The following is a 144,179-nucleotide window of genomic DNA, read 5'->3' as shown; positions in this document are numbered from 1 at the left end:
CGATTAATAACACATTCTGGTGGGCCCTTTGCCTGCCCAGCCCCCATCAGGGGATTTCAGCTTTTCGTCCAGTTCCCAAACAACAGTCCGTGAGAGTCTTATTCTTGTAAATTCCTCCTGTGAGCTGCTCTCCCTTTCCCCTCAGGACTGTGCCCTGCGGATGTGTCTGGGGCTTCAGTGAGGGGGACCCATCCCTTTCCTATTGGGGGCGGTGTTCCAGGCTGCAGGAGAGGCTGGCAGGCTCCGCCCCTCCCTGATCAGCTCTGGTTGGCTGGTAGCACCAGGCAGCTCCTCAAACCATCTACTGTGCAGACCCCAATCGCAGCCTCTGTTGGTCTGTTCATGCAGTGCACACCGGGAAGGTGGGAGCCAGTTCTGCAATCAAACTCACAAAAGCACAAAGCAACACACAGGCAAAGAGTCCGCCCTGCTGGGTCCCACCGCCCTTGCTCCAAAGCACCCAGTGGGAGGGTGCTCCACACAGCTCTCCGAACCCCTGGTCTCAGCAAAGCTGGAGCGGCTTCATGCGCCACCACTGCGCCCCTCAGGGCTGGTCACAGATCCCAGCCTCTTGGCACTGGGAGCTCAGGACAGGAGGACTCCTCCCCTCCCCCATGCCATGCATACTCAGCACTTTCTGGGGCTCAACACAATGCCCCACAGGGAGGCAGAGGGTCCCCCTGTGTGGCTGCTCAGCGCAGTCCTCTGGTCCCTCACCACTTGGGTGCCACACCTTGGGACAGCCTTCCCTATTATTGGCACCCCGAGCACCAGACACCGGTCGCAGCTGCCAGTAGAGGCTTTGTTTCCTAGGAAGGCGCCATGCCGTCTGGGACTCACCGCTCCCCTGGGTCCCTTTGCCCTGTGCGAGGGGCACTCCTTCCCCTCTCCTTGCTCCTGGTGTGAGATCCCCACTTTTGGATGCCGTCCACACTCCCGGGGCAGGAGCTTTGTAGCCTCCAAGCTTCGGGGCTCGGAGCCCAGCACAAGCTTCAGGGGGACTCCCCCTTCCTACACACCCCCTCTCTTACCGAACTCCGTGGTGTTTCTTCAGTGCTCCACACTCGCACTTTGTCCACTCAGGTATGTTTCTCTGGTTTTTTCAAGCTGGTTACAAAGGATTTTAGGAGTAAATCGAGTCCGTGGCTGGGAGCGGGGGAGCTCTGCTGCTTCTCTCAGGGCCGCCATCTTCCTCGCCCCCAGTTTTAGTTTTTGCCCATTGAGTATGATGATGGCTGTAGGTCTGTCATATATGGCCTTTATTATGTTGAGGTATGATCCCTCTATTCCCACTTTGCTGAGAGTTTTTATCAGAAATGGCTGCTGGATTTTGTCAAATGCTTTTTCTGCGTCTATTGATATGATCATATGATTTTTGTCCTTCATTTTGTTTATGTGATGTATCACACTTACTGATTTACGAATTTGTAACAGCCTTGCATCCCCGGAATAAATCCCACTTGGTCATGATGTATGATCTTTTTAATGTATTGCTGGATCTGGTTTGCTAGTATTTTAGTAAGGATTCTAGCATCTATGTTTATCAGAGATATTGGCCTTTAATTTTCTTTCCTTGTAGTGTCTTTATCTGGTTTGGGGATTAGGATGATTCTGGCCTCATTAAAAGAGTTTGGGAGTTTTTCCTCCTCTTGAATTTTCTGGAATAGTTTGACTAGAATAGGTGTTAATTCATCTTTGAATGTTTGGTAAAACTCGCCTATAAATCCATCTGGTCCAGGACTTTTGTTTGCTGGGAGTTGTTATTTTTATTACTGCTTTAATTTCATTAGTTGTTGTCAGCCTATTCAGGTTTTCTACCTCTTCTTGATTCAGCTTCAGAAGGTTGTATGCTTCTAGGAGTTTGTCCATTTTCCCCATGTCCAGTTTGTTGGCATATAGTTGCTCATAATATTTTCTTACAATCCTTTGTATTTCTGTTGGGTCAGTTGATATATCGCCTCTTTCATTTCTGATTTTATTTATTTGGGTCCTCTCTCTTTGTTTCTTAGTGAGTCTGGCTAAAGGTGCATCAATCTTATTTACCTTTTCAAAGAACCAGCTCTTGGTTTCATTGATTTTTTTGTATTGTTTTTTAATCTCTATGTCATTAATTTCTGCTCTGATTTTTATTATTCCCTTCCTTCTACTTCCTCAGGGCTTTTCTTTCTGTTCTCATTCTAGTTCTTTTAGTTGTTGTGTTAGATTGTTCATTAGATCTTTTTCTTATTTCTTGAGATATACCTGTAATGCTATGAATTTTCTTCTCGGGACTGTTTTCACCATGTCCCATAGATTTGGGGTTGCGTCTGTTCAATTTCATTACTTTCCATGAAGTGTTTGATTTCTTCCTCGATCTCATTGGTAACCCATTCATTGTTTAATAACATGCTATTTAGCCTCCATATGTTTGAATATTTTTGAGGTTTTTTTATAGTGGTTGATTCCTAGTTTCATGGCGTTGTGATCTGAGAAGATGCTTGATATGACTTCAGTCTTCTTATATTTGTAGACACTTGCTTTGTGCCCTAACATGTGGTGTATTTTTGAGAATGTTCCATGTGCACTTGAGAAGAATGCGTATTCTGTTGCTTTGGGATGAAATGTTCTATAAATGTCAATTAAACCCATTAGGTCTAGTGAGTCATTTATGGTCTGCATTTCCCTGTTGATTTTTTGTCTTGATGATCTGTCCAATGCTGTCAGTGTGGTGTTAAAGTACCCCACTATGATTGTGTTGCTGTCAATCTCCCCTTTAAAGTCCCCCAAGAAATTTTTTACTGTTTTCTTCTTATTTCTACCTTAGGGTTAGGGTGCTCCAGGCTCAGGAGGAAAAAGGAGAATTGATTGTCTATAGATATAAATAGACCTGTCTTGCTGAGGTGTTTGTGGAAATACCCTAAAGAAGTGAGAGAATAGTTTTATTATTCCTTTTCATCTAAAGTTTAAGCCATTGCTATCAGATTACTCAATTCCCTGCTTTCAATTTTTAGTGAAGGACATTTTTTTTTACAAGTCTTGGAATATAAAACTTAATAAGCACTCTAAATAGGAAAATCATATACAACTTTAGAATGTGTCCTTCATTCCTTCATTGTATCCTATGTGTGCTGAAAATAGTGTAAGGCACATTGCAATTTCTCAACGAAGGTTCTAAAATGGATGACCTATAGAAGTGAAGATAGTGTTGTTGAGTAGTTAGAGCCTCTGCCCACTCACTGGAAGGTTCAGGGTTCAATTCCCTGTCAAGGGCACAAACATACCTGGGTTGCAGTTTCGATCCCCCACCCCCATCAGGGTATGTGCGGAAGGCAACCAATCGATGTGTCTCTCTCACATAGATGTCACTCTCTCCCGCTCTGTCTCTCTGCCTTTCCTTCCCTCCCTTCCACTCTTTCTAAAAATATCAATGGAAAAAATATCCTCAGATGAGGAATAAAAAAAAAAGGTAAAGAAAAGAGCTGAAGCTGGAAATAGGGACAAACAGGAGTTTAAAATGATTAGATTTGAATTGCAGAAATATTTAACTGGGCTCAGTATTGGGGAAAAATTGGAGAAGACGAGACAAGACAGAGACAAGACGAGATGCAGAGAGTCTGTCCATGTAGAGAAAATGGGGGCCTGAGCTAAATATAGGAATTAAAACAAAAAAGTATTATTTGAGATAGGTGGAGGAAATTCACTCTGTGAAGCTGAACAACTCACTGAACGTAGAGGGTAAAGGAAGCACCAAAGATGTCATCCAGTTGATAGGATCAGATGATGGCCCAAAAGAGGCCCTGTGCACCTAGGATAGGAACTTACTTGGATTGGGATTGGAGAAGGAAAGTTAAGTTTGGTGCCAGTGGAGGGTTCTGTGTCTGGATAATAACCTTGAGAGTAAATGAGCTCTTTGGGAAAAGGGCATAGGATGAGGAAAGGATTAAGCATGGAGCCATAGGAACCGATAAAATGTAAGGTATAGACAAACTCCCTCACTATAATTAGAGGGACTAGGTTACTCAGAAAATCCATTGTTATTAATGGAGCTTCAACCACCATTGTTATGGGTTTAAAGGTGTCCCCTAAATACACTTATGTGGATGTCCTAAGTCCAGAACCTCAGAATGTGACTGTATTTGGAAATAGGGCCATTGGATGTAATCAGGATGAAGTCCTACTGGAGTAGGGTGGGCCTCTAATCCAAAAAAATGCCTTGGAAAGAAACAGACATAGGGAGAATACCATGTGGAGACTGGAGTTATTTTGCCACAAGCCAAGGAACTACCAGGTGCTGGGAAAGAGGCCTGGAACAGATCCTTCCTTAGAAGCCTTCAGAGGGAGCATAGCCCTCCTGATATCTTGATCTCAAACTTAGAACTGTGAAACAATAAATTTCTGTTTTTTTAAGCCACACAGTTTGCAGTACTTTGTTTTGGCAACTTACACAAACTAGTACAACACCTGCCCCATGAAAAGAAGTGAAGTTTCTCTTTATTATATTCCAACTTTCTGTAACACACCCTCTTCTAACTTCTGGCATTCTTCGATATTTGCTCCCCGATTCTCAGAGGTTCCTACAGGGATAGGTCCCCCCCATATGTACTCTTCCCTTATTCCCTAGAACCCTGAAAATCTAATTACCCTGGCACATCTCAGCCACTTCAGACAGCCTAGATTCCCCCACTGCTTGAAATAAGCCAGGAAATAGCACTGTACATCAATTTTCTTATTTCAAAATAAGGTGGTTAGATTTCAAGATCATTTCCAGATCTGAGTTTCTAAAATGAATTGGATTGAAAATAATTCGCAGAAAGGTGGGGATGAAAGTAACAGTTTTTCCCTACTTTCCCCCCTCCTCCCTCCCCTCATCTCTTCTCACCCAAAAACTTCCTAGGCTTTTGTCTGAGCAAAGGTAGAAACCCGCCTTGGGACATTAACTGATAAATCTTCATGATTTGCTTGGCATATTTTTTAAGCTTTTCCTATAGGCCTCTAAAATATGAAAGCCCAAGACTTAAAACACACTGTATTACTATTTTTTCCCTTTGTCCTAAATTGTCACCTTAAAGCTTCAAACTTTACTATGATTTGAGGTTAAACATGACTTGTAAACTCACATTTATAAGTCCATGATTCAAATTATTCTCAGACTTCATCCTAGAGTCATAGTTGTCTTAATTCTACCACTCCCAAAGCCTGTATAATTTTTACTTCACCTTTTGTTCCTCTTTCTGTGCTGTCAAGATTAGATTATTCTTCATTTGCATTTATAACCTCTCCTTCTCCAACTATATTATTCTAACTTGCAATTCCAAATTCAGGTTTTTTTCATAAAACTAAACAATCACCTAACAAAACAAAGGAAGGTCCTTAGTGTCATTTTGGCTTTAGAATCTGCAGCTCACCCTGGAATTAAGCACCCTGCACCAAACCCGTGGTGTTAGCAGCATGTCTTAAATACTCTTTTCTCAGTGTTATTAAAATTTTATCACATTCCAACTTGAGGGGGAAAATATGCATATTTTTTAGATAAGACAGCAATCACTCAGTTGGTCCAAGGAATATACCTGAGAGTAACATTTCTCACTGTTGTTGTTTTTTACTGTCATTATGAAAGCTGTGAAATGCAAAATTCATAAAAATAGTTATATCACTCCATAAAGTCCAAATATATTGTTATTTCAGATCTAGTAGTAACTGATAAAAAATTATATGTTCTTTCCAGTTTTAGCTTTAGTATGAATTTTTAAATATTTTATCCTAATATCAAAATAAATAAAATTTTTGTTCTTTCATCAACCAAGCACAATTCAGGGTCTTAAAAAAATAAAACGTTGTTATCCAAAAGCCCAGTTTATAGTGTTGAACTTTATTTTTAACTTAGTGCTTTTATATCTAAGTATGTATTTTATTGGCGTTTCACAATTAATAGGAAGCAGCCCTTTAATAAGTGACTGACAAATAGCCCCACTTACAGTATACGGTAATGATCTATTCCTCAAAATAGGGGGGTACCAGGGACATTAATTAAGAGTCCTTTATCAGTGAGGATTCAAGATATTTATCTCAAAACAGCTCTCTCTGGGTCATGTTGCTTAAACTATTTTCTTGATAAAGGAAATGAGTGTCCTATCCTGAAACTAGTAAGTGGCAGAGTTAGGACCATCTCTATTCAGGTTTACCACATCATCTGATTTCTGCTCATCAGAAAAAAAAGCCTTTAACAAGACATCTATCTTAATGAAAATAATCTGAATTCAAATTTAGTAGATTCCAAGTTAATAGAGTTTTACTTCACTATTTCTGAAATTCTCCCTATTGTAAGTGGGATTTCTTTCCAATTCTGAGTCCCAAGATCTATTCTAAAAAAACTTTCGCTGTCTCTCTCTGACTCTCTCCCTCTCCACTTCTCTCTCTAACACACACATGGGATGCACACATACATTATTACCCATGTTTAGGGAACTGTAGACTTGTTTTTACTTCCATATAAATCAGTGGGATAGAACACATATTGTTTTTTCCTGGCTGCCAAGGCACAATAGGTATATTAGTGGATTTATGGTGCCATCATGTGGTAATATGAAGATACTCATTGTATTTTTTTACATGACTTTTTCCTTTTTATTGAATTTATTAGGGTGCCATTGGTTAAAATTATATAGGTTTCAGGTACACAATTTTGCAACACATATTCTGTACACTGTATTGTGTGTTCACCACCCCAAGTCAAGTCTCCATCCATCACTGTTTATCCCCGCTATACCCTCCTCCCACTGCAGTCACCACACTGATGTCCATGAGTTTTTTCTCTTTTTCTTTTCTATTTTGATCAATCTCTCCACCCACTCCACCCAACTCCACAACCCCTCCCTCAACAATTGTCAGCTTTCTATCTATGAGTTTGTTTCTATTTTGCTTGTTAGTTCATTTTGTTCATTAGAGTCCATATATGAGTGAAATCATATGGTACTTGTCTTTCTCTGACTGGTTTATTTCACTTAGCATAATGCTCTCCAGGTCCATCCATATCATTTTTAATTTATGAAATATTTCAAATGTATTTTAAAAGTCCAGAAATGCTATATTTACTTCAGATCCCTCTCTTAATTAAAGAAATAAACTTTGCAGATGCAACCAGGTCAATCCTCCCCACCATTTCTCCCTTCTCAGAGGTAACTGCAGACTTTTGAATATTTAGTTTTGTTCTTTGTCCAAACAAATATATATTTATTATTTATATATATAGTCATAATGACAGTAAACTATTATTTTGTAATTTGAACTACATATACACATACACATAGATACATATGGCATAATTCTAAATATATTCTCTTTCCTCAATGTCAGGGCTTTTAAACTTCTATGTTCTTGTTGGTGTGTTGTTATGTTGTTACTGTTATGCCTTGCTCTTCTGGCTAACACTTTAACCCTGATGTTGAATAGATGTGATGATAAAAGACAGCTTTCTGTAGCATTCTTGACATCAAAGGATTGTTTCTACTATTTCACCATTATGCATAATATTTGCTGTAGGTTTTGGTAGATAGCATTTAGCAGGTTAAGAAAATTGCATTTTGTTCCACATTGCTAAAAGTTTTATATTGAATAAATACTATTTTTAAAATCTTTTTTCTGTATTTATTGACACAGGGCCTAATGTGTTCCCTTTTTGAACAATGAAGTGAACCACTTTCATTATCCCTGCCACAGTTGAGCAAATTGGAGGATGTAGGTTAACTCTTTATTTTTATATTAAAAATATTACAAAGAAAATGACCTTGAAAATACTGTCTTAGCTAGGAATACACTACATAACTTTGTTTCTGTCAATGATGAACTGCATATAGAATGGTTGTCCCATAAGATTGTAATGGAGCTGAAAAATTCTTATTTCCTAGTGATGTCATAGCTGTCCTAACACTGTAGCACAATGTTTTACTCATGTGTTTGTGGTGATGCTTGTGTAAAGACCTGCTGCACTGCCAGTTGTATAAAAATGTAGCAGATACAACTATGTACCAGTACATAATACTTATAGTAATAATAATAATAAATGACTATGTTACTGGTTTATGTACTTACTATGCTATATTTTTTATCATTATTTTAGAGTACACTCTTTCAGTTATAAAAAAGAATGTTTGCTGTTAAACAACATGCCATTTCTGCTGGGTACAGCCTCATACATCTCACATTCTCTATCTTTTTTTAAAATTTTATCTTTCACTTACAGTTAACATTCAATATTATTTTGCATTAGTTTCAGGTATACAGCATAGTAGTTACACAATCATATACTTTACAGGTGTTTCCCGTGATATATCCAGCACCCATCTGGCACCATACAGAGTTATTACAATATTGACTATATTCCCTATGCTGTACTTTATATTCCCCATGACTATTTAGAAACTACCTATTTGTACTTCTTAATTCCTTCACCTTTGACCCCATCCCCCAAACCTCCTCCCCTCAGGCAACCATCAGTCTGTTCTCTGTGCAAATGAGTCTATTTCAAGTTTGTTTTTTTATATTAGTCTTTAGATTCCACATATAAGTGAAATCATACAGCATTTGTTTTTCTGTAATGGACTTAGTTCACTTAGCATAATACACTCTAGTCCATTTAAGCTGTCACAAATGGTAAGATTTCCATTTTTAAATTTTATTTATTTATTTATTTATTTATTTATTTATTTATTTATTTATTTATTTATTGCTAGTTGGTAAAAGAGTCCAAAAGAGGATGAATAAAAAAATGGGCTGAGCATCGTCAGTTATCTGGTACAGGCTGCCTTGCATACGGACTTTCTCTTAGCTCACAGTATGGTGCTGCCTCTGTCTTAAGCTGCTCCTTTACTGTAGACAATAGGTTTGGCTTTAGATTTCATTATTTTTATGGCCAAGAAATATCCCAGTGTATATATGTACCATATCTTCTTTATCCACTTATCTAATGATGGGCACTTAGTTGCTTCCATATCTTGGCTATTGTAAATAATGCTGCAATGACCATAGGGGGTGCATATATTCTTTTGATTTACAGTTTTGGCTTTCTCCAGATATATACCCAGAAATAGAATCACTGGGTATTAGGCAGCTTTATTTTTAATTTTCTGCAGACTCCCTATTAGAGGCTCTACAAATCTGCATTACCATAAACAATGCACATGAATTCCCTTTCTCCACATCCTCACCAACACTTGCTTGTAGATTTTTTGATGATAGCCATTCTGACAGGGTGAGGTGATACCTTATTGTGGTTTTAATAAGCATCTCTCTGAGGATTAGTAACATTGAGCATATTTTCATATGTCTATTGGCCATCTGTATGTCCTTTTGGGAGAAATGTCTATTCAGATCCTCTGCTCACTTTTTAATTGGATTGTTTGGGGGTTTTGGTGTTGAGTTGTATGAGTACTTTATAAATTTTGGATGTTAACCCTTTATCAGATGTATCATTGGAAAATATCTTCTCTCTCATTTAGTAGAATTTTGTTTTGTTTTGTTTTGTTTTGTCAATGGCTTCCTTTGCTGTACAGAACTATTTTAGTTTGATGTAGTCCCATTTGCTAATTTTTCTTTCGTTTCCCTTGTGGAAGGAAATATATCGGGGAAAAATATTGGTAAGAGAAATGTCAGATATTTTAAAGGCTATCTTTTCTTCTAGAAGTTTTATGGTCTTGAGAACTACATTTAAGTATTTTATCCATTTTGAGTTTATTCTTGTATATGGGTGTAAGAATATGGTCAGGATTTTTTTAATTTATTATTTATTTATTTATTTATTTATTTTTGCATATCTGTTCAATTATCCCAATACCATTTATTGAATAGACTATCTTTACCCCATTGTATATTCTTGCATGCTTTGTCAAATATTGATTGACCACAGAGTAATAGGCTTACTTCTATGCTCTATATTCTGTTCCCTTTATCTATATGTCTATATTTATGCCAGTATCAGGCTGTTTTGCTTACTATGGCGTTGTGGTATAGTTTGATATCAGGTAGTTTGATGCCTCCAACTGTTATTCTTTTTCAAGATTGCTCTGGCTATTTGGGCTATTTTGAGATTCCATATAACTTTTGGGATTATTTGTTCTAGTTCTGTAAAATACACCATTGACATTTTAATAGAAATTGCATTGAATCTGTAGATTGCTTTGACTAGTATAAATATTTTAATGATGTTAATTCTTCCAATCTGTGAGTATGGTATGTGCTTTCATTTATTTGTATCTTTAGTTTCTCCTTCAATATCTTATCATTTTTTGAGCATAGGTCTTTTATCTCCTTGGTTTCATTTATTCCTAGGTATTTTTTCTATGCAATTGCAAATGGGTTTTTTTTTCTTAGTTTCCTTTCTGATAGTTCATTATTGATGTATAAAAATGCAACCGATTGCTGAATATTTATCTTGTATCCTGATAGTTTACTGAATTCATTTATCAGTTCTAGTAGTTTGGTGGAATATTTAGGGTTCTCTATATACAGTATCATGTCATCTGCAAAAAATGACAGTTACTTCTTCCTTTCCAATTTGGATGCTTTTTATTTCTTCTTGTCTGATAGCTGTGGCTAAGACTTCCAGTACTATGTTGAAAAAGAGTAATGGAATTGGACATTCCTGTCTTGTTCCTGATGTTAAGGGAAATACTTTTTGACTTTCCCCAGTAAGTATGATGCTAGCTGCAGGTTTGTCAAATATGGCCTTTATTATGTTGAGTATGTTCCTTCTATTCCCACTTTGCTGAGAGTTTTTATAATAAATTGGTGCTGGATTTTGTCAAATGCTTTTTCTGAATCTACTGATATAATCATATGATTTTTATTCTTCATTTAGTTAATCTGGTGTATCACATTAATTGACTTGTGGATGTTGTACCAAATTTGTATCCCAGGAATAAATGCCACTTAATCATGGTGTATGATCTTTTTCATGTATGGCTAAGTTTGGTTTGCTAATATTTCGCCAAGGACATTTGTATCTATGTTCATCAGGGATATTGGCCTATAATTTTCTTTCTTTGTAGTGTCTTTATCTGTTCTTGGAATTAGGATAATTCTGGCCTTGTAAAATGAGCTTGGGAGTCTTTCATCCTCTTGAATTTTTTAAATTTATTTTTTATTGAATCTATTGGGGTTATATAGGTTTCAGGTGTGCAATTCTATAATACATTATCTATATATTGTATTGTGTGTTTACCACTCCAACTCAAGTCTCCTTCCATCACCATTTATTTCTCCTTTATTCTAGCTCCTCCTACCCCTCATTCCTTCTGACAATCACCATACTGCTGTTTGTGTTTGTGAGTCTTTTTTTTTCTTTGCTTAATCACTTCACCCTTTTTGCTCAGGCCCTAACTCCCTCCCCTCTGAGAGCTGTCCGTCTGTTTTCTGTACCCATAAGTCTGTCTCAACTGTGGTACATTTACACAATGGAATACTACTCAGTCTTAAAAAAGAAGGAAATCTTCGCTTTAAGACACTATGGATGAACCTGGAGAGTATTATGCTAAGTGAAATAAGCCAGTCAGAGAAACCCAAGTACCATACGATTTCACTTATATGTGGAAACTAATGATCAAAATAAACCATCTTCTTGCTTTTTGGAATACTTTGAGATGGATAGGTGTTAGTGCTTCTTTAAATGTTTGGTAAAATTCACTTGTGAAGCCATCCATTCCAGGACTTTTGTTTGCTGGAAGTTTTTACATTACTGCTTCAATTTCACTAGTTGTAATTGATCTATTCAGATTTTCTGATTCTTCTTGATTCAGTTTTGGAAGATTATATGTTTCTATAAGTAATCCATTTCACCCAGGTTTTCTAATTTGTTGGAATAAATCTGTTCATAGTATTTTCTCACAATTCTTTGTATTTCTGTGGTTTCACTTGTTACTGCTGTTCTTCATTTGTGATTTTATGTTTTTGGGTCCTCCTTTTTCTTGATGAGTCTGGTTAAAGGTTTTTCAATCTTTATCTTTTCAAACAATCAGTTCTTGGTTTCATTGATCTTTTGTATTTTTTTTTAGTCTATTTTATTTCCACTTTGATCTTTATTATTTTCTTACTTCTAATCACTTTAAGCTTTGTTTGTTGTTCTTTTTCTAGTTCCTTTAGGTGTAAGGTTTTATTATTTATTTGAGAATTTTCTTGTTTCTTGAAGTATTGCTATGAACTTTCCTGTATTGCTATGAACTTCCCTCTAAGAATTGCTTTCACTGTGTCTCATATATTTTGTGGTGGTGTGTTTTAATTTTTATTTGTCTCAAGGTAATTTTTTATTTCTTCCTTGATCTCATTGTTAACCCAGCCATTGTTTAGTGACGTGTTATTTAGCCTTCATGTGTTTGTGTGTTTTTATTTTTCCTCTTGTAATTGTTTTCTGGTTTCACACCATTGCGGACAGAGAAGGTGCTTGATACAATTTCAATTTTTCTTAAACTTGAGATTTATTTTTTGTCCTAACATGCGGTCTGTCCTAGAAAATGTTCCTTATGCACTTGAAAAGGATGTGTATTCTACTGCTTTGATGTGAAATGCTCTGAAAATATCAATTAAATACATCTGGTCTAGTGTGCCTTTAAGGCTTTTGTTTCCTTGTTGAATTTCTGTCTGGACGATCTATCTATTAATGTCAATAGGATGTTAAAATCCCCAACTATGACTGTATTACTGTTGGTCTCTCCCTTTATGTCTATCAAGATTTTCTTTATATATTTAGGTGCTCCTATAGTAGATTCATAAATGTTTATAAGAGTTATATCATCTTCTTGTGTGGGGAGCTGCTGTGGCCCCAGGCATGGAGGAGCTGCCTGGGTGAACTGCAGATGTGCTCCCCTGCTCCCTGGGAGATGTGGGGAGCTGCTGTGGCCCCAGGCACAGTGCCTGGGTGAGCTGCAGATGTGCTCCCTTGCTCCCAGGGAGGTGTGGGTGAGCTGCTGTGGCCCCAGGCACAGAGGAGCTGCCTGGGTGAGCTGCAGATGTGTTCTCCTGCTCCCTGACCCAGACCTTGAGGCACCAAGGTGATACTAATTTAGCTTGCGGCCATAAATTCTAGAAAGGAAGCTGGCCCCGGGCCTGAAGGGTTAAGGGACAGTCAAGCCACATACCAAGCCAAGGACTCAATCCTCCCCAAAAAGTTCCCATTAGAAGCCAAGACAAAGATAGTTACCAAGGCCTGAGCTCCTGCAGGAGGCAGGATGTTTACTCTGAAAGAGCATTCATACGGCCTTGAAGGAATTATTTTGTAACGGGGAAGGGGAAGGAATGTGGGGCGGGATGCTATTCAGCAAAAACAACAGTGCCAGTATAAATTGAGCTTGGAAAATAAACTTGGGGCTGCAGCAGTCACGAGCTGCAGTCCTCCCGATCCCATCTTTTTTGTGTCTGTCTTTTCTCCATCCTCGCCCCTTCCTCAGGACCGTTCGACTCTGCCAGCAGGCTCCGGCATTCTTGGATTGATCCCATTATCATTATTAATGTCCTCCTTTGTCTCTTATTATAATCTTTGTTTTAAAGTCTATTTTCTGATATAAGTATTGCTAGCCAGATTTTTTTTCATTTCCATTTGCATAAAATATCTTTTTTCATCCCTTTACTTTCAGTCTGTGTGTATCTTTCATTCTGAAGTGGGTCTCTTGTAGACAGCATATATATAGGTCTTGTTTTCGTATTCATTCAGCAATCATGTCTTATTATTATCAACTACATTCCCTATGCTGTACTTTACATCAACAGGAATATTATGTAACTAACTATTTGTACTTTTTTAAATTTATCTTTATTGTTGAAAGTATTACAGATGTCCCCTTTTCCCCCCATTGACCCCCTCCACTCCACTTCAGCCCCCTCCCCAAGCCTCCACCACACTGTCTGTCCAGGAATTATGCATATATGCATACAAGTTCTTTAGTTAACCTCTTGATTTAATCAATTTATAGTAAAAGTGATTATGGATATGTATATATTTATTGCCAGTGTATTCTTTATAACTATGTTTCTTTTTTTCTTCTTCTAAAGAAGTCCTTTTAACATTTCTCATAAAACAGGTTTGGCAGTAATGAACCCCTTTAGCTTGTTCTTGTCTGAGTTCTTTATTTCTCCTTCAATTTTAAATGGCCTTGCTGGGTAGAGTAGTCTTGGTTGTAGGTCCTTCCTTTTCATCATTGAATATTTTATGCTAATTCTTTCTGGCTTGATGTTTCTGTTGAGAAGTCAGCTGACAGTTTTATGGGAGCTCCCTTGTAAACTGTCTTTCTCTTGCTATTTTTAAGATTATCTTTATCTTTAACCTTTGCTATTTTAATTATAATGTGTCTTGGAGTGAGCCTCTCTGGGTTCATCTTGTTTGGGATTCTCTGTGCTTCCTGGACTTGTGTGTCTTTTTCCTTTACAAGGTTAGGAAAGTTTTCAGTCATTATTTCTTCAAATAAGTTCTCAATCTCTTGCTCTCTCTCTTCTCCTTCTGGTACTAACTTCTCTTGATTGCATCATTTTCTCTTGTGCTTGATTTAATCCCATATGGTTTTATATAGTAACAGACTGTACTGGCTTGCTGTCTAGGAGCAATAAATTATACCATATAGCCTGGTTTAAGCATCTCCAATCTTTTGAAGATGCCTGGTTACACATTCAAGACCAGTTACTAATATTGCTTCCTGTTTGACAATGCTGTCAGATGCCATCAATGACATTTTTAGATAAGCCCCAACAGGTTTGCTGGCAGAAGAGACTGCAAATGCTCCAGGCCTGAAACTGCACAGAACTGTTCAGTACTTTGGATCTTTCTTTTTCTTTTTTTGGTCAAGGGTCAGACCAAAGACTTGCAAAACCTTGCACCTAGTTGCATAGGTGAATCCTTGCAAAGTGTTCTCACAAGTGGTGTATATTCCAGCTCCCTGCCCACTCAGGTCCATTCTTCAGATTTGGCAAGGATGATTTCTGGGACTGGTCTGGGTATCCCACAGCTTCTGTGCAAAAAGTTTTTAATGACTGAAGAAGAAATCAAGAAAGAGGAAAGGAAATAAAGATGGCAGGAGGGATACTAGCAATAGCACTGATTGCAGACAGACTCCCTAGCAAAGCAAAGTGAGAAACAAAGAAGTACATCCTGAAACATGCTATGAAAAAAATAATAATAATGTGATGAAATAAAGCATGGCATTTTATTAACATCTGTTTGCAGTGTCCATAATATTTTGCTACTTTGAGCTTTTGAAACTTTATAATATACCAATCTTTTATTGTATTAAATTTCTTTGTGTGACATAGAAAATATAGACAGTGACCTTTTGAGATGAGAGATTTCATTTCAGGCAAAAAGAGAAAGAAGATCTTTCCTTTTCATGTTGTTTTCTCATTTTTCTTTAATATACATAAAATATATATTTGTATTTTATAGTCAGCAGAGAGTTATAAAAGTCATGGGATTATTTAATGGTTTGTCCTGACAATCACAAAGTAAAACCTACCTAGTCAGAATTATTAATCTTTTTGTGTATTAATATTTCATTAAAGAGCTTTTATATCTATGTTCTCAAATAAGATATCTACTTCTAAGTCTTTATTTTTTTCTATTTGTTGCATGTTAATTCAGAGCTGCACATAAAGAAACATCAGATTTTCCCTCATTTTTATAAATTTATATGTGTTCAAAATTTGATTCATGAAAATTGATATGCTATTTGAGATATCATGCTATCAAAAGAAACTGTCTTCAGCATCATTAATTTAACAAATAAGCCACCGCTGATTGTGATTAATTGTCTATTTGTTATTTAAATCCTCTTTATCATTACTCACTTTTATTTGATTGATTTGTTTTCTGAGAGTGGTGTGTTAATAGTAGAACACCTGTAATATTTATATCTTCCCTAAAAATGAATTATTTTTTAAAAATTGAATCTTGTCTCCTGTTTTCGTATATGGTTATCATCTGATCATCTAGAATTTTAGTAAGAATATGTTTTAATGTCTTGTTTTAAAACTAATATTAATTTAGATACACTAATTTTTCTTTTCCTCACTATTCTTGTTATGTCTTTCTGGGTTCACATTTCTTCTTGATGATGTAACTTCTTTACCAGTTCTTTCACTGAAGTCCTGTGGAAGGTCAATGTAAGTCCATTTGTATGATGAAAAATGTCTATATCTTTCTTTGACTCGCAGTTTGGCTAGATATTTATTTTAGGTTCAAAGTAATTGATTTTACTTCGTTAACTTACTTAATATTTCTGAGCCTCTGTATCTGTAGCTATAAAATGGAGATAAAGCCCTAAGGATGATGAGTGTAACTAATATAATGCATGCAGAGACTGCCAATCATGATGCTTAGTAGGTATTGTCACCCATAGTGAAAGACATGATCACTATGTCTTCACATAGTGAAGACTATAGATTTCATCACTATAGTCTTCAGAAAGTATGTTCTTAGAGAATGCCTGATCAAATCTTTCTCACTTAATTACAACTGCCCCATAATGTTCCATGCAATAAATACCTGATTTTTTTAAAGTATTCCTAGTTGATGGGCACAATATTTTCTCTGTTGTTGGTAATATAGTCTGTGAAATATTGAATAATATTTACAAACTACCTGTGGAAATGTACTTATTTTTGCTATTTAAGTTACCTAAATATATAATAAAATTGTTGATCCTAATGGTAAAGTCATTATTGAATTTGATGTAAGGTAATGGCCACGTAATTTTTATATTAGATATATACAGTTGTATTGCCCTTAAAAAAGTATTTATAAGTTTGCTTTCCAAACCATATGGTCTAAAGTGTCTAGGAGTCTGCCTCTTGCCAGTGACCTCTGTGCCCAGCCAGGATATGCTGTGGGTCTGAGGAGAGAAATCATGACATTGAAGGGATGTTAAACCATCCTGATCACTGGGTATTTTCTGGCTTCTAATCACTTTTCTTACTCTGTTACGACTTTTACCTTAGGCACAAATGACCCAGATGTATGTCAATGTATAAATTTTTAAAACCTTGATACTTTTCTACCATGAAATACTACTCAACAATACAAAGGAATTATTCATACATGCAGCAACATGGATGAATCTTATGAGAGTTATGCTGGTGAAAAATTCCAACCCAACTGTTATATACCTAATGATTCCACTGATATGCCACTTTTTAAATAGCAGATTTATATAAATGAGGTACAGATAACAGATTAATGGTTATCAAAGTTAAAGGTGGGGGATGAAACCTGAAGGGAAGAGATTACAAATATAAAAAGGTAACCTGGAGTATGCAGATGGAAATGTGTATCTTGAACTGTATTAAGGTCAATATTCTGGTCTGAATCTAACACTGTTTGTATTGGGGGAACTTGAGTAAATTGGGCGCATTGGATCATGTTGTATTATTTCTTACAGTATCACATAAGTATAAAGTTATTTTGAAATAAAAAGTTTAATCAAATATTAAAAGGTTGACTAGAATTTATAGTATTCAGTAATATATAAAAAGGTAAAACATCAATAGCAAATAGAGATCATTCTAGGAATTGAAGGCTGATTCAATATTTAAGAATGAATGTTCATTAGATTCTACATATATATGAAATCATATGGTACTTGTCTTTTTCTGACTGGATTATTTCACTTAGCATGTGGAATCTAATGAACAAAATAAATTAACAAAAAAATATAGAGAATAGACTGAAAGCTATGAGATGAGAGGGGATTGTGGGACTGGGTGAAAAAGGTTGAGAGAGCCCTGGCCAGTCTGGCTCAGTGGTTAGAGCATTGGCCCTTGGATTGAAGGGTCTTGGATTCAACTCAGGCCAAGGGTATGTACCTTGGTTGCAGGCCCGATGCCTGGCCCTGGTCAAGGTCTATTGTCTTTTTCACATCAATGTTTCTCTCTCTCTCTCTCTCTCTCTCTCTCTCTCTCTCTCTCTCCATTCCACTCTCTTTGAAAAGCAATGGAGGAAGAAACAAGATGGTAACATAGAAAACAGCTGCACCCACCACCTCCCACAACCACATCAAAATTACAACTAAAATACAGAACAACCATTGCTCAGAGCCTCCTGAAATCTGGCTGAACAGAAGCCCTACAACCAGGGAACTGAAGAAGCATCCAGACCTGTAGGCGGGACAGAGACGCGAGCACATAGGGGCTGAATCCCGGAGATGTGGCCATGGGCCCAGACCCAGTGCTGCAGTTTAATCCCAAGAGGGACACCTCCCTGGAGGAGGTTTCCTGGAGGAGAGAGGTCCCAGCCCCACAGCAGGCCCCAGAACAGGCCTCCAGGGCCACAAAGAGAAGTCCCAACAATTTGGGGCTGTGAAAACCAGCAGGACTGTCGCTGAGAGACATGGAGGCTGCTGGAGTCACAGGCAGCTCCTCTTAAAGGGCCCATGCACGGACTCACTCAGATGCACTCCCTCTGAGACCCAGCACTGGGCAGCAGCTTGAAAGGAACCTGGGACATTGGGGAGGAACTAACCGGCCTGAAATCCGGGCGAGAGGTGGATGGGCAGCTTTCTCCCAGGCAAAAGGGCTGGCAGAGGCCATTGCTCCTTTGGTGAGCCCTCCCTGCACACAGCCAGCAGGCAGGCACCATATCTGAATTTCCAGCAACTCACTCACACCTTTGGCCCAACCGCAGTGATTTCTGGAAGCCCCACCCCTCCCTATGTGCAATCTCATCCAAGCGGTTTCCAGTGGCTTTTTTATGCAAGTGGCCTTTTGAGCCTTATGCTTAGGACTTTCTTAAAATCTCTCAAACAAGCAGTAGTGTGCCCCATATGGCTTAATAAGGGGCCCCAGGCCTGGCACTAGTGGCAGCCTGCATTGGTTCATAGCTTGGCCTCTCCTGGACAATGCCAAGCTCAGCACAAGTAGCAGCCAACTATGGTTTGCTGTGTAGCTCATGCTTAGTGGTCCTGGGCAAGGCACTGGCAGAGGCTGACTTTGCACCTCCCAGGAGGCCCCAGAGACAATGCACCTGGTGGTCAGACTCGACCATGCTGGATTACAACCCTACCACATCCACGAGTGACAGGCACACCTTTATTTACAATTAATATTTGACAAAGAAGGCAAAAATATACAATAAGCTAAAGATAGTCTATTCAATAAATAGTGTTAGGAAAATTGGAAAACATGCCAAAAAAATGAAATTAGATCACCTTCTTACACTACACACAAGAATAAACTCAAAATGGATTAGACTTAAATGTTAGATTTGAAACCCATAAAAATCCTAGAGAAAAACATAGACAGTAAAATCTTGAACAATTCTCATAGCAATATTTTTTCTGATATATCTCCTTGGGCAAAGGAAGCAAAAAAAATTTAACACATGGTATTACATCAAACTGAAAAGGTTTTTTACAGCAAAGGAAAGCATCAACAAAAAGAAAATACAACCCACTGAATGGGAGAGCATGTTCACTGATACATCTAATAAGGAATTAATATCCAAAATTTGTAAAGAACTTATAAAACTCAACACCAAAATAACCTAAGAGTCCAATTTAAAAATGGGCAAAAGGCCTGAACAGGCACTTCTCCAAACAGGACATACATATGGCCAATAGACATATGAAAAGATGTTCAATGTCATTAATCAGAGAAATGCTAATTAAAACACCAATGAGATATCACCTCACACCCATCAGAATGGCTATCATCAAAATGTAAACAACAAATGTTGGCAAGGATGTGGAGAAAAGGGAACCCTTGAGCACTGTTGGTAGGAATGCAGATTGGTGCAAAGGAGTAAGAAGTTACCTCAAAAATTAAAAATGGAACTGCCTTATGACCCAGCAATTTCAGTTCTGGGAGTTTATCCTGAAACACTACTTCAAAAGAATACAGTGGTACCTCGGTTTTTTAACATCTCCATTGATGAACATTTCGGTTTAGGAAGGCTGTAAACCTGGAAGTAAATGCTTTGGTTTCTGAACACTCCTCAGAAGTCAAACATGGTACATGGCTTTCACTGAGTGCAAGATCCTGAGGCCTAGCTTTTGGCTGTTGATCCCTTGGTTTTCAGATGTTTCAGAACTCGAATGGCCTTCTGGAATGCATTACATTAAAAAACCAAGGTACCACTGTGTATGCACTCTTATGTTCATTGCAGCATTATTTATAACAGGCAAGATTTAGAAGCAGCCCAAGTGTCCATCAGTAGATGAGTCGATAAACAGCTATGGTACATTTACACAATGGAATACTACTCAGCCATAAAAATGAAGAAAATTTTGAGGAGATTGGAGGCTGGCAGCAGAGTAGGTGAATCTTTTCCCCACCTCCTCCCAGAATCTAACTGGAATTAAAACTACATTGGGAAATATTCACCCGGAAATACCAGCTTTAGACAGGCTGAAGAGGATATTTTTAAACAAGGAAGGGCAGAAACCACCTCAAGACTGGTAGGAAGAAAGGGGACATGAGAGGCACTGACCCAGCACCCAGGATTGGCAGGCCAAAGGTGTAGATGATTCCCAAAGAGAACAGAGAGTCCTTGGCCCCAGGCAGGGCTCAGCAGTCTGGGAGAGCCAGAGCCGGGAACAGTTGCCAACAGAGCAACCAGAGGTGGGGCTTCTATCAGCCAGGGAGCTGAGCTGCCCAGAGACCAAGCCACTTTTTTAAAGAGCTGAAGGACAGGATTTTCATTACCCAATATTCACCCTGGGTTTTGGCCTAGGGAGGGTGGTGCAGACTACAGTCCCCTGAGAAGAGACAGGGATGAAAAGAGTTAGGGAGAGTCACAATAAGGGCAACTGCCAGGATATCTATGCTGAGTCATTCACCCCATATCACTACAGACACTTTTCCTGAGACACACAAACCCCTCCCAACAACAGAAACCTGGTGAACGGCAAATACTCTGCTTCCCAGGATACAACTCACCCCACCCTAAGGAATCATGCTTGCCCGACTCTGCATCTTGATCCCTGCTGAGGAGGCAGTCTTAGGAAGTGTCAGTGGCTGGCTTCAGGGCAGGGACATCCCCTGCACATTCCTAAGAACCTGGCTGGTGCTTCTCTCTCCAAGAAGAGCTGATAGAAACTCCTGGTTTCAGGCAGACCCCACCAGCCTGCCTAAAAGTGACTCCAACCTGCTGACAATAGGGAATTGGTCAGGGTACACACCCACTATTTTCCCTGAAGTCTGAACTTTTAATGACCCCCCCATAGGGCCCCATGCTGCTAAAAAATAAGCCTGGTAGTTCAGCTTAGCCCCTACCATTTATTTCTTTTCCTTCTTTCACTTTATCTTTCTTTCTCCTCCTTTTACCTTTTCATATTTTTTTCTTTCTGCATTTCTTTTTTACCTTTTTCCCTTTCCTACTCTTCACTCTTATTTTTTTCCTTTTTTATTCTCTCTTTCCTTTCAGAGTTTTTTTCTTCCCCTTTCCTCTTCTAGTATTATTTTGTTTCTATTTTTTTCTTTCTTTTTCATTTATTATTCTTATTCTCTTTTCTAATTCTCTTTTGTGGTTCATTTTGCTGTGGCTATCAGGTTCTTTTGTATGTTTTCATTGGTTTCCTGCTTTGTTTTGCTTTGTCCTGTCAACACCTGTACAACAGTTCACACAATGTGGTTGAAATTAGCCTTACCGTTAGCCAGTGTGAGAATAGAACCCTCCCTCAAATGGGACAACAATAATCAAGAACTAATTACAACAGGAGACCAAAATAACCCAGAAAACCTTAATAGGCCAATAACAACTAATAAAATTGAAGCTGTAATAAAACAAAAACCCAGAGACCAAAAGTCTGGGACCTGCTGGATTTACAGGCAAATTTTACCGGACATTCAAAGGAGAATTAGGACAAATTCTGCTCAAACTATTTCAGAAAATTCAAGAGGAGGGAGGACTCTCAAGTTCTTTTTATGAGGCCAGCATTATTCTAATCCCATAACCAGATAAAGACACTACATAAAAAAAGAAAATGACAGGCAAATGTCCCTGATGAACATAGATACTAAAATCATCAACAAAATATTAGCAAATCAGGTCCAAAATATATTTAAAAGATCATACACCATGACCAAGTAGGATTTATTCTGGACATGCAGGGTGGTATAATATTTGCAAATAAATAAATTTGATAGATCACATAAACAAACTGAAGAACAAAAATCAAATGAGCATATCAACAGATGTAGAAAAAGCATTTGACAAAATCCAGATCCCATTTTTGATAAAAACTCTCAGAAAAGTGAGAATAGAGGGATCATACCTCAAAAGAATAAAGGCCTTATAAGACAAACCTACAGCCCACATCATACTCAATGGGCAAAAAATAAAACAATTTCCTTTAAGGACAAGAACAAGACAGTGTTGTCAGCTTTCGCCACTCTTACTCAACATAGTACTGGAAGTCCTTGCCAAAGCAATCAGATAAGAAGGAGAAACAAAGGGCATCTAAATTGGAAAGGAGGAGGTAAAACCTTCATTATTCACAGATAACATGATATTGTACATAGAAAACCCTAATGATTCCACAAAAATACTACTAGATTTCATAAATGAATTCAGCAAGATACAATATTAACTTCCAAAAATTGACAGCATTTTTATACACCAATAATGAACTCTCAGAAACTAAAAAAAACAACACCATTTACCATCACAACAAAAAGAAAATAAGAAACTTAGAAATAAACTTAAGCATGTAAAAGACCTGTACACTCAAAACTATAGGACACTCAAAAAAGAAATAGAGGAAGATACAAATAGGTGAAAGATTATATCATGCTCATGGATTGGAAGAATTAACATCATTAAAATGTCCATACTACCCAAAGCAACCCATAGGTTCAATGCAATTCCTATTAAAATACCAAAGGCATATTTCACAGATTAAAATATTCCAAAAATTTATATGGAACCAAAAGGACCCTGAATAGCCCCAGCAATATTGAGAAAGAGGAACAAAGTTGGAGGGAACACTATAACAGATATCAAGTTATACTACAAAGCCACTGTAATCAAAACAGCCTGGTACTGGAACAAGAACAGACATAAAGATCAATGGAACAGAATAGAGAACCCAGAAATTGACCCACACACCATTATGGTCAATTAATATTTAACAAAGGAGGCAAGAACATACAATGGAATAGTATGTTAAGAAATGGTGCTGGGAAAATTGGACAGGTACATGCAAAGAAATGAAACTACAGCAGCAACTTACACCAAACACAAGAATAAACTCAAAATGGATAAATGACTGAAATGTAAGTCATGAAACCATAAAAGCTATAGACAAAAACATAAGCAGTATAATTTCCGCCATCTCTTGTAGCAGAATTGTCTCTGGTACGTCTCCCAGGGTGAAGAAACAAACAAAAAACAAATGGGACTACATCAAACTAAAAAGCTTCTGCACAGCAAAAGAAAACAGCCTCAAAATGCAAAGTAACTTTTGGTATGGGAGTACATATTTGCCAATGATACATCTGATAAGGGGTTAATTTTCAAAATATACAAAGAACTCATACACCCCAACAAGAGGAAGACAAACAATCCAATTAAAAATGAGGAAGGATCTGAAGAGACACTTCTCCAAAGAGGACATACAGATGGCCAATAAACATATGAAAAAATGCTCGAAGTCACTAATCATCAGAGAGATGCAAATTAAAACCACAGTGAGGTATCACCTCACTCCTGTCAGAATGGCTACCATCAATAAATCAACGAATGACATGCTGGCAAGAATGTGGAGAAAAGGCAATCCTAGTACACTGCTGGTGGGAATGAAGTTTATTAAGTTTATTACAGCCACTATGGAAAACTGTGTGGAGTTTCCTCAAAAAATTTAAAATAGAACTGCCAGTTGACCCAGTGATCTCACTCCTAGAAATATATCCAAAGAAACCCAAAACACAAATTAGAAGGAATATATGCACCCCTATGCTCATAGCAGTGCAATTTACAATAGCTAAGATCTGGAAACAGCCCAAGTGCCCATCATTGGATGAGAGGATTAAAAAAGCTGTGGTACAGAATACTCAAAAGAACAGTATGCAGCAGTAAAAAACAAAGGATCTGTTACCCTTTGAAACAACATAGATGGACCTGGAGGTTATTATGCTAAGCAAAATTCACCTGTCAGAGAAAGACAAATATCACATGATCTCACTTATATATGGAATCTAATGAACAAAGTAAACTGATGAACAAAATAGGACCACAGACATGGAAGCTTGAAACAGACTGACAGAACTCAAGGGGAAGGTGAGAAGGAAGGTGGAAAAGGATTAATTAAAGAGCTTATATGCATATAGGCATAGCCCATGGACACAGACAATAGACAGGTGAAGGCCTGTGGTGGGGTGAGAGATGCATCGAGGAGGGCAAAGGGGTATAAGTGGGGAACATCTGCAATACTCTCAACAATAAAATAATTTTTTTTAAAAGAACCAATTAAGACAGGACAAACCAATAATCCACACAAGGGAATTTCCAGGAATATCCAGATGAGGAGATCAAAGAGATGGGACAATGGGGTCCCATAGAACAGTTATTACATAACACCACCCCTTGAAAACTGGGAGCCATAGCAGTTTGATATAATACATAGAAACAAATACAAAGGGAGAGCAAAAATGGGTAGACAAAGAAATAATCCCCACAAGAAAGGAAAGGAGGAAGTTCCAGAATAAGAGATAAATGAAATGGAGGCAAGCAATTTATCAGATATAGAGCTCAAAGTAATTGTTATAACAATGCTCAAGGAACTGAGTGAGATTTAAAAGAAATGTAGTGGCAATTACAAAAGCATGAAACAAGAAATAGAAACCATGAACAAGGATGACTGGGAAAATAATATATCTGACATCAAGAATACACTGGAAGCTTGGCCAGTCATGGCTCTGCGGTTGAGCATCGGCCTAGGATCCAGGCGATCAGGGTTCAATTCATGGTCAGAGCAAATGTCTGGGTTGCAGGCTCAATCCCCTGCAGGGGGCATGCAGGAGCCAGCCAATCAATGACTCTCTCATCATTGATTTTTTTTTCTTTTTTTATATTTTAACTTATCTTTATTGTTGAGAGTATTACAGGTGTCCCATTTTTCCCCCCAATTGACCCCTCCACTTCACTCCCATCCCCTCCCCAGGCCTTCACCCCATTATTGACTGTGTCCATGGGTTATGTATATATGCATATAACTTCTTTGGTTAGTCTCTTCCCACCCTACACCCTCCATCCCTCCTTCCTCTGATATATGATTGTCTGTTGCATGAGTCAATGTCTCTGGATTTATTTAGTTCATCAGATTCTTTTGTTCATTAGCTTCTTCTTAAAGAAAACCCTTCAGCTTTTCCTGTAGTGCTGGTCTGGTGGTGATGAACTCATTTAGCTTTTTCTTATCTGTGAAGCTTTTTATCTGACCTTCAATTCTAAATGATAGCTTTGTTGGGTAGAGCAATCTTGGTTGTAGTTCCTTGTTTTTCATTACTTTGAATATTTCTTGCCACTCCCTTCTGGCCTGCAAAGTTTCTGTTGAGAAATCAGCTGACAGTCGTATGGGTGCTCCCTTGTAGATAACTAACTGCTTTTCTCTTGCTGCTTTTAAGATTCTCTCTTTGTCTTTAATCTTTGGCATTTTAATTATGATGTGTCTTGCTGTGGGCCTCTTTGGGTTCCTCTTGTTTGGGATCCTCTATGCTTCCAGACTTGTAAGTCTATTTCTTTCCCCAGGTAGGGGAAGTTTTCTGTAATTATTTTTTCAAATAGGTTTTCAACTTCTTGGTTTCTTTCTTCCCCTCCTGGCACCCAATAACATGAATGTTGGGCCTCTTGAAGTTGTCCTAGAGGCTCCTTATGCTATCTTCATATTTCTGGATTCATTTTTCTTTTTGCTCTTCTGGTTGGGTGTTTTTTGTTTCCTCATGTTCCAAATTGCTGATTTGATTCTCAGTGTCCTCTACTCTACTGTTGATCCCCTGTAAATTATTCTTCATTTCAGTTCCTGTAGCCTTTATTTCAAATTGGTACTTTATTATGTTATCAATTTTCTCAGTTATTTCCTTAATAGTCTGCTCGAACATCCTTATAAACAAAATTCTGAACTCTATATCTGGTAGTTTGCTTCCATTTCATTTAGGTCTTTTTCTGGAGATTTCTTCTACTCTTTCACTTGCAACATGTTTCTTTGTCTCCACATTTTGGCTGTTTCCAGGTTTTTGTTTCTATGTGTTAAGTAGAGCTGTTATGTCTCCTGGAATTGGTAGAGTGGCTTTGTGTAGTAGGTGTCCTACAGGGTCCAGTGGCTCAGCCTCCCCAGTCACCTGAGCTGAGCTTTCTAGGTACTCCCCTGTGTGGGCTGTGTGCACTATCCTGTTGTAGTTGAGCCTTAGTTGCTGTTGGTGTCACTGGGAGGAACTGACCTTAAGGCCAATTAGCTGTGAACCAGCTGCACCTACAGCCAGAGAACTGCTGTGCTGGAGACACCTCTAATGGAGCAGGATTTATTTCAGTGGAGCTTTGGTGTTCACCAAGTGCACCCCTTGAGTGTGTCACTTGTGGATGTGTTAGGATTGTAATCCAGCATGGTTGAGTATGACCACCAGGTTCACTGTCTACGGGGCCTCCCAGGAGATGGAAAGTCAGCCTCTGCCAGTGCTTTGCCCAGGGGCACCCAGCATGAGCTATTCAGCAAACTGTAGTTGGCTGCTACTTGTGCTGGGCATGGAGGTGTCTATGAGAGGGCAAGCTATGAAACAATGCAGGTTGCCACTAGTGCCAGGCCTGGGGCCACTTATCAAGCTGTATGGGGCATGATGTTGCTTGTTTGAGAGATTTTAGGAAAGTCCTAAGCATGAGGCTCGAGAGGCCACTTGCATAGAAAAGCCCCTGGAAATGGCTTGGATGAGCCTGCAGGTAGGGAAGGTTGGCCCTCCGGGAATCACCGGGCAGTGGCCAAAAGTGTGAGTCAGGTGCTGGAAATTCAGATATGGCACCTTCTTGCCGGCTGTGTGTGGGGAAGACTTGCCAAAGGAGCAATGGCCTCTGTCAGCTCTTCTGCCTGGGAGAAAGCTTCCCCTCCAGCTCCCTCCCTGATTTCAGGCAAGTTAGTTCCTCCCCAAGTGTCCCAGGTTCCTTTCAGGCTGCTGCCTAGTGCTGGGGCTCAGAGGGAGTGCATCTGGGTGAGTCCATGTGCAGGCCCTTTAAGAGGAGTACCTGGGACTCCCTCAGCCTCCACGTCCCTCAGCAACAGTCCTTGCTGGGTTTCACAGCCCAAAGTTTTGGGTACTTCTCTTCCCAGCCCTGGAGCCCCAGGCTGGGGGCCTTGTGTGGGGCTGGGACCTCTCACTCCTCCGGGAAACCTCTGGCCCAAGATGTCCCTCCTGATTTAAACTGCAGAACTGGGTGTGGGCCCATGGCTGTGTCTCTGAGATTCAGCCGGGACCCGCCGGCATCCCTGCCCCTCCTACTGATCTCGGTGCTTCTTCAGTTCCCTGGTTGTAGGGCTTCTGTTCAACCAGATCTCAGGAGGTTCTGAGTGATGGTGGTTCTGTATTTTACTTGTAATTTTGATGTGGTTGTTGGAGGCAGTGGTTGGAGCTCTTACCTACACCGCCATCTTGTTTCTCTACCTCATCATTAATGTTTCTATCTCTCTCTCTTTCTCCTTTTTTCTCTCTGAAATCAATAAAGATATATTTTTTTAAAAAAAGAATACACTGGAAGAAATCAAAAGTAGATTGAATGAGACAGAGGATTGGATCAGTGATTTAGAAGACATCCAATTAGAGCAGCAAAAAGAGAAAGATTTAAAAAGCAGGAGGATGGTTTAAGGGAACATTGGGACAGTATGAAATGGAGCAACATGTGCATTAAAAGGTACCAAGAAGAGAAGAATCTGATCAACAAATAGAGAACCTGTTTAAAGAAATAATGACAGAAAACTTTCCTAAACTGGTGAAGGAAAAAGTCACACAAGTTCCAGAAGCACAAAGAGTACAAACATGATGAACCCAAGAGACCCATGCCAAGGCACATCATAATTAAAATGACAAATATTAAAGGCAAAGAAAAAATCTTAAAGACAGCAAGAGAGAGACAGAAAGTTAACTACAAGGGAGTACCTATTTTAGAATGTCCCTTAATTTCTCAATAGAGACACTTCAGGCCAGACAGGATTGGCATCAAGTATTCAAAGTAATAAAAAGCAAAGACCAGAAATAAAGACTACTCTACTCAGCAATGCTATCCTTTAAAATTAAAAGCAAAATAAAGAACTTCCTAGACAAACATTTTTTAACAAAAAGGATAAAGGAAGAGGGAAAATGGCTGCACTGTAAGAAGCAGCAGAGCACGTCCACTCCCAGCCACACACTCGATTTGTTCCTAAAATACTACTTAACTGGCTTGGAAAAACCAGAGGTACATACCTGAGTGGATATAGTGTGAGTAGGGCATACTGAAGAAACATCATAGTGTCCAGTAAGAGAGGGGGGCATAGAAAGAAGGAGTCCCCCTGAAGCCTGTGCTGAGCTCTGAGCCCCAAGGCTTGGAGGCTGCAAGCTCCCTTCCCTTGGGAGTACAGACTGGCATCCAAAGGCAAAGATCTCACATCCAGAGTGGAGGAGAGGGGAAGGAGTGCGCTGCACAGAGGGCAGAGGGACCCAGGGGAGCCGTGTGCCTGTGAGGAAGGGACAGTGTCTCCCTAGCAAAACAAATCTTCTAATGGTGGAAGCAACTGGCATCTAATGCTCAGGGTGCTGACCATAGGAAAGGCTGTCCCAAAGTGTGTGGCATCCGAGTAGTAAGGGAACAGAGGTCTGCACTCAACAGCCGCACACAGGGAACCTCTGCCTCCCTGTAAGGCATAGTGTTGAGCACCAGAAAGCATTTAATCTGCATGGTGCAGAGAAGGGGAGGAGAGCCTTCACACACTGAGCTACTGGTAGGGAGAGTCTGGGATTTGTGGCCAGCCCTGAGAGGTGCCATGGTGTCTCTTGGAGCTGCCCCAGCTTTATTGAGATCAGCGGTGCAGGGGAGCTGTGTGGAGCTCACTTTGTGTCCCCTCCTACTGGGTGCCTTGGTGTGCGAAAGTGGGGACCTTGCAGGGTGCATTCTCTCCTTGTGTGTTGCTTTGTTAGTTATTGAGATTTGATCACTGAACTGACTCCTACCTTCCCAGCATGCACTGGGTGGACAGGCGAGCAGAAGCTGGGATTTGGGTTTGCATAGTAGACTGTTTGAGGGGCATGCCTGGTGTGACCAGCCAACCAGATCTGGGAAGGGAGGGGAGTAGTGCCTGCCTGCCTCTCCTGCAGCCTGGGAGCAACACCCCCAACAGAAAAGGAGCTGGTTCAGCTAACTGAAGCTGGAGAAGTCCCCTGCAAGGAAAGTCCTGAGGGGGAAGGGAGAACATCTTACAGGAGGACATTACAAAAATAAGACTCTCAGGAACTGTTGTCTGTAAACTGGAGGAAAAGCTGAAAACCCCTGCTGGGGGCTTGGCAGGCAAACAGCTCACTGGAATGTCTTTTAATTGAACCCACTGAGCCCAGGCTACTGAAACTGCCCATAAAGAAAAGGCAACAGCCTGAAATCAATCTGAAACTGCAGCATGTCAGTGCATGGGGAACTAGATTCAGAGGACAGGGTAGGGACTGAAGAGCTGGTTGTGGAGCAGAGACTAATCCCCATACAGTGAGTGCCTGACAGGGAAACCTCTAAATACAGAGTGATACCCTTGGCTAACTACCCATCCAGCACCCTAAAGACTCTACAAAAGACTCTGGAGTAAGACCAGGCAACTACAAAGTTGCAAAATAGCTGACAAGAGGAGGTGGTCCACGAAGAGCCTCAGATCAACCATCTACCTAAGAACACCAGAGCCAAAACTAGACAGCTCTTCACATTGGCTAATGCACAAGTACCTCCCAAGAGAATAGAAATCAGTGAGCCTCAGACAATATAAGATGCCCAGAAGAAACTCACCTGATTGACTGTCTTTTTTGTTTGTTTGCTTATTTGTTTTTTCTCTTTTTCCCTTAAAAAGAAGAGAAAGGGGGAAAAACTATTTGTTTTTTATTCTTTTTAAATTTAATAATTCTTTTTAAAATTAATATTAATTAATTTTTAATTAATATTTTTCTTTTTTTATAAAAGAATTTTGTTTTCCTTAGCTTGACTTTTGTTTTGTTTCTCTGTTTTGTTTTGTTTGTTTGTTTTGTTTTATCCATGCTTCTACTATCAAGACTTTCTTGATAGTCTCTGCTAAATTGCTGGAATGTTGTCATTATAGCCAACAAGTTAACTGCTTTCCTCTATAGTTTCCCCCAAATCTCTTATTGGAATCCCTCCCTTCCTGGGCTTTATCTCTCTCTCTCTCTCCTCTCAATCCATTGGCATAACTTTTTCTTCTTCTTATTCTTTCCTTTGTTTCTTTTGTTTTCCTCCTTTCTGTATTCTTGTATTTTTGCTCAATTGTTAGTTTTTCTTATTCTCTTTATTGTATTTTTATTTTTTCATTTTCAACTATTATCTTATTCCTGTTGTCTCCCTTAATTTTTTGCTGGCCCGTCTTTCAAAATCTTTGCTCTGCCTCTATTATCTCCTAGTAGCATGTCAACTTTTTGTATTTTAGATTATTACTATATTCTAAACTTTCATCACTTTCAGCATTATTTTTCTTTTTTTTTAAAGCTATTTTTTTTCTTTAGAATTAGTGTTCTCCCTTCACTCTCCCACTTCTATTTTCACTTGGGTTGTTTTCATTATGATTGTCAAGATATTTTGTAAAATACCCCTTGTTTCCTGGAAGTTTAGTTGTGTATTTTGTCCGGCCTTCCCAGTACCCATACAACAGCTTACACAATAAAGTTGGGGCTGAGACACACAGTTAGCCAACCTGAGAGGAGAGTCCTCTCAAGAACTGGTCAACAACAATCTAGACCCAAACACAACAGGAGAATCCAAAGAACCACAAAAAGGGCACCCACAAAAGGGACATGCCTAGAGCAAAGAACTCAGAAGTATAAGGAAAATGCACCTCTGGGCTCTACTGGTCTCACAAGACAACACCCACCACACAAGACTGAGAGACAACAAATATATCAAATATATAGATACAAACACTAAGAGCCACCAAAATGGAGAGACAAAGACACAATCCCCAAATTGAAGAAAAGGAAAAAATCACCAGAAAAAGACTTTGAAGAGATAGAGTTAAGCAAGCTATCAGAAAGAGAGTTCAGAGTATTCATTATAAAGATGTTCAGGAACTTAATGAGAAAAATAAGGTACTAGAAAATAAGATCAAGGACCTCAGTGAAAACATGAAAAAAGGGATACCTAACATAAACAAAAATCAGACAGAAATAAAGAATGCTGTTTCTGACATCAAGAATACACTGGAAGGAATTAAAAGCAGGCTCAATGAAGCAGAGGATGGAATAAGTGACTTAGAAGACAAAGTAAAAAAAATTAATCAGAGGAGGAAAAAAAACATTTAAAAAGCATGAGGACAGTCTAAGGGAGCTTTGGGACAATCTAAAGCAAGACAATATTTGCAATATAGGATGTCCAGAGGGGGAAGAAAGACAGCAAGGGATAGAGAACTTGGTGGAGGAAATAATGACAGAAAACTTCCCTATGCTGGCGAGGGAAAAAGCCACACAAGTTCAGGAAGCACAGAGGGTTCCAAAAAAGAGGGACCCAAAGAGACCAACTCCAAGACACATCATAATTAAAATGGCAAATGTGAAGAAAAAAGAGAAAATATTAAGGGCTGCAAGAGAGAGACAAGGAGTGAGTTACAAGGGAATCCCCATAAGGCGGACAGCTGATTTCTCAACAGAAACACTTCAGGCCAGAAGGGAGTGGCATGAAGTTCTCAAAGTAAAGAAAAGTAAAAACATGCAACTAAGATTGCTTTTTCCAGCAAAGCTATCATTTAAAATTGAAGGTGAAATGAACAGCTTCCCAGACCAAAAAAAAAAAGCTAAAAGAGTTGAGTACCACCAAAGCAGCATTGCAAGAAATCCTAAAAGGACTGCTCTAAGAAAAAGAAAGGATAGTGAGAGAAAGGTACATCAGCATAAAGAGGAAAAATGGCTTTAATAAATTTATATCAGTAGTAATGTTAAATATAAATGGAATAAATGGTCCAATCAAGAGATATACAGCAGCTGAATAAATAAGAAAACAGGGCCGAAATATATGCTGTCTACAAGAGACCCACCTGAGAGCAAAAGATTTACACAGGCTGAAAGTGAAGGGATAGAACAAAATATACCCTGCAAATGGAAAGGAAAAGAAAGCTGGAGTAGCAATAGTTATTTCTGACAAAAAAGACTTCAAAATAAAGAACATAACAAGAGACAAAGATGGTCACTACATAACAGTAAAGGGATCACTCCAACAGGAAGAAATAACCCTTATACATATATATGCACCTAACATAGGTGCACCTAAATATATAAAAAATTTCTTGGTGGAATTTAAGGGGGAGCTTGACAGCAACACAATCATATTGGGGACTTTAACACCCCACTGTCAGCATTGGACAGATCATTAAGACAAAAAAATCAACGGGGAAACACAGACCTTAAGTGACTCACTAGACCTAATGGATTTAATTGACATATACAGAACATTTTACCCCAAAGCAGCAGAATACACATTCTTCTCAAGTGCACATGGAACATCCTCAAAAATAGAGCACATGTAAGGACACAAGGCAAGTCTCTACAAACACAAGAAGACTGAAATCATATCAAACATCTTTTTGGATAACAATGATGAAAATAGAAATTAACCACTATAAAAAAAACTCAAAAGTATTCAAATACATGGAGGCTAAATAGCATGCTATTAAACAATGAATGGGTTACCAATGAGATCAAGAAAGAAATCAAACACTTCAAGGAAAGAAATGAAAATGAATAGAAAACAACCCAAAGTCGATGGGACAAAATGAAAGCAGTCCTGAGAGGAAAGTTCTTAGCATTAGAAGCCTATCTGAAGAAACAAGAAAAAGCTTTAATGAACCATCTAACACAACAACTAAGAGAATTAGAACAGGAACAGCAAGAAAAGCCCCAAGAAAGTAGAAGGAAGAAAATAATAAAGATCAGAGCAGAAATTAATTACATAGAGAATAAAAATCAATACAAAATATCAATGAAACCAAGAGCTGGTTCTTTGAAAAGATAAATAAGATTGATGTACCTTTATCAGACTCACTAAGAAAAAAAGGAGGAGCTAAATAAATAAAAGCAGAAATGAAAGAGGTGATATAACAACTGACCCAACAGAAATACAAAGGATTGTAAGAAAATACTATGAGCAAATATATGCCAGCAAATTGGAAAACATGGGTGAAATGGTCAAATTCCTAGAAGCACACAACCTTCCAAAGGTGAATCAAGAAGAAGCAGACAACCTGAAACGGAATGAAAACAACTAATGAAATTGAAGCAGTAATCAAAAAACTCCCAGCAAACCAAAGTCCTGGACCAGATGGATTTACAGGCGAGTTTTACCAAACATTCAAAGAAGAATTAACACCTATTCTATTCAAACTATTCCAGAAAATTCAAGAGGAGGGAATACTCCCAACCTCTTTTTCTGAGACCAGCATCATCCTAATCCCAAAACCAGATAAATTCATTGCAAAGAAAGAGAATTACAGGCCAAATACCTGATGAACATATATGCCAAAATCCTAACTAAAATACTAAAAAACTGGATCCAGCAATACATCAAAAAAAATCATACACCATGACCAAGTGGGGTTCATCCAGGATGCAAGGCAAGTATAACATTTGCAAATAAATAAATGTGATACATCACATAAACAAAATGAAGGACAAAAATCATGTGATCATATCAATAGATGTAGAAAAAGCATTCAACAAAATCCAGCGCCCATTTCTGATAAAAACTCTCAGCAAAGTGGGAATAGAGGGATCATACCTCAACATAATAAAGGCCATATATGACAAACCTACAGCCAACACCATACTCAATGAGCAAAACCTAAAACCATTTCCATTAAAAACAGAAACAAGACAGGGACGTTCACTTCCACCACTCTTATTCAACACAGTACTGGAATTCCCTGCCACAGCCATCAGACAGGAATAAAACATGAAAGGTATCCAAATTGGAAATGAGGATGTAAAACTCATTATTTGCAGATGACAAGATATTGTACATAGAAAACCTTACAGACTCCATCAAAGTACTACTATATTTTTAAACGACTTGGCAAGGTAGCTGGACACAAAATCAACATCTGGAAATCAATGGCATTCTTACAAAACAACAATGAACTTTCAGGGAGAGAAACAGCAAAAACAATACCATTTACTATTGCAACAAAAAAAATAAGACACCTAGGAATAAATTTAACCAAGGATGTAAAAGACCTGTACTCAGAAAACTACAGGACACTGAAAAAAGAAATAGAGGAAGATATAAACAAATAGAAGAATATACCATGCTCATGGATTGGAAGAATTAATACGATTAAAATGTCCAAACTATCCAAAGAAATTTATAAATTCAATGCAATTGCTATTAAAATACCAATAGCATATTTCACATATCTAGAACAAACACATCAAAAATTTATATGGAACCAAAAAAGACTCCGAATAGCTGCATCCAATTAGAGAAAAAACAACAGAGTGGAAGGGATCACATTACCAGATATCAAACAGTACTACAAAGCCATGGTAATCAAAACAGCCTGGTATTGATATAACAACCGGCATATAGATCAATGGAACAGAACAGAGACCTCAAAAATACACCCACACCATTATGGTCAGTTAATATTTGACAAAGGAGGCAAGAGCATACAATGGAGTAAAGACAGTCTCTTCAATAAGTGGTGCTGGGAAAAATGGACAGATACATGCAAAAAAATCAACTAGACCACCAACTTTCACCATACACAAAAATAAACTCAAAATGGATAAAAGACTGAAATGTAAGTCACGAAACCATAAAAATCCTGGAAGAAAACATAGGCAGTAAAGTCACAGACATCCCACGTAGTGGAATTTTCACTGATACATCTCCTAGGGCAAGACAAAAAAAGAAAAAATAGACATATGGGGCTACATCACACTAATAAGTTTCTGCACAACAAAAGAAAACAGCCTCAAAATACAAAGGAACCCAACGGTCTGGGAAAACATATTTGACAAGGGTGTATCTGATAGGGGTTAATTTCAAAGTGTACAAATAACTCATCCCACTCAGCAAAAGGAAGACAAACAACCCAATCAAGAAATGGGAAAGGACCTGAATAGACACTTCTCCAAAGAGGACATACAGATGGCCAAGAGACATATGATAAAATGCTTAACGTCACTAATCAGAGTGATGCACCTTAAAACCACAATGAGGTATCACTTCCCACCTGTAAGAATGGCTACCATCAACAAATCAACAAATGACTTTTGTTGGTGAGGATGTGGAGAAAGGGGAACCCTATTACACTGCTGGTGGGAATGCAGGCTGGTGCAACCAGTATGGAAAACAGTATGGAGGTTCCTCAAAAAATTAAAAATGGAGCTGCCTTTTGACTAAAACACTAATCACAAAGAATATATGCAACCTTATGTACACAGCAGCACAATTTACCATAGCTAAGATCTGAAAACACCCCAAGTGCCCATCAGTCGATGAGTGAATAAAAAAGCTGTGGGACATATACACCATGGAATACTACACAGCTGTAAAGAAGAAGAATCTCATACCCTTTGGTATAGTATGGATGGACCTGGAGAATATTATGCTAAGTGAAATAAATCAGGCACAGAAAGACAAACATCACATGATCTCACTTATATGTGGAATCTAAGGAACTTAATATACTGATGAACAGAATAGATTCAATGACATGGAAGCATGGATTAGACTGACGAATGTCAGAGGGATGTAGGAGGGTGGGTGGGTTGAGGGGGAGAGGTTAATCAAAGAATTTATACACACATATCCACAACCAAGGACATGGGACAATGGTGGGGAAAGGGACTGGGGAGGGGGATGGGACAGGGTGGAATGGGTGACTGTGGAGAAAAAGGGACATCTGTAATATTTTAAACAAAAATATAAAATAAATAAAAAAATTTTAAAGAGGATAAAGTAGTACATTACCACCAAACCAGCATTGCAGGAAAAGTTAAAAAGACTGTTGTAATAAGAAGAAATTGGGCGGGGTGGGGGGATGCGGGGAGATAGGTAGAAAGAAAAAAGGCAGTAAATAAGTACCGTTCAAGAATAATATTAAAAATAAATACACTAAATACTGCAATCAAAAGACATAGGGTAACTGAATGAAGAAGAACGCATGACCCATATATATGCTGTCTACAAAAGATTCACATAGACTGATATTGAAGAGATTGAAAAAAATATTGCATGTAAATGGAAAAGGAAAATAAAGCTCGTGTAGCAAAACTGATATCTGACAAAATAGACTTCAAATCATAGGCCATAATAAGAGGCAAGGAAGGAGACCACAAATACTAAATGGATTATTCTAACAAAAGGATATAACCCTGGTAAACATATATGTACACAATATAAGAGCACTTAGGTATTTAAAAAAAAAACAAACTCATGGAAGACTTTAAGGTAGAGATAGATAGCAAAACATTCATAGTAGAAAACTTTAACACCACACTGACATCACTGCATAGCTATTCCAGACAGAAAATTAATAAGGAAACAGCATCCTTAAATGATGCAATTAGATAGATTTCATTGATACTTGCAAAAGAGAACATACATTCTTCACAAGTGCACAGGGGTCATTCTCAAAGATAGAGCACATGTTAGGACACAAAATAAGCCATAACAAATTCAAGAAGATTGAAATCATATCAAGTAGATTCTCAGATCACAATGGCATAAAATTTGAAATCAACTAAATAAAAGTCCAATATATTCAAACACATGGAGACTAAATAGCTTTCTATTAAACATTGATTGGATTACCAATGAGATCAAGGTGGAAATCAAAAACTTTTTGGACATAAACAAAAATGAACACACAACAACCTAAAATCTATGGGACACAGCTAAGGCAGTCGTGAGAGGGAAGTTCATAGCATTACAAGGACACCTCAAGAAACAAGAAAAAGCTCAAATAAACAATCTAGCCCTACAACTAAAAGAATTAGAAAGAGAACAAGAAGCCCAGAGTAAGTAGAAGGAAGAAAATAATAAAAATCAGAGCAGAAATAAATGACATAGAAACTAAAAAAAAAAAAAAAAAATACAAAAGACCAATGAAACCAAGAGCTGGTTCTTTGAAAACATGAACAAGATTGATGAACCTCTAGCCAGGCATATCAAGAAACAAAGAGAGGACCCAAATAAATAAAATCAGAAATGAAAGAGGAAAGGTAACAACTGACATCACAGAAGTACAAAGAATTTTAAGCCCTGGCCAGTGTGCCTCAGTCATAAAAGCATTGGCTCACACACTGAAGAATCACAGGTTTGATTCCTGGTCAAGGGCACATAACTGGGTTGCAGGTTCAATCCCCCACTTGTGTCAGGGCTCATGAGGGATGATACCAATCGATGTATCTCCCTCATATCGATGTTTACTTCTCTATCTATTTATCTATCACTCAGTGTCTCTTTCTGTTTCTCTCTCTTTCCCCTCCTTCCCTTCCACTCTGTCTAAAGTCAATGGAAAAAATATCATAAGGTGAGAATTAACATTTTAAAAAGAGGACTTTAAGAAAATACTTTGAACAACTAACTATATGCCGACAAACTGAACAACCTAAGTGAAACAGACAAATTACTAGAAACATACAATCTGCAAAAACTCAATCAGGAGAAATCAGAAAATCTGAATAGGTAATAAAAATGAATGAAATTGCAGCAGTAAATACTCCCAGCAAACAGAATCCCTAGACCAGATGGCTTCACAGGTGAGTTTTACCAAACATTCAAAAAAGATCTGACATCTATCCTCCTCAAACTATTTCAAAAATCCAAGAGGAAGGAACACTTCTCAGCTGTTTTTGCAAGACCAGCATTACCATAATTCCAAGACCAGATAAAGACACTACAAAGAAATAAAATCACAGACCAATATCCGTGATGAACATAGATGGTAAAATCCTCATCAAAATCAGATCCAGCAATATATTAAAAACATCATACACCATGACCAAGTGGGATTATTATGAGGATGCAAGGCAAGTAAAATATTCGCAAATCAATAAATGTGATACACCTTATAAACAAATAGAATAAAAATCACATGATCATATCCAGAAAGCAAAATTCAACAAAATCCAGTCCCCATTTTTTAAATTTTTTCTTTTTTTATTGATTTCAGAGAGGAAGGGTAAGGGAGAAAGAGATAGAAACATCCATGATGAGAGTCATTGACTGGCTGCCTCCTGCATGGCCCCCTGGGGACAGAACCCACAAGCTTGGCACATGCCCTGACTAGGAATCAAATCCAATCTCCTGGTTCATAGGTCAACGTTCAGTCACTGAGCCAAGCCAGCTGGACAATCCAGACCCCATTTTTGATAAAAACTCTCAGCAAAGTGGGAATAGAGAGCATATACTTCAACATAATTAAGTCCATATATGACAAACCTACAGCCAACAATATACTCAATGGGCAAAAACTAAAACCATTTCTCTTAAGATTTGGAACAAGACAGGGATATCTGCCTTCACTACTCTTATTCAACATAGTATCAGAAGTTCTAGCCACAGTCAAAAGACAAGAACAACAATAAAAGGCAAAATTGGAAAGGAGGAAGTAAACCTGTCATTATTCCCTGATGACATGATATTGTGCATAGAAAATTCTAAAGACTCCACCAAAAAAACTGCTAGATTTCATAAATTTGTCAAAATAGCAGGATACAAAATTAATGCCTGGAAATCTATGGCATTTTTATACACCAACAATCAACTCTCAGAAAGAGAAACTAAAAAAACAATCCCATTATCATTACAACAACAACAAAAAGAGACACTTGGGAATAAACTGAACCAAAGTGGTAAAACACCTGTACTTTGAAAACTGTAAGACATTGAAAAAGGAAATAGAAGAAAATACAAACAAATGGAAGCACATATTGTGTTTATGGATTAGAAGAATTTATATCATTAAAATGTCCATACTACAAAAAGCAATCTACAGATTCAATGCAATCCCTATTGAATACCAAATGCATATTCTACAGATCTAGAACAAATATTCCAAAAATGTATATAGAATTTAAAAAGACCTCAACAGCCGCAGCAACCTTAAGAAAGCAGAACAGAATTGGAGGGATCACAATAATTTATATCAAACTCTACTGCAAAGCCATTGTATTCAATACAGCCTGGCACTGGTACAAGAACATATAGACCAGAAGAGAGACACCAGAAATTGACCCAGGCCAATATGGTCAATTAATATTTGACAAAGGAGGTAAGAGCAAATAATGGAGTAAAGATAGTCTCTTCAATAAAGGATGTTGAGAAAATTGGACAGGTACATGCAAAGAAATGAAACCAGACCAGCAACTTACAACATACAGAAGAATAAATTCAAAATGGATAAAAGACTTAAATGTAAGTTGCAAAACCATAAAAATACTAGAAGAAAACAGGAAGTAAAATTTCAGACATTTCACATAGCAGTATTTTCACTGCTACATTGGCAAAGACAAGGGAAAAAAGGGAAAAAATAAACAATTCAAACTGCATCAAACTAAAAAGCTTCTGCATCAACAAAATGAAAAGTGAATACACTGTATGGGAGAACATATTCTCCAGTGATACACCTTATAAGGGTTACTTTCCAAAATATTAAAGAACTCATACAGCTCAACACCAAAAAGACAAAAACTTGAATTTAAAAAAAAAAAAAAAAGGACATTGGACCTGAATAAACACTTCTCCTAAGAGGATATATAAATGGCCAATAGACATGAAAAAATGCTCAAAGTCACTAGTCATCAGAGATAATGCAAATTAAAACTAAAATGGGGTATCACCTCACACCTGACAGAATGGTGACCATCAATAAATCAACAAATCACAAGTGCTGGCAAGGATGTGGAGAAAAGGGAAAACTAGTACGCTACTGGTGGGAATGCTGACTGGTGCAGGTACTATGGAAAACAGTATGGAGGTTCCTCAAAAAATTTAAAATGAAACTCCTGAGAGATCCAAGATGGTCGCAGACTGACTGGAAGCTACACTGACACTCTCCCAGGACCAATCTGGATTTACAACTAAAACATAGAAAAACCATCCTGAAAAACAACTGAAGATGAGCTGGAGAGCACCCTCATAACCAAGGAGGAAAAGTGGAGACCACATAGAGACTGGTAGGAAGTGCAGATGTGAGAGGGCTGGCTGGGCTCCCACAGGCAGCAGCTGAAGGTCCAAAGGGATATCTCAGCTGTGGGGAGTTCTGCCTGAGGACTCTGGGGCCTAAACCTCAGGCTAGGATTCCCAGCCAAGAGGACCACAACTGAGAAAGGTGCCCACATAACATCTGGTTATAAAAAGGAGGAGGGTTTCTGTCTTCCAGGAAGAGGCAACTGGAAGTGCAGCACCCTCTTAAAGAGCCACCACACAAAGTTTTGTGTGCAGCCACTCACCTTAGGCTCCACAGGAGGGGGAACAGAGTGGACTAGAGCTGTGTGGGGAGAGTCTGGGGTTGTGGGCTCTGGAGAGTGAGATCAGGGGATGACCATCTGGATTCCTGTTCCCCATCATTCCCCTAGATTGAAGAGGACATCTTTCTCAGGTGGAAAACTTTTGCCTTTTGCCAGAGGAGGAAGGAATTGCCTCACTTTGCCAGAAAGCCTCTCACCCTGCCCAGAGGAGTTTCTATAGCATGTCTTGTTAAGGAACTGATAATAACCAGCTGCCCCACCCTGAGAAGTTTCTACAACCTGAGGCTCATTAAAAGATTCAGATTAATCAGCCTGCAGGCAGAGACAGACCTCAGAGTGCTTTGAGTCTTTGCCTGATCTGCTTTGGGAACAAGGCCTTGGAAGAGCAGACTTTGGTGTGCATCTTGGTCCTGTCCAAATGCACCCAGCCCCAGCAGAGGAGACTGCAAGCCTAGGGTTGTTGATAGCTCCAAACAGGATACTCAGGGCCAGTGACAAAGAGTGTCTGACACTGGCCTACCAGAGACCCTGCAAAAAGACTGAGAGTCCTAGCAGATCTACCTAATACTTAGAAACACCCCCCAAAAAGTAGGCAAAATGGGGAGAACTAAAAACAAGCCCTAAATGAAAATACAAGAGAAGTCTCCAGAAAAAAAAGCTAAATGTAATGGAGATAAGCGATTTCTCAGATATAGAGTTCAGAATACTGATTGTAAGGATGCTCAACAGCATGAAAAAAGATATGAAAACTATGAAAAATGACCAGTCAGAAATGAAAAATGACATAGCAGAAATAAAGAATACACTGGAAAAAATAAATAGCAAATTAGAGAAAGCTGAGGATCAGATCAGTGAATTAGAAGACAGGTTAGAAAAAATCACTCAATCAGAGTCCTAAAAACAAAAAACAATTGAAAAACATGAGGACAGTCTAAGGGAACTGTGGGACAGCATGAAACATAACAACATTCATATTATATAAGAGTGCCAGAGGAGGTTGAAAGTAAGCAGGGGTTAAAGAACATGTTGGATGAAATAATGGCAGAAAACTCCCCTAACCTGGTCAAAGAAAAAGTCACACAAATTCTGGAGGCACAGAGTCCCAAGCAAGAAGAATCCAAAGAGGCCCATGCCCAGACACATCAGAATTAAAATGCCAAGAATCCAAGACAAAGAGACAATCTTAAAGAAAGCTAGAGAAAAGCAATCTGTTACCTACAAAGGAGGCCCCATAAGGCTGTCAGCTGACTTCTCATCAGAAACTCTACAGGGCAGAAGGGAATGGCATGAAGTATTCAAGGTAATGCAAAACAAGAATCTGAAACCAAGGCTACTATATCCAGCAAGATTATCATTCTGTAGATGGTGAAATAAAGAACTTCCAAGACAAAAAAAGGCTAAAGGAGTTTATCACTACAAAACCAGCATTACAGGAAATATTAAAGGTAATGTTATTATTAGAAGTAGAAATAGAGAGAATGAGAAACATAGGTATAAAGAAACAAAATGGCAATAGATAAGTATCTTTCAATAATAACCTTAAATGTAAATGGATTAAATGTCCCAATAAAAAAATATAAGGTGACTGAATGGATAAAAAAACATGACCCAAATATATGCTGTTTACAAGAGACCCACCTCTGAACAAAAGATGCAAACAGGATGAGAGTGAAGGGATGGAAAAAAATTTTCGAGGCAAATGGAGATTTAAAAAAACCAAAAAACTGGGGTAGCAATACTCATATAAGGACATAATAGACTTCAAAAGGAAGACCAGAATGAGAGACAAGAATGGTCATTACATAGTACTAAAGAGATTAATCCAACAAGAGGATATAACCCTGATAAACATATGTGCACCAAATATAGGAGCATCTAAATTTATAAAAAAACTTCTAGAGGACTTTAAGGCAGAGATTGACAACAATACAGTCATACTAGAGGACTTTAGCACCCCACTGACTTCACTGGATTGGTCTTCCAGACAAAAAATCAACAAGAAAACAGTGACCCTAAATGACACACTACATCAGATGGATTTAATTGACATTTACAGAACATTCTACCCCAAAGCTACAGAAAACACATTCTTCCCAAGTGCACACGGGGCATTCTCAAAGACAGACCACATGTTAGGACACAAAACAAGTCTCTACAAGTTCAAGAAGATTGAAATCATATCGAGCATCTTCTGGGACCACAATGGCATGAAATTAGAAATCAACCACAATAAAAACACTAAAAAACATTCAAACACATGGAGGCTAAGTAGCATGTTTTTAAGCAATGAATGGGTTACCAAAGAGATCAAGAAAAAAATCAAAAACTTCCTGGAAACGAGTGAAAATGCGCACATAACTCCAAATCTATGGGACACAATGAAAGCAGTCCTGAGAGGGAAGTTCAAAGCCCTATAAGCCTACCTCAAAAAACAAGAAAAACTTCTAATAGATTCTCTAACCTTACAACTTAAAAACATAGAAAGAGAACAACAGGAAAAGCCCATAGTAAGTAGAAGGAAGGAAATAATAAAGATCAGAGCAGAAATAAATGACATAGAAGCTAAAAAAACAGTACAGAAGATCAATGAAATCAAGAGCTGGTTTTTTGAAAAGATAAACAAGATTGATGAACCTTTAGCCAGACTCATCAAGAAACAAAGAGAGAGGACCCAAATAAACAAAATCAGAAATGAATGAAGTGAAGTAACAACTGACCCAACAGAAATACAAAAGATTGTAAGAAAATACTATGAACAACTATATGTCACCAAGCTGGATGAAATGGATAAATTCCTAGAAAAATACAACCTTCCAAACTCAATCAAGAAGAGTCAGAAACTGTGAATAGGCCGATAATTGCTGATGAAGTTGAAGCAGTAATCAAAGGGCTCCCAGCACACAAAAGCCCTGACCAGGAAGGCTTCAGAGGGGAGTTTTACCAAACACTCAAAGAAGAATTAACACCTACCCTCCTCAACTATTTCAAAAACTCCAGGAGAAAGGAACACTTCCAAACTCTGTTTATGAGGCCAGCATTAGCCTAATACAAAAACCAGATAAAAACACTACAAAGAAAGAGAATTACAGGCCAATATTCTTGATGAACATAGATGCTAAAGTCCTCAACAAAATATTAGCAAATTGGATCCAGCATTATATTAAAAATATCATACACCATGACCAAGTGGGATTTATTCCAGGGATGCAAGGATAGTACAATATTCACAAATCAATAAACGTGATACATCACATAAACAAATTGAAAGACAAAAAATCATATGGTGATATCAATAGGTGCAGAAAAAGCATTGGATAAAATCTAACATCCATTTTTGATAAAAACTCTCAGCAAAGTGGGATTAGAAGGATCATACCTGAACATAATAAAAGCCATATGTGACAAAACTACAGCCCACATCATACTCAATGGGCAAACACTAAAACCATTTCCCCTAAGAACAGGAACAAGACAGGGACGTCCACTTTCACCACTTTTATTCAAAATAGTACTAGAAATCCTAACCACAGCAATCAGACAAGAAGAAAACATAAAGGGCATCCAAATTGGAAAGGAGGAAAGGAAACTGTCATTATTTGCAGATCATTGATATTGTACATAGAAAATCCTAAAGACTCCGCCAAAAAACAACTAGATTTAATAACTGAATTCAGCAAGGTAGAAGGACACAAAATTAACACCCAGAAATCTATGGCATTTTTATACAGCAATAATGAACTCTCAGAAAGAGAAACTAAACAAACAATCCCATTTACCATTGCAACTAATAAAAATTAGATACTTAGGAATAAACTTAACCAAAGATGTAACAGACCTGTACTCAGAAAACTACAGGAAACTGAAAAAAGAAACAGAAGAAGATATAAACAAATGAAAAAATATACCATGTTCATGGATTGGAAGAATTAACATCATTAAAATGTCTATACTACCCAAAGTAATCTATAAATTCAATGCAGTCCCTATTAAAATACCAACAGCATACTTCACAGATCTAGAACAAACACTTCGAAAATTTATATGGAACCAAAAAACACCTCCAATAGTCACTGCAATCTTGAGAAGAAGAACAAAGTAGGAGGGATCACAATACCAAATATCAAGTTATACTACATAGCTACTAATCAAAACTGGCACAAGAACAGACATATAGATCAGTGGAACAGAAAAGAGAATCCAGAAATTGATCCACTCCATTATGGTCAATTAATATTTGAGAAAGGAAGCAAGAACATACAATGAAGTAAAGACAGTCGCTTCAATAAATGGTGTTGGGAAAATTGGACAGGTACATGCAAAAAAATGAAACTAGACCATCAAATTACACCATACACAAAAGTAAATTCAAAATGGATAAAAGATTTAAATGTAAGACATGAAACCATAAAAATCCTACAGGAAAAAATAGGCAGCAAAATCTCAGACATCTCTCATAGCAATATGTTTGCTGATACATCTCTTAGGGCAAGAGAAACTAAGGAGAAAATAAACAAATAGGACTGCATCAAAATAAAAAGCTTCTGCACAGCAAAAGAAATCATCAAAAAAAAACAAAAAGTGAGCCCACTGTATGGGAGAACATATTTGCCAATGACACAACTGATAAAGGGTTAATATCCAAAATATATAAGGAACTCATACAACCTCACAAAAGGAAGACAATTAAAAAATGGGCAAAGGACCTAAATAGACACTTCTCCAAAGAGGACATACAGATGGCTAAGAGACATGAAAAAATGTTCAATGTCGCTAATTATCAGAGAGATGCAAATTAAAACCACAATGAAGTATCACTTCACACCTGTCAGAATGGCTACCATCAACAAATCAATGAACTACAAGTGCTGGCGAGGGTGTGGAAGAGAAGGGAACCCTGGTACACTGCTGGTGGGAATGCAGACTGGTGCCGCCACTATGGAAAGCAGTATGGAGGTTCCTCAAAACATTAAAAATTGGCCTGCCATTTGACCCAGTGATGTCACTTCTAGGAATATATCATAAGAAACCCAAAACACCAATCACAATGCATCTCTGTGTTCATAGCAGAGCAATTTACAATAGCTAAGATCTGGAAACAGCCTAAGTGCCCATCAGTAGATGAGTGGATAAAAAAGCTGTGGCACATTTACACCATGGAATTTTACATATTTACACCATGTAAACTTACACATTTACACCATGCAGCTGTAAAATGAAGGATCTTTTATCCTTTTTATCTTTTATCCTTAGCATGGAGGGAACTAGAAAGTATTATGCTAAGTGAAATAAACCAGCCAGACAAAGACAAATACCACATGATCTCACTTATATGTTGAATATAATAAACAAAATAAACTGATGAACAAAATGGATCCAGAGACATAGAAGCATGGAACAGACTGAGGGATCTCAGGGGGAAGAAGGGGGGAGTGGGAGGGGAGAGATTAATCAAAGAAGTTATATGTTTATAAGCGTAACCCATGGACACAGCCACTGGTCTGGGGAAGGCCTGGGGGTGGGGTGGATGTGGGGTACAGGGGATCAATGGGGGTAAAAATGGGACATTTGTAATACTTTCAACAATAAAGAATCTTAAAAAAAATGGAACTGCTGTTTGGCCCAGCAATCCCACTTCTGGGAATATATCCCAAAAACCCCAAAATACCAATCAGAAAGAATATATGCACCCATTTTCATAGCATTATTTGCAATAGCTAAGTTCTGGAAAGAGCCCAAGTGCCCCTCAGTAGATGAGTGGATAAAAAAGCTGTGTTACATTTACACAATAGAATACTATGTGGCTGTAAAAGGAGCTCTTACCCTACGAGACAGCCTGGATAGACCTAGAGATTATTATGCTAAATGAAATAATCCAGTCAGAGAAAGACAAATATCACATAATCTCACTTATATGTGGAACCTAGTGAACAAAATAAACTGAGGAACAAAGTAAATTCAGAGATGTGGATGTGTGGAACAGAATAACAGATCTCAGTTGGGGTCAGAGGGGTGGGAGGGATCAGAAAAGATTAACCAAAGAACAGATATGTATATATGCATAAGCCATGAACACAGACCATAGTATAGAGAAGGCCTGGGGTGGGGCCAGGGTTTGGTGGAAGGGGGCAAAAAGGGGAAAAATTGGAGGTCATTTGTAATACTCTAACAATAAAAAAAGAATATAAAAAAAATGTACACTTGAAACCCATATAATCTTATTAACCAGTGTCACACCAATAAATTTAATTTAAAACAAAGAAAAGCTATTTTGAAACAAACCCTGAAAAAAATGCAACAATTTAAATGAATACTATCCATTATATACAGACTTGAACATTTTTGAAATACAATTTTATGTGTAAAAGGTAATGAGCAGGATAATTTGTACACTTATAATTGATGGTATGAGGGCACAGTGAAGATAGGGAATATATAAACTGGTATCACTTTAACCAAGCTGCTAAAATTGTTAATATTGTAATGTTTGAGGAATGAAGAAAGATTCTATTCTTGGCCTAACTAGCCTGGGAACTTAAACTGTTTGAACTTTCCAGTCCTGTGTCAATGCCTAGTCATACATCTGGACCTCCAGGTAACCCTTTCATTATCCCCTGCAGCGCTCACATGTACATCTGCCTGACTTCCATTATCAAGACCACCCGGTGTGACCAGACCTCCTGGCACCCATCATGAATAATAACCATCCTGAACCAATCCTAGGGCTATGAATGCAGGACTAATAATCCACAAGAATGTACTGTTTTCTATAAAAACTTTTTAACTTTTCTCTCTTCTTTGGACACTTCTGAGTTTTGGCCTAGCTGTATTTTCATTTGCAAATTCTAAGACCCTTGAATAAATCTCTATCATTTATCTCTGGCAAAGCCTCCAGACTCTTTTTGAGTTCATGTGACACATGTAAAAATTACTTATAGCTATATGTATATGCAAATGTATATAGAAAGGACTAGAGGGATACATACCTTTAACTTCACTGAATAGTGTCCCCCTCCCCCAAATTCATATCCACCTGGAATTTCAGAATGTGAACTTATTTGGAAACAGGGTCTTTGCAGAGCTAATTAACCAAGTGAAACAGAGGTCATATTGGATTAGGGTGGGCCCTAAATCCAATGGCTTGTGTCCTTATACGAAAGCCATGTGCAGACACTCAGGGAAGAAGACCACATGAAGATGAAGGGGGAGACAAGAATGGGTAGGATATCAAGGATTGCAGGCATCACCAGAAGCTAGGAGGCAAAAGACAGATTCTCCTTCAGGGCCTCTGGTAACAACCAATGCTGCTGACTCCTCGATTTCAGATTTCTAGCATCCTGAACTGTAAGAGAATAAATTTCTGTTGTTTTAAGCCATCCATTTTGTGATAATTTGTTACGACATCTCTAGAAAACTAACACACCTGTTTAACAATGGTTAGCTCTAAGGAAGAGATTCTATATATTTCTATATTGTTCGAATATTTTACAATGAAAATTTATTCTTTTATGGCTTTTTTTCAATAAAAATAAATTAATAAAGAAGTTACCACCCCGCCAGAGTGGTTCAGCGGTTGAGTGTTGACCTATGATCCAGGAGATCAAGGTTTGATTCTCGATTGAGGCACATGCCCGGGTTGCCTGCTCCATCCCCAGCAGGGGGCATGCAGGAGGCAGCCAATCAGTGACTCTCTTATCATTGATGTTTCTTTCTCTCTCTCCTTCTCCCTCCTCTCTCTGAAATAAATAAAAATATATTTTTTTAAAAAAGAAGTTACCTACATTTTATGTTGGAATTTTCAGCTCTGCCACTTATCAAGTATGAAATCTTGAACAAGTCACTAACTATATGAGGGTCTCAATTGCTGTTACCAGAAAGGGGACCTGGGCCTTGGCAGGTCTGCCTAGGGCCAGCCAGTGGTGTGTGGGTTCTTGACTTTGTGCAGGAAAAATTCCACAGCACAAGTCCAGATGACTATGAGGGAACATGTTAAAAATAGGGGCAGTAAAACAAGAAAGGGCTTAGCATAGAAGTAACAGCGGAGCCTAGGCTGGGCTGCCCTGGGTCTCTGGGAAGTCAGACAAAAGGAGGCCTTCGGAACAGGTTCAGGGGATTAGTCTGCAATAAGCTGCCTCTGCCCATTGCTGCCCTGGTTGCAAGTCTCATGGGGTCCCTTAGAGTTTAGGAGATGCAGGCCTGTGGGAAAGAGGGGAAAGGGAATGGGAGGGGCACACTGAGTCCTCTGTCTTGTGGCTTTTATTTCTCTCTTGAAAGCAGGAATCTTAAAGGAGGTCACAGGGAGGTGTCTCAATACAATATTCATCAGCTTTCCAGGTGTGCTCTTTCAGGGTCATGGTCTCCGACTGGTCCGTGCCAGGGCAGAGGGTTGTTAGTCAATGTATCTGGTCCTGAGGTAGCCTTGGCCCCACTTGTCTGGTTTCACTGCTTGCCTGGGCCTGGAGGTGAAATACAACTGAGGCCTAGATGTTATCTTTAGGGAGGAAATGGTCAGGGGTCTAAACTGCATGACTGGAGATATGCTGGGGGGGATAGGTTACCCTGGGGGCAAGGTTCTTATTTTCCCAGTTTTGCCCCTCGCTCTCAGCATCTGGCCCATCTAACACAAACCACTTACTCTCAAGTTGTTGCAGAACTGGAGACGTTCACCTTACAGAAAGACCAAGCAGCACTCAGAGGCTCCAGATTCAGGAGGTTTATTTTACGCTGGCAGGCCCAGAGAAGTCCAACTCCAAAGCCTGAGCCCCGAGCGCAATTGGGCAAGGAGTTATATACCATACATGCTTCCACCTACGTGGCAGCTATACCTTGCTAGGGCAGGGAAAAGCCCTTTCTGGTTTGGCACGCGCGGAAACATAGCAGGATGGCAATAGGGGAAGCCCCGGCGGGGAAGGGGGGGAATCGGCCATTTTAGACCTTGTTTTCCTTTATCAAAGTGTCCTTGATTTAGGGAAGATAGGATTTACTAGGTGGCTGCAAACCGCTGTCTGTTTCCCTGTTCCACTTGTTCTGGCTTACTGGCCTGTCTCATTGCTTCATCTGTAAAATGGAGATGTTAACATTCACCTTGTTCACTTCCCAAGTTGGTATTAGAGTCTCCCTGGACCCTTCTTCTCTCACTATCCACATCCTTTCTTCCTCAATGGCTCTAGTAAATGCCTTACAGTTCACCCTACCATCCCTAGGGGCCTCTAATCCATGTCTCCAGCCCCCAGCAGATTCATTTTACCAAAATACTACTACATGTTCCTCTCCTTGTGAAGTCCTTCAAAGTTTCTAATTACCAATTAAACTAAATCCAAACTTCTTAGTTCAGTTCAAGACCCTCTACATTCAGAACCCTACCTACCTGCCATCATTATCACTCACCACTTGCTTCCTTGGTTTGAAACAAGGTTCATAGAAAATCTCTGAACTTGAGTCTTGCCTTTTTCAACCATGCCATTGAGTATGTTCTTCCCTGTAAGTGCATTGTCCTCCATCCTAAGCCCTTTTCTAGCCTGAAGTCTCCTCCCATGGTTCCACAATGGAAGTGATTTTTCTTTCCTTTGAATTCCTACAGAACAAAACCTCAGTATCTTTTGTATTTTAATTATTACCCATTAAACTGCAAACGCCTTTGAGAGAAAAAAAGTTTATTCATTATTGTGCCTAGCATGCAATCTTATAGAGAGTGATCAGCACATATTTGAATAACAAGTATAAAACACCCGAGTTTTATGAAATTAACATGGGTTTTAAGAATACATTTAAAAGGTATAAACAGAAATTATACTCAGTCAATACATACCAGTACAGTCACACTAGTTGTAAAATATTTAAATACTTCCCTACCATTGCCTCTTGCCACCTGAAAGCTTCCCACTACCACTGCTAGCCAGCTCTCTCCTTTCCTGAAAGCATCTGGACTCCCACAAGCTCTCAACTAAAAGATTAATGTCTTGCACAGCAGGGAACACACAAGACACTGCTCCAACCATGTGGCCAGAGTCCACTGGTGGAAACATCCATTCTGACTGATCAAGACCTGTACAGTATCACTGTTAAAAATTTTGATAATCACCCCTGATTACAAATAAAGTTTAATTATACAATTTGAAAATAGTGCTTCTCTTCATTGTAAAATCTCTTAAAAGAGCAGATTCAGGAATAGACAAGGAAAATGATTCTTGGTCAGTCTTTGAAGATTTAGGGTACATCCATTAGGACTCAGTCTTCATGTAAACCAGAAGATAGGCAGTTTCCCGCCTAGAAAGAAAAAAAAATGCAACATCATAAAATAAATGAAACATTCATAGTTAACCGATACATTATTAACTCACCATAGGAAAATCAGCAAACTTTCCAGGTTGTTGGATAAAGTGTTCATCTATCCATCACACTAGAGGAAAACAAAATGTGTGACCTGGGTAAATAACCACTAAACTGCAGTTAGGTAACATCTAAATCAGGGGTTGACACACTAGGAACCCACACGTCAAATCTGACCCTGTATCTGCAAATAAATTTAATTGGAACACAGCCACGCTTTCATTCATTCATGAGTCATCTGTGGCTGCTTTGGGCTACAAAGGTAGAGTTGAATAGTTGCACCAGAGACTGTGTGGTCCACAAAGCTTAAAATATTTTTTCTCTGGCCCTTTATAGAGAAAGTCTGCCCAACTGTGACCTAAATAATGGGGGAATAACTGACAACCAGAAAGTGACAAAGAGTGAGCATCCAAGGGAAGTGGTTATAAGAGAAGAGAAAAGGAACATTGGAGAAGGATTTCAAACACAAATTTCACTTCATGCATTATTTTTCAAATGATCTGGCCTACTGCTGCAGCTGAAGTCATCTCAAATATCACCTTTGTTATACAATGTCAATCCTAACCCAGAAACTCAGCTGGGAAAACTTACAAAGTATCTAACTTAATTTACCCAACTTTTTTTTTCCAGCTTCCCCAATGTAGTTATTGATTTCTAAAAATACAGCTAATGATATTTACTAAATACAAGCTACTGCACCAGACAAAAAAGAGAAAATGAGTGATCCTTGCCCCGCAAGAGTTCATAGTCTAATGTGAAAGTTATGTAAGCAAACAATTACAAAACAGTGTGGCCCTTTCTATAAAGGAATTATGCTCAAAACACAGTGAAAACACCCGAGAAGCCCCTGGGTGAATCAGTGCAGGCTTTTAAAAAGTAGGAAAACGCCATGAGCAGAGGTACTGAACCATGGATAGGACTCTGCCTTGATGATAAGTTAAGAGAGGGTAATACTGGCCAGAAACTACATGTGCAAAGCCACGAAGAGCAAATGTAGGATATGATGTTTGGGGAGCTACTCCCTCTTTAGTTATCGTTGGAGTCTAAATTGTGAGAAAATTATGGTGCAGTGGGATGGGTAGTGAAAAATGAAGCTGAACAGTTAGTTACTGAAGAGTTATGCAAATATAAAGGTCAGTTGAATCCATGAGAGCATCACACATCAATAAGAACCCAGTGTAAGCTCACTGAATTTCCATCACTCATACACTTCTCTTACCAGCGGCAGTTATGATTTCCATAGGTACACCGGATGTCTTCCCAGGATACCTGGAAGTACATAACATGTAAAGTAAAACATCCAGCTGACATCAGTGAAGCATCCAGAGTACAGTATACTACAATCTGCCCTCCCTCACTCCTCCAGATGAATCTACCCCTAGGAACTCCCAAGACCCACAGCATTAGTGATAAATGCCATGTACATGAAGTCTCTTTTAGTACCCTTGTCCCTCTTTAAATTTGGTTATGCTCAGCCAGCCCAGACTTCAACTTCTTATTTCTAACTCTTCTTGCTTCCCATAAGTTTCCCACAGATTTTGAAGCTGCAGGGCACTGAGTTTAGAATACCAAAAACCTAGACACTGAGCTAAGTGGACTCAGAGAGCTATAAACCAGATGGGCACTTCATGCAGAAAACAGCTTTCAAGCTCATAAAAGGTCCCACACACAGAGAACAGGACCATAATGTGGCTTGCTTGACCTTGAGGACCCATCCAGCTCTGGGTTCAGAATATAGTAGAGGTAGCTAATATAGGGCAAGAAGCAATTTGGATGATGTTCCTCACCCAACAAACACTGGAGTCGTTGAAGCAGAACCATTTTCCATCTACAGAATTTCGGATATAGGCACAGTAATGACCGAAGTCAGCCAGCCCCACATGGGCAATCACAGCAAAGAGTTCATACTGCCCTCCAAGCTGAAAGAACACAAGGCATAAAATGATTCATCCATCATCCCTCCTCTTCTAACCCTCTTTTAGAATAAGGAAACATTTCATCACACATTTATTCATTGCTTACTCCGTGTCAGGCCCTGGTGCTTCAAGGGGACTAGAAAACATTCCTTGACTTCAAAAATTTCACAGCTTACTAAGCCAGAATTAGAATGCCATTGTTTATACCAGATGCATTTACAGGTAAATTCTGGAAAACACAACTTTTGCCCCAAAAAGGAAAAGGAACAACCAGCTGACGAAAGGCTGAGGAGCTAGGGGAAAAGTTCCCCAGAGAAGACATGCTTGAAATGATCTCGTAGACTGAACAAGATTGGTAGACAAGTTGTGGAAAGGGGGTATACCTAAATGTGGCCCCAGAAACTGCGAAGTTCTGCAGCATAACACTGCAGAGCGTACTAAGGAAAAGGAAGACAAGGAGGGTCCTGGGGAGCCACGAGAGATGAGGCTCCGAAGGCCAGATCAGGAATTAGAACTTTATCCCATGATGATTGGGAGTCAGCAGAAAGTTTTTAGCAGAGGAATATCATCAGATTTGTATTTGAGAAATACACTGAAATAATGTGGTTTGAAAATTGGATTCAGAGTTCATGTGAGGCAGAAACCAACAAGACACATTAGGGTATCACAACAGTGCAAGGAAGAAATGGTAATAACCTGAATAACTGCTATCAGTAGTGAGCACTAAAATGATAACCATTATTAACAAAATTATTATTAGCTAACTTAAGCACTCACTGTCCATTTGGCCAAGTCTTTACATGCATTCTTTCATTTAATAATATCCACGCAAACCTATAAGCAGGGTGCTAGTATAAATCTTACTTTACAGGGGTGAAATCTAAGCTCAGGGGGGTAAAGTAATTTACCCAAAGTTCAGAGCTTATATATAGAAGAGGCAGGATTTCAACTCAGGTCTGTCTGGCTTCAAAGCTCAAACTCAACTCCTACACTGAGGAAGTGAGAGTAGAGGTGGAGATGAGAAAACAGATTTGTGCAAAATTAAATGTACGTTATAACTGATTGGATGCAAAGGTGGGAAGTAAGCCAAAGGCACTATAAATTTGAATCCCAGATTTCTGGGTTAGAAATTAGTCTTCAGTTTGAGGTGATCATTGAAACTACAAGAATTAATAAGATGATATGTGAAAAATGGGGAGAAGAAAGGATGAAATTGAAACCAAATACCAACAAAAGGATGGGCAGAAAAGGATCCAGCAAAAGGGAAACCTAGGGTAGATCGGTTTTGAAGAAGAGTAGGGTCAACAGCCTAGAATATCACAAAAAGATCAATTAAGAGTAAGACCAAGAAGTATCCATTAGATTTTACACAAAGTCATTCGACTTGCTCAATTCTTAGAAAGTCAAGATAAGAAATGATTCTCTGTGAAAAGGGAACAGTGGCAGGAGAGGCAGAGTTTTGATTGACTATGAACAGGATCTCCATGTTAGTCAGGAATATTCTATTTTCCCACACAGTCAAATAATGTTCCTAACCTGAGACTTAGAAACAGGAACAATGAAGCAGGACAAGGGTCAGGATAGTGCAAATGAAGCTAAGTCACCCAAAAGGGAGGGCTCAAATTATTCTCTATTTTCATTTGGAGGCTTTATGCTGGATTTTTTAAAATGTAAGGCAATATCTAGATCTAACCATCTAATTTGCAAGAAATACAAGAGATAGAGGAACATGTAAAATCACACCAACAAGCCAATTTTGTATATCTATAAAAAAACCCTTCAACCAAATTAATTGCAAGGTAAAGGAGAAAAAACATAAAATGTGAAACTTAACCTAAAAGAAGAAAGAAAGGAAGGGAGGGAGGAAACAAACTTTAGCAAATGCAAGTGTAGACCTTGTTTTTATCTGGATTCAAACCAAACAAATTACAGGACAGTCATGGGAATCTGAATATTGTCTGGATGTTAGATGATATTAAGGAATTATGAGGTAGAATTGGCTATTTTAGAAAAAGAGTGCTTATTCTTTAGAGAGACATAGTGAAATACTAATGAAATGGGATTTACTTCAAAATAATACAGGAGGCAGGGAAATAGGAGAATAGGGGTGTTGATAAAGCAAGACTGGACATGAGTTTTGGTAACAGTTTAAGCTGCTTGATGGACATGGGGATTCATAGCATAATTCCTCACTACTTTAGTATATATTCAAAATTTTCCATAACAAAGTCATTTTTTGGTTGTTGTTGTTGTGTGTGTGTGAGAAAGAGTCTTTTGTTGTTGTTGTTTTTGTGGTGTGGCAAGATTTATTCCAGTTGAAATAGAAGGCTACTTGTGGGTTTCCACTGTCCATCTCCCTCCATCCCACCATGGAAAAAATCCAATCTGGTCTTCATCAAGGCCAACACAAAGGCCAGTGTCCAGAGTTTCTGTTTCATATTAAAGCTTAGTCTTTTGAAGCCCACAAGGTCTGCCGTGGGCCCCAAGTGGGGCTGTTAAACCCACGTGGTTGCTACAGTGAGAACGCAGGAAAGAATGGGTGAGCACAATGGGTGAGCACACACTGTTAAGGAAGAGAAAGAACTCATTGTTCTCTGGAGCTATTGCTTGGGAAGGACCAGGAGCTTTTTCAAAATAACCAGTCAACTTCAAGCTTTCCCTGCCTCCTGACCAATCCATTCTTTCTCCAGGCTAGACTGACAGGCTTCTATGGTCAAGCACCTCTCCTTGCACCATTTTGACTTCTACACTGTCATGTGCTTACCTCCCCTTTCATTGTTCTATACCTTCCCCCAATGATCTCTGGGCAACAAAATTGTGGTTCCCTGGGGAGTGTCGTTTTTAAGTAGAAAAGTTTTAAGATATACTTCATTAAGTAGACTGTGCAAGTAAAAAGAAAGAAAACTAAGAGAAAAAAATTAAAATCCTATAAAGTGTATATGCCCTGAATTGGTAAATAAACTATATTATAATAGATGCTATTCTAACATATTATCAGGCCTCAATATTTAAAATAGTAGAGCATGAATAGTAAACAGACCGATGGAACAAAACAGTTCAAAAACGGGTATATACAGCTAAATGTAGAATGTGCTAAATGTAGAATTTCAAATGTATGGAGAAAAAATATTTATGTCACTTTTTTCTCAGAATTTCCCAATAAGTTATTAGCTCAAGACAACTGAATTCAACTTTACTTTGATTAAGTTTGATCCAAAGTACTGGCTACATCCTTATTATTCTCAAAGTGAGCACAAGCTGTTTTAAGAAAACTTGGTAGGTATTATATTTAGAGCCCAAGATGTTGTGTTTACCTATATACATGTAAGTATTACACATCTTATTTAAAAGGAAGGTCCTGAATTATGGGTTCTTTCCCTCGGGTTCCTTGCTGAAGCATATGAGTACAAACCCAATATTTAGAAACTTAGTCTTTTGAATCTTAAAAGAAAAGCAGCTACAAAGAGCAAATGGTGGGGTGGTGGTGGTGATGGTGGCATTTTGATAACAATTCACCATTGTTGTTCAAGAACACACAGGTTTCCATCATTAAAATACTGTTTTAAAAAGTGTTTCTTACATATATAAAAATGTTTTTATGAATTACATCCAGCTGTTGGTGAGTTTTCCTCCCTTTTTGTATACCAAACATGGCCAGCAGAGGAGATAATTTCTGAGAGAATGACACAGATGAGACACCCAAAAATGCCATTTCTGATGAGTGTGTAACTTCAAACAGCTTAGGGGAGAGGGAAAAATTAAAAGGACACAGTGTCTAATGAGATGGCAGTTGACAGGAGGTGAGGAGCATGTCACCTGGTACTCAGCATTGCAGAGGTCCTTCTCAGTCAGAAGAAACTGATTTAAATCCAAATTCTGGGGGAAATAGAGTGAGTGGCAGATTTTTTCTGTCCGCAAATTCCTGATGGAAAACCGCATGAGGTGGATTGTCAAGGTCTGGGGCAAATGTGTCATCTTCAAGACCTACAAAAGCAAAATCACTGTGAAGATGAAGTCCTAAAGCACTTGAAATGGGTAGATTCAGAGAAATACCACAATAAATAGTATATTAAGACAGAAGCAGATACGTAGCCCATGGATACAGATAACAGTGTGGTGAAGGCCAGGGGAAGGGTGGTGGGGGCTGGGTGGAAGCGGGAAAAGGGGAAGGGGGAGTAGGAACATCTGTAATAGTGTCAACAATTTTAAAGATAAATAAATAAATAAATAATAAATAAATAAATAAAATTAAAGTTAAATAAATCTCTTCTTCCATTCCCTTAAGCATACATCTGAGACACTTATTTCTCTATGAGTGTTGTTAAACAAAACAAAGAAACAGTTTAGATATACTACATTATCTCCTGCTAGTGGCACTGTCACCAATCCAACCTAGATAATTTAACAAGAAAAAAGCACATTCATCATGTTAAAAACTTTAAATATGGACAAACTTAAAATACTAAATATTGTTATAGCATTTAATATGGGAAATTCCTAATTTACTACCAAGGTTTGTTTAGTTGTTATGACTGTGAAATGATAAAAAGAATTAAGGGTTTATAAGCAAGCAATCCTCTATTAGCCATCTATATGTACACTTCTAGTGAATAAAATGGTTTTCTGAAATGTAATTTTATGCCCCTTTAAAATACTAAAATATATGAGCTTGGGGAAAAAAAGAGGGGAGCAGACTGATACAATACAGAGTAGAGCCCCATTGGCTGTCTGTTGAGTTCTCCCGCAGAAGGCCTGAACAGACCAGGTTCTGCATGGGCCTTGGAATCCAGGGCAATAAAGGAGTCTGCTCTAAAGAGCTAGTCTAGCCTTAAGGAAGAAACTCTGTCCCTGCTCTTCGACCTTCTCTTCTTACCCAAAAAAGGTTCTGTCCCTCTAAGTGATGTGATCTGAGGAACCCTAGGATACATTGGCCAAGTCAGGAATCCCTCCCTCAACCACCATGAGGTGCCTTGGAAACTCTGTGAAGAGTCTCTCAGAAAGCCCTCTGGGGGCAACCCCAGACTGGGAAAGAATCTGGTTTCACAGAGTGAGTACCTGTTTCCCACAGGTCTTCTTCCCACAGTTCTCACAGAAGCACTTGTTCAAAAACTCCCTGGGCTGGAAGAAGCAGTGAAGGGCATCCTCCTGTCCCAGGAGAACAAGAAAAAAAGCAGGGTTGGTATTTTCCATCTAGAGTACAGCCCTTCACCCTCCAGATGGGGATTTAAGCTTTTCTTCTAGTTATCGCCTTGTCCCCCTTAATGTCTGGCCCGGAGTGGTGCACAGGTGAGGATCTCAAAAAGTACCTACTGACCAGAGAAAAAAACAGAAGGGGACACTTGAAAGTGGAAATAGAAGGGAAAAATTATGTTTTGCCAAATCAAAGGAGAACTTTGGAAGAACCATGCAAAGGAAACAGAAATGACTTCTTAAAAGCCAGTGGTGAACTAAAGAAGCCCAGTTAGTGAAGTAACGAAGCAAGAAGATGAAGGGATTAAGCAAACACACACACACACAGCAGTGGGCAAAAGTAGGCGGCTTACAGTTGTATGTGAAACACAGAGTTTATTTTTGTATTATTATTTATTATTGTATAAAATATTTTATATATATATATAAAACATAGATACAGATAACAGTGTAGTGATTGAGGGAAAGGTGATGGGGGTAGGTGGAGGTGGGCAAAAGGGAGAAAAAAGGGGAAGGAAGGAGACTTTGCTTGGGGTTATGGGTACATGATGCAGTGTGCAGATGATGTTTGAGTTGTACACTTGAAACCTGTATGGTTTTGTAAACCAATGTGACCCCAATAAATTCAATTTTTTTAAAAAGAAGGAAGAGAAGCAAGGGGCATTGGCAATACTTGGTTGTGTAGGAACAGGAAATTCACCAAGAGAAATCCCTTACCAGTGTTCTCAGGGGCTTTGAGTCCATATCAAAAAGAGAAAGTGGGAGGGTCAGCATGCTATTGTTTCTGCTACTCTCTACCGTACATTCAAGGCAAATCAACGACTCCTTCATCTGAATCGTATACAGGTCCTTCAGTCTCTCCACCTACAAGACAGAGAAGGGGAGAGATAAGAAGGACACAGAGCCATAAATAAACTAGGTCAGGACAATTTCCACAAGTTGGAGCCACTAGAAAGAAGCTCCAAAAATGGCATCCACTAATGAATGCTCTTTACTCCACTCAAAAAGGTGGAAAATAATAATATTAATAATATTATGGAATTGTGATAAACATTTTATGGGATTTTCTCTTTTAATTCTCTCTGTATATTACATTAACAATTGCTGAATGAGTTAAATGAATAGCATCTTAAACTTCTGAGTTGTCTAGTTCTAGAATCTTACCAGGTCCACATCAGTGATTTGGCTCTTAATTAGGTTCCAGACTGTGAGGTAGAGTTGAGCAGCATCATGTTGGACAAACACTGGCCAAAGAGAAAAGAAATAGCCCAATCAGTGAGTCACCAAGGATACTTCTCATACTACCTAGATGCACATGAGCACTCACCACTTTGCATTTTCCTAGCCTTTGCCTCATTTTCAGGTTGTTTCCACCACGTTAGGCGCTTGAAATGGAAAAAGGGTTGGTATTGATTTTTGAGAGCTCCTCTAAAACTTAAAATCCAAGTTTTCTGTCCTCTGATTTTCCACCCACACTCTAATTGGACTCCTATGGCCACCCATTTCTCTGTGCTTTTATTTTCTTTATTCTCTGTATTTTCTTTATTCACTCTCCTAAAAATTGAGCAGTTTCCCAGTACTCATATCTGACCCAGGTCTTCCCCAATAGTGTCTAGGAAAACAAGAGAAAGGACCATTGCAGTGATAGATGATGCTCGCTAAGAGGAGGCAAGACTGAAGCAGTGAATTCTATATGTGTTATATAAGTAGACATAAAGCTAAAATGGTTATGTACAGTTCTCCTAAGAAAGAAACTTAGGAAGACAAAGAAATGAAAACACACTGAGGACTATCTTACAAAAGAACATATATCTGCCAAAATACAAAAACTTTGCAAGAAAAGGTCATTATTGTAAGTGTACTAAATATTCATATCTGCTATCTCAACATCATTTTATTTCCTTCATGATACTTATCACAATTTGTACTTAATGTTTGGGGTTTTTGTTGTTGTTGTTGTTTTATTTTTGTTTTGGCCTGTCTCTCTTCTAAACTATAAACTCCATGGAGGCAAAGACTCTATTATTCTTATTACCTTATCTACAGCACCAATACAATACCTTGCACATAATAGGTAACTATTATATATTAGTTGAATGGATTAATCCATCCATATTCTAAGATAATAATCCCAAAACTTAAAGACATACAGTAGGGTTGCACTGATGCTGTCTCCGGAAAATTACTTACAGAAGGCTGCCTGCTATTGAGCCAACACTGGACATAAAGGCAGAACCTTGCCATGAAAAGGCATTTTGCCTCATCTGACCATACCTAAGAAATACAGGGATATTTGTCCAACCAGTAATTGATTTAACACCTGCTATGTGCAAGGCATTGCACATGCCAGAGGAAGTTTCTGTCCTAAAAATACCTATATTCTAGTGGAGGACAAGTATTTATATAATCATATTTCAAAGAAGAATAAGAAAATTTCTCCAAGATATACAAACAAAAGGAAGGTGAGAATAAAACTGGAATAGTACAGTGAGGGTCTCTGTAAATCTACTCCCCCATAAAAGCAATGAAAATGCTGATAAAAATTGTCAAAATAAATTTTTTCACAACTCTGGAAATTAACCAAAAGTTTACAAAAATCTTAAAAATGTTTATGCAATAAAAACTACAGCATCTAAGTAAGAAGAGTCTTTTTCATCTCTTTTCAAGATGGTGGTGGAGTATTTGGATGGTGCTCTTACTCCTCCCAGATCCAAACCAGAAAGACAACTTAATTGGGGAACAATCACCCTGAATTACCAACTAAAGACTCTCTAAAGAGGAAACTTTTGACCAAGGACTGGCAGAAGAAAACACCAAGAGACTGGTAGGGAGGGCAGAAATGCAAAAGGGGCTGGCCCACACCCCTGGGTGGTGCCCGAGGTTATGGAGGGATAGCTCAGCTTCAGGAGATTTTCTCTGAGGGTGTGAAGACTAAACCCCAGAACAGGCTCCCCAGATGAGAGCACCAGAGCCAGGAACAGGTGCCCACATACCATCTGGCTGTGAAAAGTGGTAAGGTTTCTCTCTGCCAAGGAGTGGTGGAGCCAGCTAGAGATAAAGGCACCCTCTTAAAGGGCCAATATGCAAAATTTTGTCCACAGGGACTCACCGTGGGCTCCAATAGAGGGAGGGCAGTGCACCAGAGTCACCTGAGAAGAATCCTGGGTTTGTGGCTTTGGGGAGACATATGGGGCACAGCCACCAGGATCCCTGTACTGAGTCATCTTGCAATACTGCAGCAGCCATCTTTCTTGGGTGGAGCAATCTCCTCTGAGAGACATCAGCCTGGGGAAAAGCTATTATCCCATCCTCAGGAATCCCTCTCACCCCTGTGGATCTTAAGCCCTGCTGAGGAATCAGAGGAATTTGCCAGGGCTCAGAAATCTGGGCAGACTCAGGAAGGGTCAGTGACTGGCTTTGGAGTGGGGCCATTCCCCCAACTTCCCCGGGAACCAGACTGGCACTTCCCCCTCAGGGAAGACCCAATATGTTTCTATGGATGGGCTTTGGAGGCTCCATCCACCTGACCACTAGGGGTTCTGCCTTGTCAAGGTCAAGGAAAAATCTGGGACAGACTAGGATGTGTGGCTCTGGGGTGAGGGATCACACCCACCATCTTCCCTGAAGTCTAAATGGCACCTCCCCCTCATAGGAAATGTACCGCCTCATCCTCCTGATTCTGCCAGAGGCACTTCCAGTGGCTGAGCTCTTTCAGTAACTAAAACTAACAGTGAGACAGCAGATGAAGGTAGTTGGAGGCAGATCCCAGAGTACCTTGAGATGCTTGCTGATGCACCCCTGGGCCCTGTGCTGAGAAAAGCTGGCCTCAAAGGGCAGCTTGGTCCTTCTCATGCACAGCAAAGTCCAGCAGCAGCAGCCACAAACTGTGAATCATTTGTAGCTTCAAACAGGTTGCCAAGGGCCAAGCATAGATAAGAGTTTGACATTGGTTTACACCAAAGTTCCTCCCAAAAGGTGCAGAACCAAAATACCTATTGGCCAGCTTCAAACAACATTCAAGCAGGATCCAGCAAGCTCCACAAACAGCATATCTAAAGGGAGAGTGCAGCAGGCACTAAATTCTGCTGAGGCGAACTCCAATTTTTTTTGTTTATTCGTTTCTTTATCATTCTTTTATGTCTCTTTACTTTTCTTTTTTCTTTTATATATTTTTCTTCTCCTTTTACTTTTTCTACTTTTTCTATCTTTTCTTATTGTTTTCTTTGCATTTTTCTTTTACTCTTTATTATTTTTCCTTTTTTTATTTTCATATTCTTTTCTGTTCTTTTCCTTAATTCTTTACGTATTTTTTTTTTCTTTTTTCATTTCTTATTCCTTTTTCTTGTGGTGGTGGTAGTTGGTTTTTTTAATTTTCTATTTTCTTTGTTTTGCAGCACGTGTATAGAAGCTTGCATGCTGTGGTCAGGGTTCAGCCTCACTTCAGCAGCCTGAGAGTATATCCTACCCGTGAACAGGCCAACAGCAACCGAGACCCAATTACAACAGTAGGGCCAACTTAATCCACACAAGGGACATTCCTAGATCACCCAGCTCAGGAGATCAAGGAGATTGCACAACTGGGAATCACAGGACACCTACTACATAAGGTGAACCCACAAAGACTGGGAGTCATAGCGGTTCTGTCTAATACATAGAGACAAATACAAAAAGACAGCCAAAATGGAGAGACAAAAAAAAAACACAAACAGGCCCCAAATGAAAGAACAGGAAGAATCTCCAGAATAAGAGTTAAATGAAATGGAGGCAAGGAATTTGTCATAAATAGAGTTCAAAGTAATGGTTATAAGGATGCTCGAGAAATTTAGTGACAACTCCAACAACATGAAAAAGGACATAAAAACGATGAAAAATAACCAGTGGTAAATGAAGAACACAATCAAGAATACACTAGAGGAATAAAAAGTGAGTTGGAAAAAGCACAGGGCTGAATCAGCAATTTGGAAGACAAGGTAGAAAAATCACCCAATCAGAGCAGCAAAAAGAAAAATTAATTAAAGATAATGAATATAGTTTAAAGGATACTATGGACAAGATAAAAAATAACAACATCCACAGTACAGGAAACAAGAGGGAGGAGAAAGTGAGCAAGGGATAGAGTACCTGTTTGAAGAAGTAATGGCTGAAAAAGTCCCTAGCTGATTAAGAAAAAACTCACACTAGTTCATGAAGCACAGAGTCCCAAACAACATGAACCCAAACCGACCCATACAGAGACACATCAGAATTAAAACGGAAAAGATTAAAGACAAAGAGAGAACCTTAAAGGTAGCAAGAGAGAGACAGTTACCTACAAGAGAGTTCCCATTAGGCTGTAAGATGATTTCTCAACAGAAACACTCAGGCCATAAGGGATTGGAATGAAATATTCAAAGTAATGAAAAGGAAGGACATGCAGTCAAGACTACTCTATCCAGCAAAGCTATCATTTAAAGTTGAAGGCAAAATAAAGAGCATCCCAGGCAAAAATAGGTAATAGGCTACATTACCACCAAAGTCTTCAATTCCAAAAGAGTGAAATCATCTTCTTGGATCACAATGGCATGAAACTAGAAATCCACTACAATTTAAAAAACTCAAAAACATTCAAACATATGGAAGCTAAATAGCATGTTATTAAAGAATTAATGGGTTACCAACAAGATTAAGGAAGAGATAAAAAATTACCTGGAAACAAATGAAAAAGAACACACAACCTAAAATCTATGGGATACAGTGAAAGCAATCCTGAGAGGAAAATTCTTAGCATTACAGGGTTATCTCAGGGAACAAGAAATATACCAAATAAATAATCTAACCCTACACCTAAAAGAACATAAAAACAACAAACAAGTCCAGAAATAGAAGAAAGAAAATAATAAAGATTAGAGCAGAAAAAAATGACATAGAAACTAAAAAAAAAAAAAAAATACAAAAGACAAATGAAACCAAGAGCTGGTTCTTTGAAAAAATAAATAAGATTGATGAATCTTTAACCATACTCATCAAAAAACAAACAGAGAGGCCCCAAATAAATAAAATCAGAAAGGAATGAGGAGAAGTAACAACTGACATCACAGAAATACAAAGGATGGTAACAAAGTCCTGTGAACAACTATATGCCAACAAATTGGACAACCTGGGAGAAATGGACAAATTCCTAAAAACATACAATTTTCCAAAACTGAGTCAGGAAGAATCAAAAAATCTGAATAGACAGATAACAACTAATGAAATTGAAGCAGTAATCAAAAGACTCTCAGCAAACAAAAGTCATGGACCAACTGACTTCACTGGTGAATTTTTCCAAAAATTAAGAGAAGTACTAACACCTATCCACCTCCACTTATTCCAAGAAATTCAAGAGGAGGGAAGACTTTCAAGCTTTTTACAAGGCCAGTATTATCCTAATTCTAAAACCACATTAAGACACTACAAACAAAGAAAATTATAGGCCAATATCCATGATGAATATAGATGCTAAAATGCTCAACAAAATATTAGCAAATAAGATCCAAGCAATACATTATAAAGGTCATACACCACGACCAAATGGGATTTATACTGGGGATGCAAAGTTGGTACAATATTCACAAATCAATAAATGTGAATCATCACATAAACAAAATGAAGATTAAAAATCACATGTCAATAGATGCAGAAAAGCATTTAATAAAATCCAGCACCCAGTTATGTTAAAAACTCTCAGCAAAGTGGAGAGAGAGGGATAATACCTCAAAATAATAAAGGTCACGTATGATGAATCTACAGTCAACATCATACTCAAAGAGAAAAAACTAAAAGTATCTCCCTTAAGATCAAGAAAAATACAGGAATGTCCACTTTCACCACTCTTATTCAACAAAGTATGGGAAGTCCCAGCCACAGAGATCAGACAAAAAGGAGAAATAAAAAGCATCCAAATTGGAAAGAAGGAAGTAAAACTGTCAGCATCTTTAGATTACATGATACTGTACATAGAAAACCCTACAGACTCCACCAAAAAATATACTAGATCTATTAAATAAATTCAGCAAAGCGTCAGATAAAAAATAAATATCCAGAAATTGGTGGCATTTTTATACACCAATAATGAACTATCAGAACAAGAAACTAAGGAAGCAATCCTAATTACTACTGCAACAAAAAATAATAATAAGGTACCTAGGAATATAATTTACCAAGGAGGTAAAAAACCTGCACTCAGAAAACTATATGACACTGAATAAAGAAACTGAGGAAGAAACAAACAATTGGAGGCATATACCCTGTTCATGGATTAGAAGAATTAACATAATTAAAATAACCATGCTACCCAAAGCAATCTACAGGTTCTATGCAATTCTTATTTATATATCAACGGCATATGTCACATATCTAAACAAATATTCCAAAAATTTATATGGAACCAAAAAAGACCCTGAATAGACTCAGCAATCTTGAGAAAGAAGAACAAAGTTTGAAGGATCACAATATTGGATTTCAAACTATACTACAAAGTCACTGTAATCAAAACAGCCTGGTACTGGCTTAAGGACAAGCACATAGACAATGGAACAGAACAGGGAGCCCAAAAACCAACCCTCGCCCTTATGGTTAGTTAATATTTGACAAAGGAGGCAAGAGCATACAATGGAATAAATTCAATAAATGATGTTGGGAAAATTTGACAAGTACATGCAAAAAATTAAACTAGACCACCAAATTACACCATACACAAGATAAACTCAAAATGGGTAAAAGAATTAAATGTAAGTTGCAAAACGATAAAAATCCTAAAAGAAACAATAGTTAGTAAAACCTCAGACATCTCTCATGGCAATATTTTTGCCAATATATCTCCTAGGGCAAGGGAAACAAGGGAAAAAATAACCAAATAGGACTATATCAAACTAAAAAACTTCTGCATTGCAAAAGAAACCACCAACAAAACTAAAAGGGAACCCCCTGTATGGGAGAAAATATTTATGAATGATGCATCTCATAAGGAGTTAACTTCCAAAGTATACAAAGAACTCATACAACTCAACACCAGGAAGAAAAACAATACAATTTAAAAAATAGGCAAAGGACCTGAATAGACACTTCTCCAAATAGAACATACAGATGGCCAAGAGACATTTGAAAAATTGCTCAATGTAACTAATCACTAGAAAGATGCAAGTTAAAACTACAATGAGATGTCACCTCACACCTGCCAGGTGGCTAGCATCAATAAATCAACAAACAATAAGTGCTGGTGAAAATGTGGGGAAAAGGGCACCCTAGTGCACCGTTTTGAGAATGCAGAATGCTTCAGCCATTATGGAAAACACTATGGAGTTTCCTCAAAAAATTAAAAATGGAGGGGGGAGGGGAAAGATGGTGGCACTGTGAGAAGCAGCAGAGTGCCCCTGCTCCCAGCCACAAACTCGATTTACTGCTAAAATACTGCAAAACCAGTTTAGAAAAACCACCGAAATATACCTGAGTGGACATATTTCAAGTAGGGAGTACTGAAGAAACATCATAGAGTCTGCTAAGAGAGGGGGGCATAGAAAGGGGGTGTTCCCCCTGAAGCTTGTGCTGGGCTCTGAGCCCCTGAGGCTTAGAAGATGCAAAGCTCCCTCCCATTGGGAGCATGGAGTGGCATCCAAAAGCTGGGATCTCAATCCCCAAGCAGAGGAGAAGGGAAGGAGAGACCCGCTCAGAGGACAGGGGAACCCAGGGGAACAGTGTGCCTGCGAAGAGAGGACTGCGCCTTCCTAGTGAAACAAAGCTTCTAACAGTGGCTGCAACAGGCAACTTTCACACAAGGTGCTGACCACAGGAAAGGCTGTCCCACAGTGTGTGGCTCCCAAATAGAAAGGGGCCAGAGGGCTGCACTGAGCAGCCACATACAGGGATCCTCTACCTTCCTGTAAGGCATTGTGCAAACCTCAGAAACCATTTGATCTGTGTGGCACTGGGAAGGGGAAGGGAGCCCTCCCGCTGCCAGAGGTGGACTAGAGCTGGCTATGGGGCAGATAGGTTCTCCAGCCACCTGAGCTCCTGGAGGGGCAAATCTGGGATTTTGGACTCACCCTGAGGGGAGCAGGGAGAGATCTAAAGGAGCTGCCCCAGCTTTACTGGGATCAGCTGTGCAGGGGAGATGTAGGAGGGTGACTTTGTGACCCCTCCTGCTTGGTGACTAGGCTCAGGGAGGGTGGGACCTTGCAGGGCTGATTCTCTGCTTGTGTGTTGCTTTATGCGTGTTTGAGTTTTTGATTGCTTAATGGGCGTCACCTTCCTGGCTTGCATTGGGGAAACAGAGCAGCAAAAGCTGGGATTTGTCTGCATTGTGGAGAGTCTGAAATTAGAGCAATCAGCCAACAAGACCTGGGAAAGAAGGGGCGGAGCACACCTACCTCTCCTGAAGCCCAGGAGCAACAACTCCAACAGGAAAGGGGCTCGTTCAGCTCACTGAAGCTCCAGATATCCCCTGCAGGGAACGGTACTGAGGGGGAAGGGAGAATGGTTCACCGGAGGACATTACAAGAATAAGACTCTAAGGGACTATTTTTGGGGAACTGGAGGAAAAGCTGAAAACCCCTGCTGGGGCTGGGCAGGCAAAGGGCTCAATGGAATGTTTTTTAATCAAACCCACTGAGACCAGGCTGCTGAAACTGCCCATATAGAAAAGGCAACAGACTGAAGTCAATCTGAAACTGCAGCAGGCCATTGTATGGGGAACTAGAATTGGAAGAAAGGGTAGAGACTGAGGGGCGGGCTTTGAAGCAGAGATTACCTTCCCCACAGTAAGTGCTTGACAGCAAAACCTCTAAGTAAGGGGAGCAATAGCCAGAGCTACACTAGCCATCTTGCACCCTACAGGCTCTTCAGAAGACTCTAAAGTAAGACCAGGTAACCACAAGGGGGAGGCAAAACAGCTGACAAATGGAGGTGGTCCACAGAGAGCCTTAGATCTGCCAACTACCTAAGGACACCAGAGACAAACCTACAAAGCTCCTGACATTGGTTGATACACAAGTACCTCCTAGGAGAACTAAAATCAGCATACAAAACAGTGAGCAGCAGACATGATAAGCTGCCCAGATGAAACTCACCTAACTGACTTCTTTTTCCCCCTTAGGAAAAAGAGAGAAAAGAGAGAAAAGAAAAAAAAAAATTTCCTTTTAAATTTTTTACTTAATTTTTTTAATTTGTTTTGCTTTGTTTCTTTTGCTTTGTTTTGTTTTGTCTTTTGTTCTATTAACAAGATTTTCTTGATATTCACTACTTAATTGCTAAGACATTATCATTATAACCAATAAGTTTACTGCTTTTCTCTATTGTTTCCCCCCTATCTCTTATTGGACTCTCTCCTTGCCCCTGCTTTATCTCTCTCTTCTCGTTCCATTGCCATAACATTTTTTTTCTCTTTTATTTTTCTCCCTTCTGTCTTCCTTTTTGATTGTTAGTTTCTGTTTGTCTCTTTATTGTATTTTTATCTTTTCATTTTCAAGTATTTCCCTATTCCTATTCTCTACCCTTCATTTTTTGCTCACCCTTCTTTCAAAATCTTTTCTCTGCACCTTTTCTCTCCCAGTAGCTTCTCTATTTTTACTTTTTATTTTAGTCTACTCTTATTATTTATTTTTTGTTACTATTGGCAATAATTTCCTTTACTATTTTTTTCTTTTCTTTTTTTTTTTTTTGCTTTAGCATTTGTGTTCTCACTTCACTCTCCCAATTCTATTTTGTTTTCCTTGGGATGTTTTCATTGTGGTTGTCAGGATATTTTTAAAGATACTGCTTGTTTCCTCACAGTTTGGTTGTGTATTGGCTTGCCTTGCTAACACCCATACCACAGCTCACATAATGTGGTTGAGGCTGAGACACACAGTTAGCCAAGCTAAGAGGAGAATCCTCCCAAGAACTGGTCAACAATGATCTAGACCCAATGACTACAGGAGAGCTGAAAGAACCCACAAAAGGGACACCCACAAAAGGGACACACCTAGAGCAAAGAGCTCAGAAGTACAGGAAAACACACCTCTGGACTGCAATGTCATACACTACAAAATCCCACCCACAAGACTGGAAGACAGCAAAAATATCTAATATATAGATACAAAATGGGGACACTAAGAGTCATCAAAATGGGGAGACAAAGAAACAATCCCCTAACTAAAGAAAAGGGAAATTCGCCAGGAAAAGACCTTGATGAGATGGAATTCAGAGTAATGATTATAAAGATGCTCAAGGAAATTAATGAGAACACGAAGACACTTAATGGAAAGGTCAAGGAACATAGTGAAAACATGAAAAAAGAGATAAATATCATAAATAAGAATCAGGCAGAAATGAAGAAGACTATACCTGATATCAAGAATATGCTGGGAGGAATTAAAAGCAGGCTCAATGAAACAGAGGATAGAATAAGTGACAGAAGATAAGGTAGAACAAAACAATCAGAGCAGAAAAGAGAAAAAACACTTTAAAAGCATGAGACAGTCTAAGGGAGTTTTGGGACAAAATGAAGAGAAACATTTGCATCAGAGGAGTACCAGAGGAGGAGGAAAGAGAGCAAGAGATGACAACAAGATGGAGAAAATAATGATAGAAAACTTCCCTAGGCTGGTGAAGGAGAAAGCCACAGAAGTTCAGGAAGCACAGAGGGTTCCAAAAAAGAGGGACCCAAAGAGACCCAGTGCAAGACACATCATAATTAAAATGGCAAATGTTAAAGACAAACAGAGAATATGAAGGGGTGCAAGAGAGAGACAAGCAGTGACCTACAAGGGAACCCCCATAATTCTGACAGCAAATTTCTCAACAGAAACTCTTCAGGCCAGAAGGGAGTGGTTGAGGTTCTCAAATTAAGAAAAGTAAGAACCTGCAATCAAGACTGCTTTATCAAGCAAGGCTATCATTTAAAATTGAAGGTGAAATAAAGAACTTCCCAGACAAATGAAGGCTAAAGGAGTTCAGTACAACCAAACCAGCACTGCAAGAAATGCCAAAAGGACTGCTTTAAGAAAAAGAAGAAATATTGAGAGAAAGGTACATTAGAATAAATGGGGGAAAAGGCATTAAATAAGTATGTATTCTGTTTACTTAAATGTAAACAGAATAAATACTCCATTCAAAAGACATATGGTAGCTGAATGGATAAGAATAAAAGACCCAAATATATTCTGTTTTCAAGAGACCCACTTGAGAGCAAAAGATTCACACAGGCTGAAAGTGAAGGGATGGAAAAAAATATTTCATGCAAATGGAAACAAAATAAAGCTGGAGTAACAATACTTATTTCTGACAAAAAAGACTTCAAAATAAAGATCATAACAAGAGACAAAAAAGGTCACTACATAATACTAAAGGGATCAACCCAGTAGGAGGAAATAATCCTTATAAATATATATGTACCTAAATATATAGGAGTACCTAAATATATAAAAAATTTCTTGGTGAACTTTAATGGGGCAATCGACAGCAACATAGTCATAGTGGGGAATTTTAACACCCCACTGTCATCACTGGACAGATCATCAAGACATAAAAGTCAACAGGAAACATAGATCTTAAATGACACTCTAGATCTAACAGATTTAACTGACATTTACAAAACATTTTATCCCAAAGCAGCAGAATACACATTCTTCTCAAGGGCACATGGAACATTCTCAAAAATAGACCACATAATAGGGCAGAAGTCAAGTCTCTACAGGCTCAAGAAGACTGAAATCACATCAAACATCTTTTCAAATCACAAACCATGAAACTAGAAATCAACCGCAATAAAACAACTCAAAAATATTCAAACACATAGAGGCTAAATACCATGTTATTAATCAGTGAATAGGTTACCAATGAGATCAGGGAAGAAATCAATAACTTCTTAGAAGAAAACAAAAATGAACAGACAACAACCCAAAATCTATGGGACACAGCGAAAGTAGTCCTGAAAGGTCACAGCAGTGCAGGCGTACCTCAAGAAACGAGAAAAAGATCTAAAAACCATCTAACACAACAACTAAAAGAACTAGAAAGAAAACAGCAAGAAAAGCTCCAAGGAAGTAGAATGAAGGAAAAAATAAAGATCAAAGCAGAAATTAATGACATAGAGACTAAAAAAAAAAAAAAAAAGAAATCAAAGAAACCAATAGCTAGTTCTTTGAAAAGATAAGATTGATGCACCTTTAGCCAGACTCACCAAGAAGCAAAGAGAGAGGACCTAAGTAAATAAAATCAATAATGAAAGAGGTGATATAACTACTAACCCAACAGAAATACAAAGGATTGTAAGAAAAGACTATGAGCAACTATTTGCCAACAAATTGGACAACATGGGGGAAATGGACAAATACCTAGAGGCATACAATCTTCCAAAGCGGAATCAGAAAGAGGCAGAAAACCTGAATAGGCCGAAAACAACTAATGAAATTAAAGCAGTAATCCAAAACTCCCAGCAAACCAAAGTCCTGGACAAAATGGATTTACAGGTAGTTTTACCAAACATTCAAATAAGAAATAACGGCTATTCTCAAACTATTACATAAAATTCAAGAGTAGGGAAAACTCCCAAATTCGTTTTATGAGGCCAGCATCATCCTAATCCCAAAACCAGATAAAGGCACTACAAAGAAAGAAAATAACAGGCTAATATCCCTGAGGAACATAGATGCCAATATCCTCAACAAAATACCAGCAAACCAGATCCAGCAATATATTAAAAAAATCATACACCACAACCAAGTGGAATTTATTCCAGAAATGCAAGGCTGGTATAATTCACAAATTAATAAACGTGATACATCACATAAACAAAATGAAGGACAAAAATCTTATGATCATATCAACAGATGCAGAAAAAGCATTTGACAAAATCCAGCATTTATTTTTGACAAAAACTCTCAGCAAAGTTGGATTAGAGGGATCATACCTCAACATAATAAAGGCCATATACGACAACCCTACAGCCAACATTATACTCAATGGTCAAAAACTAAAACCATTTCCCTTAAAAACATAAACAAGAGAGGGATGTCTGCTTTCACCACTCTTATTCAACATCATATTGGAAGTCCTTGCCACATCCATCAGACAGGAAGAAAACTTAAAAGCTATCCAAACTGGAAAGAAGGAAGTAAAACTGTCATTATTTGCAGATGACATGATATTGTACATAGAAAACCCTAAAGATTCCATCAAAGTACTACTAGATTTGATAAAGGGATTTGGCAAGGTAGCTGGATCCGGAAATCAATAGCATTCTTATACAACAACAATGAACTTTAAGAGGGAGAAACTAAAAACACAATACCATTTACCATTGCAATTAAAAAAATAAGATGCCTTGGAATAAACAACCAAGAACATAAAAGACCTATACTCAGAAAACCACAGAACACTGAAAAAATGAAATAGAGGAAGATATAAACAAAGTGGAAGAATATATCATGCTCATGGATTGGAAGAATTAATATTAAAATGTCCATACTATCCAAAGAAATTTATAGATTCAATGCAATTGCTATTAAAATACCAACAGCGTATTTCACAGAGCTAGAACAAATATTCGAAAAATTTATATGGAACCAAAAAAGACCCAGAATAGCTGTAGCCATCTTGAGAAAGAAGAAAAGCATGGGAGGGATCACTTTACCAGAAATCAAACTGTACTACAAAGCCACTGTAATCAAAACAGCCTGGTATTGGTACAACACCAGACATATAAATCAATGGAACAGAACAAAGACCCCAGAAATAGACCCATGCCATTATGGTCAGTTAATATTTGACAAAGGAGCCTAGAACATACAATGGAGTAAAGAGTGTCTTCAATAAATGGTGCTGGGAAAATTGGACAGCTACATACAAAAAAAATGAAACTAGACCACCTACTTCCACAATACACAAAAATAAACTCAAAATGGATAAAGGACTTAAATATAAGTCGTGAAACCATAAAAATCCTGGAAGAAATCATAGGCAGTAAAGTCACAGACATATCATGGTGTGAAATTTTTACTGGTACATCACCTAGGGCAAGAGAAAACAAAAGAAAAAGTAAACAAATGGAACTACATCAAACTAAAAAGCTTCTGCACAGCAAAAGAAAGCAGCCTCAAAATACAGAGAAACCCCACAGTCTGGGAGAAAGTATTTGCCAGGGATGTATTTGATAAGCCGCTAATTTCCAAAGTGTACAAAGAACTCATACCACTCAACAAGAGGAAGGCAAACAATCCAATTAAAAAATGGGCAAAGAATCTGAATAGACACTTCTCCAAAGAAGACATACAGGTGGCCAAGAGACATATGAAAAAATGCTCAATGTCACTAATCATCAGAGATGCAGATTAAAACCACATTGAGGTATCACTTTACACCTGTCAGAATGGCTACCCTCAACAAATCAACAAATGACATGTGCTGCCAAGGATGTGGGGAAAGGGGCACCCTGGTACCCTGCTTGTGGGAATGCAGACTGGTGCAGCCACTATGGAAAACAGTGTGGAGGTTCCTCAAAAAACTGAAAATTAACTGCCTTTTGACCCAGTGATCCCACTTCTATGAATATATCCTAAGAATCCTGAAACACTAATCAGAAAGAATATATGCACCCTTATGTACACAGCAGCGCAATTTATAATAGCTAAAATCTGGAAACAGGCCAAGTACCCATCAGTAGATGAGTGGATTAAAAAGCTGTGGGACATTTATACCATGGAATATTCTGCAACTGTAAAGAAGGATCTTGTGCCCTTTGCGACAGTATGGATAGACCTTTAGAATATTATGCTAAGCAAAATAAGTCATTCAGAGAAAAACAAACATCACATGACCTCACTTATGTGGAATCTAGAGAACTTACTGATGGACAGAATAGATTCAATGACATGGAGGCATAGATCAGACTGACAAATATTAGAGGGAAGTAGTGGGGCGGGTGAGTGGGTGGGGAGAGATTAACCAAAGAACTTATATTCATATATGCATAACCAAAGGACAAAGACAGTGGTGTGGTTGGGGACGGGAGTGTGGAGGGGTGGAATGGGTCAATGGGGAGAAAAAGGGACATCTGTAATATTTTGGGGGAAAAATTAACAATGGAGCTGCTTTTAGACCCAGTGATCCCACTCCTGGGAATATATCATAAGAATCCCTAAATGCCAATCAGAAAATATATATGAACCCCTATGTTCATAGCAGCATTGTTTACAATAGCCAAGATTTGGAAACAGCCCAAGTGCCCATTAATAGATGACTGGATAAAAAAGCTATGGTACATTTATACAATGGAATACTATGCAGCCATAAAAAAAAAGAAATCTTACCCTTTGCAGAAGCATGGCTGGACCTGGAGATTATTAGCTAAGGAAAATAAGCCATAGAAAGAAAAATACCAGATGATCTCACTTAAGTGTGGAATCTAATGAACAAAATAAACTGACGAACAAAATAGAATCAGAGGCATGAATACCTGGAACAGACTTACAGCTGTCAGAGGGGAGGTGAGTGGAGAGGACTGGATAAAGCAAGGTGAAGAGATTAGCCAAAGAGCATATATGCATAGCCCATGGACACAGACAATAGTGTGGTGAAGGTGACAGGGAGGGCCACTGGTGACTAGGTGGAGGTGGGCAACGGGGGGGTAAAATGGGGGACATCTGTAATAATGTCAACAATAAAAAAAAGATGTTTTTCATTTGTCCTATTCCCACTTCTTCTTCAGAACTCTGTGGTATTTTGAAAACCAGAGACCTTGCAACCACCGGAGGGGTTGGGCTAGGACTGGAAATCCTGAAAAATCCCATCCCAAGAGCATTTTCATTATTTGACCTATCTTGCAGCTCTGTGGAAAAGCCTCACTTGAAGGATGTTATTATTTGACCTGTTATCAAACTCCTATCCTCAGGGCATTCGGGGGAAACAATCAGTGACAATATTGCAGTAGCCTAAGGCCACAATACCAGCTGGGACAAAAAAGAGCCTGGCCAAAAACTTAAAAGACAGACCTGGAGAATGAGATGTCCATAGGAGACTTTTAAAAAGTCTGACATATTCAAAATAATCTAGAAGACCATTTTTATATCCAGGTAAAACCTGAGAGGGCCCCAATTTCTTAGATATGGCTGACTTTGAGGTGCTGTGGAAGGAAGAAATGGAGGCTAAAAGTGTCATAAGCTGCCTGAGCTTTGAAGGTGTGCCCCAATAGACACAAAGCTATTCAGCAAAGACTGCAAGTCTTATTGGTCATGGCAGTAAAGAAATCTCTGACCAATCATTCATTGACATGAAGCTAACTGAATAGAAACTTCAGTGGTCACACACTACAGGGAATACAGACTTTGTAGAATTAGTCCAGGGAGTCACTACACAAAGAGCAACAACAAAAACAACAGCAACAAACCCCAACAATGAACTCTGATTTCTGATTTTCACTGTTGCCACACTGTATTATCTAAAATGTTTAGTTTTTAACAAAAAAATACCAAACACAAAATGAAACAGAAAAGTATGGTCTACACACAGGGAAAAAAGCAATCAGTAGAAACTGACACTGAAAAGACCCAGATGTTAGCCTCAGTAGAGAAACACTTCAGATTAGTTAATACAATATTTTCAAAGAACTAAAGAATACCATGTTAAAATAACTAAAGTTTGAAAACAATGTCTTACCAAATGAATATCTATAAAGAGAAAAAATTAACTTTTTTTTTATATGATTTTATTGATTTCAGAGAGAGGAAGGGAAAGAGAGAGAGAAACATCAATGATGAGAGAGAATCATTGATCGGCTGCCTCCTGCATGCCCCCTACTGTGGATCGAGCCTGCAACCTGGGCATGTGCCCTGACCGAGAATCAAACCTCAATCTCCTGGATCATAGGTTGATGTTCAACCTTTGAGCCATGCCGGCCAGGCAGAAAAAATTATTTAAAAATACAAGATAGAAATTCTTAGTTGAAGAATACAATGACAGAAATGAAAAGTTCAGTAAAGATGGTCAACAGCAGATTTGAGCTGGGAGAAGAATCATGAAACTTAAAAATTAGTCAGTTGAGATTATAGAGCCTGGAAATGAAAGGAAAAATAAATGAGCTGGGGAAAATGAATAGAAAAGAAAAATGAATAGAGCACCCAATGGGTTCAGTAATAAATTCTATCAAACATTTATGAAAGAAATTATACCAATTCTCAAAAATCTAAAATTTTGCATAAGCCCTGGCTGGGTGGCTTGGTTGGTTGGAGCATTTTCCTGTACATGAAAAGGCTGCAGGTTCAATTCCTGGTCAGGGCACACGCCTAGGTTGAGGGCTCAGTCCCAGATTGGAGTTCGTACTGGAGGCAGTTGATTGATGTTTCTCTCTCGCTTTGATCTCTCTCTCTCCCTCTCTCTGGTGAGGATTTTAAAATATCTCTTCATAAGATAGAAGCAGAGGTAATTACTTCCTAATTCATTCTAAAAAGGCCAGCATTACCCTAATACCAAAACCAGGCAAAGACTTTATAAGAAAACTACAGATGAATATCCCTCATGAACATAGATTCAAAATCTACAATAAGATATTAGCAAATACAATCCAACAAAATATAAAAGAATTACATACCATAACCAAGTGAGATTTATCCCAGGTATGCAAGACTACTTCAACATTTGAAAATCAATTAATGTAATCCATGTCATAAACAGGCTAAAAAACAATTCACATGATCATATTAATAGATGTAGAAAAAGCACTTGACAAAATCCAACATTCGTTCATGATAAAAACTCTCAGGCAAGGAACTGACAGGAACTTCCTAATCTTCAGAAATCCTACAGCTATCATCACACTTAATGGTGAGAAATTAGAAGCTTTTCCATATGATAAGGAAAAAGACAAAAAAGTCCCCTCTCAACACTCCTTTTCAACATATTAGAAGTTCTGACTAATGCAATAAGAAGAGGAAATAAAGACATACTGATTAGAAAGGAAGAACTAAGAGTGTCCTTGTTTACAGTTGACATGATCTTTCATTATAGAAAACCAAAAGTAAACAAAAAACTCCTGGAACTAATAAGTGATCATAATAAGGTTGCAGAATACAAGGTAAATATATAAACATCAACCAATTTCCTATATATCAGCAATGAACAAGTAAAATTTTAACTTAAGAACATAATGTCACGTGCTGGCCAGTGTAGCTTAGTTGGTTGTATTTTTGTCCCGTGCACTGAAGGGTTGCAGGTTCGATTCCCAGTCATGGTGTAGACCCAGGTTGTGGGTTTGAACCCCAGTTGGGAGGGGCAGCCAATCAATGTTTCACTCTCTCATAGAAGTTTTGCTTTCTCCTCCCTCCCCTCTCTCTCTCTCTTTCTCTTTCTCTCTCTCATGAATGAAGAGCATATCCTCAGGTGGGGATTTTAAAAATTAATTACTCTTTTTTTAATATGTCTTTATTGATTTCAGAGAGAGGAAGGGAGAGAGAGGGATAGAAACATCAATGTGAAAGAGTCACTGATTGGCTGCCTCCTACATGTCCCCTACTGGGTATCGAGCCTGGAACCCAGGCATGTGCCCCAAACGGGAATCAAACCTAGATCTCCTGGGTCATAAGTCAATGCTCAACCACTGAGCCACACCAGCAGGGCAAAATTAATTAATAAAAAACACAACGTCACCCTGGGCGGTATGGCTCTGTTGGTTGAGCATCATCCCATGCACCAAAATGTTGCCAGGTTGATTCTCAGGGCATATGCCCAGGTAGAGGCTTCAGTCCCTGGTAGAGGGGGGCATGCAGGAGGTGTTTCTCTTCCTCATGGATGTTTCTCTCTCTCCCTCCCTCTTCCTCTCTAAAATCAATAAAAACATATATTTTTAAAAATCACAATGTCATTTATGTTAGAACCCATGAAAATAAAATACTGAAGTATAGCTCTAACCAAATATGTACAAGATACATATGACAGTCAGAGGAAGATGGCGGCCCTGTGAGAAGCAGCAGCGCCCCCGCTCCAGCCACAGACTTGATTTTCTCCTAAAATCCTACGTAACCAGCTTGAAAAAAAACAGAGAAACATACCTGAGTGGACAAAGTGTGAGTGAGGAGCACCAAAGAAACATCACGGAGTCCGGTAAGAGAGGGGGGCTATAGGAAGGAGGAGTCCGCCCTGAAGCTTGTGCTGGGCTCCGAGCCTGAAGGCTTGGAGGCTGCAAAGCCCCGGGACGGCATCCAAAAGTGGGGATCCCACACCCGGAGCAGAGAGGGGAAGGAGCACCCTGTGCATAGGGCAGAGGGACCCAGGGGAGCGCTGAGTCCGGGAGGAGACGGCGCCTTCCTAGGAAACAAAGCCTCTAAGGGCGGCTGCAACGGGGCGTCTGGTGCTCGGGGTGCCGACCATAGGGAAAGCTGTCCCAAGGCCTGTGGCACCCAGGTGGTGAGGGACCAGAAGACTGTGCTGAGCACCCACACACGGGGACCCTCTGCCTCCCTGTGGGGCATTGTGTTGAGCCCCAGAAAGCCCTCAATCTGCGTGGTGTGGGAGAGAGGAGGAGCCCTCCCACCCTGAGCTCCCTGTGCTGGGAGGCTGGGTTCTGCAACCAGCCCTGAGGATGTCCTCCCGCCCTGAGCTCCCGGGTGCCAAGAGGCTGGGATCTGTGACCAGCCCTGAGGGTCCCCATGGTGGCAGTGAAGCCGAACCAGCTTTGCTCAGACCAGCGGTGTGGAGAGCTGCGTGGAGCTGACTTTGGGTCCCTTCCCGCTGGGTGTCTTGGAGCAAAGGCAGAGGGACCTTGCTGGGCAGACTCTCTGCCTGTGTGTTGCTTTGTGCTTTTGTGAGTTTGATTTCGGAACTGGTTCCCACCTCCCCTGCGTGCACTACACCGACAGACCAGCGGAGGCTGTCATTGGGGTCTGCACAGTAGACGGTCTGAGGGGCGGGCCTGGTGCGACCAGCCAACCAGAGCTGATCAGGGAGGGGCGGAGCCGGCCGGCCTCTCCTGCAGCCAGGAGCACCGCCCCCAACAGGAAAGGGGCATGTCCCGCTCACTGAAGCCCCAGACACACCTGCAGGGCACAGTCCTGAGGGGGAAGGGAGAGCAGCTCGTAAGAGGACTTTACAAGAATAAGACTCTCAGAGACTGTTGTTTGGGAACTGGAGGAAATGCTGAAAACCCTGCTGGGGGCTGGGCAGGCAAAGGGCCCACCAGAATGTGTTCTTAATCGAACCCACTGAGCCCAGGCTGCCAAAAAGGCCCCTACAGAAAAGGCAACAGGCTGAAATTAATCTGAAGCTGCAGCACGACAGAGCCTGGGGAGCTAGAATCAGAGGACAGGGTAGGGACTGAGGAGCTGGTGGTGGAGCAGAGACTAACTCCCACAGAGTGAGCGCCTGACAGCAACACCTCTAAGGGGAGTGATACCTGGGCTACACTAGCCACCCTGTACCCTAAAGACTCTACAGAAGACTCTGGAGCAAGACCAGGCAACTACAAGGTTGCAAAATAGCTGACAAGAAGAGGTGGCCCACGGAGAGTCTCAGATCAACCATCTACCTAAGGACACCAAAGCCAAACCTTGACGGCTCCTCACATTGGGTGATACACAAGTACCTCCGAGGAGAACTAGAATCACAAAAAACACTGACCCTCAGACAAAATGAGTTGCCCAGAAGAAACGCACCTGATTGACTACCTTCTTCTCTGCTGTTTTTTTGTTTGGTTTGGTTTTGTGTTTTTGTTTTGGGATTTTTTTGATTGTTTTTTCTTTGTGGGTTTGTTTATTTTCTATCTTTTTTCCTTAGGAAGAAGAGAAAGGGGAGAAAATTTGTTTTTTCTTCTTTTTTAAATTTTATAAAAATCTTTTTTTCTTTTTTAATTTTTTTTTAAACATTTTTTTAACAAATTTTTTTTTTTTATAAAAGAATTTTGTCTTGCTTAGCTTGTTTTTGGTTTCGTTTTCGTTATTTGCTTTGTTTTGTTTTATCCTTGCTTCTACTATCAATACTTTCTTGATATCCTTGCTTAACGACTAGGACTTTATCATTATAACCAAGTTTATTGCTTTCCTCTATCGTTTCCCCCAAATCTCTTACCAGATCCCTGCCTGCCTGGGCTTATCTCTCTCACTCCTCTCAATCCATTGGCATAACTTTTTTCTTCTTTCTTTTTCTACTTTTCTTTCATTCTTTCATTCTTTCCACTTCTGTTTTCCTGTCCGATTGTTAGTTTCTCTTATTCTCTTTATTGTATTTTTGTTTTCTCATTTTCAACTATTATCCTATTCCTATTCTCTCCCTTAATTTTGTGCTGGCCCTTCTTTCAGAATCTTTTCTCTGCTTCTGTTATCTCCCAATAGCTTCTCTATTTTTTACATTTTAGTTTATTATTATTTTCTAAATTTTCACCAGTATTAACAACAATATACACCTCTGGGCTCCACTGGACCCACAAGACAAAATCCCACCCCACAAGACTGGGACACAGCAAATATATCTAATATATAGATATAAGCACTAAGACCTACCAAAATGGGGAGACAAAGAAACAACCCCCAAATTAAAGAAAAGGAAACATCGCCAGAAAAAGACGTTGATGAGATGGAGTTGAGCAAGTTATCAGAAACAGAGGTCAGAGTATTGATGATGAAGATGTTCAAGGAACGTAAGAAGACTATAGATGATAAGATGGAGAACCTCAGTGAAAACATGAAAAAAGAGATACATACCATAAATAAAACTCAGACAGAGATAAAGAATGCTGTATCTGATATCAAGAATGCACTGGAAGGAATTAAAAGCAGGCTCAATGAAGCAGAGGATAGAATAAGTGACTTAGAAGACAAAGTAGAGAAAATCACACAATCAGAGCAGCAAAAAGAAAAAAAACGTAAAAAGCATGAGGACAGTCTAAGGTAACTTTGGGACAACATGTAGCGAAACAATATTCGCGCATTATAAGAGTGCCAGAGGGGGAGGAAAAAGAGCAAGGGATAGAGAACTTGGTGGAAGAAATAATTATAGAAAACTTCCCTAGGCTGGTGAAGGAGAAAGCCACAAAAGTTGAGGAAGCACAGAGGGTTCCAAACAAGAGAGACTCAAAGAAACCCACTCCGAGACACATCATAATTGAAATGGCAAACGGCAAGGACAAAGAGAAAATATTAAGGGCTGCAAAAGAGAGACAAGCAGTGAACTACAAGGGAACCCCCATAAGGCTGACAGCGAATTTCTCAACAGAGACTCTTCAGGCGAGAAGGGAGTGGCATGAAGTTCTCCAAGTAATGAAAAGCAAGAACATGCAACCAAGATTGCTTTAACCAGCAAGGCTATCATTTAAATTTGAAGGTGAAATAAAAAGCTTCCCAGACAAAAAAAGGATAAAAGAGTTCAGTACCACCAAACCAGCATTGCAAGAAATGCTAAAAGGACTGCTTTAAGAAAAAGAAGGAATATTGAGAGAAAGGTACATCAGCATAAAGGGGGAAAATGGCATTAAATAAATGGATATCAATAGTAACCTTAAATGTAAATGGAATGGGCCAATCAAAAGACAAAGGGTAGCTGAATGGATAAGAAAACAGGACCCACATATATGCTGTCTACAAGAGACCCACCTGAGAGCAAAAGACTCACACAGGCTAAAAATGAAGGGGTGGAGTAAAATATTCCATGCAAATGGAAAGGAAAAGAAAGCTGGAGTAGCAATTCTTATTTCTGACAAAACAGACTTCAAAATAAAGACCATAACGAGAGACAAAGATGGTCACTACATATTACTAAAGGGATCAATCCAACAGAAAGAAATAACCCTTGTGAACATTTATGCACCCAATACAGGAGCACCTAAATATATAAAAAAACCTCTTGGGGGACTTCAAAGGGGAGATTGACAGCAACACGATCATAGTGGGGGACTTTAACACCCCACTGTCAGCATTGGACAGATCATCAAGACAAAAAATCAACAGGGAAACACAGACCTGAAATGAATCACTAGACCTAAAGGATTTAATTGACATTTATAGAACATTTCACCCCAAAGCAGCAGAATACACATTCTTCTCAAGTGCACATGGAACATTCTCAAAAATGCACCACATGTTAGGGCACAAGTCAAGTCTCTACAAAGATAAGAAGATTGAAATCATATCAAGCATCTTCTCGGATCACAATGCCATGAAACTAGATATCAACCACTATAAAAAACCCAAAAATGTTCAAACACATGGAGGTTAAATAGCATGTTATTAAACAATGAATGGGTTACCAAGGAGATCAAGGAAGAAATCAAACACTTCATGGAAAGTAACAAAAATGAACAGACAACAACCCAAAACCTATGGGACACGGCGAAAGCAGTCTTAAGAGGAAAATTCATATCATTACAGGCCTATCTCAAGAAACAGGAAAAAGATCTAATGAACCATCTAACACAACAACTAAAAGAACTAGACCAAGAACAGCAAGAAAAGCCCAGAGGAAGTAGAAGGAAGGACATAATAAAAATCAGAGCAGAAATTAATGACACAGAGACTAAAGAAACAATACAAAAAAATCAATGAAACCAAGAACTGGTTCTTTGAAAAGGTGAATAATATTGATGCACCTTTAGCCAGCCTCACTAAGAAACAAAGAGGGAGGACCCAAATAAATAAAATCAGAAATGAAAGAGGCGATATAACAACTGACCCAACAGAAATACAAAGTATTGTAAGAAAATATTATGAGCAACTGTATGCCAACAAATTGGACAACATAGGGGAAATGGACAAATTCCTAGAAGCATACAACCTTCCAAATCTGAATCAAGAAGAGGCAGAAAACCTGAATAGGCCGATAACAACCAATGAAATTGAAGCAGTAATCAAAAAATTCCCAGCAAACAAAAGTCCTGGAACAGATGGATTTACAGGCAAATTTTACCAAACATTCAAAGAAGAATTAACACCTATTCTATTCTAACTATTCCAGAAAATTCAAGAGAATGTAAAACTTCCAAACTCTTTTTATGAGGCCAGCATCATCCTAATCCCAAAACCAGATAAAGAAACTACAAAAAAGAAAATTACAGGCCAATATCCCTGATGAACAAAGATGCTAAAATCTTCACTAAAATACTAGCACACTGGATTCAGCAATACATAAAAACGATCATACATCTTGACCAAGTGGAATTTATTCTGGGGATGCAAGGCTGGTACAACATCCACAAATCAAAATATGTGATACATCACATAAAAAAAATGAAGGCCAAATATCATATGATCATATCAATAGACGCAGAAAAAGCATTTGACAAAATCCAGCACCCATTTCTGATAAAAACTCAGCAAAGTGGAATTAGAGGGATCATACCTCAACATAATAAAGGCCATATATAACAGACCTACAACCAACATCATACTCAATGGCCAAAAACTAAAATCATTTCCATTAAAAACATGAACACTACAGGGATGTCCATTTTCACCATTCTTATTCAACAAAGTACTGGAAGTCCTTGCCATAGCCATCAGACAGGAAGAAAACATAAAAGGTATCCAAATTGGAAAGGAGGAAGTAAAACTGTCATTATTTGCAGATGGCATGATATTGTACATAGAAAACCCGAAAGATTCCATCAAAGTACTACTAGATTTGATAAACGAATTTGGCAAGGTAGCTGGATACAAAATCAACATCCAGAACTCAATGGCATTCTTTATACACCATCAATGAACTTTCAGATAGAGAAACTAAAGAAACAATACCATTTACTATTGCAACTAAAAAAATAAGATACCTAAGAATAAACTTAACCAAGGGTGTAGAAGACCTGTACTTGGTAAACTACAGGACACTGAAAAAAGAAATAGAGGAAGATATAAACAAGTGGAAGAATATACCATGTTCATGGATTGGAAGAATTAGTATCATTAAAATGTCCATACTACTCAAAAATCTATAAATTCAATGTAATTCCTATTAAAATACCAACAACATATTTCACAGATCTAGAACAAACATTTCAAAAATTTATATGGAACCAAAAAAGACCCCCATCTTGAGAAAAAAGAACAGAGTGCAAGTGATCACGTTGCTGGACATCAAATTGTACTAGAAAGCCATTGTAATCAAAGCGGCCTGGTATTGAGATCATACCAGGGGCTGCAAGAGAGAGACAAGCAGTTACCTACAAGGGAACCCCCATAATGCTGAAGACAGATTTCTCAACAGCAACTTTTCAGTCCAGAAGGGATGGTCATGAAGGTTTCAAAGTAATGAAAAGCAAGAACCTGCAACCAGGACTGCTTTATCCAGCAAAGCTATCATTTAAAATTGAAGGTGAAGATGGCGGCGTAGGTAACAGCTGCACCCGCCGCCTCCTGCAACCACATCAAAGTTACAACTAAAATACAGAACCACTATCACTCACAACCTCCTGAAATCTGGCTGAACAGAAGCCCCACAACCAGGGAGCTGAAGAAGCACCGAGAGAGGTAGGAGGGGCAGAGACACGGGCGTATCTAGACTGAATCACAGAGACATGGCCGCGGGCCCACACCCGGTGCCGAGGTTGAAACCCGAAAGGGAATCTCAGCGGTGGAGTTTTCCCAGAGGAGGGAGGGGGGTCCCAACCCCACATTGGGCCCCCAGTCCAGGGCTCCAGGTGGGGAAGAGATGCCCCCACAGCTTCAGGCTTGTGAAACCAGTGGGGACTGTCGCTGAGGGTAGCGGAGGCTGTGGGGGCCCCAGCAGCTCCTCTTAAAGGGCCCACGCACGACTCACTTGGGCGCTCCCTCTGAGCCCAGCGCCGGTCAGCAGCCTGAAAGGACCTGGGGACACTTGGGGAGGAACTAACCTGCCTGGAATCTGGGCAAGAAGAGGAGGGGTGGCTTCCTCCCAGGCAGAAGGGCTGGCGGAGGCCATTGCTCCTTTGGCGAGTCCTCCCCACACACAGCCTGCAGGCAGGTGCCATATTTGAATCCGCAGTGCCTGACTGACGCCTTTGGCCCCGCCCCGTGATTCCTGGAGGCCCCGCTTCTCCCACCTGCAGGCTCATCCAGGCCATTTCCAGGGGCTTTTCTGTGCAAGTGGCCTCTCGAGACTCATGCTTAAGACTTTCCTGAAATCTCTCAAACAAGCAGCAGCGGGCCCCATACAGCTTGATAAGCAGCCCCAGGCCTGGCACTAGTGGCAGCCTGCATTGGCTCATAGCTTGGCCCCTCCTGGACACCTCCAAGCCCAGCACAAGTAGCAGCCAACTATGGTTTGCTGTGTAGCTCATGCTCGGTGGCCCTGGGCAAGGCACTGGCAGAGGCTGACTTTTCATCTCCTGGGGGCCCCATAGACAGTGAACCTGGTGGTCAGACTCGACCATGCTGGATTATAACCCTACCACATCCACGAGTGACACACTCAAGGGGCACACTTGGTGAACCAAAGCTCCACTGAAGTAAATCCTGCTCCATAGGGGTGTCTCCAGCACAGCAGCTCTTTGGCTGTAGTTGCAGCTGGCCCTCACAGCTGATTGGCCTGGGGGTCAGTTCCTCCCAGGGATGCCAACAGCAACCAAGGCTCAACTACAACAGGACAGTGCACACAGCCCACACAGGGGAGCACCTAGAAGGCCCAGCTCAGGTGACTGGGGAGGCTGAACCACTGGACCCTACAGGACACCTGCTACACAAAGCCACTCTACCAATTCCAGGAGACATAGCAGCACTACCTAATACATAGAAACCAACACCTGGAAGCAGCCAAAATGTGGAGGCAAAGAAACATGTCACAAAGGAAAGAACAGAAGAAATCTCTAGAAGAGGAACTAAATGAAATAGATCCAAGCAAGCTAACAGACAGAGAGTTCAGAATTTTGGTTATAAGGATGTTTAAGCAGATGCTTAGGGAAATAACTGAGAAAATCAATAACATAATAAAGTACCAATTTGAAATGAAGGCTACAGGAACTGAAGTGAAGAATAATTTACAGGGAATCAACAGTAGAGTAGAGGACACTGAGAATCAAATCAGCAATTTGGAACACGAGGAAACAAAAAACACCCAACCAGAAGAGCAAAAAGAAAAAAGAATCCAGAAATATGAAAATAGTATAAGGAGCCTCTGGGACAACTTCAAGAATCCCAACATTCATATTATTGGGGTGCCAGAAGAGGCAGAAAGAGACCAAGGAATTGAAAACCTATTTGAAAAAATAATTACAGAAAACTTCCCCTACCTGGGGAAAGAAATCGACTTACAAGTCCAGGAAGCACATAGGGTCCCAAACAAGAGGAACCCAAAGAGGCCCACACCAAGACACATCATAATTAAAATGCCAAAGGTTAAAGACAAAGAGAGAATCTTAAAAGCAGCAAGAGAGAAGCAGTTAGTTACCTACAAGGGAGCACCCACACGACTGTCAGCTGATTTCTCAACAGAAACTTTGAAGGCCAGAAGGAGTGGCAAGAAATATTCAAAGTGATGAAAAACATGGAACTACAACCAAGATTGCTCTACCCAGAAAACCTATCATTTAGAATTGAAAGTCAGATAAAGAGCTTCACAGATAAGAAAAAGCTGAAGGAGTTCATGACCACCAGACCAGCACTACAGGAAATGTTAAAGGGTCTTCTTTAAGAAGAAGCTAATGAACAAAAGAATCTGATGAAATAAATAGATCCAGAGACATTGACACATGTAACAGACGATCATATTTCAGAGGAAAGAGGGAAGGGGAGTGGAGGGTAGGAAGAGATTAACCAAAGAAGTTATATGCATATATGCATCACCTATGTACACAGTCAATAACAGGGTGAAGGCCTGGGGAGGGGGTGGAAGTGAAGTGGAGGGGGTCATTTGTGGGGGAAAATGGTATACCTGTAATACTCTCAACAATAGAGATAAATTTAAAAAGTCAAAAACTAAAAAATAAAAAATAAAATAAAATTGAAGGTGAAATAAAGTGCTTCCCAGACAAAAGAAGGCTTAAGGAGTTCAGTACCACCAAGCCAGCATTGTAGGAAATGCTGAAAGAAATGATTTAAGAAAAAGCAAAACTATTGAGAGACAGGTACATTGGCATAAAGGTAAAAAATGGCATTAGTAATTATATATCAATAATAACCTTAAATGAAAATGTAATAAATGCTCCAATCAACAGATATAAGGTAGCTTAATGAGTAAGAAAACAGGACTGATATATATTGCTGTCTACAAGAAACCCATCTGAAAGAAAAGATTCACACAGTCTAAAAGTGAAGAAATGGAAAAAAACATTCCATGCAACTGAAGCAAATAAATAAAAAAGCTGGGGTAGCAATACTTTTTTCTGACAAAAAAGACTTCAAAGTAAGGACCATAACAAGAGACAGAGAAGGTCACTGCATAATGCTAACGGGATCAATCCAATCGGAGGAAATAACACTTATATTATATATACACCCAATATAGGAGCACCTAAATATATTAAAAATTTCTTGGTGGATTTTATAGGGGAGATCAACAGCAACACAGTCATAGCAGGATACTTCAAAATCCCACTGTCATCACTGGAAAGATACCAAGACAAAAAATCAACAGGAAAACAGAGACCTGAAATAAAACACTAGATATAATGGATTTAATTGACTTTTACAGAACATTTCACCCCAAAGCAATAGAACACAAATTCTACTCAAATGCACATGGAACATTCTCAAAAATAGACCACATATTAGGGTACAAAACACGTCTTTTCAAGTTCAAGAAAATTGAAATGATATCAAGCATCTTCTCAGATGACAATGGCATGAAACATGAAATCAATCACTATCAAAAACTTAGAAATATTCAAAGGTATGGAGGATAAATAGCCTGTTATTAAACAATGAATGGATTACCAATGAGATCAAAGAAGAAATCAAACAATTCCTAGAAAAAAATGAAAATGAAGAGACATCAACCCAAAATCTATGGGACACAGCAAAAGCAGTCCTAGGAGGAAAGTTCATAGCATTACAGCCATAACTCAAGAAACAAGAAAAAGCTCTACTAAACTATCTAACATAACTTAAAGAATTAGAAAGAAGACAGAAAGAAAAGTCCAAAATAGAAGTAAGGAAATAATAAAGATCAGAGCAGAAATTAGTGACATAGAGACCAAAAAAATCAATGAAACCAAGAGCTGGTTCTTTGAAAAGATAAATAAGATTGATGCACCTTTAGCCAAACTCACCAAGAAACAGAGAAGTCCCGCATGAATAATATCAGAAATGAAAGATGCGATATAACTGACAGAACAGAAATACAAAGGGTCGTAAAAAAATACTATGAGTAACTATATGCCAATGAACTGGGCAACCTGGGTGAAACTGAAAAATTCCTAGAAACATACAATCTTCCAAAGCTGAATTAAAAGAATCAGAAAACCTGAATATGCCAATAACAACTAATAAAATTGAAGCAGTAATAAAATAACTCAAGCAAACAAAAGTCCTGGACCAGATGGATTTACAAGTGGGTTTTAACAAACATTCAAAGAAGAATTAACACCTATTCTCCTCAAACTATTCCAGAAAATTCAAAAGGAAGGAAAACCCCAAAGCTCTTTTTATGAGGCCAATATCATCTTAATCCCAAAACCAGATAAAGACACTACAAAGAAAGAAATTACAGGCATATATTCCTGGTGAACATAGATACTAAAATCCCCAAGAAAATACCAGCAAGTGGGATCCATCAATACATTAAAATGATCACACAACACCACGGAGTGTAATTTATTCCAGGGATGCAAAGCTGCTATAATATTCACAAACCAATAAATGTGATACATCACATAAACAAAACGAAGAAAAAAAAATCCTATGATCATATCAATAGATGCAGAAAAAGCATTCGAAAAAATCCAGCACATATTTTTGATAAAAACTCTCAGCAAAGTGGGAATAGAGGGATAATAACTCAAAATAATAAAGCCATATACAACAGACCTACAGCCAACATCACAGTCAATGGTCAAAAACTAAAACATTTCCCTTAAAAACAGAAACAGGGATATTCACCTTCACCCTTCTTTTTCAACATAATATTGGAAGTTCTATCCACAGCCATCACATAGGAAGAAAACATAAAAGGTATCCAAATTTTAAAGGAAGAGGTAAAACTTCATTATTTGCAGATGGCATGATATTGTATATCGAAAACACTAAAGACTCCACCAAAGTACTACTAGATTTAATATATGAATTCAGCAAGGTAGCTGGATACAAAATTAACATCTGGAAATCGGTGGCTTTTTATACCCAAAAATGAACTCTCAGAAAGAGAAACTAAAAAGACAATGCCATTTACCATTGCAACTAAAAAGTAAGATACCTAGGAATAAACTTAACCACAGATGTAAAACATCTATACTCAGAAAACTACGGGACACTGAAAAAAGGAATAGAGGAAGACATAAACAAGAGGGAGAATGTACCATGTTCATGGATTGGAAGAATTAGTATCATTAAAATGTCCATACTACTCAAAGCAATTTATAAGTTCAATGCAATTCCTATTAAAATACCAACAGCATATTTCACAGATCTAGAACAAACATTTCAAAAATTTATATGGAACCAAAAAAGACCCCATCTTGAGAAAAAGAACAGAGTGGGAGGGATCATGTTGCCAGACATCAAACTGTACTAGAAAGCCATTGTAATCAAAATGACCTGGTATTGGTACAACAACAGACATATAGGACAATGGAACAGAACGTAGACCCCGGAAATAGGCCCAAGCCATTATGGTCAGTTAATATTTGACACAGGAGGTAAGAGCATACAATGGCGTAAAGGCACTCCCTTCAATAAATGGTGTTGGGAAAATTGGACAGCTACATGGAAAAAAAAAAAATCATACCAGATCACCAACTTACTTCATACACAAGAACAAATTCATAGTGAACAAAAGATTTAAATATAAGTCACGAAACCATAAAAATCCTGGAAGAAAACATAAGTAGTAAAGTCACAGATATCTCACGTAGTGGAATTTTCACAGATACATTTCCTAAGGCAGGGAAATAAAATATATATATGCAAATAGGACTACATCAAAAAAAAGCTTCTGCACAGCAAAATAAATCAGCCTCAAAATGCAAAGGAACTCACGGCATGGGAGATCACATTTGCCAAGGATGCATCTGATAAGGGGCTAATTTCCAAAGTGTACAAAGAACTCATACGACTCAACACCAGGAAGACAAACAATTTCATTTAAGAATGGGCAAAGGGCCTGAATAGACACTTCTCCAAAGAGGACATACAGATGGCCAAGAGACATATGAAAAAATGCTCAGAGTCACTAATCATCAGAGAGATGCAAATTAAAACCACAATAAGGTATCACTTCACACCTGTCAGGATGGCTACTATCAACAAATCAACAAATGGCATGTGCTGGTGAAAATGTGGAGAAAGGGGAACCCTAGTACCCTGCTGGTGGGAATGCAGACTGGTGCAGCCACTATGGAAAACAGTGTGGAGGTTCCTCAAAAAGTTGAAGATAGGACTGCCTTTTGACCCAGTGATCCCACTTCTATGAATATATCCTAAGAACCATGAAACACTAATCAGAAAGAATATATGTACCCCTATGTTCACAGAAGCTCAATTTACAATAGCTAAAATGTGGAAACAGCCCAAGTGCCCATCAGTATATGAGTGGATAAGAAACTGTGGGACATTTACACCATGGAATACTATGCAGCTGTAAAGAAGGATCTTGTACACTTTGGGACAGTATGGGTGGGCCTGGAGCATAGTATGCTAAGCGAAATAAGCCATTCATAGAAAGATAAACATCACATGATCTCACTTTTACGTGGAATCTAAAGAACATAATAATCTGATGAACAAATTAAATTCAGAAGCATGGAAGCATGGAACAGTCAGACGAATCTCAAAGGGAAGGTAGGGGTCGGTGGGTGGGTGTGGAGAGATTAACCAAAGAATTTATATGCATATATGCATAACCCATGGACACAGGCAATATTGTGGTGAAAGCCTGGAGTGGGGAGTGGGTTTGGGGTGGAAGCAGTCAATGGGGAAAAAAGGGGATGTGTAGTATTTTGAACATTAAAAAAAAGGAAAAAAAAGGTGAAATAAAGAGCTTCCCAGACCAAAAAAAAAAAAAAAAAAAAAAAAGCTAAAGGAGTTTATTACTACCAAACCAGCATTGCATGAAATCTTAAAGGGACTGCTGTAATAAGAAGTCGAAACAGAGAGAAAGAGAAACATAGGCATAAAGAAATAAAATGGCAATAGATAAGTATCTATCAATAATAACCTTAAAAATAAGTGGAACAAATGCTCCAATCAAAACATAGGGTAGCTGAATGGCTAAGAAAACAAGACCCAAATATATCCTGTTTACAAGAGTCCCACCTAGAACAAAAGACTTACACACATGCTAAAACTAAAAATAAAAAACCTTCTGGAGGACTTTAAGGGAGAGATCGACATCAATTTATTCATAGTAGGGGACTTTAACACCCCACTGACTTTACTGGATAGATGTTCCACACACACACACACAAAAAAAAACAAGGAAGTAGTGACTCTAAATGACACACTAGATCACTTGGGTTTAAGTGACATTTACAGAACATTTCACTCCAAAGCTGCAGAATATACATTCTCCTCAAGGGCATTTGGCACATTCTCAAAGATAGACCACATGTTAGGACACAAAACAAGTCTCTACGTGTTTAAGAATATTGAAATCATATCATCGTCTCAGACATTTACACCACAGAATACTGTGCAGGTGTAAAAAAGAAGGGTCTCCTACCTTTTGAGACAGCATGGTGGGACCTGGAGAGCATTCTGCTAAGCAAAATAAGCCAGTCAGAGAAAGAGAAGTATCACATGACATCTCTCCTATGTGGAATATAATGAACAAAATAGATCCAGAGACATAGAAACATGGAACAGACTGATGAATCTCAGAGGGAAGGAGGGGGGAGGGGGAGTGTGTTGGGAAAGATTAACCAAAGAATTTATATGCTTATATGCATAACCCTTGGACACAGACAAAAGTGTGGTGAAGGCCTGGAGTGGTGGGGTGCAGAGTGGAGAGAATCAATGAGGAGAAAAAGGGGAACATCTGTAATACTTTCAATAATAAAGATAAATTTAAAAAACAAAACTTTTTTAAATGCTTAGGAATAAATTTAGCAAAAGAAGTGTAACACTTGTACACTGATACAACAAACCATTTTTTTTTTTAATTAAAGGAAACCCACATAAATGGAAATGCATTCCATATTTATGGTTCTGAAGAATAAATATTAAAATAACAAACTCCACAGACTCAGTGCAATACCTATAAAAATCCTACCTGGCTTTTTCACAGAGATTAACTAAGTGATCTTAAAGTTTATATGGAATTGCAAATAGCCAAAACAATATTGAAAAAGAATAAAATTGAAGGACTCACACTTTCCAACATCAAAATATACTAACAAAGCTAGAGTAATCAAAACAGTGTGGTACTGGCATAAGAATAGACGTCAAGATCAATGAAATAGAATTACAGTCCAACATGGCTGCAGATTAGGTGGAAGCTACACTGACCTTCCAAGACCAAACTGATTACAACTAAAATACAGAAAAATCATCCTGAATAATCAACTGAAGACTAGCTGTAGAGAAGCCTTATTACCAAACACTTAAAGAGGAGGCCACATTGAAACTGGTAGGAAGCACAGAGGTATAAGAGAGCTCCCACAGGCAGAAGCTGAAGTTCCGGAGGAATATCTCAGCTGCGAAGGTTTCCCCGAGAAGTCTGGGGTCTAAACCCCAAACCAGAAAAACTGGAGATGTACATGCAAAAAAAAAAGGAAAAAGAAAGAAAAAAAGAGGGGAAGGGAAGGGAAGGGAAAAGGGGAGGGGGAGGGGGAGGGGGAGGGGGGAGGGGGAGGGGGAGGGAAGGGAAGGGAAGGGAAGGGAAGGGAAGGGAAGGGAAGGGAAGGAAAGGAAAGGAAAGGAAAGGAAAGGAAAGGAAAGGAAAGGAAAGGAAAGGAAAGGAAAGGAAAGGAAAGGAAAGGAAAAAGAGAAAAACTAGATCACCAGAGCACTAGAACTGGGAATGGTGTCCATATAACATCTACTGTGAAAAGCAGCAGGGTTTCTGTCCGCCAGGGAGAGACAGCTGAAAATGCAGGCACCCTCTTAAAGGGTCAAGGCACAAAATTTTGTTTGCAGCCACTCACCTTGGGCTCTGGCAGAGGGAGGGCAGAGTGGAGTAGAACAAAATAAAGACGGACTCATAGATAGAGAGCAGAAAGACAGCTCTGGTGGGTGGGAAGGGGGAGAGGAATTAAGCAAAAAAGAGAGAGAAGCCCAGCCAGCATGGCTCAGCAGCTGAGCATTGATCTATGATCCAGGAGACTGAGGTTTGATTCCCGGTCAGGGCACATGCCCGGGTTGCTGGCTCAATCTCCAAAGGGGGGCATGCAGGAGACAAAAATCAATGACCCTCTCATCATCGATGTTTCTATCTCTCTCTCTCCCTTTCCCTTCCTCTCTCTGAAATCAATAAAGACATTTTTTTTATTTTTTTTTTAAAGGGAGAAAGAGAAAACACATAGATATGGACAACAGTGTGGTGATTACAGGGGTGGAGGGGGCTGGGTGGAGGTGGAAGAGGGCATAGATGGGATAAATGGTGATGGAAAAAATTAAATTTTTTTAAAAGAATTAGAGTCCAGAAATAAACATCTCCTCTGATGATCAATTGATTTTTGACAAGAGTATGACAATAGCCTGGCTGGCGTGGCTCAGCAGTTGAGCATCAACCTATGATCCAGGAGATCGAGGTTCAATTCCCGGTCAGAACACATGCCTGGATTGCAGGCTCAGTTCCAACTAGGGGGCATGCAAGAGGCAGCTGATCAATGACTCTCTCATCATTGATGTTTCTATCTCTCTCTCCCTCTCCTTTCCTCTCTTTGAAATCAATATAAACATATTTAAAAAAAAAAAAAAGTGTGACAATAATTCAATGAGGAAAGAATGCTCTTTTCAACAAATAGTGCTGGAATAATTAAATGCTCACATGCAAAAGAATAAAATTGGGATCCCTATCTCACAACATTCACAAAAATTAACTCAAAATGAAACACAAATCTAAATGTAAGAGCTAAAAGTATAAAACCTAGAAGAAAATAAAATAGAATTGTGAGTGACTGCTAGTAAGAATGGGGTCTCTTTGGGGTGATAAAATGTTCTAAAAGTAGATTATGATTATGATTGCACAACGCTGTGAATGTGCTAAAAGCCTCTAAATTGTATATTTTTAAAAGAGTGAATTGTACAGTATGATGTACATCTCAATAAAGCTGTTTTGTTTTTTTTAATAACCAATTTATGAGTTTCCTTTGGTAGAACATGGTTTCTCTTTATTAATCCTTTATTCTGTTTTCCTGGGATTCCTCACCTGCAGCTGAATCAGGAAACTCTTAGGCTTATTTATTTTACTAAGAGGCAGAAAAGGGGTGAGTGTAAAAGTAATATATGCATAAATAACACCAAATCTGTGCCTGTAAAAATGTAGGTTCTTCAAAATATTTCAGGTCTACATAAATGCCTTCAGTACAAGGGGTCCACGGTCTATATAACCTCCTTCCTAATTCCTCTCTTCCCCCACTCACTATCTCCTGCTCACCCTTACCCTCTTCCTCCTCCTCTCCTTTCCTTCTCTCTCCCTGTCCCTCTCTCCCTCTCACATGCCTTCTTCCTCTTCATTACCCTCTCCTCCCCCCTCCCTTCTCCCTCTACTCTCCCTCCCTCTCCATCCCTCTCCCTCCCTTTCGCTCTCCTTCACCTTATCCTCCTCTGCTCCATCCCTCTCCCTTTCCTCCCCTCCCCTCCTTATCTCCCTCCCACTCTCACTCACCCTCTCCCCTCTCCTTCTCCCTCCCTCTCTCTCCTCCCTTTCTCCTCCCTCTTCCTCTCTTCCCTCTCCTACTCCTTCCTATCTCTCCCTCAATATCCCACATCCTTTAGAGCACTAGACTAGGAATAAGTGCTGGGAGCACTGTCTTACATGGTACATTGTACTTCTGGAGACAATAGACGAGTTCCATGGGCCGCACTGCTTTCTGTCGACTGTCCTGCATCTTCTCCAGCAGTAAGAGCAGCTGGAAGGGGACATTTCTCCTCTGCTCTTCCACTTCCCTTGGTACTGTTATCCTGTCAAATAAGAACATCCATGAACCTCCTGTTCCCACAATTCTCAATGTTAGGTGCATATTAGAAACACTTGAAGAAACTTCCAAAAGTCTCCATGTCCAGGCCATTCTGTAGACTAACTAAATCAGAATTTCTGGAGGTGGGGTCCAGTTATCAAAATTTTTCAGTTTCTCAGATGATTTAAGTGTACAGACAAGGTTAAAAAATACCATACTAGTAAATCAGCTATAGTGAGTAACCTCTTGAGAGGGTATCAGCACAACTGCTGCCTCACTTCTCTCCCCACTCTGCCTAACATTCACACTAAAATAAAAGTCAGACACAGTAGGTCCTCCTGGGTCCAGAGTAAAGTGGGCATGCAGCCTAATGTCCACCCTGAAGCACTCCAAACACTCATCTAGGTCCTGGGAAGAAAGGGCAACATGAAGGTATATCAGTGTACTTTAGAAATGATTTCTTTAATTATAGGTATCTCAAAATTGTCTATGCCAATGGAAGAGGAAAAAACAGAAAGCATAGGGCAGAATAGAATGTAGAATAATACATATGTGTGTGTACCATAATATGTATATTATCATATGTGTGTTTTGTTTGAAAAAATCAATAGAGACTTTGCATGTACTTATTGATTTATTCCTCCTTTGACACTGGTCTAACCCCAAATTATATTTAATCAAATCAGTGGCTATCAATCCTGAATGCATTGTTATATCACTGGGGCATTTTTTAAATAGTACCAGTGGCTGGTACTATTTTTTTCCCCAAAATACTGAGAAGTTTATTGCATTTTTAAAGTAGCCACAATCTTAAATACCCTGTTTCAGATTTCCCCAGAATTCCTTCATAGCACATCACATTGAATATTGACATGAAGCCCTCACAATGTTACACTTGAAAACCCCATGAGGAACAATATTTTAGGAAATAGAGGGTTTAAGGCCAAATGAAATCAAATATCTAGGGGTAGTACCAGGCATTTATATTTTAAACTTCTTAGGTGATTAGAATGCACAGTCCAGAATGTGCAGAACAAGACTTTTCTTTGGTAACTTTTGAAAGAAGACTTCTAGAAGTCCAAGGCACTGTGGGCTTCCAGTCAAGATGGCAGGGTAGGTAAATGCTATGCTTATCTCCTGTGAACACATCAAAATTACAACTAAACTACAGAACCACCATCACTGAGAACCACCAGTCTAGCTGAACAGAATTCCTACAACTAATGATATACAGGAAAAGGCACATCAAGACTGGTAGGAGGAGTAGAGACACAGAGCAGGCTGGTCCCACATCCACATGTGGTGGTTAAAAATCAGGAGGGATATCTCAGTTGCACATGTCCCCCCAGAGGAGCAAAGGGCCCCAGTTCCACACAGGGCCACCAAGCCCAGGGTTCCAGTGCCAAGAAGAAAAGTCATCATAACCTCCAGATGTAAAAACCAGTAGAGGTTGTGGCTGACTGAGACAGAGGGCAGTTGGAGTCCCAGGAGTTCACAAATTTATCCACTGATGGACTTACTCACTCTGAGCTCCAGTGCTGGGGCAGCAGCTCAAAAGGCACCAGGGACATAGAGGGAGGAACAGAATTATCTGGCTTTGGGGTGAGGGCTGGAGGGCGAGCTTTCTCCCAGACAGAAGGGCTGGCAGAAGCCATTGTTCCTTTGCTGAGCCTTCCCCCTGCAGGTGCAGGCAGGCACAAGATCTGAGTATCCATCAGCCTGGATAACACTGTTCACCCCGCCCTGGCAATTCCCTGAGACCCTGCCCTACCAAATTTGCAGGACCAACCAAGTCCAGTGGCTTTTCCATACAAACAGTCTATCTATTCTCGTGCTGAGGATTTCCCTACAGTCTTTCAAAGGTTCACAAACCCCAAGCAAGTAGCATCTGGCCTTGGCATGCCCCATCCTCTTGCTAAGTAGCCCCAAATCCAGCACTAGCAGAAGCGAGCATCAGTTTGCAACTTAGCCTCTCCCAGGAGCCTCCAAGTTCAGCACAAGAGGCTATCACCTGCAGATCACATTTTAGCTTATAATAGGTGGCCCCAGGCAGGGCACAGGCAGCAGTTGACCTTGGCCTAACCTCCCAAGAGGCCCCAGAACCAACACACCTGAAGGGCGAGATTCAGACCATCACCCAACCACCTCCACAAATGAGACACCCAAAAAGGTAAACCCAGCAGGCACCAGAGCCCAGCTAAAGTGAATTCTGCTTCATAGTGTTAGACTCTGCATAATAACTCCTCCACTGTAGTTATGGCCAGTCCTCACAACCAATCAGCATGAGGGTCAATCCCTCCCACTAAAGTGCCAACAGCAATCAAGGCTCAACTATTACAGGAAGGAACACACAACTCACACCAATGACACACCTGGAGCACCGCCTCAGGTGATAAGGGAGACTGTGCTACTGGGCCACACAAAACACCTACTACATAATTCCAGTCTGCCAAGTTCAGGAGACATAGCAGATCTACCTAATACATAGGGAACATACACAGAGAGGCAGCCAAAATGAGGAGTCAAAGAAACATGTCCCAAATGAAAAAAAAGGACAAAACTCCAAAAAAAAAAAAAACTAAACAAAATGGAGATAAGCACTCTTTCAATTGCAGAGTTCAAAACACTGGTTATAAGGATGCTCAATGATCTCAGTGAAAACTTCGATAAGAGTTAGGAAACATAAAAATGGAGATAGAAAACATTTTTTAGAAGCAGTCAGAATTTAAGAAAACAATATCTGAAATGAAGAATACATTAGAAGGAAACAACAGTAGATTAGATGAAGCAGAAGTTCAAATCAATGATTTTGAAGACAACAATTTTGAAAACCATAAGAAAAGTAAAAGGAAAAAGAAGAAAAAATGAGGAAAATTTAAGGTGCCTCTGTACAACATCAAGTGTACCAACATTCACATCATAGTGATAGAAGAAGAGAGAGAGAAAGGGATTGAAAAGTTATTTGAGGAAATAACAGAAAACTTCCCTAACTTGGCAAAGAAAATAAGCATACAAGTCCAGGAAGTGCTGAGGATCCTAAACAATATGAACCCAAAGAGGTCCACATAAAGATACATTGTAATTGAAATGCCAAAGATTAAAGACAAAGAAAGAATCTTAAAAGCAGAAAGAGGAGAGCAGTTAGTTACCTACGAGGAGCTCCCAGAAGACTATCACCTGATTTTTCAACAGAAATTATGTGGGCCAGAAGGTATTGGTGCAAAATATCCAAAGTTATGAAAGATAAGGACCTACAACCAAGATTACTCTACCCAGCACAACTATAATTTAAAATCAAAGGAGAAATAAAGAGCTTCCCAGACAAGAAAAAACTAAGGGATTTCATCACAACCCAACCAGTATTACAAGAAATGTTAAAGGGACTTCTTCAAAAAGAAGAAAAAAATATCAAAAATATGATAATAAAAGGGCAATAACTACCTATATATCAACAATTACTTTAAATGTAAATGATTAAATGTTCCAATCAAAAAAATAGGATGGCTGAATGCACAAGAAAACAAGACCCTTACATATGCTACCTACAAGAGATTCACTTCAGATTGAAAGACACACATAGACTAAAATTAAAGGGATGGGGAAATATTTTTTCATGTAAATGGTAAAAAAACAAAAAAAATCTGGGGTAGCAATTACTTTACCAAAAAAATGAATTTTAAAAATAAAGTCTATAACAAGAGACGAAGAAGAACCCAGCAATTCCACTTCTGGGTATATAGCCAAAGAAACCCAAAACACTAATTTGGAAAGGTATATGCACCCTTATGTTCATTGCAATGTTATTTACAATAGCCAAGATATGGAAGAAACCTCATAAATTGAAACAGGTACCAAACTTATGGACGTTGGTTGTAGAGAATATTTTATGAACTTGATCCCAAAAGCAAGGGGAGTAAAGGCAAAAATAAATGAATGGGACTATATCAAACTAAAAAATTTCTGCATAGCAAAAGAAACAAATGACAAAACAAAAAAGCATCCAACCAAATGGGAGATGATAGTTGCAAAACAACAGCTCTGACAAAGGTTTATTATCTAAAATATACAAAGAACTCATAAAACTCAACACCAAACAACCCAATCAAAAAATAAGCAGAGAACCTGAACAGACACGTCTCCCAAGAAGACATAGAGATATATGAAAAGATGTTCAACCTCACTAGCAATTAGGAAAATACAAGTCAAAACTACAATGAGATACCACCTCATACCTGTTAGAGTGGCTATTATTAAAAAGACAAGTAATAACAAGTGTTGGAGAGGTTTAGAGAAAAGGGAACCCTCATTCACTGCTGGTGGGAATGTAGACTGGCACAGCCACGATGTAAGTCAGTCTGGCGATTCCTCAAAAAATTAAGAATAGAACTACTATATTACCCAGCAATCCCTCTCCTGGGTATATACCCAAAAAACTCCAAAACATGTATTCACAAAGGTATATGTACATCTATGTTCATTGCAGCATTATTCACGGTGGCCAAGACATGGAAACAATCAAAGTGTCCTGTGGTAGAGGACTGGAAAGAAGATGTGGTACATGTACACAATGGAGTAGTACTCAGCCATAAGAAAGGATGAAATATTGTCATTTGTGGCAATATGGATGAACTTTGAGAATATTATCCTAAGTGAATTAAGTCAGAGAGAAAAAACTAAGAACCGTATGATTTCACTCACATGTGGGATATAAAACTGAAACTCATCGACACAAACAATAGTGTGGTGGTTGTCAGAGGGAAGGCAGTGGGGGGTGAAGGGGACCTAATATACGGTGATGGAAGATGATTTACCTTTGGGTGGTGGGCACATAGTGCAATATAAAGATCTTGTAACATAGAAACTCACACCTGAAACCTATATGATCATATTAACCAATGTCACCCCAATATACTTAATTTTTTTTTAAAAGGAAAAAAATAGATAAAGGGATAAAGAAGAAGTAGTATGTATAGACAATGGAATATTACTTGGCCATAAAAAAGGAGTTAAATCTTACCATTTGTGACAACATGGATGGACCTAGAGGGTATTATACTAACTGAAATAATAAGTCAGATGGAGAAAGGCAAATACCTTCTGATTTCACTTATATGTGGAATCTAAAACACAAAATAAACAAAAAGCACAGACACAATCATAAATACAGAGAACATTTTGATGGTTGCCAAATGGGAGTGGAGTTAAGAGGATGGATGAGAAAAGTAAAGTAATTAAAAAGTACACATTGGCAGTTACAGAATAGTCATGGGGATGTAAAGGGCAGCATAGGGAATATAGTCAATAATATTCTAATAGCTATGTAATGGTATCAAGTGGGTACTAGACTTATCAGGCTGATCACTCAGTAAGTTATATAAATGTCTAGTCACTACATTGTACATCGGAAACCAATATAATATTAAATGTCAACCATAATTGAGAAGTAAAAAATTATTTTTAAAAAGTCGAAGTAACTGTGAATAACTGAATATTTGAAAACATAAAGTGATACACATGTTTATAGCCTGAATAATAGTCTTACCATTTCAGTATCTGGGTGAAGCCCATGTTCCTGATCAATACCTGGATCAGGGAGTTAAGGCAACATGTCTGTCCAATGTTGTGTAAACCAACTGGGTCTATAAGGAGAAAAGAAAAAAATACTGAAGACAAGACCTAACTAAGGGATTTAACAGAAGTCATATGTTTTCCTAGAATCTACTTTAAGGACATGAAATACTGTAAAGTACTCTCAAAGGCATGAAGAATTCATTAGGGAGCTTGCAAAATAATTAGGAGAAAGAGATAAAGCATGAACTCTGAAAAGTGAAACAGCAATAACAGTTTTATTAGTCCATGGGGAAAAGAGAGATGTCACAAGAAATTGTATTACTCGTTGTTTTATGTTTTGTTTTGTTTTTTATTGTTCAAAATATTACAGCTGTCCCTTTCTCTCCCCATTGACCCATTTCGCACTAACCCACCCCCCTCCTCAGTCCCTCACCACACCATTGACTGTGTCCTTGGGTTATGCACATGCGCCTATAAATTCTTTGGTTAATCTCTCCTCCTCCACTCACCCACACCCCTCCATCCCTCTGAGATTCATTAGTCTGATCCATGCTTCCATGTCATTGAACCATTTCTGTCCATTAGTTTATTAAGTTCTGTAAATTCCACATATAAGTGAGATCACGTGATGTTTGTCTTTCTCTGAAAGGCTTGTTTTGCTTAGCATAATATTCTAAAGGTCCATCTATGCTGTGCCAAAGGGTACTAGATCCTTCTTCTTTACAGCTGCATAATATTCCACGGTATAAATGTCCCACAGCTTTTTAATCCACTCATCTACTGATGGGCACTAGGACAGTTTCCAGATCTTAGCTACTGTAAATTGCACTGCTATGAACATGGGGGTGCATATATTCTTTCTGATTAGTGTTTCAAGATTCTTAGGATATATTCCTAAAAGTGGGATCACTGGGTCAAAAGGCAGTCCCATTTTCAACTTTTTGAGGAACCTCCATACTGTTTTCCATAGTGGCTGCACCAGTCTGCATTCCCACCAGCAGTGTACTAGGGTTCCCCTTTCTCCACATCCTCACCAGCATGTCTCATTGCTGATTTGTTGATGGTAGCCATTCTGACAGGTGTGAAGTAATACCCCGTTATGGTTTTAATTTGCATCTCTCTGATGATTAGTGACTCTGAGCATTTTTTCATATGTCTCTTGGCCATTTGCATGTCCTATTTGGAGAAGTGTCTATTCAGGTCCTTTACCCATTTTGTAATTGGATTGTTTGCCTTCCCCTTGTTGAGTTGTATGAGTTCTTTGTATACACTTTGGAAATTAGCTCATTATCAGCTACATCCTTGGCAAATATATTCTCCCAAACTATGGGATTTCTTTGTATTTTGAGGCTGTTTTCTTTTGCTGTGCAGCAGCTGTTTGATGTAGTCCTATATGTTTATTTTTTGTTCTGTTTCTCTTACCCTGGGAAGTGTATCAGTGAAAATTCCACTATGTGAGATGTCTGTGACTTTACTGCATACGTTTCCTTCCAGAATTTTTATGGTTTTGTTACTTACATTTAAGTCTTTTATCCATTTTGAAGTGGGGTTTTTGTGTGTGTGTATGGTGGAATTTGGTGGACTAGTTTAATTTTTTTCCAAGTACCTGTCTACTCTTCCCAACACCATTTATTGAAAATAATGTCAATCCATTGTATGCTCTTGCTTCTTTTGTCAAAAATTAACTGACCATAACGGCTTGGGTCATTTCTGGGGTATCTGTTCCATTCCATTGGTCTATAAGTCTGTTCTTATACCAGTACCAGGCTGTTTTTATTACAATGGCTTTTAGTATAGTTTGATATCCAGTAAACTGATCCCTTCCGCTCTGTTCTTCATTCTCAAGATGGCTGCGGCTATTCAGGGTCTTTTTTGGTTCCATATAAATTGTCGACATGTTTGTTCTAGATCTGTGAAATATGCTGTTGGTATTTTAATAGAAATTGCATTGAATCTATAAATTTCTTTGCGTAGTATGGACATTTTAATGATATTAATTCTTCCAATCCATGAGCATGGTATATTCTTCCACTTGTTTATATCTTCCTCTATTTCTTTTTTCAGTGACCTGTAGTTTTCCAAGTAGAAGTCTTTTACATCCTTGGTTAAGTCTATTCCTAGGTATCTTATTTTTTAGTTGCAGTGGTAAATGGTACTGTTTTTTTAGTTTCTCCCTCTGAGAGGTCATTGTTGGTGTATAAAAATGCCATCAATTTCTGCATGTTAATTTTGTATCCAGCTACCTTGCCAAATTCCCTTATCCAATCTAGTAGTACTTTGATGGAGTCTTTAGGGTTTTCTATGTACAATATCATGCCATCTGCAAATAATGACAGTTTTACTTCCTCCTTTCCAATTTGAATACCTTTCATGTTTTCTTCCTGTCTGATGGATGTGCCAAGGACTTCTAGTACTATGATCAATTAGAGTGGCGAAAGTGGACACCCCTGTCTTGTTCCCGTTCTTAGGGAAAATGATTTTAGTTTTTACCATTGAGTATGATGTTGGCTGTAGGTCTGTCATATATAGCCTTTATTATGTTGACGTATGATCCCTCTAATCCCACTTTGCTGAGTTTTTGTCAAAAATGGGTGCTGGATTTTGTCAAATGCTTTTTCTGCGTCTATAGATATGATCATATAATTTTTGTCCTTCATTTTGTTTATGTGATGTATCACATTTATTGATTTGCAGATGCTATACCAGCCTTGCATTTCTGGAATAAATTCCACTTGGTCATGATGTATGATCTTTTTAATTATTGCTGTATCTGGTTTGCTAGTATTTTGTTGAGGATTTTCGCATCTATGTTCATCATGGATATTGGCCTGTAATTTTCTTTCTCTATAGTGTCTTTATCTGGTTTTGGGATTAGGATGATGCTGGTCTCATAAAAAGAGTTTAGGAGTTTTCCCTCCTCTTGAATTTTTTGGAATAGTTTGAGTAGAATAGGTGTTAATTCTTCTTTGAATGTTTAGTAAAACTCACTTGTAAATCCGTCTGGTCCAGGACTTTTGTTTGCTGGGAGTTTTTGATTACTGCTTCAATTTCATTATTTGTTATTGTCCTATTCAAGTTTTCTGCCTCTTCCTGATTCAGCTTTGGAAGATTATATGCTTCTTGGAATTTGTCCATTACATCCATGTTATCCAGTTTGTTGGCATATAGTTGCTCATAGTATTTTCTTACGATCCTTTGTATTTCTGTTGGGTCAGTTGTTACATTGCCTCTTTCATTTCTGATTTTATTTGGGTCCTCTCTGTTTCTTAGTGAGTCTGGCTAAAGGTGCATCAATCTTATTTAATTTTTCAAAGAACCAGCTCTTGGTTTTGCTGATTTTTTGTATTGTTTTTTAGTCTCTATGTCATTAATTTCTGCTCTGATCTTTATTATTTCCTCCCTTCTACTTTCTCCAGGCTTTTCTTACTGCTCTCTTTTAGCTGTTGTATTGCTCATTGTTAAATGTGTAGTACAAGCCATTGTTGAGGAGCAAAGGAAAAGTGAGAAACATTATAGAAAGTGTGCCTGGGAGAATTATGAGTTCCTGACAGGACTGAGTCAGAATTGGTATCTATGGGGCTCAGGGTTAAGAGTAATTTCAGATTCCAGGAGAAAGGCCCTGCCCAGGGTTTGGAGAAATCAAAAGAAAGTTTTGGGGGAGATCCACTAATTTAAACTCCTCTCCTGGGGCTGGAAGCCAAAAGGAACTTATGAGGAGGTGAAAAAACAAAAGATAGTACTTCTCTAACCCACTTGCAACCAATCTCTCCTTTCCCAACCCAGCCTTGGGCTCCACAGCCCCCACAAAAGTGAGTAATTTAAGAGGAAGCAAAGCCCTGGCCGAGTGGCTCGTTTGGTTGGAGCTTTGTCCCATTTACCAAAATGTCGCGGGTTTGATTCCGTCAGGGCATATACCTAGGTCGATCCCCAGTCAGGGCACAGGGGAGGCAACTAATCGGTGTTTATCTATCTATCATCTATCATTTATCTTCCCCTTCCTCTGTCTCTCTCAAAATCAGTGAAAGCATATCCTTAGGGTTGGATTTTAAAAAAAAAGAGGGAGCAAGGACCACTAATCTTAGGAGCCCCCGGGGAAAGGGCTTTGGTGTACATGAGATAGGACAATAAGAACATAAAAGCAAGCCATTGTTTTTATGGAGTGACAGATAATCACAAATGTACTATGCTGAATGAGCAGAAGCACTTGTCTCTAGATATACTTGCATACAAGTACAACAATAAAGACAGGAACTAATACTAACTGCTACTATATGCCAAGCATTGGTCTAAAGCAGTTTCCACAGATTGTCTCATTTATTCCTCCCAACAACTGTATGCACTCCGTACTATGATTAGTCCCAGTTAAAGATGCAGAAATGAAGGTAAAAGGAATCAGGAGTCATTAACCATAAAGCTCTACTGCTTCCGAGTATAGTGGATAAACAAAACATTTCTATGCAGTCAAAAATAGAAAGATGGGAGGAAGGTAATGACCCTGAGGGCAGTCCCAGGCACCAAACTGTTTTAGTAGCTGCTCCCTCTTCTTCTTCATGTTGCTGTTCTCCTGCTTCTTCTCAATAGGGTCTGCCGAGAAATGCTGAGACAACCAGGACTGATTGGGAAATTTCCTCAGGAACCCAAACACTTTGCCCATTAGTGATCACTCCCCAGGCTGGTTGCTGTTCATCACTGCATGACCTCACTTCCAGGAAGAGCTCTCATGAGTCAGCCTTGGTGGGACTTCTGTGAAAATATACCACAGGCAGTTAAGGATAAGAGAAGGGAAAAGTACACTCATATGACCAGTTCTGCTTCCAAGGAGTCAAGTCTGGGAGGGAGATAAATGTATGTAAAGACTGGCTCACAAAGCTCTAGTGCTAGAAATGAGAACTAGGCTACACACCCACTCTCCTTGTCCCCTCCATCTCCATTCTTAATTCATCAGAGAGGATTGCCCTATTTTCTCCCACCCCCACCCCCAACTAAGGTCCTCTATTCTGGCAAATGACACAGTACTCACCAAAGAGTGCAAACCAGAGGACTCCTGTCCCCTTGCACCTCCTTTCCAGGCCCAATTCTACTGCCTAAAGGCTGCTCATAAGCACTCTCCTTGCTATCCATACCCTTGGCTTCCTTGTGTAAACAAATAATATAAACAGAGCCACTTTAAAATAAGTCAGAGCTGCCATGCCAGAACTGCCTTGCAGGTCTTATGCCTAAAACCTTTGGAATGTTCAAACGGCAAAATAACCTTTGGACTGGGACTAAAGCAACAGTGTATCTCAAAGAATTGTTTGCAAAGATAACAAGAAAACAATATTATGACTAAGGGCCTGATGACTACCAAATTGAAATTTAAAACATTGTTTAGAATTAGTGTCACAAGGTTAGCCTATCTGAACCAATAGAATTGCCTTCCCTTCCCTTTCTCATACATACCCCTTGCCTCTATGCCCTAATCAGAATATGAATTGGGTTTCCCCCTGAATCAGAGCTTCCTGAAGAGCTGTTCTTTGATCTCAAATAAATACTTGTTGGCTCTTGGCCTTTTGTTTTTAGGTTAACTTTGGAAAGCCTGTCCTGGCTCCTCAGGCAAGCCTAGGTGTTGTCTATGCTCCCAGACACTTTGTACACAGAGCTATTAAAATATTTGGCTCATTATATTCTAATGTGCAGAAGAGCTGTCTCTCCACTTGCAGTGAATGAGTGCACTATTCAGACTCCTGCACGACAGACACCAATCCCCGGCTGAGGGGAGTGTTAGTGGTTGACAGCTCCCAACTGAGACTCTCCAGGAATTTACCCCAGCAAGTAAAGCTGGCCCAATCCCTATTCATTGACCAGACAAGCAGTGAGTATAAAGGTTTAATGCCTTGCCTCAAGGTAAAATAGCTCTGAAGGGTCAGTCATCCAGCCCTAGAGCTCCCCTTAAGACCTGCGGAGGCCTCTGATGTAACTGTCTGGCAGGTCACCTCTTCCCTCTTACCATCCCTGCTTTGTTCACCCTTGTGATTATTTCTAAAGATACTCCCCAATAAATCTCCTGGATGCACATTTCAGACAGAGTCTTAGTGTATAAACTGACATCCAACTGTGAGCACTGTGTATTTTCAACTGCTTCCATTACACCCTGCACAGTGCATAGTGGTCATTCAAAAAATGAATGAATGAATGAATGAATGAATGAGATCTTATAGGGAACAAAATAATTGTTTCTAAATAACTAAAAGGCTGTCATGTGGAAGAGACATAATTAGACTTATTGGCTTTGGGGTCTGGGGGTGAGAGGATCAAACTAATGTGTAAACTACAAAGAAACACACTTCATTTCAAAACAAGTAAGACCTTTCTCATAGCCAGCTCAAGCAGCAGAAATTTGTCCCTCAAACAAGCAGAGATTGTTAGGCCAGCCCTTGAAAGAAGTAGTATAGAAGGGAATTGAACAGTTGGGGGCTGGGGTGGGAAGGGTGAGATGTGGGGTGTGCAATCTTTCATTTCTCTTCCAAACCTGAAGCCTGTGATTGGTTCTTCCATCTAAATATTCATTTTCATTCAGACAGAAGCATTCAAATGTGCCCCACTTAAGTTTGTATTGTGAAGAATTACCGTAGCAGTTGGAAAGACAAATCACTGCTGATCCTGGAGAAAACAGTTACCTTACACAGACACAACACCCCCTCCCCACAGAGAAAATATTTTTCTCCATAATTTTTTAATATTGTTATTTTTTTTCCTTTTAATTTTTAAATTAATTGGGGTGACATTAGTTATAAGATCATATAGGCTTCAAGCGCACACTTTCATGATACAGGATCTATATATTGCATTGTATGCCCAACAGCCAAAGTCAAATCATGTAACGTCACCTTATACTTGACCCGCTTTAACCTTTAATATCCCTACCCTCCTTCCATCTGGTAACCACCATACTGATGTCTGTGTCTATGAGTTTTTCTTTATTGGTTTTTCTTGTTTGCTCATTTGCTACTTTCAGTTTTATATCACACATATAAGCAAAATCATGTTTCTTAACATTTTCTGACATCTTTTGTTTAGCATGATATTCTCAAGGTCCATCCATGTTGTCACAAATGGCAGTAGTTCATCTTTTCTTGTGCCTGAGTAATATTCCATGGTATATATGTACCACTTTTTCTTTATCCAATCATCTATCAAAGGACACTTTGGCTATCTCCATGTCTTGGCCACAGTGAATAATGCTGCAATGAACATAAGGGTGCATATCTCTTTGCAAATAAATGTTCTCAAATTTTTCAGATAGATACCCAGAAAAGGGATTGCTGGGTCATATAACGTTATTCTTAATTTTCTGAAAAATCTCCATACTGTTTTCCATAGAGGCTGTACCCGTTTACATTCCCACCAGCAGTGAATGAGGGTTCCCTTTTCTCCACAACCTCTCCAACACTTGCTACTACTTGTCTTGTTGATAATAACCATTCTAACAGTGTGAGGTGATATCTCATTGTAGTTTTGATTTGCATTTTCCTAATAGCTACTGAAATTGAGCATCTTTTCATGTATCTGTTGGTCATTTGTATGTCTTCTTGGAAGAGGTGTCTGTTCAGGTCCTCTGCCCATTTTTTAATTGGATTGTTTGGGTTTCTTTGGTGTTTGGTTGTGAGTTTTTTATGTATTTTGGATATTAACCCATCACAGCTGTTGTTTGCACATATAACCTCCCATTTGGTTGGTTGCTTTTTGTTTTCGGTTTCTTTTGCTGTGTAGAAGCTTTTTGGTTTGATATAGTTCCATTCATTTATTTTTGCCTTTACTTCACTTACCTTTGGGGTAAAATTCATAAAATGTTCTCTAAGACCAAGGTCCGTAAGTTCAGTACCTGTGTTTTCTTCTGTTACTGTTTCAGATCTAATATTGAATTAATTTTTGAACATTGCAACAAATTATAATTTAGTTTCATTCTTTTTCATGTGGGTTTGCAGTTTTCCAGCACCATTTTTGAAGAGACTTTCTTTTCTCCATTGTATGTTTTTAGCACCTTTATTAAAATTATTTGCCCATATACATGTGGGTTCACTTCTGGGCTCTCAATTCTGATCCATTGTCTGTGTGTGTATTTTTTGCCAATACCATGCTGTTTTGATTATAGTAGCTCTGTAGTATAATTTGAAGTCCAGTAGTGTAACACCTCTGCCTTCACTCCTTTTTTCTCGGGATTGTTTTGGCTATTTGGGGTCTTTTATGATTCCATATAAATCTGATGACTTTCTTAGTTCCATTTCTTTTTTAAAAAGTCATCGGGATTTTGATGGGGATTGCATTAAACCTGTATATTTTGGGGGTAATATGGTCATTTTAACTATGTTGAGTCTTCCAATCCATAACCACAGAATGTATGTCGATTTCACTGTGTCTTTTTCAATCTCTTTTAATAATGCTTTGTAGTATTCAGTATATAGGTCCTCCACATCCTTTGCTAAGTTTATTCCGAGGTATTTTAATCTTTTTGTTACAATTGCAAAATGAATTGTTTTCATTCCTTTCTCTTAAACTTCATTGTTAGTATATAAAAATGCAGTGGGATTTTTGTATATTGATTTTGTATCCTACAACTTTACTGTATTTATTATTTCTAATAGTTTTTTGCTGGAGTCAGTGTTTTCCATAGAAAGAATCATGTAATCGACAAAAAGTGACATTTTACTTCTTCATTCACAATTCAGATGTCTTTTATATCCTTCTCTTCCCTGGTTGCACTACCTAGGAGTTCCAGTACTATGCTGAATAAAAATGGTGTGACTGGGCATGCTTGTCTTGCTCCTAATCTCAGAGGGAAAGCTTTCAGTTTTTCAACACTGGTAGTAATATTACCTGAGGGTTTGTCATATATTGTCTTAAATATGCTGAGGCTCTTTCCTTCTATACCCATTTCAGTAAGTGTTCTAATCATAAATGGATGTTATATCTTATCAAAAGCTTTTTCTGCATCGACACTACCATACAATTTTTATCCTTTGTTTTGTTTTTGTGTGTGTTTTGAATTTATCTTTATTGTTGAGAGTATTACAGGTGTCCTCTTTGCCCCCATTGATCCCCTCCACACTGCACCCACCCCCAGCTTCCAGGCCTCCACTGCACTATTGTCTGTGTACATAGGTATGCATATATGCATATAGTTCTTCAGTTAATCTCTTCCCACCCATCCTCCTCTGAGATTCCTCAATCTGTTGCATGCTTCCATGTCTCTGGATCTACTTGTCAGTTTTTTTCATTAGATTCCACAAAAAAGTGAGATCATGTGATACTTGTCTTCCTCTGACTGGCTTCTTTCATTTAGCATAATACTCTCTAGTCCCTCCATACTGTCCCAAAAAGAGAGAGGTCCTTTTTCAAAGCTGCATAGTATTCCATGGTGTAAATGTACCACAGTTCTTTTATCCACTCACCTACTGATGGCCAATTGGGCTGTTTCCAGATATTAGCTATTGTAAATTGCACTGCTATGAACATAGGCGTGCATAAGTTCTTTGTGATTGGTGTTTCAGGTTTCTCAAGATATATTTCTAGAAGTGGGATCACTGGGTCAAATGGCAGTTCCATTTTTAACTTTTTGAGGAACCTCCATACTGCTTTCTATGGACAGCACCAGTCTGCATTCCCACCAGCAGGGTACTACGGTGCCCTTTTCTCCACATCCTCGCCAGCACTTGTCATTCATTAATGTGTTAATGGTAACCATTCTGACAGGTGTGAAGTGATACTTCATTGTGGTTTTAATTTGCATCTCTCTGATGATTAGCAACTTTGAGCATTTTTTCATATGTCTGTTGGCCATCTGTATGACCTCTTTGGAGAAGTGTCTATTTAGATCCTTTGCTCATTTTTTAATTATATTGCTTGTCTTCCTTTTCTTAAGTTGCATGTGTTCCTTATATATTTTGGATATTAACCCTTTATCAGATGTGTTATTGGCAAATATGTTCTCTCATACAGTGGGCTCCCTTTTCATTTTGTTGATGGTTTCTTCTGCTGTGCAGAAGCTTTTTATTTTGATGCAGTTCCATTTGCTTATTTTCTCCTTTGTTTCCCTTGTTCTAGGAGGTGTACTGGCAAACATATTGCCACAAGAGATGTCTTAAGACTTTGCTGCTTACGTTTTCTTCTAGGATTTTTATGGTCTCAAGTCTTACATTTTAGTCTTTTATCCATTTTGAGTTTATTTTGTGAATAGTGTAAGTTGGTGGTCTAGTTTTGGTTTTTTGCATGTACCTGTCCAATTTTCAAAGAGGCTGTCTTTATTGTATGCTTTTTGCCTCCTTTGTCAAACATTAATTGAGTGTAATGGCTTAAGTCAATTTCTGGGTTCTCTGTTCTGTTCCACTGTTCTGTATATCTGTTCTTGTGCCAGTACCCAGTTGTTTTGATTAGAGTGCCATAATAATACAACTTGATACCTGATATTGTGATCCTTCCAACTTTGTTATTCTTCCTCAAGATTGCCGTGACTATTTGGGGTCTTCTTTGGTTCCATATAAATTTTTGAAGTGTTTGTTCTAAATCTGTGAAATATGCTGTTGTTATTTAATAAAAATTGCATTGAATTTATAGATTGCTTTGGGTAGTATGGACGTTTTAATGATGTTAAGTCTTCCAATCCATGAACATGGTATATTCTTCCACTTGTTTATATCTTCCTCTACCTCTTTTTGCAACATCCTGTAGTTTTGTAAGTACAGGTATTTTACCTCCTTGGTTAAGTTTATTCCTAAATACATTAACTTTTGTTGCAATGGTAAATGCGGTTTTTTTTAGTTTCTCTTTCTGAGAGTTCATTGTTGGTGTATAAAAATGCCATTGATTTCTGGGTGTTAATTTTGTATCCTGCTACCTTGCTGAATTCATTTATTAAACCTAGTAGTTTTTTGGAGTCTTTAGGATTTTCTATGTACAATATCATATCATCTGCAAATAATGACAGTTTTTATCCTCCTTTCCAATTTGGGATGTCTTTTATGCTTTCTTCTTGTCTGTGGTTAGGATTCCAGTACTATGTTTAAGAGTAGTGAGAGTGGACACCCCTGTCCTGTTTCTGTTCTCAGGGGAAATGCTTTTAGTTTTCCCCCACTGAGTATGATGCTGGCTGTAGATTTGTTATATATGGCCTTTATTATGTTGAGTTATGATCCTTCTATTCCCACTTTGCTGAGAGTTTTTATCAAAACTGGGTTCTTTTTCTGAATCTATTGATACGATCATGTGATTATGGTCCTTCAATTTGTTTATGTGGTGTATCACATTTATTGATTTGCAAATATTGTACCAGCCTTGCACCCCTGGAATAAATCCCACTTGGTAATAATGTATGATCTTTTTAATATACTGCTGGATCCAATTTGCTAATATTTTGTTGAGGATTTTAGCATCTATGTTCATCAGGGATATTGACCTGTAATTCTCTTTCTTTGTAGTGTCCTTATCTTGTTTGGAATTAAGCTAATGCAGGCTTAGTAAAAAGAGCTTGGAAGTAAGTGTTCCTTCCTCTTGGATTTTCTGGAATAGTTTGAGGAGGATAACTGTTAGTTCTTCTTTGAATGTTTGGGAAAACTTCCCTATGAAGTCAGCTAGTCCATGAGTTTTGTTTGCTGGGAGTTTTTTTGATTACTGCTTTAATTTCATTAGTAGTAATTGGCCTATTCAGGTTTTCTGATTCCTCTGGTTTCAGTTACTGAATATTGTATGTTTCTAGGTTTTATCCATTTTGCCCAGATTGTCCAATTTGTTTGCATACAATTGATGGTCATAATATTTTCTTACAATCCTTTGCACTTCTGTTGGATCAGTTGTTACTTCACTTCTTTCTGTTCTGGTTTGTTTATTTTGGTCCTCTCTCTTTGTTTCTTGATGAGTCTGGCTAAAGGTTCATCAATCTTGTTCATCCTTTCAAAGAACAAGCTCTTGGTTTCATTGATCATTTGTATTATTTTTTTAGTCTCTATGTTATTTATTTCTGCTCTTATCTTTATTATTTCCTTCCTTCTACTTACTCTGGGCTTTTTTTATTGTTCTCTTTCTAGGTCTTTAAATTGCAGTTAGAGAGATTATTAGTATTTCTTTTTGTTTTTTTGAAGTAGGCCTGTAGTATTATGAACTTCTCTCCCAGGACTGCTTTCATTGTGTCCCATAGATTTTTGGGTTGTTCTGTGTTCATTTTCATTATTTTCCAGGAAGTTTTTCATTTCTTCCTCAATCTCTTTGATAACCCATTCAGTGTTTAATAACATGATATTTAGCCTCCATGTGTTTGAATGCTTTTTAGTGTTTTTATTGAGTTGATTTCTAATTTCATGCCCTTGTGGTCTGAAAACATGTTTGATCTGATTTCAATATTCTTGAACTTGTAGAGACTTGTTTTGAGTCCTAACGTGGTCTACCTTTGAGAAGGTCCCATGTTGCACTTGAGAAGAATGCTTTGGGGTGGAATGCTGTGTAAATGTCAATTAAATCCATTGGATCTAGTGTGTCATTTAGGGTCAGTTTCCTTGTTGATTTTTGTATGGAAGACCTATACAGTGAAGTTCAGTGGGTGCTGAAGTCCCCTACTATGACTGTATTGCTTTCTATCTCTCCCTTAAAGTCCTCTAGAAGTTGTTTTATAAATTTAGGTGCTCCTATATTGGATGCATATATGTTTATCAGGGTTATATCCTCTCCTTGGATTGATCCCTTTACTGTTATGTAATGACCTTTCTTGTCCCTCGTTATGGTCTTCATTTTGAAGTCTATTTTGTCAGATATGAGTATTGCTACTCCAGCTCTTTTTTTCCATTTCCATTTGCACGGAAAATTTATTCCCATCCTTTCACTCTCATCTTGTGTGAGTCTTTTGTTCTGAAGTGGGTCTCTTGTAGACAGCATATATTTCGGTCTTGTTCCCTTATCCACTAAGCTACCTTATGTCTTTTGATTGGACCATTTAATCCATTTATATTTAAGGTTATTATTGATATATACTTACCTATTGCCATTTTTATTCTTTATGCCTATGTTTTTCTCTCTATTTCTACTTCTAATCACAGCAGTCCCTTTAACATTTCTTGCAATGCTAGTTTGCTGGAAATAAACTTTAGCTTTTTTTTGTCTGGAAAGCTCCTTATTTCACCACCTAATTTGAATGAAAGCATTGCTGAATATAGTAGTCTTGGCTTCAGATCCTTGTTTTGCATTACCTTGAATACTTCATGCCATTCCCTTCTGGCCTATAGAGTTTCTGATGAGAAGTCAGCTGACAGCCTTTTGGGAGCTCCTTTGTAGGTAGTATATTGCTTTTCTATTGCTGCCTTTAAGATTCTCTGCCTTGAATTTTTGGTATTTTAATTATGGTGTGTCTGGGAGTGGCCTCTGTGAGATCCTCTTGCTTGGGACACTCTGTGCCTCCTGAACTTCTGTGACTTTTTCCTTCACCAGGTTAGGGAAGTTTCCTGCCATTATTTCTTCAAACAAATTCTCTACCCTTCTTATCCTCTTCCCCTTCTGGCATTCCTCTAATGGGAATACACCTCCCTTAAACTGTCCTCCTGGTTTTTGTTTTTTCTTTTTGGATCTCTGATTGAGTGATTTTTTTCTATCCTGTCTCCTAATTCAGTGATCCGATCCTCAGCTTTTTCTAATCTGCTGTTTATTCCTTCCAATGTATTCTTTATTTCTGCTGTCATCCTTCATAGTTTCCATATCTTTTTTCATGCTGTTGAGCATCTTTACAATCAGTATTCTGAACTCTACATCTGAAAGATTGCTTATCTCCATTTCATTTAGCTCTTTTCCTGAGACTTCTCTTGTTTTTTCATTTGGGGTTTGTTTTTTGTCGTCTCATTCTGGCTGCCTATTTGGGTTTGCTTCTATGTATTAGGTAGATTTCTAGGACTCTCAGTCTTTTTGGAGTGCCTCTGGTGCAGGCCAATGTCAGACACTGTTTGTGACCGGCCTTGTGTAACCTGTTTGGAGGTATCAGCAACCCATGGCTTGTGGTTCCCGTTGGGTTGGCTTGTTGTTCCCTCTGCTGGGACTGGGTGCATTTGAAAAGGAACAAGATGTACACCAAAGTCTGCTTTTCCAAGGCCCAGGTCCAGAAAAAGATCAGTCAAAGACTCAAAGGTCCCAGAGGTCTGCCTCTGCCTGCAGGCTGATTGATCTTCTTCACCCAAAGAATTTTCATTTTAAATAAGTATATAATGTTAGGTTGTTTACTTGAGAACTTTTTGTTTCTTGAGATAGACCTGTAATGATATAAACTTCCATCTGATTACTGCTCTTGCTGCATCCCAAAAGTTTTGATATGTCGTATTGTCATTCTCACTTCTCTGTATGCCTTTTTATCTCATCTTTTAGTTCTTCTTTGACCCAGTCATTTTTACTAGCATGTTGTTGTTTTGAAAATTTTGTTGATTTTTAGAGAGAGAAAAAGGAGAGGGAGGGTGAAAAAAATACTGACATGGGAGTGAAACATCAATCGGCTGCCTCCTGCACATATCCCAACCGGGCATGGTACACACAACCCAGGCATGTGCCCTGATGAGGAACCAAACTGGTGACTTTTTGGTGCAGGGGACAATGCCCAAGTAATTGAGCCACATCAGCCAGGGTTGTAGTATGTTATTTAATCTCTACATATTTGTGAGTTATTTTACTTTTCTTTTGTAGTTGATTTCTAATTTCAAAGTATTCTGGTCAGAGTATGTGCTTGGCATCATTTCAATCTTCTTAAATTTGTTGAGGCTAGTTTTGTGCCTCAACATATGTTCTATCTTTGAGAATGTTCCAGGTGTGCTAGAGAAGAATGTATAATCTGATGATCTGGGATGAATGGCTCAGTAAATGTCAGTTGTGTCTATTTGGGCTAATGTGTCATTTAAGGTCCATATTTCTTTATTGATTTTCTGTTTGGATGATCTGTCTAGAGCTCTCAGTGGGATATTTATGTTCCCTACTATGATTTTGTTTTTGTCAGTTTCTCCCTTTAGTTCTGTTAGTAGTTGCTTTATATATTTTGGTGCTCCCTGATGGGTGCATATATATTAAGAAGTATTATGTCTCCTTGATGTACTGTCCCCTTTATCATTATAAAATATCCCTCTTTGTCTCTTGTTACCCTTGAAATCTAGTTTGTTTTGAAATCTATTTTGTCTGATATGAGTTTGGCTACACCTGCTTTTCTGTGGATGCCCTTTGCTTGGAGAATCATTTTCCACCCTTTCACTTTCAGACTAAAACGTTGTCCTTGCAGCTTAGATGTGTCTCCTGAAGGCGGCATATGGTTGGGTTTTGGTTTTTGATCCAATCTGCTACTCTGCACTTTTTTAATGAATTCAGTCCATTTGCATTTAGTGTAATTATTGATGTATTAGGATATCCTACAGCCATTTTATCTTTTATCTTCAGGTAGCTCTGTGCCTCCATCGGTTTTGTTGGTTTTTTTCTTTTATGTTTCTGTCATTTTTATTTGGTGGTATTCCATACTTTTTTCCTTTGTTTCCACAAATACAATAATCCTTTTTTTTTTAATGTATCTAATCCCCACCTTTGTATTTCAGATCTTTACCCCCTCTCTTTTATGTTTCTGTTTTCACAAATTATCCCTGCTTATGCTGAGTTTGTTGGTGATCTTATTCATAATTCTGTGACCTTTTGTTCTTTTTTCAGGTAAAGAATCTTCCTTGAGTATTTCCTGTAACGGAAGTCTTCTGGTGTTTAATTTCCTTAGCTTCTCTATGACTTGAAAAGTCTGTATTTCTTCTTCATATCTAAAATATAACTTTGGCTGGTAATTTCTCTTTTTCAGTAGTTGAATATTTGGTTCTACTCTCTTCTAGCTTGTAGGGTTTCTGCTGTAAAGTCTGATGACACTGTAATGGACTTTCATTTATAGGTTACTTTCTTTTTTCCCTTGATGCCTTGAGTATTTTTTATTTGTCATTAATTTTTGACAATTTTAAAACAATGTGCCTTGGAGAAGGCCTTTTTGGATTGAGGTAATTAGTTGTTCTGTTTGCTTCTTGGATGGGAAGATCTAGCTCTTTCCATAGGTTTGGGAAGTTCTCATTAACTATTTGTATGAATAGGCTCTTTGTTTCCTTCTCACTCTTTTCTCCTTCTGGTATGCCTATTATTCTAATATTGCTTTTTCTGTTGAAGTCAGATAATTCTTATAGAGTTCTTTTTTATATATACTCAAGGCCCTCTCTTCTTCCCTCTACATCATTTCTAGATGTCATTCTTTGATATCACTAATTCTTTCCTCCATTTGGTCAGCTCTTCCTATGCTCACTAGTTCATTCTTTGTCTCTTTTACTGAGTTCCTCACCTCCAGAATTTCTATTTGGTTCTTTTGTAAAGTTTCTATCTCTTTAGTAAAGTACTTGTTTTGTTCATTGGTTTTGTTTCTGAGCTTACACTGCCTGACTGTGTTTTCTAGCATCTCATTGAGTTTTTTCAGAACAGCTATCTTGAATTCTCTGTCATCTAAATCACATATTTCCATATCTTTATTTTCCAGAGAGATTTCATTTTCTTTATAAGCTGCCTCATTGCCTTGGTTATTGATTGTATTTGATGGATTCTTTCTCTGTCTAGGTATCCATGTTTTAGTGGCACTTCTCTAGAAGACTGATAAGAAGTCTATTGTTTTCCAGTATGTGGCACTGAATCACAAATTTTTAAGCTCTGTATCACTCCTCTAACTTTTCAGATCTCTGCCTGCTATTGGAAAATGGCCTGTGTTCCCTGGGAAGGCGGGCATCTCCTCTGTTTTACAGTTGCCTCAATCTCAGGGGACCAATCCCACAGGGGATTGTGGTGGGCAATGGGACTCCAAATTTGACATCCCAGTGCTGTCACCTGCAGCCAGACACTGCTGGGCAGTGCAGCTGCAATGTGTGTGAATGGGGTGAGTTAGGAGAATTTGACTGCTAAAGAGTTGCTTTGCTTTTCCAGTAATTGGGACTGGCATTCCTCTGTGGCATTCCCTCTGTGTCTCCACCTCACCCTGGGGTTAGATGCAGAGTGTGCCTGTTTCTAAAGTACCAGCTCTGGTTTGCAAATAATGTGCTCTGCAACCCAACATGAAGGGTGAAGGAAGGGAGCTTTGGGAGGGTAGGGAAAGGCAGCAAGGCTCTGTGGCTTTGTTTCTCCACCTAGAATGCCAATTGCAGACAACTGTGGCTGCACCTTTGTGCTTCATCCTTGCCCGGGTCACTGGTCTCAACCACAGCTGCAGCTCATACTGCCTACTCCTGCAGGTATGTTCACTGAATCTCTCTGTTCCTCCCAGCTGAAGAGAGTGCTAGGGACAGCCTTTCTTCCCCTCCCCCAGGCTGAGCCACACAGTGAGTTCTGGGTGTGAGCTGCAAACCCTAGCCTCTATGGCCTATCTCAGTTCTGCTTCCTTCCCACTTTCATAGTTCTCTCTCACTTGTACACCTTAAGATGTTTCAATGTGCATATCTCTATGACTTGTTTGTGCATTGAGCGGGGAATACTTTGTTGAACTATAGTTGTTCAAATTGTTGAAACTTCAAGGGGAGAGACCAAGGAGATCTCTCACACCACCACTTCTCTAGTGTCACCTGCTATTATTTTTTAAATGGTGCTAACTTATGAAGAAAATTCTCAAAATTCAGAAAATATAAATTACTCAACATCCCAGGACCTAGGGACAACTACCATTGGTATGTATATTTTCAATATTTTTTCCTATTTATTATTACATGATTGATATTATACTGCTCTTCCAGTTTCAGATAACAAAAATTTTCCCAAGTCATTACAAGCTCTTTATAAATATTTTTTGATGCCTGATATAGCAGCAAAACATTGTGTTATATTCTGGTTGTTTTTAAATTTTTTATAGTTACAAAAAATACGATACTACATTTTTAAGCAAAAACTTTTTTCTACCTATTTGATTTTTCCTCCTGCAAACCAAAGTCCATGGACACAACAAAACTAATCATAAATGAGGTCATTTTAGCCACAACACTCAAATTCCCCTAGTCTTTTAGTTTCTTCCTGACAAGACATATTTCAACCGCCTGTAAATTCTCCCCAAGTGTATTCTGGAATCTCAGGAGGAGTCTCTGTGTTTTGGAAAAAGGTCACAAACATCGTACCCTGTCGCTATCCACCCAGAGTGTCTGCTGAGGATCTTCAGGGCACTGCCAGACACAGCAGTCAACACACAAATGTTCCTTTTTATCTCCAAGTCGGGGCTCACTTTGTGGAAGTGGGAAAACATGCCCAGCTCCTCCCACTGCCTTGTGTCTTTTGATTTCATTGAGTTTCTTCTGAAAAGCTCCAACTTCTGCCTGCTGCCAGTCTCTCCCGAGGATGCTCAGTCATGTCCCCAGGTCTAAACCAGGAGCATAAATCATGGTATCTTCTCTATGTCTCCTTTCTCCCCCACTCAGGAGCATATAAGCAAGAGTCCCTCAATTGTTCCCCTGTCCCCATGCATATAACTCTACAGCACTCTAACTTCTCCAACCATCAGATACAACCAAATGCTAAATCAAGGTTTAGGAGAGATTCTTAGACTTGTAATTACAAGGTCAAAGTGCACAAAGTTTAAGAATCTTAATATATGTTCTTAATATATGCACCAGTTTATACTCTGACAAGTAGGGTGTGACAGGCCCATCAGTACTCAGTGTTTAAATGAAATAACCTAAGTTCACTGATGTTTACAAGGACAGATTTCATAGAAAAAGTGAGTCTGGAACTGAGTTTATTAAAGAGGAAAAGGTATGGTTTGAAATAAGGGGCATCCTGAGGCAGGGCAAGTGATGCACCAAAAAGATCAGTGGTTGGGGGAGGAGGATACAGGGAAGAGTATGCAAAAGATGACAAGCAGATTTTCACAGGTTAACAACAGAACTGAAATAAAATGTAAAAGTTCAAGAATTTTAAGTAACTGGTCTATAGTAGTCAGGGAAATGCAGATCATGGCCATGATGATACACGATTCAGTTGGCAACAATTAAGAATTCTGATTGAACCAAGTATTGAAGAAGATGTGGATAAATAAGATCTTTTATATACTACTAGGGTAGTGGTATAAAAATGGTACAATCACTTGAGAAAACAATTTGGCATCATCTTGTAAAGTTAAACATTCCCAGAGACATTCTTACATGTGTACCTGGAGACACATACAAGAATGTTCAAAGCAGTACTATTTGTAACAGCAAAAACCTGGAAACAATCCAAGTGTCCACCCAACTGACAGAAAAATACATGCATAAACTGTAATAAATTACACAATAAAATAATGTTCATTAGTTGCATATGAGTTAACTTTATATAGCACATATCACAATATGGCAACTCAGGAACATAATGTTGAGTCAAAAGCAATTCTTAGAAGAAAATATATAATATTTCTTTTTATAGACTTAAAATTTAAAAAATGAAACATTATGTGGTAAAACTTTTTTGTTTTATTGATTTCAGAGAGCAGAATTGAGAGGGAGATAGAAACATCAATGATGAGAGCAAGTCATTGATTTGCTGCCTCCTGCAATCCTCCTACTGAGGATCGAGCCTATAATCCAGGCATGTGCCCTGACCAGGAATCTAACTGTGACCTCCTGGTTCTTAGGTCAACAATCAACCACTGAGCCACACTGGCGGGCTGTGGTAAAGCTTTTTAAATCAATCATTCGAAAAATCACAAAGATCAGGCGGTTACCTCTGATAGGAAAGCAGAGTGATAAGACCAGTAAGAACTGCTTTTGACCCAGCATTATTCACTATATTGTGACATTGCTAGTCATGTTCTACTTTGGAGGTGAAGGGGATTCATAATTGGAACTTGTAGTCAAGGCTAATGGTCTAGGAAAACAGACCTGATCTAAGACGGACCTGAGAGAATCATTCTTCTCTCTGCACAGAGCCCATGCACAGCTCAAGCAGCTATGGCAGAGCTAACACAGTTGAAGACAAATCTGAATCACAAATCCCTTTGTGGATTTTCCCCAACATTCAGTTTAAACTGACTGTGGGGAGGGGTCCTTAAAGGCAGAAGTACTGTCACAAAGCTCTGACTGTAGAGAAAAATGGAAGACAAACCAGGTTTGTGTATGGAGGCACTGTCCCCTAGTGGAATATATGAAGAATATCCAGATAGAAACAACTGAAGAAAGATTGTCAAGCACTGGACCAAGTAAATAAAAATGAGAACACATTAAACAACAAATAATAAAAGATATAACATGAGAACCCTAAATAGAAAATGGAAAAGTGAATCATTCTTATCAATGGTCAGGGCACTTAATGCAAGTGGCACAGCATTCAAATGCATTCTAAACATTGTACAAACACTTAAATTTTTTAGATGAAGTAGAATGATCCCAACTGTGGATGTGACATCATCATTCAGCCATTATCTGTTCCTTGGACTCAACTCTGCCTCAACCTTTAAAAGACCAAGTAACCAAGTACCCCCTTCCATGGCAATTCTGGCATCCCTACGCTTGTGCATGATTAAGTGACCGCTTTGGTTACCAACATATGGAATCACTGTAACAAAAAGAGATTAACTACTAATACTGAATATCCAGTTGCAAATATTCCACACATTACTCAGGGTACAGTACTTTGTATGTTGAGATATAAAAGCATAATTTTTTACTGCAAAAGTAAGATGTTGCAATAATGAATGGTTTGGACCTCTAATTTTACATATTTATTATTTTTAAATCTTAAAAAAAGGAAAACAAATTAAAAATTAATACATATATTAAAGAGAGAATATATTAAGTTTTAATTATTTAATCCCAATTAAGCCATGAGTCTTTCAAGAAAAAAACATTCTGAAAAGTATTCTAGGAGGTGAGACAAGACGGCCGCATAGGTAACCGCAGTACCTGCTGCCTCCCGCAACCACATCAAAATTACAACTAAAATACAGAACCACCATCACTCAAAACCTCCTCACATCTAGCTGAACAGAAGTCCTACAACTAGGGAACTGAAGAAGCACATCGAGACTGGTAGGAGGGGCTGAGACGAGGGCGAAATCTGGGCTGAACCACGGAGACGCAGCCAGGGTCCAACACCCAGGTGCTGCGGTTTAAAATCGGGAGGGATATCTCGGCTGTGGAGGTTTCTTGGAGGAGTGAGGGGTCCCAGCCCCACAACAGGCCCCCCAGCCCAGGGTTCCAGTGCCATGAAGAGAAGTCCCCACAACCTCGGGCTGCAAAAGCCAGCAGGGATTGTGGCTGAGTGACATGGAGGCTGTGGGAGTCCCAGGCAGCTCCTCTTCTAGGATCAGTGCACAGACTCATTCCGACACACTCCCTCTGAGCTCCAGCACTGGGTAGCAGCTTGAAAGGTACCTGGGACATTTGAGGAGGAACTAGCTTGCCTAAAATCAGGATGAGAGCTGGAGAGGTAACTTTCTCCCAGACAGAAGAGCTGGCAGAGGCCATTGCTCTTTTGATGAGCCCTCCCCACACAGAGCCTGCAGGCAGGTGCCTTCTCTGAGTCTCCATCCACCTGATTCACACATTTCACCCTGCCCTGATGATTCCCAGAGACCCCACCGCTACCTGCAAGCTCATCCAAGACATTTCCAGGGGCTTTTCTATGCAAGTGGCCTCTCTAGCCTCATGCTTAGGACTTTCCTAAAATTTCTCAAAGCAGCAGCAGCTGGCCTCAGCATGTCCCATACCTCTCAACAAGTGGCCCCAGGCCTGACACTAACAGCAGCCTGCACTGGTCTATAGCTTGACCTCTCCTGGGCACCTCCAAGCCCAGCACAAGTAGCAGCCATCTACAAATTGCTGTGTAGCTCATGCTGGGTGGCTCAGAACAGGGCACAGATAGAGGCTGACTTTGCACCTCCCGAGAGGGCCCAGAGACAGTGCACCCAGTAGTCAGCTTCAACCACGCTGGATTATAAACCTACCACATCCATGAGTGACACACTCAAGGGGCAGACTCAGTGAACACCAAAGCTCCATTGAAGTAAATCCTGCTCCATAAGGGTGTCTCCTGTACAGCAGCTCTTCCACTGTAGTTGCAGTTGGTTCTCACAGCTGATTGGCCTGGGGGTCAGTTCCTCCCAGTGATGCCAATAGCAACCAAGGTTCAACTACAACAGGACAGTGCACACAGTCCATACAGGGGAGCGCCTGGAAGACCCATCTCAAGTGACTGAGGAGACTGAGCCACTGGGACACTTACTACACAAAACCACTCTACCAATTCCAGGCGACATAGCAGCGCTACCTAATACATAGAAACAAACACCAGGAAGCAGCCAAAATGCAGAGGCAAAGAAACATGTCACAAATGAAAGAACAGAAGAAATCTCCGGAAAAAGAACTAAATGAAATAGAGCCATGAAAGCTACTAGATACAGAGTTCAAAACAATGGTTGTAAGGATGCTCAAGAAACTTAATAAGAATGTCAAGTATCTTAGTAAAAATTTTAAGGAAAGTAGTGAGATCAACACCAACATAAAAAAATAACCAGTCAAAAACAAAGGCTACACGAACTGAAATGAAGAATAATTTAGAAGAAGTAGAGTAGAGGAAACTGAGAATCAAATCAGCAATTTGGAATATGAGGAAGCAAAAAACACCCAATCAGAAGAGCAAATAGAAAAAAGAATCCAGAAATATGAAGATAGTGTAAGGAGTTTCTGGGATAACCTCAAGCAGCCCAACATTTTCATTATGGGGATGCCAGAAGGAGAAGAAAGAGACCAAGAAATTGAAAACCTATTTGAAATAATAATGACAGAAAACTTCCCCTACCTGGGGAAAGAAATAGACTTACAAGTCCAGTAATCACAGAGTGCCAAACAAGAGGAACCCAAAGAGGCCCACACCAGGACACTTCATAATTAAAATGCCAAAGTTAAAGACAAAGAGAGAAGCTTAAAAGTAGCAAGAGAAAAGCAATTAGTTACTTACAAAGGAGCACTCATATGACTGTCAGCTGATTTCTCAACAGAAACTTTGCAGACCAGAAAGGAGTGGCAAGAAATATTCAGTGATGAAAAGCAAGGAACTACAACCAAGATTACTCTACCCAGCAAAGCTATCATTTAGAACTAAAGGTCAGATAAAAAGCTTCACAGATAAGAAAAAGCTAAAAGAGTTCATCACCACCAAACCAGTATTACAGGAAATGTTAAAGGGTCTTCTTTAAGAAGAAGCTAATGAACAAAATAATCTGACAAATAAAATAGACCCAGAGACACTGAAGCATGCAACAGACGGTCAGTAGTATTTCAGAGGGAAGAGGGAAGAGGGGTGGGGGAGTGAGAAGAGATTAACCAAAGAAGTTATATGCATATATGCATAACCCATGGACAAAGACAATAATGGAGTGAAGGCCTAGGAAGGGGGTGGAAGGAGGTGGAGGTGGTCAAGGGGGGGAATGAGGCCTGTAATACTTTCAACAATAAAGATAATTTTTTTAAAAAATTATTCTAGGAATATAATGCTTTTAAATTAAATGTAATTTAACTACACAATTAAATTTAATAACAATCTGCTCCAAACAAATATGCACCATTCCTTCTCTAGCAATTTCTAGCAATACTGGAGAAAAGTCAGGAATCAGTCCTGAAGAGAACTGCTCTCTCCTAGGCTCTGGGGATGAGCCATGATGGTCCCTGCTCCTGGGGCTTACACTCAGGTGAAGAGTCAAAGGTTTAGAGTTGTTTTCCAATATAATACAATAGCCACATGTGGCTACTGAACAGTTGAAAAGTGAATAGTCTGAATTGAGATGTGCTTCTAATGAAAATCTTCAATTAAAAAAAAGAAAAAAGAAAAAAACATTCTATTTGCAAATTCTGCACATCTTGTGAAGATGAATTAAAAGCAGAGCTTCAACTTCATTACCTCAAATTATCATGAGGAATAAAAACTCTAGATGCATATAATATATAGTACATATAATATATATACAATATATGTAATTCAATAAATACCATGCAATTCAGATATAATAAGATATATATATATTTAAATATACCTTTATTGATTTCAGAGAGAGGAAAGGAGAGGGAGCGAGAGAGAGAAACATCAATGATGAGAGGGTCATTGATCGAGCCCACAACCCGGGCATGTGCCCTGACCGGGTTTTGAACCCCGATCGCCTGGATCCTAGGTCGACGCTCAACCACTGAGCCACGCCCTGCCAGGCAATAAGATATTTTTTAATCTGAAAAAAATTTTTAGAGAAAAAAGGTACCCAAACACAGTTTGTTCCCATTAGTCAAGTTTCAAAAATGAGACTACACAAATGAATCAAGCACAAGCTCTTTGTAGTGTTTAGTCTATTTCTGAAGGCTAAGAATTTTTGTCCAAATGATGGCTTTAGATTGTCACTCGATTCAATTGTTAGAAATGAAACTCCCAGCTTTTGAGAGTTGCCCAGACTATGAATTCTAGGGACAACATTGCTCTGGAAAATATATTCCTAAAAATAATTTTTCTGAATTATATTCTGCTGTGCACACACAAAAATAGTGATAAATCTAAATGTGCTACTTCTAATATCATGTATATCAGGCATCTGAACAGACAGAAACAACCAGAACCTCGTTTATACTTAACAGCATTGCAGTTTAATGGTGAATTTAACCAGGATTCTCTCCTTGCAAATCTGATTGAGGAAACAGTTACAGACTAGAAAACCAGTTTTTGAAATGGCAGTGCCATACAATTGTCATCAACAGGGGAACAAACAAAATGAAGGCTTATCAATGGCTTAGGAATCAAGGCTGACTTCATGAGTGCAGGACCTGTTTAGTTGCAGAGACCAGTGCTCAGAAGAGCCCAGGCTTGGTTTAATGCTCTCCTGTTGCAGTCTTGAATTCTTAATAATTTTTTAACAAGGAGCCCTATGTTTTCATCTTACCTTGGGACCTGCAAACTATGTAGTCTGTCTAGCATCCAATATTTTGTTCACATCCTTCAGTATGTGTTCAGGAAGTAATTATTGTACAGCATAATGTAACAAAAATCCTGACCAAAGGAGAGAGTGTGACAGCTCCACCACTTGTTCTTCATCAGTCAAGAGCACACTACCTGATACCAAAGAAATTTTGGAATCATCTTGTTGGGTACTTATATGAGATATTCTAACACTATGGAATAGCAAACATCATGTGTTTAAAAGGCTACTTGAACAGTGACCACACAAAAAACCTTAATACTGTAGTTTGTAGAACATAGTGCCCACAGTTTGGTTACTAGAAACTACTGAAGAAATAACTAAGCTAAAAGTCATCTTGTAAATCCAATATTTCTCATACGATACCTGCTGTAAGATCCTCCTATCCTTCAACTTCAGTGAAGATGCTGAAATTGATGTGCATTTAAATAAAGGTAAAAAGGAGATGGCCTCAACTGTAACCTGATGTTGATTTTAACACTCAGTCTTTTAGTGTTCTACCAAAGATGCCAAAATGTAAGCAGATGCTGTCGTGACTATAAAAATACAAGCTCATGTAAAAGCTTTTCTTAATGCATAGTGATTTTCAATGTGTTTTCTCAATTAATGGATACTAAAAGTACAATTATGCTTTGTTCTGTTTTGCTTAAGTATTGGGAACCACTAGTCTAACTAACATTTTGATACTAGAAAGGCAGGTCTCTAGTCCAGCAGCAGCAGCAGCATCACCTGGAAGTCTGTTAAAAAGGCAGAATGGGCCCCACTACAGACCTACTAAATTGGGATCTGCATTTTGATGCGATTCCTATGTGATCTGTATGTGCATTAAAGTTTGAGAAGCCGCTCTAGACAACAAGTACTGAAGAACATCTGGTTGTCGAGGGTTGACCAGTGGAATACAGGTTTTAATGTGAAGCAACTACCTTCAATTAGTTTCATGGAGATTGTTTTCAGTATTAGCCTCCCTAAATGTGCATGATTTCCAAGGTGCTTTATTTCTATTTAAGGGAGTCATTACTGAAAAGCTCATGTTGGTTTTTTGTGTAGATATGGAAGATAGAAATCTCTTGGCCCAGGTCCAGCAGCAACAGTCAGTCTTTCTTATTTAGCCCACTGCCCTAACATTCCACATGCTGCCACTGGGAGTGGACATGGCTACAGCCAGCCTGGATGCCAATTTGGCAACATGTATTACAACCTCAAAAATACTCATATTGGACAGCTGCTAACCCAGTACCTCTCCTTTTGGTAGCAGACTCACCTTTTCTTTTCAAACACCATCTCAATTTTCAGACTATGAGGACTAGGTAGAGCTCACTTTGGCTGGAAGGGTGGTCATTTTGACACATGGAGTCCATAGTGGCTGTTGCAAAGTGGTCACTAGACCCAGTTAGGGCTCATCATAATCAGCCCCTAGACTTCTTAGATAAGATTTTAAGCTAGAAGGACTTAAATTGAACCATCTTCTCCATCACAGTAAGAAAACCCACCAGCCAAAGAAAATAGCCAATGACTGGAAACAGAACCAAGAGATGGAGAAAGACAGAAAAACAGAATCCTGAGGTCTTCAGCTTAAGCCCTGGATTCAACAAAGCCTCAAGCTGCCTGCCTACTTGCCAAACTTCTACACTCAGAGTCCCTTTGCTGTTTTTAAAATTAATTTGAAATGGGTTCCTGTCACTTGTGGCTGAAAGAATACCAATTAATACTGATTCTACTTCTAGGGCTCTCTTCAGTAAGTAATCAGAGATGCATACAAAGATCTATAGGTAAGAGAATGTTGACCAAAATTCATTTTTATGACCTATTTTCATTATGATTTTTAAAAATAAAGTAAAATAGGAGATTGTGGTGAAGTCATTTTGTTATCATTTTGTGAATTCTTTTAAAAAATCTTTTTGTTCCTCCTTTATTAATACTGGGTGATTTCTTAAGTGGGGACTTGTGTTATTGTTGTCAACTGCGAAAAACTAAAAGTACCCTTTCAAATTCAAGAGCTGCAGCACTACTTACAATGGCCAAAAAATGAAAAAGCAACAATAAGAGTTAAGTAAATTATGTATGGAATACTATGGTGACATTAAAATCATTTTAGACTGTTTAATAAAGATGGGGAAAGGACTATAATTATTGAATAAAAAAGGAGTATAAAGAAATCATATCATATGAGCCTAATTTTATAAAACATAAATGTAACTATACACATACACACGCATACAAAAAAATGACTGAGATGAAATATACCAAAAATGTCACTGAAAAATAACCCTCATTGGTGGGATTACAAAAATGTTTTTTGGTTTTTTTCCTGATTATTTCTCTTCATTTACAAATATCTTGTAATTAATTGATATGTAATTTTAAAATAAAAATTCACTTAAAGAATAGATTTACTATCTTTTAATGGAGTCTTTGTTGATAATAGTGTTCCCATTCCAAGATCCAAAAACTTAATGAATTAGGAATGAAAAGAAGTGTTAGAATCTTTTTTTCCTAATTCTTTTACAAAATGTCGAGGAAAGCAGAACATCTGAAGATGGGAAACAACGAAATACAAGTGGATCTATTATTAAATTCATGTTAACAAGCAACCTCTTTTTCTTAGCAAATATTTATTTTCACAAGTCATAAACAGTTGTTGTTCTTATGAGGTTCATTCTAGGAGAGTTAGGTTGAAAGAGAAATGATGACAGTTGACAATTCATTGAGCAAGAAATAGGATTTTGAGACCACACTGAGGGGAATCTGATGAAACAGTCAAAAGGGGCCAGCCTGTGTTTGCCAGAGACATTGTTCTACACTATGCCAAGACCTTGAAAATACTTCAGCTAAATAGAACAGTAAAACCCAGTAAAGCGTATCAATAGGGCAGGCTGGGAGGCCAGATAACAAAATGCAAGAGAAAAAAGCAGCAACCTTCAAAACTGATCGCAGAGGGGAAACAGGTAAGTGAGGCAACAAAAAGAAGGAAAGTGAAACTTAGAATCCAAGGACGGCATCATTTTCAGAGTGGGCAGACAGCGTGCAATTGAGCTAAGCAAGCGGCAACAAACCACCACCAAAGAGGATAGATACATTACAAAGAAGTTGCATTTTCAAACTCAAGCCCTGACCAGAAAAAATTGGTCCCAACAGAGGATTTTTACGACAGTGAAACTATCCTGTATGATCCTATACTGGTGGGTACATCGCATTATACATTTGTCAAAGATCATAGAATGAACACCACCGAGAGTGAATCCTATTGCAAAGTATGGACTTTGGATGATAATGATGTGTCACTGCAGATTCATCAATTGTAACAAATCTATCACTCTGGTGGGGGATGTCCACAATGACAGAGCCTGGGGGTAGAGGGCAGTATATGGGAAGTCTCTGTACTTCCCACTCATTGCTGTGAACCTAAACTGCTCTAAAAAACAGTTTGGGAGTTTTTTATTAAATTTATCGTGGTGACATTGGTAAATGTTATTTTTTTAAATTTATTTTTTTGTTCCAAAGAACTAAACCAACTTAGTTCCCACCCTTTCCAAAATGTTTACACTTAAAATGAGCAGAAGATGTGAATGACAGAAGCAGCTGGCTTAAGCCCACCGTCATTGTAGACACAGAATCAATCAGGGTGTTTGAGAAACAGCAAAAATCATAATGCAAGAAACCTAGGGTGGTTCCGATCTCTAATTGGGCTGTTCACTCACAACTAGACTCTCTGCAAGAAATATAGGTTCCATCTGTAAATACCCTAAAGAGGAACAAAATTAGCATGCCTAGAACATGATACAAGCTGTCCCAGTCTTCCAAATCCAACCCATAAAGGCAACAACAAATCCAGACCTCATTCTTAACCATTTGCTGTGTGTTTTTTGAGTGACAGCAATGTGCTGATCATGCAGATTACCACACAGCACATAAAAACCAAAATAAGAGGGGATCTTGGGTCTACTCTCTTCGGAAAAAAAAATAGCCCATGTGAAAGGCATTAAGGACCTACCTTCTTTGAGCCTGTGTGCATGTTAAACATTTTCCCCTTTACAAACCCATCACTGTGCAAAAGTGCCAAAACTGTGCAACACATCTTTTAATAATGAAAAAAGGGAAAAGAGCCTTTTCTGTCGTTTTTTGCTAGTGTTCCGTAAATCAAGATGAAGCTGTATACCTGTGCTAGTCTTCTATCCATTTCCCCAAGGAACACATCAGATAACCTAGATATCCAGACTTACCCCTCCACATTACACTGCACAAAAAGCACTGACATGTTTTTAAGTATCTGCCTTGTTGTTTGAAACAATTTCAAAGTATAACCACCTCAGTGCTGTGAAGTGAGTATGCAGTTAAAGCCTCTGATTTAATTTTCAAATGCTTTGAACCCAGATTTTCAGGAGTCATAGAATGAAGTTTTATGTTTAAACATCTAAATTTAGCTTTTATCCAGGAAAGGGGGGAAGAAGGTAGAAGGGAGATCAAGCCTAAAATACTGTAATTTGCACAGTTTTACAAAATCTAATTTCTCAATATGTATGCCCACTGATTCAGCAATTCCACTTCTAGAAATTTTCCAGAAATATATTTACATATTAGCATGAATATGTACATAAAATGATATTCATGGTTGCATCATATATACCAGTGAAAACTGGAAACAACCTAAACGTCCATGAGTTGTTTAAACAGATGATACAGTTCTCATTTTATGCACCAATTTTGAAAAACTAGGGTAGACAAATCTATATATACTGTTAAGTGGAGAAAAGCAAATTACATAACAATTTTAAAGGCTTGTACATATGAAAATTTCTGGTAAGGTGTACACGAAAATTACAGAGTTCAAGATTAAGAGAAACTTTTGGTTTTACCCCTGGTTTTTCTTTTTAAATTAAACTCAAAGTCATGAAAAAAGACCAAATAAATATATCAGCTTGTAAAAAATTTCATTTGTCCAACATATGTATGTAATAACTATAGACCATTATTAAAATTTGCAGATCCCCCAATAAATTTAATTACCCAGGTCGCATATGAGCAGAGTCCCAAGGGATGTTTTTCCTGGGAAGAAAGTTTCCGAAATAGCACTAAACTTGCCTTAAGTGCCATGGCAGCGCCAAGCTTCCACTGCTGCGTTGGGTGCTGGGGAAATTCAGAAGAGGGCTCCCTGCGCTGCCGGGCCAGCTCTGGCGGTGGCCCGCCCGGAGGAGCCCGAGTGGGCTGGGCCCACGTCACCAGTCCGGTCGCCACGCCCCCGCCTCACCCCCCGCTCGAGGCTTTCGATTCCCAAGGAAAGGAAAGTGAAACTCAGCCGAGCGGCAGCCGGTCGCTGAGCCCTGAGGGCGGAGCAAGGCGGCGCCTGCATAGGTGAGCCTGACAGCAACGAGCCGCTCTGCGGAGCCTTTGTCTGGATTGCACTTGCGCATTTAAGTATGCTATGTTTTCTAGATATGCATTTTGTCCAGGATCCCAAGAAGACAGGCTTCTTTCCATTTGACATTTTAAGATTCCTGAGATATGTCAAGCTCTACTAAACTCTTATAATCTCTTGGCTTTTTGTAGTACACATGGCAGCATTTTTTCTTTCCTAATGCTATAGTATAATTTCTTAATTGTGTGCCTTAAAATCAATACGTTGTAGGTTCAATGAAATATGGCACATAGGCATAAAGTCTTTATTCTATTATATTCTGCTGGTCTGCAGAATCAGCAGAAGAGGATCCATGTGGTGAATGGTAGAGCAAAACAGGAAAAGAAAGTGAACTTATTTTTCATTAGAACTTCTAATGGCAAGGTCTGACTTTTAGACTGTTGGTGCCAATTCAACACCAACAGAAATCCCCAATTTGGGGTGCTGTAAAGAAGGAAACTTTATTCAGTGCAGAACAGCTTAATTGTGATATAGCACAGCTGTGAAAACATGGCAGTGAGGTGGCCCTGGGATCAGGTGGCCCTGGGGCCAGGCCTCTCTCTGTCTAGACAGCTCTGCTTCTCCCTGGTCTGCTGCTTTGCTCTGCTTTGTGCTGTGCTGGTCTGCTCCTCTGTGCTTTAGTGTGATCCCTTGTGCTTTGGTCTGATCACGCTGTGCCTGTGTACTCTAGCCTGTGCTGGTCTGCTCAGTTCTGTTCCAGGAAGACCCCTTCAGTGTTTCAGCTGAGCCAAAAAATGCAATCTTCAGCAGAAAGGGAAAGTAGGCCCCCAGAGCCAGGGGAGCTGCCTTATATGGACAGAAGTCCTGCTCCTAGCCCCTAATCACCTGGCCTCATGCAAATAAGGACTCCAATAATTAAAGTTTGATTGGCCCAAAAGGCACTGTCCTAATTGGTCAGAATAAAGCCACTCTGGTTGGTCGGAGCTTCAGCTCCGATGGGATGGGGAAAGCTTCAGTCCTATTGGTTGAAATAGGATTCCAGGAACTCCTTTATAAGGGCTGGCTCAGGTGACAGAAACACAGTGCAGGCAGGCAGTTCAGTGCAGGCATATACCTAAAGTACAGTTTGGCTGAAAGGCGCCTGTGTATAAATGGCTGCTAGGCTGTTTTTCACATTTTTAGCCAAGTTAACCACCAGGAGCCCTTCCTTCTTAGTAGGTGGCTTCTTTCTCGGTGTTCACAAGACCTAACATTTACTGGATCCCTGAGATATGCCAGGCTGTCTACTAAACTCAAAAACTAATTTAATCTAGACAACAGCCTCTTGATGTAAAGCCTATTTTTATCCCAATTTGATGGGTGGGAATATTAAATTTCAAAGAGGTTAAATGACCTCAGAAGATTACAAGTGGTAGAGTCAGGATTCCAGAAGGGTTTGACTTTAGAACCTTGGGTCTTAACCACCACTGACACCAGTTCTGACTTTAATTTCATCCCTTTGTGTAAAATACAAGCTCAGTGAAATTAGGAACTGACCAGGTGGGCATGCAGATATATAAGGTTAAGGGGCCTATGACATGGACTTATTAAATGCTTGTTACCTCTTTAGAATGTATTTCACACATGTAAACTTATGAGGGCTGGGATCAGAAGATTTATCTGGCAGGTGTCTCAGATTCTGGCTATTGGCAGGGGTAAATTTGTGCAAGGAAGCAGAATGAAAATTCCTCACAAGTGTTCACCTGTATGAAAGCCATCCACTCACCAGACGTGAGAGGCTTCAGAAACCCAGGACCTCCCTGAGTAGGGTCTACAGTAAGGTACACATTCTGTTCAAACTGTCATGGCATAAAAATATGTGGATCCGTAATATGTGTGGATGTGGATGTTAGATGCATGAACGCACATTTTTTTTTTTTTTAGAAAAGTCTCTTTTTTAAGTTTTTAAATTAAAATTTCATCCTGGTGAAATGATTGATTTGGAAACTAAATCCAAAGGCAAGCTCTCCACTCTGGCATCTGCTCAGCCAGAGCATAGCAGGAAGCAAGCCCCAAGTGAGGCAGAGCTTGGGCCTCTGCCCCTTGCTGCCTTTCTAGTCCTAGCCACCAACTTGGGGTGACGATGTCTCATGATGGCAAAGAGGCCTCCACACATTGGCCACCAGGCACCTCGGAAGCCCCTTCTGTGGCCACCAGTAGGAGTGGCGGTGGCCTTCCTCCCCATTCCAGAAGCACAGCCTTTGAAAGGAGGCAGCAGAACTGTGTGCCTGCAATGTCACACCACCTGCCATGCAACACCTGCCCTGGACTGGGTGGAGGAAAGGGGTACTGACCCTTCCCTCTGACCCCATACCCCAGACCAGCCAGCCCCATTCACATACATTAGTTATATTTATATATTATAGTTACATATTAAAAACAGAAAAAACTTGCCTGCAGAGAAACTCCTGAAGGACCCAAGTGGCTCAGGTAGTTTACTATCCCCCTACCCCCCAAAATTCCTTTATAAAAATCTTCCAGTGCCATCTTCAGGAAACCCCACCCGAGCCAGCACCCCCAACCCCTGGCCCCAGCTCCAGCCCAGCACATGGCGCGTCCAGCTATATACATAAATCCATGTGTGTGAATGCATGTTTATCCTCTCACCTATGCTAAGACTCCCCTTTCCTTACAGTCTGAATAGAAAGCCGTATAGTACACAGTGCGGCAAATTCTCGCTGGTACTTTGGCTGAGTGTACACATCATGGTGTTACACAGGTACACAACGGTAAGCACAGAGTGGGTCCTCAATATATTTGCTGACCAATCAATTGTATAACCAACATCATAATATCTGTTAAGCCTTGTCGATAAACAGAAACCTCATAAGTTCTGAGGTGAGGGAACCAGGGCAAGATGTTGCAAAATGTGATGTAGTTTGTTAAATATTTCAAGTCAGTAGAATTCTAGGAAACAAGTTGTATTTGTTTCCAGTGATTATTAGCAGACAGCTATTTCTAGTCAGTCAATTCATTCTACTTGAATCTTGGTAATGCAGTGGAGCAAGGTAATTGGCATTGCTGCCCCTGTAAAATGGACAAGAGTCTATCTTGGTGCTAGATACTGGACTACATCATGTAAGGGTCCATTGCAATTATTATTAAGTTCTTTCTCTTCCCTTCCTTTTTTTCACCTTACCATCCATCTTAAACAATTCAGTGCTAAAGCCACTAGGTGGCCAAGCATAGTAGGCATGCACACAGTAGGGTTCCACAGTGGCCCAGAGCACAATAAGAATTGCATCCACATGGAAGAGATGTCTGAGGAAGGTTATTGGCCTCCAAGTAGGGGAGAAGGGTGTCCACACACGACTGCGGGACAGCCCATCACAGAGAGTCAGGGCCCAAGCAGGATGAGGAGGCTGTCAGCCCAAGCAGGCTGCCCAGCATGAGTGTCAGAATCCAATGGAGTGCAGAAAACTTGCACATGGGGTGGGGGTACAGCCTAGACTAGGTATCAGAGCCCAAGTGGTCTGAGGAAAGCTTCTGTGTGGCAATGTTACTAACTCAAGAGGTTCACTGCTTGGGGTGCTCTATTCAAGAAGGAGAAATGTTTGTTACAAGGTAGTTTTATTTACTTGCAGCAAATAAAGGAGACGGGCTTCACATCTAAAGCTCTATCTCCCCTAAGGGAGGCTTAGGCATTGCTTATATATATACTATTTGGTTACTTACATTTGATTTCTTTTTGCATTTGGCTACACTTACTGCCTTGGGTTCTTGTAAAACTCACCCTTTTTACAGCTGGTCTGAAAATACTGTGCTATATTTTAACATTTAGCAAGATAATATTTAACTTAGAAAGAACCTCCCAAACCTTGAAATCCTTGTCCTAACAGCAGGGGGTGCAAGTGTGATGTTGGAGCATTGGCAGGATAAAGAGTGTGTCCATGCAGAAGAGGGTGCTTGGGGAAATGAGAGATTGGTTATATACAAGGGGATTATCAAATAAGCAACTACATTAAGGATAATTAGGCCAGGTTTGCCACTGTCAGAGAAGGGATTTTCAAGTAAAGAAAGGGAGGATGACCCTAGAGTGTTGAACAGGAACTGGAGTTAGTGTGAATTCATGATTTTCAGTATGTCTATAGAGATAGGTAAAGATATCAGTGTAAAGGCAAATGTGTGTATATATACATATATTTCCTACCTCTGTCCACTGAGAGGGCCTGGAAGCACTGGCATCTCAATAACAATGAGTATATCTAACACCTAGATCTTGGCTTCTAGTTACCATTCTCTAATAAAAGGAACCAGAATTACTTAGAGAAATGGCTGTTTCCAGGGTGAACTACAAGATGAGACATCTTATTCTGCCAGAAAATAAGGAAATTCTTAAAGAATGGGGACATGTCAGAAGGACATGGATGCCAGCCTGAAGGTGCACCCATTGGCCATGTCTGAAAACATTTGAGCATCAAAAGAAATGATAGTAACAGATTATAAACCATTAAATAAAATAGGAAACCATAGTCCATACCCATAAAAATAAATAATTGAATCAATTCAAAGTTTCATAAGGAACAGAATATTTACAAAACTTCAAAGGTCTTTCCCACAAAATATATATTATTAATTACTAATAGTATTATATTATAATTAATGTACATATTAATCACAAATGGGAAAAGAAGTGCTAGTTTTAAAAATATATCTTTATTAATTTCAGAGAGAGGAAGGGAGAGGGATAGATAGAAACATCAATGATGAGAGAGTCATCATCAATTGGCTGCCTCCTGCACATCCCCTACTGAGGACAGAGCACACAACCCAGGCATGTGCCCTGATCCTAGGTCACTGCTCAACCGCTGAGCCACACCTGGATGGGCAAAAAGAAGTGCTTTAGCCCGACCAGGCTCAGCGGTTGAGTGTTGACGGAGGATCCAGACGATCAGTGTTCCCGATTCCCAGTCAGGGCACATGCCCGGGTTGTGGGCTCCATCCCCAGTCGAGGCGTGCAGGAGGCAGCCAATCAATGACTCATCATTGATGTTTCTATCTTTCTCTCTCCCTCTCCTTTTCTCTCTCTGAAATCAATAAAGATTTTTTTTTTTTTTAAAAAGTGCTTTAACCATAGCAATGAACATCAACAGTGATGGGAAAATTGATATGTGCCATCTGTTATGATTAAATAAAAAGAACACAGCATCACTAAGTAATTAAGAGGAAATGAAGCAGCATGTAGAAGACTTACTCTCAAATAGTTCAAGAGAAAATATTATGTACTGTATTTGTAACTTTTCTGTAAATTTAATTGTTTAAAGTAAAAAAAAAAAACATAGGTTGATAGTTTCTTTTCTGAAAACTATTAAAGATTGTGCTCTTTGAAAGCATTGGTTGAAAGATTTCTCAAAACCATACAAGAAAGAGTCTAAAATGAAACTGCATTAATAGAAAGTTGGGGCCCTGAGAAGCATTTTCTATAGCTTGCACAGTATTTCTGCCTATTTGGAATATTTTCAGTGTCACTGAAATTTTCATCAGCTGATTTGTTTTCCTTTTTTTTATTTTTTTATTTAAAGTTGCAAATAACTATCAGCTTTTCAAGAGGCAGGAGGTTGAATCTGAGAGTAGACTATTCTTCAGTTAGGAGGCTGGACTCAAAACTTAAAAGACTCTTAATTGTGTCACATATAATTTTTTTAAAGAAAGAAAAAACCTCTTCTATGAAGGAGATATATATTCCACAGCTTCAAGTTGTCTAGTATAACAATGAAACATGTTTGGTGATAATTGAACTATATCTCTGCAGACTGTTTCCACTTAACACATAAGTCTTTTTTAATAAATGGAAGTACATGGCCCTATTTCTGAACTTATTGCTTGTCCATAAGGAAATATGTACTAGTGAATATGTTTATGTGATTTAGTCCTTCTTGTGGCTTTACTATATAACTTTTTTTTTAATTTGTAGTGTGAGTCAAGAAGCCCCACCTAACTGCCTCACTTGAAAAATCTGCCTAAAAACTTGGTCACAGAAAAAGACACTTGGCTGTATATGGGATAATCTGGTTCTCCTTCACAGTAGAAAGTTACTTAAGAGAAAATCTATTTGTCCAAGGCTAGGAATAATTTATAGGGCCTAATGATAGTATTTGTTTTAGGGAAAGGGCAGGGTTTGTTGCATGAGATAAGGGCAAACTGAGCTTTAAGAAGTAGAAAAAATCCCTTATCAGATGCATCATTGGCAAATATGTTCTCCCATATAGTGGGCTCCTTTTTGTTTTATTGATGGTTTCTTTTGCTGTACAGAAGATTTTTATTTTGGTGCAGTCCCATTTGCTTATTTTCTCCTTTGTTTCTCTTGCCCTAGGAGATGTATCAGCAAACATATTGCTACGAGAGATATCTGAGATTTTACTGCCTATATTTTCTTCTAGGATTTTTATGGTTTCACTTAAATGTAAGTGGTGCTTACATTTAAACCTTTTATCCACTTTGAGTTTATTCTTGTGTACAGTGTAATTCGGTATTCTGGGTTCTTTTTTTTTTGCATGTACCAGTCCAATTTTCCCAACACCATTTATTGAAGAGACTGTTATTCCATTGTATGTTCTTGCCTCCTTTGTCAAATACTAATTGAGCATAATGGCATGGGTCAATTTCTGGGTTCTCTGTTCTGTTCCATTGATCTATATGCCTGTTTTTGTGCCATTACCAGGCTGCTTTGATTACAGTGGCTTTGTAGTATAACTTGATATCTGGTATTGTGATCCCTCCAACTTTGTTCTTCTCTCTCAAGATTGTTGTGGCTATTTGAGGTTTTTTTTGGTTCCATATAAATTTTTGGAGTGTTTGTTCTAGATCTGTGAAATATGCTGTTGGTATTTTAATAGGGATTGCATTGAATTTATAGATTGCCTTGGGTAGTATGGATATTTTAATTATATTAACTCTACCAATCCATGAACACGGTATACTCTTCCACTTGTTTGTATTTTCCTCTCTCTATTTTTCAATGTCCTGTAGTTTTCTGAGTAAAGGACTTATACCTCCTTGGTTAAGTTTATTCTTAAGTATCTTAATTTTTTAGTTGTAATGGGATTGTAGTAATGGGTAAATGGGATTGTTTTTCTAGTTTCTCTTTCTGCTAGTTCACTATTGGCATATAAGAATGCCATTGAGGAAGTTTTCCAAAGGAGTGAAGGGTTTCAGCCCCACATCAGGCCCCCCAGCCCAGGGTTCCAGGGCAGGGAAGAGAAATCCCCACAACTTTGGACTGCAAAAACCAACAGGGATTGTGGCTGAGGGACCTAGAGGCTGCTGGAGTCCCACACTGTTCTTCTTAAGGGGCCCAATCATAGACTTTGACTCACTCCCTCTGAGCTCCAGTGCTGGGCAGCAGCTTGAAAGGAGCTTGGAACATTCGGGGAGGAACTAACTTGCTTAGAATCAAGGTGAGAGATGGAGGAGAAGCTTTCTCACAAACAGAAATGCTGGCAGAAGCCATTGCTGCTTGGCTAAGCCCTCCCCCCACAGAGTCTGCAAGCAGGTGCCCTATCTGAATCTCCAACAACCTAGCGCACGTTTCACCCCACCCTGATGATTCCCAGAGACCCTGCTCCTCCTTACTAGCAGGTTCCCTATTTGCAGGCTCACTATTTCCAGTGGTTTTTCTATGCAAGTACCCTCTCTTGCCTCAAGCTTAAGACTTTCCTAAAATCTCTCAAACAAGCAGAAGCTGGCCTCAGCATACCCCATACCTCTCAATAAATGGCCCCAACACAAGTAGCAACCATCTACGGATTGCTTTGTAGCACATGCTGGGTGGCCCAGAGCAGGGCATAGGCAGAGGCTGACTCTGCACCTCCCAGGAGGGCCCAGAGACAATGCACCCAGAGGTCAGATTCAACCACACTGGATCATAACCCTACCACATCCATGAGCGACATAATCAAGGAGAAGACTGGTGAACACCAGAGTCCCACTAAAGTAAACCCTGTTCCATAGAGGTGTCTTCAGCGCAGCAGCTCTTCCACTGTAGTTACAGACTGTCCTCACAGCTGACTGGCCTGAGGGTCAATTCCTCCCAGTGATGCCAACAGCAATCAAGGCTCAACTACAACAGGACAGTTCACACGGCCCACACAGGGGTGCACCTGGAGTGCCCAGCTCAGGTGACTGGGGAGGCTGAGCCACTTGGCCTTATAGGACATCTACTACACAAGGGCACTCTACCAATTCCAGGAGACATAGCAGCACTACCTAATATATAGAAATAAACACCAGGAAGCAGCCCAAATGCAGAGGCAAAGAAACATGTCACAAATGAAAGAACAGAAGAAATCTCCAGAAGAAGAACTAAATGAAATGTAACCAAGCAAACTACTAGATACAGAGTTCAAAACAATGGTTATAAGGATTTTCAAGGAACTTAATAAGAATGGCAAGGATCTTAGTAAAAATTTTAAGGAAAATAGTGAGATCATCAACAACATAAAAAAAGAACCAGTCAGAAATGAAGGCTACATGAACTGAAATGAAGAATAATTTACAGGGGATCAACAGTAGAGTAGGGGGCACTGAGAGTCAAATCAGCAATTTGGAATATGAAGAAGAAAAAAACACCCAATCAGAAGAGCAAAGAGAAAAAAAGAATCCAGAAATATGAAAATAGTATAAGGAGTTATGGGACAACCTCAAGCAGTCCAATATTTGCATTATGGGGATGCCAGAAGGAGAAGAAAGAGAGCAAGAAACTGAAAATCTATTTGGGAAAATAACACAAAACTTTCCCCTACCTGGTGAAAGAAATAGACTTACAAATCCAGGAAGCGCAGAGAGTCCCAAACAAGAGGAACCCAAAGAGGCCCACAGCAAGACACATCATAATTAAAATTCCAAAGGTTAAAGACAAAGAAAGAATCTTAAAAGCAGCAAGAGAAAAGCAATTAGTTACCTACAAGGGAGCACCCATATGACTGTCAGCTGATTTCTCAACAGAAACTTTGCAGGCCAGAAGGGAGTGGCAAGAAATTTTCAAAGTGATGAAAAGCAAGGAACTACAACCTAGATTACTCTATTCAGCAAAGCTGTCATTTAGAACTGAAGGTCAGATAAAGAGCTTCACAGATAAGAAAAAGCTAAAGGAGTTCATCACCACCAAACCAGTATTATAGGAAATGCTGAAGGTAATGAACAAAATAATCTGACAAACAAAATAGAGCCAGAGGCACTGAAGCATGAACAGACTGATATATTTCAGAGGGAAGACAGAAGAGGGGTGGCGGTGGGGGTGGGAAAAGATTAAGCAAAGAAATTATATACATATATGCATAACCCATGGACACAGACAATAACGGGGTGAAGGCCTGGGGAGGGTACTGGAGCGGGGTGGAGAGGGTCAATGGGGGGGAAAAATGGGACACCTGTAATACTTTCAACAATAAAGATTTTTTTAAATGCCATCAATTTCTGGATGTTCGTTTTATAACCTGCTACATTGTCAAATTCATTTCTTAAATCTAGTAGTTTTTTGGTGGAGTCTTTACAACTTAACAAAAAGAAGACAAGCAATCCAATTTAAAAATAAGCAAAGGTCCTTAAATAGACACTTCTCCAAAGTGTACATACAGATGGCCAACAGACATATGGAAAAATGCTCAAACTCATTAATCATCAGAGAGATGCAAATTAAAACAACAGTGAGATATCACCCCATACCTGTCAGTATGGCTGTCATCAACAAATGACAAGCACTGGTGAGGATGTGGGGAAAGGGGAACCCTGCCTGGTTCACTGCTGGTAGGAATGCAGACTGGTGCAGCCACTATGGAAAACAGTATGGAGTTTCCTCAAAAAATTAAATATGAAACTGCCATTTTACCCAGTGATCCCACTGCTAGGAATATATCCTAAGAAACCCTAAACACCAATCACCTCCTCCCATGACCACTTTGAATTACAACTAAACTACAGGGTTTCTACCATGAAACCCTGAAGTCTAGTTGAACAGAAGTTCTATAATTAAGAATTTACAGAAGAAGCCACATCAAGACTGATAGGAGGGGTGGAGGCACAGAATGGTCTGGTCCCACATTCATGTATGGCAATTAAAAATAAAGAGGGGTATCCCAGCTGTAGAGGTCTCCTCGAAGGGGTGAAAGGTCCCAAACCTGCACTGGGATCCCCAGGGTTCCAGTGCCAAGAATAGAGTCCCCATACCTTCTGGCTGTGACAACCAGTGGGATTGCGGCTGAGTGAGATGGAGGGCTGCTGGAGTCGCAGGCAATCCTCTTAAAGGGTGTCTGTTCACAGACTTACTTACTGAAGTACTCACTCCCTCTGAGCTACAGTGCTGGGGCAGCAGCTTGAAAGGCACCAGGGACATAAGGGCATAAACCAAATTGTCTAGCTTCAGGGCAAGGGCTGAAACAGCAGCTTGCTCCCAGACAGAAGCGCTGGCAGAAGCCATTATTTCTTTGCTGAGCCTTCCCCCTGCAGGTGCAGGCAGGCACCAGATCTGAGTCTCCATCAACCTGGCTCACACTGTTCACCCTGCCCTGGTGATTCCCTGAGACCCCCACCCCACTGAACTTGCAGGCACACCCAAGCTGATTAAAGTGGCTTTTCCATACAAATGGCCTGTCTTGCCTCATGCTGCAGACTTCCCTAAAATCTCTCAAAGGTTCACAAACTGCAAACAAGTAGCATCTGGCCTTGGCATGCCCAATACCTCTTGCTAAGCAGCACCAACTCCAGCACCAGTGATAGCCAACCTCAGTCCACAGCTTAGTTTCTCCCATGCACCTCCAAGCCCAGCACAAGTGGCAACCATCTGCAGATCACTTTGTAGCTCATACCAGGTGGCCCCAAGCGGGTCACAGGCAGCAGCTTACCTTGGCATGACTTCCCAAGAGGCTCCAGAACCTGGTGTCCACATTCAGACCTAACCACCTCTGAAAATGACACACTCAAAGGACAGACTCAGCAAGCATCAGAGCCCCACTAAAGCAGATCCTACTCTGTGGAGTCAACATCTGCACAACAGCTCCTCCACTATAGTCATGGCCAGTCCTCATAACCAGTTAGCCTGAGGGTCAATCCTTCCACTGACATGCCAATAGCAATCAAAGTTTAACTATAACAGCAGGGCACAAACACCCCCACACACAACACACCTGGAGCACCTGCATCAGGTGACCAGGGAGACTGCACCACTGGGCCCCACAGGACACCTACTACATCAGGCCACTCTACCCAAGACCAAGAGATGAAACAGCTCTTTCTAATACATAGATACAAACACAGGAAGGCAGCCAAAATGGGGAGACAAGGAAACATGCTCCAAATAAAAGAACAGGAGAACTCTCTGGAAAAAGAACTAATGGAAATGAAGGCAAGCAATCTACCTGATACAAAGCTCAAGAAAATGGTTATAAGGATGCTCAAGGAACTCAGTGAGAACTTCAACAGCATGAAAAAGGACATAGGAACAATTTTTAAGAAAAAATTAATAACTGAAATAAAGAGTACATTAAAGGGAATTAACAGTAGATTAGATTAATCACAGCATCAAATCAGTGATTAGGAAGACACGGTAGTGAAAACACCCAATCAGAACAGCAAAAAGAAAAAGGAATCCAAGAAAATGAGGATAGTTTAAGGAGCTTCTTAAACTATCAACATCAGGCATACCAACCTTCACACCATATGGGTACCAAATTAGGAGAGAGAAAGCAAGGAATTGAAAACTTATTTGAAGTAATAATTATGGAAAACTTCTTTAACCTGGTGAAGGAAATAGACAGACAAGCTCTGGAAGCACAGAGAGTATCAAATACGATGAACCCAAAGAGATGCACATCAAGACACATTATAATTAAAATGTCAGTTTAAAAATAAAGAGAGAATCTTAAGAGCAGCAAGAAAAAAAGAAGAAAAGCTCCCATAAGACTGTCAGCTTATTTCTCAATAGAAACTTTGCAGGCCCAAAGTGATTGACATGAGATATTCAAAGTAATGAAAAACAAGGACCTACAACCAAGATTACCAGGAGAGCTATCATTTAGAATCAAAGGAGAGATAAAAAGCTTCCCAGACAAGAATGCTAAAGGAGTTTATCACCACCAAATGAGTATTACAAGAAATGTTAAAGGGATTTCTTCAAGAAGAAGAAGAAAAAGATAAAAAATATGATAACAAAATGGCAATAAGTACAAATCTATCAATAATTACTTTAAATGTAAATGGATTAAATGCTCCAATCAAAAAACAGGGTGACTGAATAGATAAGAAAACAAGATCTATATATATGCTGTCTACACGAGACTCACTTCATATGGAAAGACATGCACAGACTGAAAGTAAAGGAAAAAGATATTTTATGAAAATGGTAATTTTTTAAAAGCTGGGGTAGCAATACCTATACCAGGAAAAATAGACTTTAAAACAAAGGCTATATAACAAGAGAAAAAGAAATATTCAGCAATTCCACTTCTGGATATTTATTTATTTATTTTTTATTTATCTTTATTGTTGGCAGTATTACAGGTGTCCCATCACCCCCCATTGACCCCCTCCACTTCACTCCCACCCCCTCCCCAGGCCTTCACCCCATTATTAAATGTGTCCATGGGTTACACATTTATGCACATAACTTCTTTGGTTAATCTCTTCCCACCCTCCACCCTGCTTCCCTCTTTCCTCTGAAATATGATCATCTGTTACATGCATCAATGTCTCTGGATCTATTTAGTTCATCAGATTCTTTTGTTCATTAGCTTCCTCTTAAATAAGACCCTTCAACATTTCCTGTAGTGCTGGTCGGGTGGTGACGAACTCCTTTAGCTTTTCCTTGTCTGAGAAGCTCTTTATCTGACCTTCAATTCTAAATGATAGCTTTGCTGAGTACAGTAATCTTGGTTGTAGTTCCATGTTTTTCATCACTTTGAATATTTCTTGCCACTCCCTTCTGGCCTGCAAGGTTTCTTTTGAGAAATCAGCTGACAGTCATATGGGCGCTCCCTTGTAGGTAACTAACTGCTTTTCTCTTGCTGCTTTTAAGATTCTCTCTTTGTCTTTAACCTTTGGAATTTTAATTATGATGTGTCTTGCTGTGGGCCTCTT

General features: G+C 39.1%; 1 protein-coding gene across 1 annotated transcript; it reads right to left on the bottom strand.

The window, feature by feature from the left end:
- Nucleotides 1-50,256: 50,256 nt before the first annotated feature.
- USP18 (ubiquitin specific peptidase 18) lies at nucleotides 50,257-105,509 on the bottom strand. Its single transcript, XM_081129341.1, is given in 12 exon segments — nucleotides 50,257-50,883; nucleotides 52,166-52,215; nucleotides 52,734-52,865; nucleotides 56,679-56,846; nucleotides 57,918-58,007; nucleotides 58,770-58,916; nucleotides 59,217-59,296; nucleotides 95,058-95,203; nucleotides 100,742-100,838; nucleotides 105,265-105,374; nucleotides 105,376-105,406; nucleotides 105,409-105,509. Coding segments are annotated over 12 exon segments (1,113 nt in total). The 5' UTR covers nucleotides 105,425-105,509; the 3' UTR covers nucleotides 50,257-50,837.
- Between the last annotated feature and the right edge of the window lie 38,670 nt (nucleotides 105,510-144,179).

Source organism: Miniopterus schreibersii, assembly GCF_964146895.1.
Source record: "Miniopterus schreibersii genome assembly, chromosome: 2".
Taxonomy (NCBI): Eukaryota; Metazoa; Chordata; class Mammalia; order Chiroptera; family Miniopteridae; genus Miniopterus; species Miniopterus schreibersii.
The sequence above is the reverse complement of the archived record's forward strand: the minus strand, read 5'-3'. Positions and strand labels throughout refer to the sequence as shown.